The sequence below is a fragment of the Amphibalanus amphitrite genome, unplaced genomic scaffold, assembly GCF_019059575.1.
Source record: "Amphibalanus amphitrite isolate SeventyFive unplaced genomic scaffold, NRLGWU_Aamphi_draft 000030F_arrow, whole genome shotgun sequence".
Lineage (NCBI taxonomy): Eukaryota > Metazoa > Arthropoda > Thecostraca > Balanomorpha > Balanidae > Amphibalanus > Amphibalanus amphitrite.
The window spans coordinates 1-144,179 of NW_024881526.1; the positions used below are offsets into that span (position 1 = coordinate 1).

At 52.0% G+C, this 144,179-nt stretch overlaps 3 protein-coding genes and 1 long non-coding RNA gene across 8 annotated transcripts; 2 read left to right on the forward strand and 2 right to left on the reverse strand.

Annotated features, from left to right (window-relative positions):
* Positions 1-4,338: 4,338 nt before the first annotated feature.
* On the reverse strand, positions 4,339-106,138 carry LOC122366563 (protein YIPF5-like; the record flags this gene model as incomplete). Its single annotated transcript, XM_043338952.1, has 5 exons — positions 106,064-106,138; positions 104,931-105,044; positions 104,416-104,615; positions 98,520-98,554; positions 4,339-4,480 (listed from the first exon to the last, which is right to left on the reverse strand). Coding segments are annotated over exons 2-5 (475 nt in total), but the record flags the coding sequence as incomplete, so codon positions are not given.
* Positions 5,269-11,758, forward strand: LOC122367163 (putative nuclease HARBI1). 3 transcript variants are annotated; one of them, XR_006254023.1, is made up of 7 exons: positions 5,269-5,702; positions 6,022-6,147; positions 6,857-7,963; positions 8,339-8,534; positions 9,208-9,327; positions 9,700-10,710; positions 11,015-11,758. XR_006254023.1 is itself a non-coding variant. In XM_043340034.1 (7 exons), exons 3-7 carry the CDS (start codon positions 7,672-7,674, stop codon positions 11,220-11,222), a joined length of 948 nt encoding a protein of 315 aa, XP_043195969.1. In that variant the 5' UTR covers positions 5,280-5,702; positions 6,022-6,147; positions 6,857-7,671; the 3' UTR covers positions 11,223-11,758. The 3 variants fall into 3 exon arrangements, 2 of the variants coding, with proteins under 2 accessions (XP_043195969.1, XP_043195976.1); XM_043340034.1 differs by having other exon boundaries at positions 5,280-5,702; positions 10,579-10,710; XM_043340041.1 differs by lacking the exons at positions 5,269-5,702; positions 6,022-6,147; positions 6,857-7,963 and having other exon boundaries at positions 7,986-8,534; positions 10,579-10,710; positions 11,015-11,331.
* Positions 13,510-17,124, reverse strand: LOC122367173. Of its 2 annotated transcripts, none has more exons than XR_006254024.1 (4): positions 16,773-17,124; positions 14,365-15,577; positions 13,987-14,076; positions 13,510-13,745 (listed from the first exon to the last, which is right to left on the reverse strand). It is a non-coding gene; the product is annotated as an uncharacterized LOC122367173 (long non-coding RNA). The 2 variants fall into 2 exon arrangements; XR_006254025.1 differs by lacking the exon at positions 16,773-17,124 and adding an exon at positions 16,205-16,657.
* Positions 106,139-106,609: 471 nt separating the features above from the next.
* On the forward strand, positions 106,610-110,787 carry LOC122367200 (ubiquitin carboxyl-terminal hydrolase isozyme L3-like). 2 transcript variants are annotated; one of them, XM_043340095.1, is made up of 5 exons: positions 106,610-106,740; positions 108,946-109,169; positions 109,291-109,436; positions 109,752-109,969; positions 110,295-110,787. In XM_043340095.1, the coding sequence occupies exons 2-5, from the start codon at positions 108,954-108,956 to the stop codon at positions 110,438-110,440; spliced, it is 726 nt and encodes a 241-aa protein (XP_043196030.1). In that variant the 5' UTR covers positions 106,610-106,740; positions 108,946-108,953; the 3' UTR covers positions 110,441-110,787. The 2 variants fall into 2 exon arrangements, with proteins under 2 accessions (XP_043196030.1, XP_043196039.1); XM_043340104.1 differs by having other exon boundaries at positions 106,648-106,753.
* Positions 110,788-144,179: the final 33,392 nt, after the last annotated feature.

Below are 144,179 nucleotides of genomic sequence, written 5' to 3' on the forward strand. Positions count from 1 at the left end.
GCGCTTAGCCAGCACTATCTGCGCGCGGCGCGGCTCCGAGACCGGCAGTTACTCGAGGGCCTCAGCACTTCGGCGCCGCCTGGGAGCCACAAAGTTGGGCGAAAACAAAACCCAGTCGACCAGAAGCCGGCGACGCAAGGTCAGCACTGCTCACAAACGGTGAGAATGGAAAGGAGCGCGGTTTGAATACGTCAAGAACGGTTGAAATGGAGCGAGGTAAGGCTCGGATATACCATAAAGTTCAAGGGGAGGTTAAGGTGATCGTAGCTTACCAGAAAAGGCGGCACGGAAAAGGTAAGGTCCTCAATCCTATAGAAAAAGTGTAAAGTTGACAGGTAGTATCGCACAACCACCATCACAAGCGCCGTCGGAACAGCGAAGCCAAAGACTGTCTAATATAGTGTTTCTTTCAGGTGCACTAAACAATATTACAAGTTCCAGACACACAAAATGGGGCATTACCAATCGCTTAGCTCATGTTTGAGCCATGAAACGTGGCAGGTATCAAACATCGATTGGAAAGTCTGCATAAATTACGGTTCAGTCATCGAACGGCTGTTTGACACCGATATTTCCTACATCATTGTACCGCACCGTTAATAAATGAAGCGGGCACCTCCCTCAGCCCGGTAGCTGCGGTTTCTTGGGACATGGTAAAATCCAAGAATCCCGCTCCCCATCCCGTCCGTAGCGGCAGTTTCTTGGGGCTGTGGTAAATCCAAGAGTCCGCTCCCCACCCCATCGTCAGTGGCGTCGGCGCGCCCTCCCCCGGCCGTCGTATCCCGGACCCTTTATGGCAGGTGGTAAAATCGCCGTCGGCACCCGCGAGACGCCGTCGGCCAGAAAACGTCGACCGGCAGCGGCAAACAAAATTAGCGCGCCGCCCGGCCCCGGCGACGGTTTACGGCCGCCGGTCCTTCGAGCGGCGCCAGCGGCGCATACATGAGCGGCGCGTCACCTATACCGACACGGAGCGCCCTAATTAACAGAGCGAGCAGTGCGCCGCGACGCACAAACACACTGCCAATGGGGCCGCCCCGTGGGGACAACTAAGGCCCGCGTAATTGTTTCCCGTCACAATTTAATAGACTAGCTCCACAGTTGAGTGAAATATACAATGGAGTTTAAGTGATTTGCAGACCATTTTCAAGAAATAAATATCCAATACCGATCATGACGAATGAATGGCACAGCGTGAGTCAATATCGGCTCATGCCGCTATATTTCTAAACTGGTGGATGCAATTTGACATTCTGAGCAGGGCCCGAGATGGTCGGCGTCGCGCACCCGAACCGGTCGCAATTTATCGTAATCGGCTAGTTTGCAGCTCAATGGGAATACCAATTCCGTGCATTTCATCAGGGCCATTGATGCAGCTCGTCAAACTCTTTGAAGCGGCGGCGCCTGATCGCCATACCGACTCACCTGTGTTGGGGGCGGGCGGCGGGAGCGGAACACAGGACAGGACGGGAGGGGACGGCGGAGCGGGTGGCGGAGAGGACGGCGGAAAGGACGGCGGGAGAGGACAGCGGGATAGGACGGAGGGAGAGGACAGCGGGATAGGACAGCGGGAGAGGACAGCGGGATAGGACAGCGGGATAGGACGGAGGGAGCGGACGGCGCTTCGGTCAGCAGGATTCACATACGAATGAGCTAGCCACAAAAGAGCTAGTGTTGTTTGAGCTAGCTCATTTGGGCTAGTGCCACAAAATAGCTAGTGCGATTGTAACTAGTCCCACAAAACGGCTAGGAGCAAAATGACAAGTGTTGTAAAGGGCTAGTAGATCGGCTCACGCCGTACCTCTTCGGGATTTCAAGGTTCAGTTCAGATCAGATCGGTCACTATAAAAAGGTCGTAATATTAAAAAAGACAGAAACATACGACTCAGATTTTATTCTCAAACGTTCATCGAAATGTTGTATCTAACTCCGTGAAGAAGCTCCTGCCTGTTTATGATGTCTTCTGTGAGACGGCGAATGAGGACCTTAATTCGTTTATTTATATCGGCATAATTTTTCTCTTGTTTTTGAACTTCGTTTCCTGCTTTGAATTTGTAAGGTTCGGCAGCTTGCAGCGCTTCTTCTTTTTGAATCACGGCCAGAAAACACCAAAGTGACGGGTGTGGCGAGTCCACCATTCCTTGCATTGTCCTGTGCCACCCTTCAATTTTCTTGTTGTTCCTCGGCATTCCCTCTTCGTTGCGAATTCATTCCACATGTCTTTTCCGAAATTTGGTGTTCTCCTCTGCCCCCTCCGTCCCTGCCTCCCAATGTAGGTATCGTCAAAGTAATTGTAATAGGTATCTTCAAAGCTCTTTGCACCACTAGCTCTCCTTGGGACTAGCCCTTATAAGTTACCAGCTATTTTAACATTAGCTTTTAAATCACTACTGTTAACGCCAGACGCCTTGAGACCCTAATTTTTCGCGATTATTTTAAAATGCGTGGATTAATTTCAACCATATTTAGGAAATAGCTGATTCAAGACCTGCCGAAATTTTTCTTCAAATACAGTTTGTTGTCACTTAAATATTTGTGGCACTTGTCATTGACTCGTAATGTTAACTGTTTTTCCATCCTGGATAGAGGCTTTCATACGTCATATGACATTAGGCTCCGCCCACGACTACGGCATTGACCCGTGCCCAGCAGCGACCTCTGTACAAACGACACCCCTGCTATCTGTAAAGGATTATGAATTTCGCTGACGTTTCACGTGCTATGAATCAATTGCAGCAGACCGTCAAGTAAATGTTAGGCTCCTGTTGATTCTTGTAGGTATATGGGACCAAGAGGACCATCACTCCTCAATCTACTACTCACACATGCTTCGAAAAAACGTTAACGATTCCTAACACATACGATTTTCGATGTAGGATATCTGTTTGGTGAAATACGAGCGAGCCTTATGATGTGAAGCGAAGGCAATTACCTAATTATTGCGCTGGTCGATGGGTGCATAGCGATGTACAAATCAGGAGCTACTTGATGACATTCGACATCCCATTATCGCATTATCTGCAACGCCATAGGCTTTAAATACAGGTGAATATTTCCTAACCTTATGTCAGTTATATGACATCTGCCCGTCATTTGCAGCTTATCAAAAATAAAATAAATATCAGCGAACATATCAGCTTTGTACAAGCAATGCGCATTGAGCATTTATGGCTCCTCGTCATCATGTCGCTCTTTGGGCACTGTCAGACAAGACGTTACGCACAACTCCGCCGGCTTTCGGCACCGCTCGACCGTACCCGCTCCCCGCCACAGCGCGAGTGACCGCGCGCCGGCCCGAAACCGCCGCAGGCCAAGACCACAGAGGCGGGGCTTAGCTGTGACGTCATAACGTATCACAGACTGACTGGTGATAGCCTCTACACGCCGAGTGAAAATCTTGCTCGTAATTTAACATTACGAGTCAATGAGAAGTGCTTGAAATATTGAAATGGCGACAAAATATCTAAATTATAAAAGTTTCGGAAGGTCTTGAAACGGCCATGTCCTGAGGTTGGTTGAAATTCTTCCACGCATTTAAAAATAATCGCGAAAAATTAGGGTCTCAAGAGGTCTGGCGTTAACAGTAGCTCTTTTGAGGCACTAGCTCAAACGTACTAGCTCAAATGACACTAGCTGTTTTGTCGCTAGCTATTCGGACACGAGGCCGGTCAGCAGAGGGACAGGAGAGACGGCAGGGATGAGGAGATGATGGGGACGTGAGAGACAAGGAAGGGATGGACATGGGATGACCTGTTAGCTGACCTTTCGTCAGCGTCAAGGCGGCACGCACAAGAGCAGAAGCCTCTTACACCAAAGTGCCTACATGCATATATGTACTATATTGCATAGGCAGATTGCGATGCACTTGAATACTTATGCATCGGATAGCAGCCAAAAACTCTACGGCAACAATTCTCCTTTAAATTATACCTTTAGTTCATCATTTTGAATGAAATTTTACCATCGAAGGTTAGATACTACAACAATAGTTTTCCGATTCTACCCAGTAATGTATTTTGGTGTACATAAGACGTCTCTGCTCGCTCGTTTCGTTCAATCGTGCTATGTCTTCACGGACCACTGACTTCAAAATCCACTAAAAACGAGTACCAGCCGGCAAAGTTCCATCGAACTTGGTCCTCTAACAGTTCCCGCTTGATATATAGATCTATCCGAAATCACATCAACCGCACTATTAGTGGAACGGCTTTGAGCGTTGACATCATGGCGTCATCCAACAGAAATGTAGTGAAAAATTGAGCCGTGCGAGGCACTCTCGATAAAAGCAGTGTGCGTCACACGGTCACTGCTGCGCGGAGACGGTTCAAACCCCCTGACAGGTCAGAATCGAGAGACACAAAACACTCACCAGCAGCAGAAATCCTCCGAACGCCAGGCAGAATGCCAGCGGTCCGGCCAGGTCCGTGTCCTGCAGGATCTCGGCATTTGTCTGACGGAAGGGATTCAGCGCAGACAGCGTCTGAAACAGCGCAGATTGAAACAAAGGTCAGCAGAGGGAGGTGGCAGATTGGAACAATGAGGTCACTTCACGGCGGTCGGGAGAGAGAGAGAGACAGGGAGGGAGGGAACAGGGAGAGAAAGACGAAGAGAGATGAAGAAGTAGACACTGGGAGAGGGAGAAAGAGAAGGGTGGAGGGAAAGAGATAGATAGATAGATAGATAGATAGATAGATAGATAGATAGATAGATAGAGAGAGAGAGAGAGAGAGGGAGAGGGAGAGGGTGAGGGTGAGGGTGAGGGTGAGGGTGAGGGTGAGGGCGAGGGTCACAGGGGTCCAAAAACCCTCCACCCTTCCAACACCGGTTGGAGACAGAATTGGTGTCGAGGACTGATGAGAAAGAGACACTTCCAGGCTTTCGACTTTGCATGAACATTTCCCGGGTTTCTCAAATCTGCTAGTTTTTTTTTAGTATTCATTGCATTTCTTTATCATTTCATCATTGGCAATGAGAAATCGAGAGAAATTATAGAGAAAAATCTCTTAAAAAACACTGGCTCTCAGCTGTCCCCGGAGACAGCCAGAGGTGGAAGCGACCGACCCAGAGGTGGAAGGGCTAATCAATCAATAAGGGCTGATTCCCTAACGATCGAATAGGAGTATGACCCTTCCTGGCACTGTCCGTCGATGCATATTTTTTGACGCTCCTGGGCCCAATCTTATAAAGGTTGTGCTACCAAATGGCGTACTATCATTCCACCCCACTCTATTCACGGCACCCTATTCACGCAATCTTATAAAGAGAATAGTGTGGCAATTCTATTCACGCCATTTTGCCCACGGTACTATCCGGCGCTAGCGAAAATCGCGCGATTTGATTGGTCGGATCCGGACGAGATTTCTGTTGATGATACCTTTCGTACATCATGCTATTGCGACGATAAGTGGCGTGATGCGCTGCTGCTGGGTACGTTGTCATGGTAACCACGCCGGCGCTCCTCTGTTATTTCAGTTTCGGCTTGATTGGGCTTGATGGGCTTGGTATTTTGAGATTTTGAGCTTATTGTTCATTGATGTGAAGTGTAGATCTTTTTAATTTTTACTGACCTGTTTTATATTAATATTTGTATATACCTATTTCTATTTCTCTATCTAACTCGGCCAGATGCCCAATATAAGGGCTGGTCGGGTTTTCCGGCCTAGGATTAACACCGAGGAGGATCTAACTCCGGAGAAGTTCAGGTAAGTGTACTTCAACTTTGAGTTTCTTGTAATTATCTAGAACTCATTTTGGCAGGCATATCGATTGGGTAGAAGGTTTCGTAGAGGATGATTTTGTTAAGAATTGAAAAATGTGGTTTGAAATGCTGCAACGGTTCAATCTCCTACTAAAACTTATTTGATTTCCAAAAACTACTTAACCTTCGGTACAAGTATATTGATGAGTTAACCTGGAAAGTTGTAATCATTGTTATGTTGTATAGAGTTGTCCATTTTCTTTCAATGTTGGGACACCCACAAATTGTGCTTGTTTTAATGCCTACATGCCTTTTCCTCTTAGAGAGAGATTCCGACTAACCTCGGACGTAGTGGGCCAGATAGTCCGAGTAATTGAAGACGACATCAGTCACCCTACCAGGCGAAACATGGCCCTGACACCGAGGCAGCAAGTGCTGGTCACCCTGAGGTAGGTGGCATTTACTTTCCAACTGTTGCAAGCTTAAGCTGTGCCAGCAATTGTTTACCATATTGCATGGCTGTCAATTTTAAGCTATATTATGTGGGCAAATGTCAAAATACTCAACATGCAATGGTAGACAATTATTTTCTGTTCAAATTTAGTCACTATGCTAGTTGTCTGCTTGTTGTTTCATTGGTCTATGCCATACTGAACAAGATCTGGCCCAGTGCAAATGAATTTTCATGACCAAGGTTCTTAGGCTCAAAGATCAGTCGCTGACCGAGTTGCCACTGGCAATGTTTGGTGTGTATTTTACTGTATGCCAGCAATAAATTAATGTTTAAGACAAAAACCCATTGGCTATGTTTGAGCAAGGCTATCTCACATTGTTAGCTGAGGCAAACTGGTGAATTTTTCTGACTGGTCTATTTCTTCACACCAGTTTACACCATTCCTCACCGGCCGTTGAATAAACCAGATGTATGATACAGTCATGTCTTTCACCGTTGCCTTAAAAATATCTAAAAGAATACACACTGGGCATTATTGTCTTTCAGTTCTGTTTTTAGTTTTTTTTTTAATATCTGCTACTGCTTTTTTTAGATTTACTGAATGATTTGCTTGCTTCATGAGTAAATTTGTATCATCTGAACATGTTAGCATTTACTCATTAGGGCTTGGCAGGCGAACTTCATTGGTGATATTTGTTTCACAGGGCAGCTTCTCCGCTGCGTCATCAAGACACAATCATCAGCAAGCTCATCTCAGGGCTGTGGATGAAGACGACGGCCTGCAAAGCTACATCCTTGCATGACCTTAGTCTTAAGGCTCCTTCCTCCAGCTCCTCTGCTGACTTCATGCTCCTCTCTTCACTTCAATTCTTCAGCATGACAAAACAAATCTTTCACAGCAAACTGCAGCATCTTGGTTTTGGAGCTTCTTGGCATTCTCTTTCGATACATTACACGGTTTACATTTCATCACATTGCATTACTTGGTCATAGTCGCAATGATTTGTTGCCACTGCTGCCAAATGATGACAATCTCTTCCATCCCTTTATGCACCTTGTCCCTTTATCCACCTTGTGCCCTTCTGTTATGCTTCTGAATCTTTACTTATTTCTCTTCAATGTCTGCTAAGATATCCTAAGTCCTAACAAATATTTCAATATATGTTTCAGCTTATGAGGAATCCTAGAACCCATGTGTATCTTCTTGTCAGTGACACATGTAGCTAGCTGAGTTTGACTCTTTCTCAAATGCTCGAGTCCAGCTTTCTGAACCTGAAGTGTTGCTATTTCTTTGATTTGTCATACATTTTGACATGCAGCTGCGGGCACTGATGTGTGCCTCTGTGATTGAAGAAATAGGCATAATGTTTTGCATGTCCTAGTTTGCTTCCAGCCTCATACAGTAAATTGTGCCTGGGCTCTGAAGGACCATAGCATGCCACCTAGGTACAATTACATAGCAAAGGACATTCATCATGCTGTACCTTACCCCTTGTAGGTACCTTTCATCAGTTGATCAATGCTTTTCTGTGGAATACGACTATCCCAACCATTCCAGCTTCATAATGCAAAATATGACAAAACAAATGATCCGAAACATGTCCCCAGGTTCCTGGCCACCGGCAGTTTTTACACGGTGGTCGGTGACGCCCACGGTCCTAGCCGCGCCACCATCCACCGCACCATACATCGTGTGATGGCTGCCTTGGTACACAGGCTGTTGGGGTTGATAAGTTTCCCTCAGACCAGGGAGGCCTGCCGCGCCGTGCAGCTGCGCTTCTTCGAGATGGGCGGCCTGCCAGATGTCATCGGTAAGATGCTCATGCCTCAGAAATGGTCTTTTTTGTTGTGTACCACTTTACCAGTACCCCGATCAGCATCCGTCTCAGATTTTCGTCAGGTAGGTTACCATTATCAGTCGATCCGTTTTATCGAACAAACACATCTATAAGGCGTATGCATCGCTCTAGCATGCATCTATCAGAAGTCATTAGTGAAAACTGATAAACCTATTCGTGACCTGAGATGCCCTCAGGGACATAATGAGGGATCACGGGTGCCATTGTCCGATTGTGTGTTATCTTACTTGTTATTTGGTGTTTCAAATGTTAAGAATGACCCGACCCCTGCCATAAACTTAACTTATAGATATGTGCATCATTGCGTGTTTCCTGGACATGCCACAGGGTGCATAGACGGCTGCCACGTGCAGATCCGAGCCCCAGCGAGGGAGGAGAACGCGTTCATTAACAGACACCAGCAAACTTCCCTTAACGTCATGGCGGTTGCCGGGCCCGACGGAAAGTTTTTTGCCGTCAGCGCCCATGCTGGGGGTCGGCAGCACGACTCCCGGGTTCTGGCGACATCCGGCCTCCCAGAGAGGTAAAAAGTGTTAACCGCGGCGGACCCTACCATCCGATGGGGGGGGGGTGTTTCGGTCCCCCCCCCCTAAGGTCTCGGAAAGTTACCGGCCGATTTTCAAAATTCAAACGGCGTTAGATAGCCCCAACAGGGAACTACCGTGTGACCTAATTTCATTGACCTCGGCCTAACCAATGACGTCTCAGGTCAGGTAAAAGGTCGAATTTTCACAGAGCTCAGGTCACTGAGGGTCACAATATGAAGTGTGGTGTGATAAATGTTTTATGGTTCATTTTACATGACAAATGCGATCTTGTGGGTCGGGCGACCTTTGGGGCCAGTTAAGGTTACGTTCTGGTAAAGGTCAGGTCAAGGTTAATCGATGCCCGGAGGGGTTCTGAAAGTTTGGTGACGATATCTGCAGCCGTTTCGGAAATATCTACGGAAAAAGAGAGGGGCCCCTGTCTTTTTCGGTCCCCCTTCCCCACGGGGCGCAGGTTAATGGGAGACCATTGTGCTGTTTCGACTTAATGCGTTTTTCCTCCATGTAAATGTGATCGTAATCAACTGATGGGTGGCTTCTGAACCGGTGTTCATCAAGCACGCCATCATTGGCGATGGCCTCTTGAAAGTCATTGATTATCTTTCAGGCTGTCATCGTCAAGTCATTGATTATTGATTATCAATCTTTCAGGCTGGAGAGGAACGCCCTGGTACCTGTCGAGGAGCCCGTCATCTTGGGAGACAGTGCCTATCCAAGCCGCACGTGGCTGCTTACTCCCATAGACCGACCAACCACTGAGGCCGAAGAACGGTGAGATGAAAACGACTGTATCCGCCATTGTATTGCAGTTGTATCCGCCAGATCACTGCGTAACATAAGTTGTGTTGGTTATGATCAGACGTGCATGGATCCGAGAAAATGGATCTGGGGTCTGATCCTAAGGATCCTGATCTCGGATCCGACGGAATCATAGATGGGTGACTATTATAGATCTGATGCTCTTTAATTTATCGAGAGATCCATTAGGGATCATAGATCCAAGTCTAATGGTTTGCTTGAGATCCACCGAGATCATGGATCCATCACTCGGATCCGTGCACATGTCTGGTTGCGATCTTGTTCCAGCTGTTGCTATCTGGTATGATGTTGTTAATATTCTTGATGAACTCATGCATTCCGCAGGGCCCAACACATGCTGCTGGCAGCAGTATGGATGCTGCTTCAACTCGACATAGACTTGGGGAGCAAGACTGGACGCCGACCAGCATAACATACAATATGCTATCCACATTTATTTTTCAGCATGCCATCGCTATTAAAACGATTGATGTGATTTGATCTTATGCAAGCCTCTTTCACGACTTGACCTCTTCTTTGGTTTCAGTCTTCTTTGCTGGCTGTGCACTTTCTCTGGAATGTCTTGTTACCTTCTTCGTCCACATATGCCATCCTCATTTCTTTTTCAGCATGCCATCGCTATTAAAACAATTGATGTGATTTGATCTTATGCAAGCCTCTTTCACGACTTGACCTCTTCTTCGATTTCAGTCTTCTTTGCTGGCTGTTCACTTTTGCTGGAATGTCTTGTTACCTTCTTCGTACTTGCACATACAATTTATATCAATGGCAGTGTGCATGGATCTTCTTTCTCAGTAATGTATGCTGTCTTACCCCAGAAATACCAGTGTTTGAACAGTGAGAAGAGTGTGGTGCACAATGTCAAGCTCATAGCATGAATACCTTTCGGGGTTTGCCTTATGCTTTATTGTCACCATCCGGATTGAGAATGTCATGCACACTTCTGCAGCTTTTCTGTTGATGGACAGCACTTCCCAGTTCAGCTTCAAATCACTATTGAGGGCCAGCAATATGTGCTGTGTTTCTTCTGCACGTTCCTGTCGCATCCTTCACGCACTTACATCCCAGGATTTTGCCCGTTCATTGTCTGTTGGTTATTTGTACGTTCATTCTTTATCATATGGAAAGTAATGTATTTATGGATGTTTTTCTTTCATTCAACTAATGTTCACCTGCATTTCAATTTTATGTCGGCATTGGCAGGTACAACCGCGCGCACTGCCGCACACGCGTCTCGGTGGAGCAGGCCTTCGGGCAACTGAAGATGAGGTGGGCGTGCCTCCAAGGCAGCGGGCTGCGGCTCCGACGTGTCGCCGACTCGGTTTTGGCGGTGATGTAAGTCATAGCTTCTTTCAGGGCTGCGGAGTCGATGGATTTTAAGGGGACTCCGACTCCGACTCTAGCTTCAAAAATCGACTCCGTCTCTGACTCCAACTCAAACTCCGAACTCCGACTCCGCAGCCCTGGTTTCTTTCTTGGTCGCGTAGTTTCTTGGTCGTGGTTTCTTTCTAACTCGCGGGTTAACTTAACTCAAAGTTGGAAATATTATACTTGTTTTCGTTTAACGTTACTTTATGTATTAAAGAATGCAACTTGTCTCAAGTAATGCTAATTTCGTTAGGACTCATTCATCGCACAGGTCGTGCTGCGTACTGCACAACATCGCCAAATTGGCCGGCGACGGAGGCGAATGGTTGGACCACGAGCGCGACGCCAGAGCGCCGCAGCCTGTCGAGCCGGTGGCCCGGCAGCGTGAGCCAGAGGCAGCGGAGGCGGAGCCAGAAGCAGCTGTGAGGCGCAGAGCTTTCGCTCGGCGCGCGCAGTTTGTCAGGAGGTTCCTGCGGTAGACAGCCGCACGATGCCAGCCGCCAATGTGAAGCGTCAGTGTCACGTCTCTCGTGTTTCACGGCCGCCGCTTGCACGCCGTCCGCACACGCGGCAAATTTGGTTTCCACGGAGACATCAACAAACTCCAACGCTCCAAAACTATCACATCCTGTGACATCAGCTACCGAAATGCGCTAGCAGCGTGGTAGCAGCTTCCGTTGTAACACCGCCCAGTTGGTGGTCCACCGGCCGACTGGCCGGTGAGCGGCTGACTGCCTGGATCCGCCCTCCAGTCACGGTACCAGGCGTGGCCCGGGCGGCGTTACAACGGAAGCTGCTACCACGTTGCTAGCGCATTTCGGTAGCTGATGTCACAGGATGTGATAGTTTTGGAGCGTTGGAGTTTGTTGATGTCTCCGTGGAAACCAAATTTGCCGCGTGTGCGGATGGCGTGCAAGCGGCGGCTGTGGAACGCCGCCCAGCCGGACGGGTGGCACCGCGTGTCAGCCGGTAGGTTGACCTGGGTAAGCGCAGCCTGTCATTTGGACCTTTGCTAGTAACTCGTTCAATAGTGCTTATCCCCTAGTTTATGTTCGTCTTTTTTATTCTCCGATATATGCGTAGGCTTGCCTCCTTTTACGGAAAATAAGACTCGAATCTACCACCAGATGCCGCTACCATCGACGCATGTTACCTAGGCGGCGCCTGCGGCGCGTCACCAAAGCGGATTGTGATGTGGGCGGAACCGCTGGTGCTTTGAGCGTGGAATTACTGTCTTGTATATAACAAAATTTGTTCCGTTATAAGGGTAACAATTGTGACAACAGACTATCTGTGTAGGTTCGCCTCCTTTGACGGCAAACAAGACCCAATTCTACCACCAGATGCCGCTACCCTCGAAGCGTGTCGCCTAGGCGGCGCCTGCGTCGCGTCACCAAAGCGGATTGTCTTATTCGTTATCCCTTGTGCCTCGAACGCTGAATTACTGTCTTGTAAATAACATAATTTATTATGTCAACTGGCTTTCAGATCACAATTGTGTACACGGTTACAGCACAACATAAAACTCCTTGCCCTGCGTAGTGGGTACGCTCAGTCGCTGCTTGCTAAACACTTCGCCGCATTAAGAACATTACGGCGCTTGCGAAACAAAAACAAAACAATAAAGCCAAATAACACCGGCAAGTCGGTACACGAATGCCCTCTTCCACACGTTGCCTATTGGCCAAACCGTTTCAGGAGAGAGGCGGCATAATAGCCGGCGACCTCCACCCTCTCCTCAGCCGTTAGGTACAGCAGCGGCAGCGACAGCAGCATCACATTCCTCTCGGCAATGCTTCGCCGCCGCTGCATCTCTCGCAGAACCTCTTCATGCGAGGGCACGGCTGGGCCCCAGGGTGTGTACGCCCTGGCACCAGAAGGGGAAGCGCCGGCAGCAGGCTGGGAAGGCCAGGCAGCAGGCCGGGGGGCGCCGGCAGCATGCGGGGAAGCGCCGGCAGCAGGCCGGGAGGCGCCGGCGGCAGGCCGGGAGGCGCCGGCGGCAGGCCGGGAGGCGCCGGCGGCAGGCCGGGAGGCGCCGGCGGCAGGCGGGGAGGCGCCGGCAGCAGGCCGGGAGGCGCCGGCGGCAGGCGGGGAAGGCCAGGCGGCAGGCGGGGAAGCGCCGGCGGCAGGCGGGGAAGCGCCGGCGGCAGGCGGGGAAGGCCAGGCGGCAGGCGGGGAAGGCCAGGCGGCAGGCGGGGAAGGCCAGGCGGCAGACGGGGAAGCGCCGGCGGCAGGCGGGGAAGGCCAGGCGGCAGGCGGGGAAGGCCAGGCGGCAGGCGGGGAAGCGCCGGCGGCAGGCGGGGAGGCGCCGGCGGCAGGCGGGGAAGGCCGGGCGGCAGGCGGGGAGGCACCGGCGGCAGGCGGGGAGGCACCGGCGGCAGGCGGGGAAGCACCGGCGGCAGGCCGGGAGGCGCCGGCGGCAGGCCGGGAAGCGCCGGCGGCAGGCAGGGAAGCGCCGGCGGCAGGCCGGGAAGCGCCGGCGGCAGGCCGGGAGGCGCCGGCGGCAGGCGGGGAAGCGCCGGCGGCAGGCAGGGAAGCGCCGGCGGCAGGCCGGGAAGCGCCGGCGGCAGGCCGGGAGGCGCCGGCGGCAGGCAGGGAGGCGCCGGCGGCAGGCAGGGAGGCGCCGGCGGCAGGCCGGGAAGCGCCGGCGGCAGGCCGGGAGGCGCCGGCGGCAGGCCGGGAGGCGCCGGCGGCAGGCCGGGAGGCGCCGGCGGCAGGCCGGGAGGCGCCGGCGGCAGGCAGGGAAGGCCAGGCGGCAGGCGGGGAAGCGCCGGCGGCAGGCCGGGAGGCGCCGGCGGTAGGCGCGGAAGCGCCGGTAGCAGGCCGGGAGGCGCCGGCGGTAGGCGGGGCAGAGGTCGCGACAGGCGTGGAAGCGATGGCGGCAGCCGGGGTAGAGCTGGTGGCGACAGACGGGACCACAGCCGCGGCCGCCCACAACTCCTCCGCCGAACTCTGGCTGGCGTCTAGGGAGTTTTGGGCTCCCGGGACGATATAATCGTATGCTGAAATGAACAAGAAAAAATTCAGTCAGTGCAGTTGACCAAAACGAGAGTTGCAATCAGCGACAGATGTAAACAATAATACAGGTACTAGGAGTTCCCAGTTTCGGCTGGCGAGCGTTTACCGCCCCAACCAACTGCCGGGTTGAGACACTTATGTGCACAAGGAACACAATAATGGCGGAAACATACGGTAGCGAGCAGTGAGCACTGTCTGTTATAATGCGCATACTTAAAAACTTACAGCCATCGTCCATGCTAAGGACGAGCTCGTCCAACTCGTCGAGCGGTTCTTGAACGCCATTGCCAGTTTTTCTCTGGCGGTCACGGCGACCTGAAAAAAAAAAGAGAATAATCGCAGCCACTTCTATAAAAAGATGAATGAATTAAATACATAAATGAATTTAAAAAAAAAACGACGAATTACTTTGTACTGAGAGTCTGAATTAATGTGACATTCAGAAAGGAACTGCACTATTGCAGGGGTGAAATCACGCAAAAACTTAGGAGAAAAAGCAAAAGTTAAAATACGCACATATGACCTTTGCTACTGAAGAATAACATTTTTTACAAGGTGAGTATGAGACATCACATGTTTGAAAACTTAACACACTCAACACACCTCGACTAGAAGCCAGCTGATTTTTTATTAAGGTCTTGCGCAGGTGCCGCTGATCGCATGCAAGCGGTACCAGGCCCAGCGACGCTGCCAGCTGCAACGCCTCGGCCCACTTCTGCGCACGGATCCCTCCCGCTGCAGCGCCTCTCAGCTTTCCGAATAACGCCTGTCAGAACATCAGGAAAGACAAACCCAAATATCAAATCCAACAGAAAAATTTGCAGACAATTGCGTTTATAATTTCTGACAAGTCCAGCAAATTTGAAAATTCATTGCATAACGCATTCTCTGACGAACCGGCAAGAGTACGTTATACGTAAAGCTCATGAGATGGATGGACTTTAGCTTTGAGCAATCAAACCTGAAGTAGGTAGATGGCAATATTTACTGTACAACTGGATAAGCAGACGGCAATCACAAAAAACAGAATGCACAAATGACAAGCAACACCCAGAAAACTGGAAATATGAGTATGAAGAGTACGTCAGGACCCAGGAGCATAGGAACGTGCAGAAGAAACATAGCACATATTGCTGGCCCTCAATAGTGATTTGAAGCTGAACTGGGAAGTGCTGTCCATCAACAGAAAAGCTGCAGAAGTGTGCATGACATTCTCAATCCGGATGGTGACAATAAAGCATAAGGCAAACCCCGAAAGGTATTCATGCTATGAGCTTGACATTGTGCACCACACTCTTCTCACTGTTCAAACACTGGTATTTCTGGGGTAAGACAGCATACATTACTGAGAAAGAAGATCCATGCACACTGCCATTGATATAAATTGTATGTGCAAGTACGAAGAAGGTAACAAGACATTCCAGCAAAAGTGAACAGCCAGCAAAGAAGACTGAAATCGAAGAAGAGGTCAAGTCGTGAAAGAGGCTTGCATAAGATCAAATCACATCAATTGTTTTAATAGCGATGGCATGCTGAAAAAGAAATGAGGATGGCATATGTGGACGAAGAAGGTAACAAGACATTCCAGAGAAAGTGCACAGCCAGCAAAGAAGACTGAAACCAAAGAAGAGGTCAAGTCGTGAAAGAGGCTTGCATAAGATCAAATCACATCAATCGTTTTAATAGCGATGGCATGCTGAAAAATAAATGTGGATAGCATATTGTATGTTATGCTGGTCGGCGTCCAGTCTTGCTCCCCAAGTCTATGTCGAGTTGAAGCAGCATCCATACTGCTGCCAGCAGCATGTGTTGGGCCCTGCGGATGAAATGAAACCTACAAATCAATCCTGAATCAAAATGCGGCACCTATGATATATATGTAGCACAAGTATAATAGCGTATTGTGGCATTGATTGCATATGTGACTTGCTAAGCACTTCAGTGAACTAAGGTCATTTTTATAATATGGTGTTCAACTGAACTACCAAACATGGAAACATAGCATCATCAATAATTCATCATAAACAACAAAAATCATTGATCTTTAAATGGGTGTTAAAAACATTACATACATTTGGTTAACTGCTCGTTAATCACGAAGGTGGTGCCCTTGGTGTTTAAACTGATGCTCTTTGTATTCTGCTTGTTCCCTGTTTGTTCATACCTACAGCAGAGGTTAAATTAAGTTCAATAAACCGTTGCATTTCTACTGATGCCTAAGTATTAAGCTTAAGGAAAGTTTCAGGAAATGCTTCATTTGCACTTGAATGATAGACTATTTGACTTTGCGTGAAACTCACAGTCACAACCTGCATCGCAGCTTATCATTGCTTCTCTCATGTTTTGTTTACTGAGCCGTACTCTTGTGTAATCTACCTTGAGTTAAATGTTTGTAATTACGAATGTCATCATGAAAGACGCTCAACCTTCTCAGCATTCTTACTTCACAACTTCACCAGCCAAGAACTTCGGCTGGTGCATCTAGGATTCAGATTTCAGGGTTCCTGTTCCTCCCACTCACTTCCTCTCTGCCTTCCTTAAATGACAATGGGAACCCAACCTGAGTAAACCTATTACGTACAACCTAAAAACCTACCACCAACAACATAAAAACATACAAACCTACCCCACAATCTAAAAACCTACAGCACCTCTCATCGGTTGGAAGCGAATCAAGTTTCGACATTAGTTGAGCAGATGTCACACAAAGGATTTCCAACCAAGATTAGACACTGTAGGTTTGTAGGTTGTAGGTTGTAGGTAGGGTTAGGTCAGGTTTGGTTAGGTTTGTTTTTCCTTGGTTGGAAAACCTTCGTGCGACGTCAAGCCCTACTAACACCCAAGTTTCAACAATAATTGTAATCAATAGCCCAATATGATAACTCATAAAGGAAATTGTGTAAAGCAAACAACTCAAACAAAACACTAATTAATTCTTAAAAAAATTAAAACCGTGAACAATGAAACATCGGAGTAGGTATCATGGTATAGGGATATGTTGGAAAACTTACGTATTTATTTTGCACACAAAACCTAAAAAACTCCAATCTCTTGCAACGTTCTGCTTCTCGAATCTTCCTCGGCATGTCTTAATTAATTCAATTCGATTTAATTTCAACTTCACAGTTCGGAATTCACACAATTTTCAAACAACAACATTCAACACTGCGGGCAGGCTGTTATAGTACGCCACAAATTCTGGCGTGGAATAGGTGCCGACGATGCCGCAATCAGCTGATTATTGTTTGTGTTTTGAGATGTGCACGCTGCTCACGGTTAAAATCATTCTACGGCACATCCAAAACTGGGGGTTACCAAAACCGTAAAGAGCGTGCCGTGTTTTCGATTTCACAGAGCTTTATAAGATTGCGTACTATATATCCAGCCTTAGAGTGCTGCCATATCCATTTCACGGCCTTTATAAGATTGGGCCCAGGGCCCAATCTTATAAAGGTTGTGCTACCAAATGGCGTACTATCATTCCACCCCACTCTATTTACGGCACCCTATTCACGCAATCTTATAAAGAGAATAGTATGGTAATTCTATTCACGCCATTTTGCCCACAGTACAAATCAACGCCAGCAGGAAACACGCAACGTGATTGGTCAATGTCTTGTCGCCGTCGCTATTGGAAATTATGCATACTGTTTGCGAACAGCAAAAGTTATGTGTTTTAATTTTTATAGGGCATTTATTTCTTTTAGAGACACACATATGTGTAATAAATAAATTATTTATGGAAAACGTGATAGCAAAGTATGGAAAACACCAACATGCTTGAAGAATTCTCCTGAAAAGTGGATTGCCGACCAAAAAAATTTCAGCGAGGGCATTCTCGCGCTCAGAAAATCGGTGAATAAAGTGTTTCTTCAACTTATCATTTGCATTGATTTGCTGTTAAGGCATTGCAATAAATTTGATAAAGGATTATTTAAATAATCATTTAATTATAGCTCGGCTACTCTTTCAGTAATTGAAGTAATGCCGTTGACAATGAAGCTCCTACAATTTGAGCATCAGATACGTACATTAACTGGATCAATTCAAGATATAGCATATTTTCCTTCTTGTCATAAGCTCTTAAATTTTCCTTCTTGAAGATAAAGCTACTAAAATTCGAAGATTACGTACATGAACTGAATTAGGTCAAGTTACAGCTTATTTTCCTTCTTATTCAAGCATAGGTACCTATTGCCTAGCCTAAAGCTAAAACGCAATTCCTCAAAAGATTGAAGTACCCAGTCTACATATCAAAGCTATATCAAGATACTTGGTTCAGAAGTCAGATCGAGATGCAGGAAGAGAAACAACAGATTGATCACTGATCAGTAACAGTGCCAAACAGAAAGTGAGGAAATACGAATAGTGAGTAGGCATTTATAATTTTTTGACAAACTAAGGTATATAATCATTAATTTAAATATCTAATCAGAAGCCATGAAGTGTCCGTTATTTGTGTCATACGTGAGACGTGAGAATAGGCTAAAGACCCATACCGATTCTATAATGCAGTGGCTGCCGAAAATCTAAGACGGTTACTGGTGCTAAAATCCTCTTAAAAATCCCCTTTTAATTTGAAAAATAAAGCCATATAACGATGAACACTCGTTTTTATGTGTTTTATGTGTGCATTAGTTCCTGGAAATACATATTTTGAAATTGATCGTTGTCTGTATAATAAGCATCATTATAATAAATCATGAGTTAATATGTGGAGGATTTGTTAATCTTAAAAATATCATAATGTACAATATTGCATAGTTGTATCATAAAAACATGGAATTTATCTAAAATAAATTAAACTGTCTGAGAAGCTCGTCAAAGTACGCCACAAATTCTGGCGTGAAATGGACGCCGCTGAAACCGCAAACAGCTGATGATTGTCGCTGTTTTGAGATGTGCACGCTGCTCACGGTTAAAATCATTCTACAGCATCCTCAAAACCAGCGGCTACCAATACCGTAAAGAGCGTGCCGTGTTTTCGATTTCACAGAGTTTTATAAGATTGCGTACTATATATGCTACGTCCCACCGGGGGCCGTGGCCCCTGTGGCCTAAGCTCCGTGCTGACACATGACGGTTTTGTCATTTCTGATGATTGTTTGTTATCAGCTGTCGGGAATTTGCCAATGTTTGGTGCAAAATAAATATGAATGAATGAATGAATGAATATCCAGCCTTAGAGTGCTGCCATATCCATTTCACGACGTTTATAAGATTGGGCCCCGGAGACACAGATATAATTTACGTCATCTATTGAATGAAGGATCTTTGCATTTCATTCAGTATGCTGATGAAATTACATAGATGTTATTCAAATATCTTTTTTTGAATAAGAAATTGATGAAAAACAAGAGTTAAAAAGAAAATTAAAAGAAAACTGAGCATATGACTCTATAATGACGTCATATTTTGCACCAAGTCAGAACCAAGGTCAGAACCAACTGAACGCCGCAAACTCAAACTGGCGGAGTTCTGGCGTACGTTGCTTTACGTGCGGCACTACGTGCGGTGTGGTTAAATATTTTGATTTGGTCTTTTCTTTATTCCTACAAGCAGGCCTACAAGTAGTTCCCATGTTCTGAGATGCCCTATCTATCCAGAAGTAAGGTGAAGTGCCGTGCGGCGTCGAAGTTGTGTATAAGAACCCAAGGCTGGCTTCCTTAAATATGTTTTCACTTCATTACCGCAGGATAAGAGGGGATTTGATTGAACTTTTTAAAATATACAAAAGGATTGATAAGTTAGATTTTGGGAAGATGTTTACACTCAATACAAATTCCACGAGAGGAAATGGGTGCAAACTAGTAAAGAAATTTTCCAGAACCAAGTTAAGACAGTCCTTTTTTACCAGTAGGGTCATAGAAGCTTGGAACGGTTTACCTCCTAGAGTTATCAATAGTTCCTCCTTAAGTAATTTAAAAAATGAGTTAGACTTGTATCATAAACAGCGTGGGCTAGTGTTCGATGAAATGGTGTAATTGTACCGTGTTTTACATACAGTGTTTGTTCATCTACCTGTAACCTCGTTGGGCCCAAGTGGCCTGCTGTTACATGGAATACATGTTATGTTATGTTATGTTATGTTAAGGCTCTATAGAACCTAAAGCGCCACATGGAAAGCAAGGTATCTGTGCTGATGACGGATTCTGGCTTTGGACCTAGAGGAAAATGGCAGTCTTGGACTGGGTAAAAAGGTACCTAAGCATGTGTATTACATGTGCCTGTGAACAAATTAAAATTTCGATTCATACTTTATAGGCATCTTTTGTTCTGTGAATCAAATTGTGGTATAAAACTATAAAGCGCAAACAATTTTTCATCAATCCGTTCAATGCATATGACGAAACTCGTAGCAGCTAACTGCAAGTTTACCTCTGATTGCCACATGTGTGGTTTTAGGAGAGCACTGTGATGTTACCTACCTGTTTGCAGTATTGTTTTATTTTGTTCCGTAAGGCTGAGAGGATTGGTAGTTTGTTTTTAAATGTCTCCTAATTGTAATGCTAGGTATACTGTGGGACCAAATTATATGCATTGGTCAGCCTGTTAACTTCAAGTTTTATTTCAAATAAAACTTTTGTAGCCTGTAGGTGGGTACCAATAGGTGACTCAGTTCCGAGTCTCAAGTAAGCATTTCATGCCAATTGGTGCCAATAAACAGTATGATGATGATGATGATGATGATCATGTAATCTATGATATAAATAACACCTTACCTATCCCAAATTTTAACTGTGTCATTTCTTATGCAAAATGCAACTTCTTCTCCTCAAAAGCCAGCAGATTGATTTTCAGAAGCTGTTTTTGAGTGCTTACTGCTTACAAGTCATTGACACATGGGTGATAGATATCCAAATTATCCAACAGTTACAACTAAGCTGATTTTTCACTTCACTTTTCATTGGATCAGCCAAAACAGGGCACCTGACCCTTTTCTGATTCACAGACAGGCCCCCATGGACCCTTCGTCTTGAACCTGTAGCCTCTTGAAAGGCTGTACACATTTTGCCACCTCATTGGAATGTTCTGAATATGCCACTTGCATCTAAATTGAGCAATCAAAAGGGTTCATTGTGCAAGCATCTCTGTTCCCATATGTAGGCATAGTTTTTGTAAGAAATCAAACATTTGAAATGTGGCTGCTCCTCAGAAGTGAATGGCATGGACTATGTTGGTAAAATTTGCACTGAAACATCACTGATATGTGGCAAAAACAATATTATTCTGCATTAAGATTTAAGAATACAATGAAGCATTTCCTAGTCATCAAGAATAATAGATCATAAAGCATGTTGTCATTTTTTTTTAAGAATCCAACTGGAAAGCTACTACATGATGAATGCTGTCCCATGGCCTGACCAGAATGTCTATTTGTCTATGCCTTTGCCCATTACTCTGCTTCTTAGTGCCTAGTCTGATCCACAGCATTTACAGGTTTTAGAAGTTTAGATTATTCTGAAATCTATTCTATTAGACCAGAGCTGTTTGTTTATTAAACTCGCACCCCACTAGGGGGAGGCTATTTATAGCCCATCCTCTCGCTTTTCTTGCAAGCAATCGCAATCGCTTTGCCTATCCTATGTGTCAATATATGTCACAGGTATATTGATACATTTTTGTACGGAGACACTTGACCTGTACGTTTCTAGGAGGGAGACAGTCGGCAAACTTTTTGGACCCCTGGCGAGGGAGAGGGAGAGGGAGAGAGAGAGAGAGAGAGAGGGAGGGAGAGAGGAAAATGAAGAAGGGAGGATGATGAAGATGGGTAAAATGAACGTACAAAGGAAGGTTGATACGAACACACAATACGACGAAATAGACCATAAGCTGAGAAAACGATGCTGAGCTCGACATTTTCTTCCTTAAAGGTAGTGTGCCAGCTTTCTTGGACCGTATGGAGTTAATGGCCCAGATAAGGAGAACCGGATTTTTAGAACTTATCCATACCTTCAAAACTCATGGAAACGTCTTAAATTCTTCAAATTTTGAGTACCCCAGTGCGAAATTCGCCCCGACGGGTTGTCGGTCGTACCCCAACCACATATCACACCACTATGAACAATAAATGCACACACTGAAATCGCTATTACCGATATGCTCATCCAATCAAGTTTCGATAAACCCGTTCATCATCAGCTCCTGCGGTTTCGAACACGCCTGTTAGGTGGTGCGGTAGACCACGCCCAAAGCCAGGGCCCCGGTAACGTGAGGTAGCCGAGTCAGGGCAGCGTGCGCTGACCCAAGCCGGAGCCGCGCGTCCTCCCGGTGTCATGTGATAGCCCGGGGCTGCCCGCGGGGATGCGGTAGACCGCGCCCAAAGCTGCGGCCCCGGCTTGGGTCAGCGCACGCTGCCCCGACTCGGCTACCTCACCTTACCGGGGCCCTGGCTTTGGGCGCGGCTTCTGCTCATACTTTGTGGTGCGGTGGTGGTGCGTCGGGCTGCGCGCTCTGACTTCGGCCAAGAAAAATGCGTCAGCTGATCATTGTCATTTCTGCCACTTGCGTGTGGTGAAATGGGGTCATAACTTATAAGACGGCTTTTTCATATCAATTATTTTACATAAAATCATATTTCAAACCATAAATAATGTTCGACAGCCAAATAAAAGAAACAATACCAATACGGGCTTACAGTTTAAGGCTCGACATTGTGTTGTCTACGATTAGACAGCTGATAACTCATTCCCGTACGTCGTATGGTCGTAACACTATAATGACCTTTGCTTATTGTCACAAGTGCGCCTCATTCGCGATTGTTGCCCGACGCCTGTTTGCAGGTGAGCCCACTACAGTTGTTATACATATCTAAAAACCGATAAACTTTTAGGCGAAAAAGGCACTATTCCAGGCCCATTTTTGATTTTTTTTCTTTGCGATATTAGGTAAAAACAGAAGCTTCTTATCCTAGGAAAATAAAATGGGAAATCTTTCAAAGGTGGCACACTACCTTTAAGCGCTGAGTGTTTTCTTTTTCAAGTTAACTCCATACTTTCAGCCGCATTAGCTTGACTCGACGAACCATCTAACCACAAGATAAAAAAACAGCAGCACAACGGCCCAAGGAGCCGGCACGCATCACATTTAGAAAAAAAAAACTAACGACAATTGACAATAGGCATACAATCGTGGATCCGTTGTGACGATAGGTGCACTTCCAGTCCAATTACATGCACGAGAAAAAAGTTTGAGACATATCATCAGAACTCAGTGGCCAGGGATCATATCGACAGGGGAATACCATTGATCGCCATCCCACGCGCGCCGGAGGCCTGTTCTATGACGGGCGCTCCGTTACAGTGGACTGGTGGTCACCGGGATACCGTGGGCAGCTATGTCACCCACGTGCCGTCACAGCTGCTGACAGCGGGCGGACGGTGTGGGCGGGGAGAACAGGTGGGAGGGGGGATGGAGAGCTCCACTGACCGGTCATCAATAGTCCGGTGAAATGGACCCCACTGACCCCGTCTGACCCGGCCGGCGACAAACGGTCTCCGGTGCCACCGACAGGTCCAGCGCGGGTGGGCTCACTCAGACGAGAAGAAAAGCGATGATTCCCAAAATAACTCGACGGCCTTATTGGTACGCAGGCGTTCGAGCATGGGTCTAAAGTCCGCCATCCACGTACTAGAATGCAAATTCATTGAAAATCGATGAAATAAACAAACTGACATAAGTGGCGAAGAAATGCTGACTTCAGTCTTCACCGTTACATAGCACAAATAAAATAACCATTCTGAGGAAAAGAATTGCAATCATCAAGATGCAGCCATAGATATTGATTTTACACAGAGACATTGCTTTCAAAGTCCTTACTTTGAAAGCAATGTACACGGTTGCAACTGACAGCGACGAAATACGAGTCATGCTTCAGTGCACCTGCAATAGCGACATTGGTGAAGAAATGACTGGATTGCATGATTGAAACCGAGAAGCCTAAGGCCACCTTTCTTCTCTGTAGTTCTTGGATGGCTGAAATCTGAGCAGCTTACACCTCACGCTGCGGAGAAACGGTTGCGAGTGCCATCCTCCGCCACATCCAACGGGCTGAGAGGTTATGAGATGACCTCGCCTCTCGCGTAAAGTGAATCCGAGGGCCCCAAAGCTCCACGGGTTTATTCCCCAACACCCTATGACCTGACCTGCTTGCGTTATGATTTCGTCAGTCTACTGAGCTGGGAGCTTCTGTAAGGTCCCATGGCGAGTATATTCCTACAGCAGGCTATTAGCTACCAAACCCATTACACTTATATTTACAACGGAGTAAAATACAACTTTGCTTTATGCACAAGAAATTAAGCGTAAATTTGACATCATCAACAAGTATCCAATAATCTAAAAAAGGGACACAAATCACAATGTACGCTGACCGTTATCAGAAAGCTCTTACAACGAGGCTTCCAGGCGGCACTCTAAGAACACATGCACAAGGATTAAAATCCGGTTTGTACAGAACTAGGGGCGTAAGGGCGATTGGTAGCCACGAGCACCGCCGCCATGACCGGGCCAGGGCTGTGAGGCGGCGCCGCGGTTTATACCAGTACCCCCTCCGGATCACCGGATCGGCCGCTCATGAAGCGGACATGTCAATTGGCGCCTCTGCCCGGCCGAGCGATAAAGTCCGGCTGAGCTGCCAAAGGTCAGTTCCCGGCGGGTCGCCCGTTCGGGGAAGACCGCCTCCGGGGTGCCCGTCCAAAGAGTGGCAGCGTGATCGGCCCGCCTTCGGGAGACGGACAAATAAAGTAGTCCGCAGACCGGCTGAGGGAGCGACCAGCCTGTCGCGGAAGCGGTGGGACCTCCTCCGACTACGGGGGCAATGGCATATTGGAGAGGCCGACGTTACCCTAAATGCCCACGGACAAACGTCAAGGGCAAGGTTCTTCTATGAAGTCTGCTTTCAGCATTCTGGTGAACCGGAACGTTCGTGGGAGTTGCCCTCGATGTCGGCATCACTGTCTAATAGTGCGGTTCGATGTAGCTCGCAAGCACGACAGTGATTGAATGGCACCCAAATCTGCAGCATTATTCCGAGAATATTCGAGTACACAATCTTAAATTTCAGAGCAGGCTGAATCGTTCTGATTGCTGTTTGATCGATCCACTGGCTCGATGCACGATGGATAAGTTTCGGCAGGTCATCATCGTGATGCCGACGAGCGGTTACGAGAGTGTCAGTCGTTAGAGTTTGCATCTTCATTGTAAATTATTTCTCAAGCTGATTAGACAAAGCTGCTGAGCTCAAGCATCGTCACTGTCTGTATCTGTCATAGGTATCTGTAGGTATCTGGTATATTTGTGAGCGAGCTTAAAGTAACGGTGAGAATTAGCTAGCAATTGTAAGTAAAAGGATAAGACACTTTTGCACCGAATCACTGGCATTCTTTCTAAAAAAAAATTGCGACCAGAGCCGCAACATTGAGCTGCCCGGTAGGCTGGCGGCGCGACGACCATTCGTCAGGCGCTAAGGACCCGAACCTCTGGTTATCAGGTCAAGACACTCTCTATTTCTGTAACGGCCCACATACATCAGTTAACACGAAAGAGGCACCATGAACCCTGTGCGCTAAAGTTAAGAGCGACTACACGGGAAAATGAGGCGAACTCGACGCTCGGATTTCATTTCAGGCTAGTCGGATGACTTATTGAGCGAAGGCGGTAATAAACGGTCCGGATTCATACCAGCTGAGCGGACTGAATGGTGGCCGGGAGCTTCATGAAGACCCGAGTTGGAAAAAGTCCTCCCATTCAGCTCTGGGTACGCGCAACTTTGAGAGGCTCAGCTGTTTGTGTCCAAAGAGCTGATGATAAGTAGGACAGAACAACGGTGAATAAAACAGACGGAAAGTCACGGTCTTATTGAGTTATTTCACCTCAATTACTTTACGAAATAGAATGCTCCACAACAATTCTCAATTTCATCAAAGCACAATATTCTCAATATGTAAGTGTCAGGATAATGAAGGCCATAGGCGTAGGAACGTTTTCGAAAGTGGGGGGGGGGGGGGGGGGCAAGGTCCCAGAGGTCCAAAACCTAACCTACCCCCAAAATCCGATTTCTCCTCGGATTTCGGCCACTTCGTTTTCGCAAACATGATCAGAGATAAAATAAAATCGAGACAAAAACAAAAACAAAATTGGTTAAAATTTCAGGAAGACTCCCGTCCATAAACTCAAACTGATGGACGCGTTCCCCTATCCTCCGCAGCCGTTAGCACCCATGCAAATTCCAGAGGCATCCAGCAACTTTTTCATTACGAGCAAGCGTGAAACGTGCAAAGCGAGTCTTTTCAATATACCTATGAAAATCAGCATGAACGGCCCAGCTAGGCTCAGCCAGACCTATAACGTTTTTAATAGGTTTTATATCAGCGACCACTGCAACGGGGCTGATTGACTATCAGAGGCCGGTGTGGGACTTTTAGAGGTCGGTCTGGGCCATCAGAGGCCAGTTTAACCCTCGCCGGACTGGACCTATAGGTTTTCTACATACGCGCCGGCCGAGGGGGCGGGGGGCGGGTACGACCCCCCTCGCCGTTGCGCCCCAGGTTGAGCTAGCGCGTCGCGGAAAAACGAGCGTGTGCGCCGTTACAAGACGCAGAGATCGATACCCGATTTTAAGGTTCTAGGTCAACCGGTGACCTCTGAGGTCAGGTCAAGTGCCTCAAGGCACGGTTCCGTTTTTGGTGAATAACTTCGCAAAAAACGGCCGCAGAGCCGCGATTTTGCCAGCATCGTGTTCGCCTCTCTCAGGCGCGTCGAATGATGTACTTTTTGTTTGGGTGAGGTAAACTGAGGGTGTTGACCACGGGTCACGGTCAGGTCAGCGCCCCCAGGTCACGAAATTGGTCGAAGGAGGCCATGTCGCATATCATTCGATTCGGCAGGTCTTCATGAGTTCATTGATGGCTTCTCCGACTCGCTAGCTCAATTTAATCGGTAGTTATTGACGACAAATTTATATGACCCTTATAACTTCATAAATGACGTCGCGCAAGGTCAACATTGCAAAAGTGACGCATCGAACCTTGCAAGGAGTGCATGAAAGATTCAGTGTGCTTGAGATAGTTGAAGATCGTTTACGGCGCCAGAAAAAGTTTTCAGTTTATCCCCATTGACTTATACCTAATGGTGAGGTCACGAAGATGACCTTAGGAAAAATCCGAGATGTACAAGTTGTGAGACTCCTAATGGATAGGTACTAGGTCCTCCAAGGTTCATTTCCCTGTGAAATCTCCTCTGGCAGTGAGGGCGTTGCGAAGTTGCAACATCTGAAGACCGTGCAGAGGTTCACTTATGACCTCATGGGTCAGTGACCTGATCTGACCCGAAAATGCGGTTGGTGTCAAAAGATCCGGCTTGATTCAAAGGTCAGGTATGCAAAGCTTCAGCTCTCTATCATCGGCGTGTTCGGAGCTATCGCGAAAAAAAAAAACTATGGAGGGGCGGCACCCGCCTCCCCCCCCCCCCATCGACCAGTGAGGGTTGAGGCCCTCAGAGACCAGTACAGGGCCTGCAAAGGGAGGATGAGACATTTAGATGCCGACTTAAGCCATCAGAGGCTAATGTGGGCCCTTACAGGCCAGCATGGGCCCTCAGAGGTCAGTGTGGGACCCTAAAATGCCGGCATGGGCCGGTGTTGGACCCCAGGGGCCAGCAGAAGGCCCTCAAAAACCAAGATGGGCCTCAGAGGCCAGCATCGGGTCTTCAGAATCCAGTGCAAGGCCCTCAGAGGCTAATGCGGGTCCTTACAGGCCAGCATGGGCCCTTAGAGGTCAGTGTGGGGCCGTAACAGACCGGCATGGGCGGGACCTGGAACCTAGAGACCAGCGGAAGGCCCTCATAGGCCAAGGTGGGCCCTCAGAGGCCGATGCGGACCCTTAGAGACCGGCATAGGATCTTCAGAATCCAGTGCGGGGCCCTTAGAGGTCAATGTGGGACCCTAAAATACCAGCATGGGCCGGTGTTAGACCCCAGAGACCAGCAGAAGACCCTCAAAAACAAAGATGGGCCTCAGAGGCCGGCATCAGGTCTTCAGAATCCCGTAGGTACAATGCCCTCATAGGCTAATGACGGGTCCTTACAGGCCAGCATGGGCCCTTAGAGGTCAGTGTGGGGCCCTAAAAGACCGGCATGGGCCGGCGTTGGACCTCTAAGGCCAAGATGGACCCTCAGAGGCCGATGCGGACCTTAGAGGCCGGCATCGGGTCTTCAGAAATCAGAATTCAGTGCAGGACCCTCAGAGGCACCTAAAGGTTAGTCTTGGGACCCCAGAGACAGAAATGAGGCCACCAGAGGCCGGTGTGAGGCCCTCAGACGCCGACTGGGCCCTTGAGGCCGGTTTAGGGGCCCTCAAATGAGGTCAATGTGGGTTCTCAGCGGTCAATGTCGGCGCTTGACCGCCACTGAAGTGCCCTCCAAGATCAGTGTAGGACCCTCAAAGACTGGCTTGGGAGCTGTTAATAGCTAGCGTGGGATTCTTGAGCCTCGTGACAATCGAATAAGGGCCAGAGCTCCATACGCCCATGGGGGCCCATTGGTTGTTTGGGGGGGGGGCAAATGATATGATGGCCCCCTGATTAGCCTTTGGAGGGGGGGAAGGGCATGGCCCTGATCCCCCCCTCTGCGACCGCCACTGCACTGAAAGTGGAAGGGAAGGGGCAGATACAGACATTGCTGGCCCCCAGCCTGTTTGAGCCGAGGCGGGGGCATGGTCACACTGGCCCCCAGCTAGTACGCCTTTGACGAACTATGCCGACCCCAAGCAGATCCGGTCAAGCGTTGGTCGTTTGTATACGCATTCTCCTGCACCGTGCTAGTATTGTCTTATACCTTTTCAGTGCTCGCTGTCCCGTGCCTCGTATTCAACAAAATGCTGTCACCAGGACCCACAGTCTTGTCTCTGATATGGTTTCCTTCATTGAGTGAAGGAAATTGCGGTCAATAACGCTGTAGAAACAAAAGGGAATCTTCATTAAAGGGCAAGCTGAATTGTTGTCAAGTTACCGGGTGGTAGCACTGGTACCTAGGTACAGACAGACACTTAAGTCAGCAAAAAGTGGGGGGGGGGGGGCAGTTAACATTGCTGCCCCCCCCCCCCCACCTCCGAAAGTGGCGGGGCCATGGCCCCCCCGGGCCCCCTGTTCCTACGCCTATGATGAAGGCACACTCTAGACTTCACAAATTTGGTACAAAGTCCTCAGTACGCTTTGCTAGAGCAAAACACATGGGAACAAAGTCGAGGTTCTCGCTAACATTAGAGGCTGGCACATACAGTCAGTGATTGGGAATTTCTTTTCTAAAGCTTTTTTTTTGCATGTTTGCCACTTTGATTCCCAAAATCGCTTTCGAGTCGACACAACCAAGGGTGGAGTGGACCAGACCTTGAGACCACCTAATGGAACAGTTGTAACAGAATGTCCATTTGTCCAAACGGTCGTGTTGGTGACGGCTAACGCAGCCTAAGTTCATAGTGGATTCATGGATGAGATAGTATTATTTCATCCGTAGTGGATTTGAGTGCAGCTAAGATATTGTGTTTGGCCGGCCAGCTTAGTTGCAATGGTAATAGGCACGTAAAACAAAAGGCTCGAACTTTATTTGGTCTTCCTGTTTCTTTAGTCTATCACTCGGCTAGCCCACAGGTCGGCTATTCATCGGATCACATGACCTAGGTGTCATGACCCTTTGGTCGATTTGACCATCCTCGTTATCAGTTCAGGCGGGTCGTAAGAAAAGTGATGCTACCAAGGTGCAACTCTTGCAATTGTTGGGACATGCAACAATTGCAACAGTATGCGTGCCGCCAATCTTCCGCAGCGTATCGTCTGGATACACCACTTTCCACCGTCCCTGGTGTATCCTTGCCCTGCCTGTACCTGTTGTACCGTGCGGCGTGGTCGGTACGCCGTACGTGTACATACGTGGTCGGTACGTGGTCGGCACCCCCCCCCCCCGTCCCGTCAGGCGCGGCCCGTCGGCCGTCACACAGCGTTCCCGCCCGACCGCCCAGGTGACGAGTGAAGGGCCGTGGCGGCCGCCCGGACGGCGCACATCACATATTTAAAGACGCACCGGCGCCGCCGGCCGCCCTTAGAAGCGCTGCATAATGGATGACCCGGCGGCAAATGAAATGTGCCGGTGGCGCGTGGCCACAGCCGTCACACCAGGTAACACCGCACGGAGGAGTCACGGGATGTCACGGAGGCGTCACGGAGGCGTCACGGAGGAGTCACGAAGGAGTCACGAAGGCGTCATGGATGCCACGAGAGTCCCAGAGGACCCCACGGTCAGAAAGTTCAGAGACAGCTGCTCCATATAGGAAGCGACTATAAGACGTGTCTCTAATCTATGGCAAACAGAGCACTTTCCTTGGTCAGGCCATCGCTACAGGTCTAGCACTGGAAATACTATGCCAACGGCGTTCATTATTCCAGATTATCAGTTACATAAAGGAAATGACCCTCATTAGCTGGAACGCAAACACCGGCTAATTCCGGGACAACGCGCAGCCAACATTAGCCGTTCCAGTAGCCTGTCGACGCACAGCCGTGAACGCAGTCGAAAACGTGGTATTTCACGGTCGGTGAACGGCCTCACGATAAGAAAAACAAGAACCCACTAAGCAGCGTAATACTGTTCCGCTACAACATTGATGATCAAAACACATCATCAATCTAATTCGAAGGGTAAGCAGTAAGAGGTGTTAGGTCGAAAGGCAGCGTCTCCATTTGTGATGTATTAGGTCGGGTATCACAACGGCAGCAGCAGCAGCAGCACGCGTGGCGAGCCCCAGGTCCAGAATGACCGCCGCCCCCGGCTGCGGCCGTGACCCCGCGCCGCCGGTGGCAGCGGCGCTCCCAGCGGGAGGCGGCCCGCAGAGGCGCACCCAGCAGCGCGCCGAGAGGGACGCCTCACCCCAGCCACGCAACGCATAACACAGCCAATGCATAACAATACATAACCCAACACATCTCCCCCCTAAATAAATAGCGCCTTAGGCTGTAATTGTACACATGGAGGTGTCACTTCAGCGACAGCATGTTGGTGATGATGTCCACCACGCTGGCGAACCCCGCGCCGTCGGCGTATGCGACGCCGTGTGCGCAGGCGGCGGCGTCGAGAATCGAGCGCCGTCTGCGGTGTCGGAAAACGAGCGCCTTCAACGTGCGAGCATCGCCTCGAACTTCTCGGTGGCCTCCAAGCGACGTATGCCTGTCGGTAACGATCAGTTCAGGGCAAACCATACGGGTGACGATAATAACTAACTCACATACATTTATCAACTTTATGCCTGTTAAGGGAGATCTCACAATCTGAAGACTATTCGAACGACATGAGGACTTTCATGTGTTTTTTTTTTACGGGTCAGGGTATCTAGCCGGTGGCCTGGAAATCCGTCCATATCGTGTCACGTATGGACGGTTAGCGGGCATGTACGGTTGTTCCGTGACAGTTTCATCAGAACTCCAAACGAAATCAGGGAGCGGGGAACTGCTCTCAGATATAATGTTTGGGTCCTGACTCTGAGTGGTGTGCCCGTCGTCTGTCCGCCGCTCTCGCCGTTGGGGCGTAGCCGCGCGGTCCTCATCGTCATCCCGGCCTCGCAGCTTCACAGGTTTCAGGTGGTCATGGTGTATCCTGATAACCTTCCCACCAGGCATACTGACCTTATACGTGACTCCTTCCTCAGTTGGACCTTGTTTCTCTATCACAGTCCCTGGTCCCTTGTAGTGCAATGCCAGCTTGCGTTTGCCTCCAGGACAAGTGGTGTGGTCCCTCACCCAGACCTTCTGACCCGGCGTGTACGGTGTCTCTCGTGCTGACTGGTCGCGGGAATCCTTCATGTTGGCCGCTGCCTGCTCGATTTTTTCACGGACTTCTTCATGTGCATGGCGTAGCAGACGAAGCCTGTGTTCTAGGTAGGTGTCGACCATCGAAACCTCCTGACGTGTTCTGAATAGCTCATCGACGGGAAGGCGAGCTTCACGTCCGTGCACCAGAAAGAAAGGCGTGAAACCGGTCACCGAGTGCCTGGACGTGTTGTAGGCGAATGTAAGGGACGCCAAACGATCGTCCCAGTCGGACCCACATGGCTTGATGTATTTTGATGACATGTCTTTGAGCGTCCGATTGAATCGCTCTACCATTCCGTCGCTTTCTGGCCGATAAGGTGATGTGCGAGTCTTTTCTATGCCCATTCGCTTACAGAGTGATTGGAAGACGGCCGATTCGAACTGTCGGCCTTGGTCGCTGTGGAGGCGCTCCGGTACCCCGTGGTGCAGTACCAAATCGAACATGCACTCGGAAACTGATTCAGCCGTTTGATTTGGCATGGCATATGTGGTCACATACTTGGTAAAATAATCCATAATGACTAGGGCGTATTTGTTTCCACGTGCGGATACTGGCATCTCGGTTATATCGACGGCCACTCTTTCGAATGGTCTCGAGTATGTCTCTGTTTGGACTGGTGCTTGCATTTTTGGCGTTGTGGAGAATACTCCGGCAATGCCGGGGCAAGAACCAAACACCAAGCGCGCTTCTGTCATCAAAATCGAAGTCGAAGGGCGCAGCGTATGGGCCCTGGTTGATTCTGGAGCCGACGCATCAATGATCGGACAAGAATTCGCCCAGACGGTCGTACCGAAACACTCGTCCCGCAGAGGGCATTTTGGAGCAATAACTCAGGCGGGTGGGCAGAGAATACAGGTCACTACACAGGCAGAAGTGTCATTCTCCATACAGGCTTTGCAATTCATCCAGCCTATGCTGGTAATTCCAGGTCTGATTTACCAAGTCGTTCTCGGCCGAGACTTCTGCTGCCAGCACAAAACAGTGCTAGACGACAAGGCAGGGGTCTTCAGGGTCGGTAGGACATCAGATTCTCCATCATCAGATAACATTGGCGCGGTCAAGGTAAGCTCATTTACGCTCCCTACTTTTGAGTTATGCTTGTTTAAACAATAACCGTTTTAGCAGCTCTTATGCTATCGATTTACGATAGATGAGCTCTTAGCCTACGACCTGAAATTTGGAAAAGGTGCAGTCGTTCTCGACCCAGATTTTGCTGATTTCAGGTCGATTATGTTAGGCAAATATTAAATCACGCTGAGGCACTGGCAGCGCCTACAGCTCATAAAGCACAGATAGCGTGGTCGTTTAAGACACGATTTTCAAATTATCTGGTTTTGTCATTGCAAAACGTATCGTTGGGCGATACGATCATAGGGCTATATAGCGTTGTCGTTGCACGACACGATTTTCAAATTACCCGTTGGTCATTGCATACCGTATCGTTGGACGATACGATCATATTTATTAGTCGTCGATCATACACCGCCCAAAATGGCGAGTGAACTGTACTTAAAAATTCACAGCACAACAAAATTTAGCGGTCGCAAGGAGGAAAATTGGGAAACGTGGATTTCCCGTTTTGAGACGCGTTTTGGCGACTTGGAGGGGGCAAAACTAGCAGCTGCCCTGCTCGACTTGCTGGATGGTGCTGCTTTGGACATTTGCGGGAACTTGGACAAAAGAGCCAGGAGCGACTACAGGGAACTTAAGGGGGTCCTACAAGAGAAATTCGGATCTAGTTGCGACACGCGACGGGCTCGGGCTCAGTTGCGTCTTATCCGTCAACTGCCTGAAGAGAATATAGAGTTATTCGCGGATCGCGTCCGAGAACTTACAAATCTGGCACACCCGGGGTTATCCAGAGAACAGGTGGATCATATAGCGCTAGATCACTTCCTGTGTGGTCTGAGCGATCTTAAGCTTCAAGAGAAGCTGCACAATGACCACACTGTGCTGTCGCTTCAAAAAGCGGAGGAAGTTGTCCAGAGACTTTGGGAAAAGGACCTCACTCTCGCCGTTATGCGGGCGTCCGCCGGTCATGACACGGCTGTGGCAATTTCGTCTGAAGAAGCGCAATCCATCGAGGGTGGACAGGCACCAGGTATTTTGACCATTCTTGGAGAACTCCGGAGTGAGTTGAATGAAATGAAAGTCCAGCTGACCGAGCACCGCAAACCGACCGGCAGTAGACGAGGCGTTTGTTACCTGTGTGGCGATACCGCCCACTTCAAACGTGATTGTCCGCAGTTTTCAAACCGACTTAAACGGACAGCACGAGCCGCTACCCCGAGGGCAAAACTGAGCGCGATTCCGCCCGGTATTCCCTGCCAGGGTTGTGGACGGTACGGGCACGCGTTACCCGAATGCTGGAGAACGCCAGTCGCAGCAGGGGGCATCGCTCCCTCGAGCCCCTGATGGCGCCTCCATCATCGCCAAATACATAACCCAACAGAGGGAAAATGATAGGGATATTCTGATTTCAGACCATTATTGATTCAGCTCGAAAACAGTTATCATGTAGCCGTATGTCAGGGTTCGATCACACAATTCTTATTGCCAACACACATTGTTTTTTATCACGGCATCGCTTAATTTTCTCGTTCCAAGTGAAAGGCTGTCTCGCTTTTGTGAAGTCAGTGCACCGACCTTCAACAACTTCCTACATGTCCTTCAGCATTGTTGACGAATGCTCGGGGAATTAATTAGGCTCAAAATGACGGTGCATTTACGTAAGAGAGCAGCAGACCACAATAAAAGCGAGTTGATGACCTGTTTTCTTCCTGTGGTGGCGGGCACTCGTCCTCGCGAGGGCAGTTCGACTCCACGGTGGCGCCGTCTGCTTTCCACAGCTTCTTGGGTTTCGGATGTGCCGGAGCGCTAGGTGGCGTCACCAGCCGGAGGCCACATCGACCGGCCTCGGACACCCGAGGCACTGTGACTGGGGACCCGGGACCCCACTCTGAACAACCGGACTCCAACCCGCGGGTTACAGCGATTGGGTGGAGTCCACTCACACCACGTCAGACCCACGGGTCGATGCGACTGGGGGAGCATGTTCCCACCGGCCGGCCACTGATCCACGAGGCACTGCGACTGGGGGAGCCCGCCCCCCTCAACGCTTCGAAGTTCGAACCCACTTGTCACTGCGACAGGGGAGTCCACCGTCCACCCACAAACCGAAGATGGCAGTTGCTGACAAAATGTACTGATGAGAAAGGCGATTATCTTCAGGCGCGCACACATGATTTTTTCATGGGGGTGGCACGACCTGCAAACTGGGCCCCCCATGCCGAAGAGCCACAGGCTCCACGCCAACTGAGGACCCTTCGAGGCCTTTTGAGGTCATTGTAATTTCACCTCTATCACCTCACCTCCCCTGACTGCGCTACTGGGCATTCAGGGTATGGACTAATATCGGCCTGCTGGGGCCTGAGATGGGCCCTCCCGGTGTTTTCGATCACCACTTCAGCTCATTTTAGACGGCCTTAAACTGTTTACAGATAAGGGGCCCATTTGAGACAGCAATGCCCCCCCCCCTTGTTCAAATGGGAGGGGCACGGGCCAGTGTGTGCTCCTCCCCCCCCCTTGTGTGCGCACTTGATTGTCTTCCCCGGGCTGACAATAGCCGAGTGCTTCTCCTGAGGAACTCCAACTGACGCTTGCCAGACACCTGCTATAGCTGGCAGCACTGTCCACCAAAAACGGACCGTGCGGTAGCGCCACCCATCAATCCGCGGACGTCTAGCGAAGCTGAGTTTCCCGTCCCGCCGCAGATGTCGCCACTGACGCAAGGGCCAGACTTCAAAGGAAAACAAACTGCTGTCGAGTGAGAGCAAACGCCCGGCTAGCACCTAACACCATCAACAAACACACCCGCACCTCCTAAAGTTGGATCTCCAGATGCGTAAATAATCCAAGCGTCGCAAATTGGGGCATGATTCAACAACTTCAAACAACGGAAGGCCATTACCTACCGTAAGAACAGCGACCCACCCGAATTCTGAATGAGAGGAAATGAAGGTGAGAGGGAACGAACGATATCTTAGTGACAGAATGATGCGACTGCTGCGAATGCCGTTCAGGTAGTTTTGAGACTGGCATGCCGCCATTCGCTGCTCACCATGCATACGTCAGCGTACTCAATCCCATCCGCGCTAGACGAACGCCAAAACATAACTATCATCTTTCACTTCACCTGGTGGCAAACAGACAGATTGAAACTGAATTGGCTCCTCCGAATGCGAAATAGATTTCCAACTAAATTTATCCGCCGACTTCAATTCTTTAGTTCGGAGGGAGAGGAGAAAACAGATGCCTCCTTTTTGTCCGTGTCTTTTGGTTCAGACAAAGGAGCTGGACCCACAGCGGGGTCGGTGCAGGGGTGGCCGAGGGCACACGACGCTGTGACTGAATTCCTGATGAGATTGCGGCGGTGGGTGAGATTCAGACCGGCGCACGGTCGGGTTTAGATTGGAGAGCAAGGGCGGAGAACAGGCGCGGCTTTAGCGGCACCCCGGCTCGGCGCTGCACGTCCGGGGCTGACGGGGAGGAGTGATCGGGTGCGCGGCGGACTGGTAATGTGATCGGCCGAGGGGTGCCGCTCCGGAAGGCCGACAGCCGCTCATCTGCTCCCTCCCCACCCTCCGAGGGGGGGGGGGGCGGCCGATGAGGTAGGGTTTGGTGGGGTAGTGACGTGCCCAGACTGCTGTGCTGAGTGAGAGCTCAGAGAGCTGAGGCTGACTCGTGTTACCGCTGACAGTGCTGAGCAGTGAGCAGTGTGAGCACCGGTGAGCAGACTGCACTGTGCACGCTGCACACAGTCAGCAGCTGTCACCGACACGCTGTAACTTAGATCAGGGTTTTTTGTCTACACCTTATCTTGCTCTGCATCTCTGTCGGGGTGCAACAGATACTGCAACCGGAATGTGATGCCGTAGCGGCAGTTCGGTGTTACGGATATTTCTGTGGTTATCTGAATGGCTGAACTGAGTCCTAGCTGCACTACATCCGGTGTTGAAATGAGTTGGTCTGACTCATCAAGGAATGAGGCAAGGTATCGATAAAGTCATAGGACTGATGCTGACTCACAGCAGTGTTAATGGGGCGAGTCGCACAGGAACAATATAACTCATGAGTCAGAGTCAGAAAGAAGAAAAGACTGCAGACACCCATAACTGGATAAAGTGGATAAGCCAGAGGATAGACTTAGCACAAAGACAGCGACCATCACGAGCACTGATCATTTGATTCTGCCCACTTCACTATCAAGCCCGAGTCTCTGCTGCGTCGCTTTCCGTCCTTCCCCCAGTGGACCGTACACCTTCCTTCCTCGTTGTCCCGTTCTTATGTCTTTCCCTTGTGCTCCGCCGCCCCAGCATGCTCCAAGGCTCCGCTCGACAGTCCTTCTGCATTCCTCCACCTTCCGTCAATGTCTCGTGGTCCAGTCCTTCCCCAACCCACCGCGACCCTGTCTTTCCCCAGCCCTTCGGTACCCTCTCTTTCCCCAGCCCTCATGACCCTGTCTTTCCCAATCCTCCCTAGCCCCCTCTTCCCCCGTGCCCCGTCTCCCCGCCCGTCTAAGACGTCAGCAGGTGTCACCTCTGGCCGGTCCCACATCCACCAGGCACCGCCCGCCTCCAAGCCTAGCGGCGCCGCCTGTTTACGAAGCCCATCAGCCGGCCGGCGGCTGAACGGCCGGTTCCAGGTATACCGGCCATTCGAGAGAGACGCTGCATCACCGGGTACGTCACCCGCGGGACCGGCCCAGGATTGCATCCGCATCCAGACGGCAACGGATTCGACGCCACCGCCCGCCAGGCCATTCACTCATTTGAGAAAAGTGGACGGAGGCGGCGGAGGCGGCTGAGATTGCCCTCAGCGAAATGGAAATATTACGACAGTATTTTAGCATCTGGTGGGTCTTAGGTAAATCGAGTGTTTACGCTGGCGTGTTTTGAATTTTCTGGCAGCAGCTGCCTGCCGGCTCGTAGCTCTCGGAAGTCAAACGGAAGCTGCTCGCATGTTAGAGGTAGCGTGTTTGTTTATGATCTCATGTTTATGCTCACTAGCAGGGCGAGCAGCCACGCGAGAAAAGGGGATATACCGGAGGCTGGGCCTTTCTTAGCTGTCGCGTGCTGATAAACTGATGCGGGGGTCATTCTGCAGGGTGTGTAGGAGCACCGGATATCGCTAAAATGTTTATAAACAGAGGCGCGAGCAGACGTGACTAGTTAACTTACAGTAAGTGTCTTGCCTCTGATGTCGAATACAAGTTGATCCGACTGAGACATTGTTGAATATGCGCAGTGAGACAATTTTATGTTCCAAGTTATCGTGAATTGCAAGCTGTCTTGCAAAGTGTTTCGCTGAAACACTTTACCATCGTCTAGTTTGTACTGAGAATAGGGGACCAAAGACGAAACTATAGAAAAGCGCGGGCGCCTGCCGTCAGCTATCAGCACACCAATACTTATCTTGATTTAGACACCATATTCTAGGATTTCAGGGACAACAATACGTGGGTGAAAGCGTTCGCGCATCAGACAGCACAACTTATTCATATATCGTTCCGCGAAGTTACCTTATTTTTGCCCAGGATAAGTGCTGAAAATTGAAACAACAATTCAGCGTTCGGTTCCGAGCCAGTAAGCGCCAATGTGACAAAGACGGGTTCTCCTTTAGACATAGCTCGAGAAGAAGAAATGAGGGCAGTGTCACATGAGAAGAAAGCGTTCATTTTTAGGGAAGGGGAAAGCAAAGGGAAAGGGAAAGTGCAGCATTTTAAACATGCATGGGATTGGGGAACAGTGCAAATTTACAGTAGCATCAGCTGAATCAGCATGTGCATAATGTGTATTGTGCGTGTTGCGTTCGATCAGAAGACCGACTACGAAAGTTCGCTGCTCCAGTCAATGACATGTCCACCGCAAACATTTTCTTACCTGATGCACAATGCACATTCAACCAGACTTGTAAACGACTCTGAGTTGATTCGTGAATCGACTCAGAATCAAACCGTTTTTCGATGAGTCATGAGTTGATTCGAATCACTTCATCGAGGAACTTGATGAGTCATGAGTTGATTCGAATCAATTAAATTTAACATCATGAGTCATTTGATGAATCGATTCAAATTTTCAGACTCAAACAAAGAATCGACTCAAAAAAAATTTGAGTCGTTTACAAGTCACCATCAACACCCTAATAATCAATGCTAGATCACCCCCTCAGCTTTAGCCATCACTTAACTCCATATTTCAGACTTACAAGAGCCTCAGAGGCTCAGGCACAGGCGCCTAATGAGCCAAAAGCATTTGGCAGTTGGTATAGGTACTTAGTCTTACCAAACCAAGTGCCTGCTACACTACCTAGGTACCTACATTTTACATGTCAGAAGTCAGAATTGACACCTGCGGCTGCCTCCCCTTCTCCCAGTCCCAATTTGGTCCCAATAATCAATCAACAGCATAAGAGTTTGGGCGTCTATAGAGTCAAATACGCCCAAACTACCTATAGCCTTTAAACTACCTATAGGCTATGCTATAATACAAATAAACTCACCTATAAACCGCAAAATTGCGATGCTCAACTGCCAATAAACCACAAAATGCACATTTTCCCATGAAATAGAAGTTTAAAAAGAAACTTGTTTTATGACATCATAGAATCTTCAGAATAATGTAAAGGAGCGGTTTTGAAATATTTCCTCAGCGATCTACATTCGCCTAAAATATGTAGGTACTATGAGTGACGTCATGAATTCGAGAATAGAATGTGAAAGTCATAGTATGTTTTAAGAAAACTACATTAATGGCGCAGTTGATAACTTTCACGTCTGAATCTCGTGACAAATTGGCCGGATGACGTTGCCCGAATTGCACCAATGACAATTTATTTTTACCAAAAGAGCCACTTGGTCAGTGCTCCGGTGCTCCTGATATCGATTAATATTCAAAGACGTCATTTTTAATCTAAAATTGTAGACTAACAATATTATTTTTATATTCCTTGTCCGCAGCCAGTTGGCACTGCTAAACTAGGTGCCGTTTGGAGAATGTATATTGTATACCTACATTAACTACTTTCAATGAGTCTCAACTCAAGATCATATCTGATTCTGAGGCCTGAGCCACTCATGCCCTCGTGGCCCATGGAGTCCCTGCTGATGGTGATGCTGAATGTTTCACAGGTGGGATTAATCCTATTTTTGAGGTTGTACTGTTTGAATAATTTTATTTGGTAAGTAAGAAGTAGTAACATTTCTCTCATCATCATGTAGAAAAAGTTTGATTAAAAAAAAACATGAATGCCTCTCGGAACTTGTGCTTTTGAATTTTCAAATAAGACTTTCTAGGTAATAATAAGAGATAGGTTACTATGCTACTCCTTAGTCCTTACTTATATTATAATTGTCTCTCAGAGTTACTTACAAATTTATCTGACATTGCACTGTTGACTGTTGAGTGTTGAAGATAGGTAGGTGTAAGGTAGGTACCTATGTACCTAGTCCTACTAGGTAGCTGCTTGAATCTTTGGTCAAGGCTACCTACTATGCTGCTTAATACAATTGTGGTATGCGGCATATTCATTTTATCATAGCTTTGAGTCAAATAATCAACAAATGCCTATAGTGAGTCATGGGTTGAATGAAATAAGTTCAATAAAAATGTCGTGTGAGTCATGAGTTGATTTGAATCGATCCATCAAAATGTGTGAGTCATGAGTTGATTCGAATCATTCCGTTGGCTAGTTGCTCGAGTCATGAGTTGATTCGAATCATTTTATCGAGGAACTTGATGAGTCATGAGTTGATTCGAGTCAATTAAATTTAACATCATGAGTCGTTTGATGAATCGATTCAAATTTCCAGACTCAAACAAAGAATCGACTCAAAAAAAATTTGAGTCGTTTACAAGTCTGCATTCAACACATTTATCGTTATCCAAAACAAAGCGCACTGTGCGAAGTGTGTTGGTTGGAGAGTGGGTAAACTCAAGTGGAATTGACAGCTACGTAGCACGTACTCTGTTGGAACACTCGAAAACATCGATGGGTACTCGCCAGCAATAGGCTGATAAACTGGCCCTCGAAATACTGGCAATAGTTTCGAGAGACCGGAACAAGGCAGTCACGAAAGGCCGTAATGGAATCATCAACATATGTACCGCTGACCTTATTCAGAATTTATTATCGCACTTCCCACATCCACTGTCGATGGACAGCTCGGAAAACCGATGGTCCTCTGGCCAGACGGGAAGGGCTCCGGAAGCGTTCACATCCGTTTTGTTGGTCGGACGCTGAGCGGGAGATAATTGAGGACGGCGGTCGGCGCTGAGAGGGGAGCGGCCGAGAGCGTGCGGCGCCGTCTCCCGCCCGTCAGACGGCCGGAGAGCCACTCGAGACGGCCCCGGAGCAGGGCGGGGATGTCGGACGGCCGTCCGTCGCCGCTGAGTGACACGGCAGGGCGGCGCGGCGCGGCTGAGAGAGGAGAGGGCGCGCCGCACCCCGCCGGCGCACTCTGGTAATGTGATCTACCGAGGGGCGCCGCTCCGGAAGGCGTCCGACCCGCTCCTCTGCTCCCACGACCTGCATGCAGCCCTCGACAGCTGCCGCTCTTGGCCTCTCCCCTGCGCGGCTCCTCGACCAGTAATCCGCCAACTCCGTCCACCTGATCCGTCCTCTGCTCAGACTGCTCCACCTGAGCGCGAACATTGTCTCAGATGTCACTCAACCGCAAGCCTTTCCATCCGCCCTTCTCTCGACTGTCTGCCATCTCCCCAGCGGTCAATCTCAACAGTGGGATCCCATATCCAGTGCTATTTTCTCAACTGTCTCTCCCAAGCTGTCATTTTACCAGCAGTCCCTGCTTGATTGTCTGCTCCTCAACTATATCTCTTCTCCGTCTCCTATTCAGCTTCTGTTTTCAAACTCTGATCAGCTCCTCGAGGTCATAGAGAGGTTTAATTCCACAGGGCGACTGTGCTCTGTAAGACCACTGGTCTTCTTGTCCCGTGATATCCTTAGCATGCCATGCCACTCAGAAATGGATACATTAACAAAAAAATGAGCGCCATTCTCGAACAAATAGAGATTGGATAGATATTAGAGATGCCCTTTTTGAACCCGCAAACCCGCTTTCTGCGGGTTTTCAAAACCCGCAGGATTTTTGGCGGGTTCGAGAAGCAAAACTTGTCGTGTGGCGGGTATTTGGCGGTCAGACTTAAGAACCTATAAATTTTTTATTTTTATTTTTTAGATGCAAAACACAATGCCAAGTGCATTTGCTCAGGTTAACAATACAATATTCATCAAAACAACTTTTAAAACAGAACCAAATATAAAAATATATCAAGGAAGCACATTATTTTCAAATGCAAAACTGAAAACAACCAGCAATAGCATCCACATTCCACAGTCTAGCAATGACCAAACCAGGGTACAAACAACAAACTACAAAGCATAAATAAATGCTGATGAAAGCATTCCATAAAACATAAAAGAACCTGAAAGCAAACGTATGGAAGCTGAACTGAAGTCTATGTGCAGTGTGCACTAGATATACATTATGGAACAACCCAGACTAAAATTAGATGTTATTGTTGATGTTGAAAATCAGAGCAAACTAGATGCCACATGTTACTTTATTTGCGTCTGGTCGGCATAAAAAAGAGCTAAACAAAATTTGATGCAAATTCATTGATAACCTATCCTACTCTATGTTCTGTCCCACCCTATATTACGAAAATAACACCAATTACCTGCAATTACCCTTACAAAAAATCAAAATATTGACTGGCATGCGGCCCAAACATAACGCAATACAATACTGGCGCACTTTCGACATTCTGACAAGGATTGGCATTTGACTGCGTCAATTTTGGTCTCTGAAGCGAAGGAAAGCTGTCATTGATGACGCAATAATAATTTTACAATCAATTTTTCTGTCTTGGTTTTTGAAAACCTCAAAATAGCAGTTATACATGTTACAAAACCACGTAGCTGGTCGCATTTATTTCTTTTGTCTTTTTACGTCCTTATCATTTGTATGCCGATTGCCGAGAGAGGATCAGCCGGAGAGCATTACCAAGACCAACTATAAAATTATTACATTTTATTTAGTATTTTCTGTCTCTTTATTTCCTTACCGGTGATTAACCTGTGAATTGTAAAACTTTAGCTGTTGTGTAAAATAATATTATCAGAATGGCACATTAATATGCATTATACAACGGTGTTTTCGCAACAAGTTCGCACTAACTACGGCTGCAATAATTTAGTCGCTGTAACATTCCTTGCAATCAGCTGTTGGTGACGCTTCTGACGCATGTTTCCAAAAATGCGTGGTTCATTGGTTAGTTGGTTTTTGCTGGGCTTTTGCATGGTTTGTTTTATGTGTAGATCGACTGGATACGCATTATTCACCGTGTCACTATTTATTTTTAACTGGAAATCGCATATCTTTTTATATCAACATTCATTTTGATAACAGTATCATTCCAGAAGCCTAACATTGAGAGGAACCAGAGTGAAATTTTGATCCTCAGCCAATGCTGAAGGGTAAGGTGAGAGAAAGATTTTACTGAATTCTTTTCAGAAAGGAATTTCAAATGTATTGATGCGTTATTCGTTTTCCATTATCCAGTGTGCACTTCCTGAGGACTTAGCATAGCAATTTCAAGTCCTTACTATTTGTTTGGCTGTCTTTTTCTGCACAACAATGAAGCAAGTAAGGTTTATATATAGCTCTAGCATTGACCCAGCTGTATTTTTTCCATGCAAAGGCAGGTTTTTAAAATTGCGGGTTTTTTGCGGGTTCGGCTCAGCCAAAATCAGCTTGCGGGTAGTTGTGGTTGGGCAAGGGGTAGCTGCGGGGCGGGGCGGGTAATGAAATTGCAAATTTGGTGCATCTCTAATAGATATCACAACAAAGCCATGGGCACTTCCGCATCATGTTTAACTATGCATGACGAAATGCATTGTGCCCAGAATAGCACTGCTTTACCGAGAGAGAATATCGCGGATGCCATCAGGCAATCACCATAAGGGGCCGATTCCTCCAGTCATAGCCCGAAACTGTCGGACATCCACCGCCGACCGATAAGACCAGATATCCTCTCGTATTTTCAGAGCAGCCCCGTCAGCACTAGCCTCGTCAGCAGTAGCAGTAGCGGGGTGAGGGCGGGGCGAGGGCGGGGCGATGACGGGAAAGGGAGCGCCGTCCGTCCGTCCGTCTGCAAATATGTCCGTCCGTCCGTCCGTCCGATCGTCTGCCTGAGAAGGCACCGAGGGCGCCGAAGGGCAGAGCAGATCATCATGTCGTGTCGATCCGTGTCATGAGTACAATCATACAATGTGATTGTACTTTATATATGGCAACTGAAAAGCCTCACTTAGTGTGAATGAAGCCGAAGTATAAGAATCTGAATCTGAACCTGTTATGTGTGCTGCCTGCATGAGCGTTGGTGTATCCCGAATGCGTTGTGTGTCTGCGTGTGTTTTAGCGGCGATACGGCGCGCCGGCCGATCGCCTGCTCATCGGCCGGCCGCTCACGTGTGCCGCCAGTGACAGCCAAGCGAAATATCGCCGCCGGGGGCCGATCTCCTCGCGGCGCCCGTCACAGCCCGGCGGCGGTGGCGGCGGCGGTGCGGAGCCGGTTTCACACAAACTCAGCGGAACAACAGGGGCGGCGGCCAGAGAAACACAACCGCAACCAACACGGAGAAACGCCGGGAGTCAGTCGTGCCCACCAAGATATGAAACTCATGGATTTCAAATGGAATGGCCCACCAGAGACTGCCTCCATAACGGTCCAAAATTGAGCGTCTGAGTAAGCGATAGCTATCGGAACTGATAACGCACATATAACGCACAGCCATTTGTATCATCAGCTTTGAAATTGAGTAACAGCTCTAAAACGTTGGATGAATAGAATGATGGATATAGTTGAGCGCGCTCGAGACAATTTTGATGATGGTGTATCATATTTGAGCCGATTGAGGTGGCACTGATTAATCGTGGTGCGACCGCACTCGGGTACCTACCACTGAAGTCGTGGTGAAGGCAGCCCACTGCCGGAGTCTCTTGGCAAATACATCTCCGTGGTGCATATTGCTAATTGCACAAGCTGACCTGCATAGAGCGTGGGCCGGACATCAGCATGTAAAAACCCCACAGGGCAAGCTCCGCAGTCTGCAACAATGTGACAACAATTTGGCTATCTCAACTTAAAATTAGTGCCTTTACGGAAGCCCCTTTCACCACCCGGCAGTGCCGGGATGTCGTATCCCGCAGAACCCCATGTCCCCTGCGCCAACTTATCTCATATCAAACAAGTGTAGGACGGTTGCGGTCGGCCGGTGGACCATTAATTACAAAGTTGTAGTGGCATGAGCGCAGTCTGGCTGCAGACAGTGTGATACACGGGGCCCGAGCGCAGTCAGATTGCACCTCGGGCTGTACTGGAGCAGAGGAGGCCATTTCTCGCGCCGCCCGCATCCGGGTAGAGCCGACAGCGGCTATCCAGGACGGCTGAGAGCGCGGTAAGCCGGCCTGATCCCGGCCAGCGAGGGCCCTTGATCAGCAAAAGGGCATCGGCACCGGCTGTGACACGGAAGTGCGATCTTCCGGGTCACGGCGGGGCGGGGTGGCGACGTGTGACGTCCCGAGCGCCAGGAGTGAGCGCGGTGCCTGCTTCGGTCTCTGCTCAGGCCGCCCAGTCTTGAAATGGACCGAAGCGGCACGGGGAGTCTCGGCCGGCCTCATCAGTCAATACTCACCTCCGGCTGATGCCAGCTCGCCGTCGATCGCTCGCGACTCGGCGCTCCGGACCAGCCGCCGCCGCGCACAGGGCCGGCGGCTGAGCGGTCCGAGCGGCCATTCGAGCCCAGACCGGCACCTAACTGAGGCGCCGCATGCAAAGGCCACCGGTAACCGGTGTGCACTTCCCGGCGGCGTGTTTACACTGAGGAGTCGGCGCCGGCACCATCACTCGCCGGACGGACGCGGAGGGCGGTCAGTCGAGCGGAAGGGCGTGAACCCCACTCTGACCGCGATCGCTCCCCAGGGTGCCACTTCTGGTGGCGGCGGTCTGTTGAGCCACCCTGTGACGCCTTCCCTCCTCTCCCCCATCCGCGGGAGTCAGTCAGACGGCGGCGGGCCCCTCCTGTCCCGCAGTGACGTCGATCCCCGGCGGCACAATGCCGTCCCCGCGCCGTAATCCCGCCAGTTCGTTAGTGCCGCCGGGGCTACTGAATGGCTTACGGCCGCCAAAGGCCGGCAAGGCGCCTGCCAGGCCGAGACAATAGGTGCTGGCACCGCCGGCGCCCCCTCCCCGCCCGACAGCGGCTCAGACTGACGGCCACCGACCCAACAGCGCCGCACCAATGTGGGACATTGGCGGCGACGGGACAAAAATACCGCCACAGCGCGCCACACAATCCAGTCCTCAATAGATCCATCTATCGGCACTGTGTGTGACATATCGTCCGACCACTATTTTTATAGGTTCGCAGTAACATTTCATTTACTCCCTTGCCTCACGTGATGCGCCGAGCGAACGATGCTATATTCCGAGCCGCAACCCAATTTAGCGGCAGCGGCTGGAGTTGTCAGCCGGTTTGGGCAGGCCGCGCGGCCGGCGCCCGAGGCCAGGTCGGGTTACCGCCGCCGGGGCGCCGCACACCATCAATCGCAGCGCCGCCATTTGGCTGGGTAACGGGGCCCGGCCGACGGCCCCGGGGATAGAGGGGGACAGAGCACACGCGACCGGGTGCAGAGGAGACCACCAGAGAAATCAGGGCCCACGAGGCAGAGGGATAGAGCGGGCTACGTGGATCAGAGGACAGAGGGAACAGGCGGGACAGAAGGGGCCACACAGACGAGACGGAACTATGAGGACCAGACGAGACAGAGGGACATAGGGGACAGATGGGATAAAAGGGATCAGGCAGACCAGATGGGACGAAATGGAGGGACTACCACAAAAAGACTCCTTACATAATATGTAAAGAATGTGATGATGAGAAAGACGGGACAATAAAGGATGAACGCATCGGACGAGAATGGAATGTGATTCAATGAAAGAAACAGAAAGATGGAATGGGACGTATTTGTTAGTGGGGTCGGGACTGAATGGACAGGCATGGCATGATGTAACGGGCGAAATGGACAGACCCAAACGTAAAAAATTACCACATCCCCACTGCGCTGCCACTTCTTTTGTAGTTCCATGGTCTTGCCATGACACTGGATAATCGGAAGTTCGCTGACTACCGGGAGCTCGATAATTGTCGATTAAAGTGATTAAGCTTGCTCATAATCAGCGGCAACCGGTACTGGTGAAGCACCAGCGGCGGTTCTGCCTATTTTTTTTTTTAATAAAGATACATCAAAAGCACTACAAAGGGCCCCTCAGTTTCATCAAGGTGAGTAAACTGTCATAAACACCTAATGCTGAAATCTGAGAAGGGTGAGAATAGCGAACACTCCGTTGAAAAAAACATGGTCTGGGAGGCACCAGGCAGCACTGCGGCCGTAACAGCGCGCTGAATGTATGGAGAAGCACGCCTCTTAGTTTTTATTTACGTGCCGTGCCCAAGGGTCAGTGAATCATGCTCAACGTACAAATGAAGAGAAATGCAGTGCCCACGCGGCGTTGTTTCGGCGGCGTTGTTTCGCCGCAAAAGCGGACAGCGCGCGTTGAGAGCAGAGACAAATGCGGCGCATGGACGGAGGTAATGAGTTTGCCGTGTACATAGCGCTCCGCCCATCGCCGCACCTACGCGTCGCCGGTACCGGGTTCCCATAGAGTGGCAGGGCACACACGCACACCGCGGCCCACATATACGTCTACTGAACAAATAGGCACACACATATGCACACAAATATAGCCACGGCCAGGGACAGTACGGCAGGAAACGCGGCAGTCGGCCAGCAACAAACGTCGGATCGTCGTCATGAGTGAATCTATAATTGGAATTGCGCATTTGCGGGAAGCAATTCGGATAGAACAATAAGAATGTTGATATGAAAATAGAAGTCATTTGCTCGTTTGATGAAAAGAATGTGGGAGTCGGGGTCAAGGCAAACATAATTTGCTCTGTGGAAACGCCAAAAACAAAGCCACATATTATACGATTCTCATTGCTTTGGCCAAATATCTTTCCTTCAAACAGAAAATGTAAGCGACAAACAAAGAACCTGAGTAGATGACTTCAAGGCGCTGCCGGATTCGTCAACCAGCCACCCTCAGTTCTACCCCATCCTGCTCAGCGCCTCCCATCCCGCTCAGCTCCAGCTCCAGCTGCCGCCCCGCTCAGCTCCCCCATCTCTCCCAGCTGCAGCTGCCGCCCCGCTCAGCTCCCCCACCTCTCCCAGCTGCAGCTGCCGCCCGCCCAGCTCGTCCCATCAGCGGCGCTCCGATGAAGGCACCAGTACGGCGCGGCTCGCGTGCCGCATGGCGCTTACCACAACCATCCCAGCACCATTTATCATCCATTCAGCCGGCCAGGCCGCCTTTTCAGAGGCGGCCCTTTCCATGCAACAAATGGCCCGGTCAGGTCGCCGGCTGTCAGCTCCCGTGCTATCGGAGCCAGGAAGGGAGTCCCGAGCGCGCCGGGCGGCCGGCCGGCGCACCGCGGCCGTCACCCGGGGTAGGGCTGAGACGTTTGTGCTCCTTTCCTGCGTTCGCCGTCGGTCCCTGTCCCATGCTGACAGAGCGGTCTGAGCGACAGCGACGGAACTAGAGCGACACTGAGCTGCTGACGAAAGGCGAGCTGTGAAAGTCGAACCCCCGCGCGGAGGCAGTTTCTCCAGCGCCCGCTCAGCGACCCCAGCGCGCCTGACGCGGCCAACCACCGTCCCATCGCTCACGGAAAACTTTCTTCCATCATCGCCGTCTCCGGTCTCGCAGACTGGTGAGCTCCCATGACTGCGGAATATATCATCTCGTACGCTCCATCTCCTGTCAGCGTCAGTCTGGGCCGGCACTAACTGTCACCGGTCCCTGTCGGTCTGCCCGCTCTAGTCGGCGGTTTCTGTCAGCGGCAGTCGACTCCTGGTGACCGGATTTTGCCATCGTGTCGCCGCCGTGTCCGCGCCGCTCCAACACGGCCGTGACTCAGCCGTCCGTCGCTGCCGACGCGGCGTCCGTCGTCTCCGACGCGGCGCCCGTCGTCTCCGACGCCGCGTCCGTCGTCTCCGACGCGGCGTCCGTCGTCGCCGACGCGGCGTCCGTCGTCGCCGACGCGGCGCACGCCGGCAGCGACGGACGGCCTCTTTTTACCGCCGGGATAAAGAGCCTGTCCGTTTTTATCGCCGGCCAGATTAGAAATGTTCAACAATGGCGCCGAGAGGGCGGAACCGAGAATTTATGGCGCGGGTGGCGCGGGCAGTTGAAGGCGCTGGCTGCCCCTCTCTCTCTCTCTCTCTCCCTCCCATCACTGCCCCGGGGACCTCGAGGGCAGCGTGAGGCACTGACTCGCCGCTCTCCCTCTCATCTCTGCCCTGGGGCGCCGCGCGACCGCGGAGACTGGCCTCTGCCGCCGCGGCTGCAGCGCGGCGGCCGGGCGAGCTCTCCATCAGCTCGGCCGCTGCAGCCGGGACCGGCCGAGCCTCCGCGGCGGCTGCAGGGCGCGGGCCGGCCCTCCACCATCGGTAATTGGCAGAGGTTGGCGCCACTCGTTCTCGGTTAGCAGGCCGCCTGATTGGGCCATAAACCCGCACCGGACCTGCACTCACTGCCACCCGGACCTAGTGTCCGGAACGATCGAAACTCGTCGCAAAGTTACACCAATCGACGAAAAGAAAACCATTAGAAATCTATTGACATTCCCATCTTCAGCGAGCACAGCACCATGCTAACTATCAAGCGAGCTCACGAAAATCACAGTCCAAGTGCGTTACTGTGGTATTAAAGATACGAATGACACCGCACTCATACCAAGCATTTTCGTTAACAGCATAGTGACACGCGGCCATTAAGCAGCGGTGTCGTGCAGAGGTCATATTGCCGCGGTGCCGATTGCGGAGTACCTTGACCAGCAGCGGTGTGTCGGCCGCTGGGACGTGTGCGTGGCTGGCGAGCCGTCGGGCGCGTCGTTTACCATCCATCACAGCCGAGGAGCGGCTGTCGAGATCCATCATAATTCGGCCGGCGGCCGGTCGACATGCGCGGTCAGCACGCGCCGAGCGCGACGGCCGGATTGCGGACAGCCCCCGGGGCCGCATACCGTCAGATTGCGGACAGCCCGAGGGACCGCATACCGCCGGATTGCGGACAGCCCAGTGGCCGCATACCGCCAGATTGCCGTCAGTCCCAGGGGCCACATACTACCGGATTGCAGACAGCCCCTGGGGCCGCATACCCCCGGATTTTAGACAGTCCAGGGACCGCACGCCTCCAGATTGCGGACAGTCTGAGGGGACGCATACCGCCGCATTGCGGACAGCGCAACGGAGCGCATATTACCGGAGGACGGAGAGTCCCAGGGGCCGCATACTGCTGGATTTTGGACAGTCCGAGGGAGCGCATACCGCCGGATTGCGGACAGCCCGAGGAAAAGCACACCAACGGCAGGTGTAACGGAGCCTACACCGGCTAATAGGTGACCGGAGATGACACCAGTGCGGAGCTGAGACACTACAGCAAATTAGGTGGAATGACACTAGCTAAAAAAAACAGACATCACAGACACAGGGACACATTCCCTGTAAATTCAGCGTCGCAACTTCTGACATTAGCCTGCCGAATATTACGGTGACTGTCACCAGCACTCCGAACCCTGCAATAAACCAGAACTCTGGAAACTGCAGGCACGGGAGACTAACATGAGGTGAGGTCATCTGACCCTCGCCGAGATCACGGTCACCACTTCAGTTGACGGCCGCCGACATCAGCAACTCCTGGCTGGTGATCTGGTCCGAACGAAGCGACCAGCCGCTACCGCCCGTCCCAACCCTTCAGCTCGACAGGCGAGCGCCAGGACCCATCTGATTCGGCTGGCGAGCCATCAGCGTTATACCTAATTACCATCCAGACGCTTTGAGGGCTTTGATTTGCGGGCAAAGACAAATTTATGCAGAGAAATATGGCTTAATGAGGATACTGCTATCCATTATGCATGCCGCAGCTAATGCACAGGCAAACATGGGCTCCAACTATTAGGTAGAACCCATAGATAAGTGATAGCAAACACTCAAAATACTTGCGAAATCATTCTGGGTTACATATGACATTCCCTCAGCAAATCTACAATCAAGATCACTCAATACTCACACAAGAATAAAGAAAAGCGCACGGGATGAGACGTCAGGTAGCTGAGGTGTGAGCAGAATTGATTGAATATTCCATTTTAAATCAGTCGGGTCGACTGCTTCAGGAAATTACCCAGCCTCCTCACGTGCCCAGCGCGGCCGTAGCAAATCACTCAGCCGCTAACTTCCCCGGCAATCTCGTAAAATCAGTGTCGGAATTAAATTCATCAGAACTTAAGTTTGATATTTTACGCCGTGCCCTTCAGGCTAAGACCAGCTGGGCGGCTGTCTGTTCGGTAATCCCGTCCATATTTCACGGGCCGCGGAGAGGCGGGCCCGCCGACCCCTCAGCCTCAGCCGCCGGCGTGTGACCGTCATGGGCTACCCCGGGGGCGGGATAGTTTCATCTATAAAGCTGACACAGCTCATCGTATGATCAGGAACTTTAGCTTTAGGATTATTGGTAGCTTGGTAGGATTATTGTAGCCAGGATTATTGGCTGGAGCTGCACAGTGCACACTGCATAGTGCACAGACCCATCCCCAGTCGCCCAGAGCTCGTCCATGGACACCTCGATGACCCCGTCCCACCAAGTGACCGTTTGTCTTAGAGCATGTCCGAAGCTCCGACTTTCCAGAGTCCTGGACGGTGGACTAGGTCGCTCTAATGAGTCCGCAGTAGACACGGTCCACTACTGTGTCAGTGCTGACATGACCCAAGCCCAGTGTGAGCTAGAGGCAGACCCGAAAGGCTACAAGGCCCACAGTGCACGTCCGGTCGTCGCACGGTCACAGCCAAGGGCGTAGCGCAAAGCAGTTACGGTGCCGCGGTCTCCCTCCCGCTGTCTCGAGGGGACGTCTCGGGGTGCGTCGCATGGTCGGCCGAGCGAAGCGGCACGGCGCAGCCACTTCCGGCCTTCGCTGCTCACAGCGGTGACGGGCCGTGGAGCGTCACCAGTGATGACGCTGGTGCCTCGGTGACCACATACCACGGCCCACCTCCAGACGGCACGTGGAGCCGGACGCCTCGGCCATTGTTGTACAAAGGTCGTTTGCAACATGCATTGCACGCGTCATGCAAAGCGTCGGCTCCGTTCTGGAAACGGGTCGCGTCTGTGGGAACGAGCGGGCCGTTCAAAGGAACGGCTCGTCCCACCCCCTCCGCCCCCCAGCTGGACGGCAGGCACCGCCCAGGACACCGCCCCATGATAACTGACGATGACGTGCCGTGACTCTCACGATGACTGACGTGACCGACATCCTACCAGCCAGACTCCTTTGACGCCGTCATACACGAATCGCGGATGTTTTACAATCAAAATAGGACTGAGATGAAATATCTGTGTTGACGGGGCATCCGTCGTGGTTCAGAGCGGCAGCGTTTCATTTGCAGGCAGTGACTCAGGCTTCGGCAGCTTTACCGGGTGGTGCTGCCGCCGCGGCCTGGCTTAACTGTCGGCACCGCGTCATTTCAACTGCACTCGACCTTGAAATTATTGATCCCGGGACGTGGAAATGGCACATAAAATGGTTCCTCATTGCAGCTATAACTCACAAATTATTGTGCTCCCTAACAAATGAGCCGAACTGTAAGTTACTGTGACGCATTTGCAACGAAAAAGAAAATAACACAAACATTGTATCATACTACATGATACTGATGCATGAAATGGAACATCGGAAGAAAGTCGGGCCATGCAGCGAATGCATAAACAAGATATGCGCCATAAGCTCTGGTTGAGCGGACTGGTGACGGTAAACGGCTTACAATAGACGCTCAAATTCCGTGACAATGGCCGGGTCAGGCCGGGCCGCCCGTCTCTCGTGCCGGACGGCCTCTGAATTCCTCCCCGCGTCTCAGCCGCCGACCTGACAGCGCGCGCGGTGCCAATTCGCCCAATTCGGCGGCACCCGCCGAGCCGCCCGCAGCATTCCAAGCGGCACCGGTGGCGGCGGTGCGGCCGGCCGGATATAGCCGCCCCATAGAGCGGAGCATTGTGACCCGCTGCGGTGCCGCCACAATGCCCCCGGCGTGTGTCCACGGAGCCGATGAAAGGTCGGCGCCGTGTCGCGCACACAGACTGCTGGGCGGACAGAGGGGGGGGGGGACCAAGGGGAGGAGTGCAGCCTGCGTCACGGCGCCCCCGCTCCGGTGACGGCCGTGACGGCGGGGGCGTGACGACGGGGGCGTGACGCCGCCGGAGCAGCACGGCCGTGACCCGGACCCCCCCGTTCACCGGTATTGTACGTTACCTTGCAGTGACACTCCGTCGGCCCCAGTCTCCACTCACCTGTGGACACAAAACACACATGGTTAGCTCGGCTCGGTCAGGTCTGCGGCAGGTGACGGGTCACGCCGTCACGTAACGTGTCAGCACAGAGGACAGGTGCACGTGAGAACTGTCACGGTCGGAGTCGGGACAGGACAGGCAGGGGCACGGCCGGCCACAGGGGCGGTCGGGCGGAGTGATGTGATTGCAGACCCATACACAGAATCAAAAGTTCATATTGAAATTATCAATAACGAAGGTCACAAATTTATGAAAAACAGGTAAGCGAGCACATTTCTAACAATAGTGGAAAAAATACGAGTAGCGGTAATCTGTTTCTGTTAAATTCAGCAACAGTGAAATCATCACAAACACACGTCACACACTCAATTATGCATGCTGGCTATAAGAAGAATAACGAATGTGGATAATTCAGCAGCATAAATATCTACGCCAATACTACTTACAAAATACAAACTCCGTAAATGTGACATCAAATACCATTCTTTGTATTATGTGTCAAATAAATAATAACTCATTCCTACCGACTTATAGCAAAAAACAACATATGATTGTTTATAAGGGCTTGAAGGGGCGCCGACTGCTGAGGTTATTTTGCGTCCAAAGAGCAACACATGAATTCGAATAGGCAGTATATGCAGTTTCTCCAGCTGTCCACCTCAGGGCCGACCCGCGTGTGGTTTCTGCCGGTCGTCATTCAGCCCGTGCCCTCGTCTCCAGGTACGGCCGCCACAGGTACTGAGACCCTCAGACGGCGCTCATCAGCGCTAAAAGGCTGCCGGCGCCGCTCCTGCCGCATTAAACCACTAGTTCAAACACACCGTGCCGGCCGACCGCACCTCCAGCCCAGCCCATGTATCGACGAGCGGCCTGCATTGAACAGCGCCGGCGCGCAGCGTTCAAACTCGCACACAGTTCGCGAATTGCCGTGCTGCCATCGCTCTTGCAAGACAATGTTTCATCCGAAACACGGACAAATGACCACTATCGGACCACTCCATTAGGTGGAACGAACGAGCCACGAAAACCGAACGCTCTCTCGTCGCTGATCGTGGAAACGCGGGCGTGTTGTTCAGGCCAAACGAATGGAGCTGTTAGTGGTGAGGCGTTTCGTGAAAGCGCGCGTTAGTCCCCTTGAGACAATCGCTGCGATCCTCCGCAGATGAAAGTAGAAAACGGGCAAATTGCAATAGAATTATACGCAGCGTTCACTGACAATTGGCACACACAAACACACCACCATCGACACGTGGTTTCACGTCCGGTGTTTTGTTTGCGGCCGAGCCACAGCGCAGCTCGTGACTCCAACCAACAATAGCTCGTGACTTTGGCCAAACAATGCCACAATCACCTGCCATCGTCGGTTCTCCGCTCCGCTGACAATGTGCCGGTGACAGCACAGAGCGGGCCCGGTGGATGCAGGGGTGACGCTTTTGGCTAACAGCGCGTAACGCGTGGGTCTGTTATCGCAACAGACGGCCAACTACAAGGCCACAGACGACGCGGCAAGGGAGGGAGAAACCTGGGCCCTGGGGTACACCCCCAACCAAAGCAGGTGTCCACTCTCCAGTGGGCTAGGGTGGGGAAGCTCCTCGCTACATTTGTGTTCTAGGAGGCGGCTCCGAGGCTCTCAAACGAGGATTTACTGGCAAGTCGAACACCCAGAAGCTTTGGATAAGACATAGGTTACATCGCCCCCACCACAGAGGCGGGATCGCTGCGAGATGATGGCTTTTGGCTATATCTGCGCCATACATAGGCCTGTGTGGAGCAGGTTCGCCCATTAAATAGAGATTATGTGGGGCAGCGCCAAACATAGCGGGCCCTGATCAGAGGTCCGGCGGATGCTGGAGCTAATCAGAAGTGTGTCTTCATCGATCACGGACAATAAAACAACGTAAATATGGAGAGGATGAGAGAGAGAGAGAGAGAGAGAGAGAGAGAGAGAGAGAGAGAGAGAGAGAGAGAGAGAGAGAGAGAGAGAGAGAGAGAGAGAGAGAGGATGAGGAGAAAGAGGAGGGATATATCAGCTGAGAGAGGCAAATGGAGGGTGAGAAAAGTGCACTGCAAAGCCCGCGGATTTATCCTTCCTGTCCTAATGTAAGGACGTCCTACGTTATTCCAGAAAAAAAAACAAGGCTGAGCTGGTTTCACAGCTGAGCACCTCCCAAGATAAAAGAGCCCCGGCTCCGGGAAGTGTGCTCCGGCGACCGGTCCGGCTCCGGCAGAGGGCGAGGAAGAGGTGCTCGACAAGCCACACAAACAATGGCTGCCGACTCGGCGCGTCAGCAAAAACGGCGACATCCGCCCCAACTTCAACACCGCAGGGCGTTCAATCAAGATCAGTGCTAGAAGGGGAGCGTTTCTGAAATATAATGGCTGAAGGGAGCGCAGAAGCCAACCTAGAGCTGAACTGTCTGAGCATTTACGCTAATTACCCTATACCATTCCACTTTTCATATGACGCTTTACTTTTATTCAACCCTAATCTAGTTCCACAAAGACTCCCCTGGAAACTGTTTTCATTCAAATTCATGTATTTAAGCGAATCAAAGCTTGCTTGTTGGAAGGAAACTAAATAGATGACGGCCGACAGATGTGTTGTGCAACACATTTCATAAAGTCAACATAAATTCCACGAATACCAAATATTTTGCACACACGACTGCTATTTATGACATCCAAATCGTTTCACTCACATAATCGCTTATATTTGCTTCAAGACTCTCATCCCCTGTGTTAGGTTTGCGTGGTAGTTGGGTCCATCAATCTAAAAAGCTGTCCCGCATTGAGTATCCGATGAATCTCAATTTTACCGCAGGCCCCCTGCTTTTCATTTGGATTACGATAACAGATGACTGAGATATTTCATTTAAAACGGCACAACAGCACCGGCCATAAATAGCGCTAGAAAGACAACAAGTATAACTAACTGCCGACTGCTGCCGGGCCCGTGCCGGCGCGGCGCCCGGCGCTCGGCAGGACCAGCTGGGCCGCGCCTGTTTACTAGCGAGCGGACCGGGGCGGACACGGCGTGCGGACACGGCGCGCGGACACGCCAGCTCCGGCGTCCGGCCCAGCTCCGTCATCACACCGTACTGCTGACGGGGACAAACACGACTGCGCCGGGGCCGGCCGGCCCGAGACGGCAGGGGGCCGCAGCTCACCGCCCCCGCCCCCGCCCCGGGCGACAGGCGCGCGTCAATTAGCGCGCGCGCAGCCGCCGCCGCCGTGTGGGGCGGACTCGTGTGGGCCGACTCTGCCGACGGGGCGTCCCGAGGGGAGACGGGTCCGGAAACGGCGCCGACGACGGCACAGATCTGGGGAGACGGGCGAGGGGCTCAGGGATAACAGGAGACAGCCGAGGGATCCAGAGACAACAGGAGACAGCTGAGGGACCCACAGACAACAGGAGACAGCTGAGGGACCCAGAGACAACAGGAGACAGCTGAGGGACCCAGAGACAACAGGAGACAGCTGAGGGACCCACAGACAACAGGAGACAGCTGAGGGGTCCAGAGACAACAGGAGACAGCTGAAGGGGCCAGAGATGACAGCTAGCTGAGGGCTCAGAAGCGACAGAAGACGGCTGAAGGTCTCAGAGACGACAGAAGACGGCTGAGGGGCTCAGAGACGCAGATAGGTCTGAGGGGCTTTGACACGAGGGATACAGGAGAGGGTCTTAGAGACGTCGTGGTGTTGATATGACATTGAAGGACAGGTGAGAGACTCAGATATGACAGCCGTAACGCTCGGTGACGCAAAGAAAGCAGCTGAGTAGCCGAGGGTCTGTGCGGCGCAAAGGAAACAGCTGGGTAGCCGAGGGTCTGTGCGGCGCTCAGAGAGCAGCTGAAAGACCCGCTGCCGGGGAGGGGACGGTTCACTGTCTCCCGGCGCAGAGGGAGCGGCTGATGGAGCTCGGCGGCGCCCGGGGGACGGCCGAGGGTTCCGCGGAGCCGGGGGAGCTTAGCGCGCCCGGCCGCTCATCAGAGTGCTGGCAGGCTTCAAACTGAAGTGACGCTGATAAGGACGGACATTATGGCGCTGAATACCAATGCGCCGACGGTTTCGGTCGTCTCAACGGCTGTCGCTCTGGGGAGCGGGGAGACGCGGGAATCGAGGGGTGCTTTTATGGTCAATCTGTTGACAATATGAATGGTTTGCGGGTTCTGAAGCCTTGCCGTATTTCGATTGATGCCGCTCCCAGGAGAAAAAAAAACTCTAGATTTCAACCAACAAATGCTGCCGGATAAGCATCAGTTGATGTTAAAGCATCAACAAGTCAGAAGTATGTTTCTTGAAATTATTAAATAACAGCAATGACGCATGCAGAAATTGATCTTCCGTACTTTTCCTTATACTTTTATATAACACACTTTTACAGTGAATGAGCTCAGCCAAAGGAAAACACATGTTTGATCATTATGAAATGAAGTTACTTGGACTGCCTGGAGCGAGTGCATTATGGTGATGGCGTACGCCGAATTACTCAGGTGATTGCCAATAGCGAAACATCAGGCTAGGAAAAATATAGATCAAGGCGCGGTCAAATCACTAATAAGAATAAAAACAAAGTATGATACAATGAAAGGATATAAAATCGGGGATATATAAAAAGGAAGAGATGGACTGCGCAAGCACTGCTTTTAAAAATAATTAATGATTCTTTTTAAATCTGAAACCGCCATTGCATTGTCAGCTCTTCTCTTTTAAATCCAGCATCGCCACAACTGTCAGATTCCCTGTTTTAATTCGAGCATCGCCACAAAGGAAAAAACGTCAATATGTTCTCAAGTTATCAGCGACTTCTGATGTATTGACGAAGTTTCTGTGCGGGATTTCTCGAGGTTAACTTGCGGCACAAGTTATTGGGCTTCAGCTCACATCACAGCGCCGCTGCTCAAAGAACGTCGCTCTTCCACAAACGGCCGGCGCGTTCAATAGCCTCTGAGTACCTCCCACACAGTCGCGCCTCGGGGCGTTCACAAACGACTATTCCACGTCCGCTGCCGGCTTCGGATGAGTAGTCGACGCCCATCGTTCACGGGTACAACCAAACAGAGCGGGCGGCGCGGCCGAGCGGTTAGCGACAGCAGGCCCTAGGCCGGGCACCCAGCTCAATAAGTCATCGGCCCGTAATGAGACGCACCGCGACCGGCCGACATCTGCATCGCAGCCAATTACGGTCTGTCGCCCGCGGCGGCGGCCTGCTGCCGGAACTTGTTCCACCACAAAGGTCGCCGCGGCCAGCCGGCCGGCCGCCCCACATCGACCCCGGCCACCTCCATCACGGCGCCGCCGCCGCCGCCGCTGCTCTAATGCAATGCAGAGCCGTCAGCGGGCGCCGGTTCAAACGCCAAGTCAGAGCCGGAGTCGATGCGTTTGTACGGGTCAGAGGCAGCGGCGGCCGGCGGCGAACGGCGCTCGGTCACGCGAGCGGCGGCCCACGCACGGCTCGGGGGCGGTCACCAGATGGGCGGCCAAACACCGGCGGCGACACATTGAGCTCCTGGATCAGTCGCCAGGACACTGGACAGAGCCGCCGGCGCCCTCGACAGGACTGCTGGACTAGGGGCACACTGGACAGAGCTGCTGGATTAGCGGCAAGGAACCACTAAAACACTGATTCGTTACATCCCGAACCAGTCGGCGATCTGGATCGAACAACTGGATTAGCGGCACCCTGAATCAGCCGGTGCCCTCAATAATTTGACTGACTGCCTCACAAAGCTATAGTCTCAAATCCACTAAAAAGGTCCACAAGCGCATGATACAAACACAAACATTTGTCCCCAAACCACTGTCGCCATCTCAAAGACAAATCCAGAAAGCTAGATTGTCCTTAAAATCCCAGCTCCAGTCCGCTCTTTCGACAATCTTTATCGACTGAAATCCCGCCTCCCTCACCGAGGCCGGCCCACGAGCCGTGCAGGTTAGCGGCTACCAGCAGTCACAGACACCGGCTGACACACACGGCCACTACTCAGCTGACACGGGCACAAGTTGAGCAGTTTGGTCATAGAGCCGTCGCCCAAGTCTTTGAGCTCCTGATTAATGCGCCAAGTTTGCCAGTCTCGATTACAAGTGAGCGATTACTCGCTGATCAAACGCTCGGTGAAGGTTGGAGCCAGACCAACGCAGCGTCAGCGCAGGGATTTCTACACGTCCTCCAATCTGACGCATCCGCCCCTACTACCCATACCGAGCGTTTTAAACCAAAACGGAAAGTTCAGCTGCCAACTCGTGACATAAACCAAGACCACACCGGACTACTCAGTCGAACTGGCCTTTACCAGCGCGCGGTCTCTCCGCGCGAATCAAGCTCGGTAGTTGGGACTGGCCCATTCCACCCGGGCGCATCCAATATTGACGGAGCGGGCGATGGATCTGACTCGGGGAGAGACGGTGGCAGCGGCTGACGACAGACGAGGGTTTGATCAGCCGCAGCCGGTCGGCGGGAGTCCGCGGTAGGGTCAGGGACAGCGCGCTGGGTCAGGGGCGATATGTCCGTGTCAGACTCGTGTAGGTTTCACGGATCACCGGAGAAAGCGATACAGTTTGGCTCCACTGAAGGAGACACGGGCATCTTGCTCCGGACAAGGGCGTCCTGCTCCTGACCCGGCGCCCTGCCCCGCCGATCTGACACAAACACCTCAGCAGGGTGCTCGTGTCGAAGGAAGTGTAAGCACTAGCGCGGCGGTCGGCGCGGCGGGGCAGGGCGCCGGACCAGGGACAGGACGCCCCTGTCTCCTTCAGTGGGGCCAGGCAATGCCACTCTCTCTCCGGTCATCCGTGAAGCATACACTGGGTCAACATCCGTGTTTCACCCGTGTCTTCTCAAGCTGGGTCAGACTTGGTCCGGTCACCAACCCCACCTTCCATCGTGAGCAGCCAGTCACCTGAGGTTGACCCCACCAGGTCAGTCTCAGGCGGGACGGGGAATACCCGTTACCCCCTGCAGACCGGCGGACCCTGGGGTCGAGCGCTGCCCCCATAGGTCACAGGTCGCTCCGGGATACTCTCTGATATTGACATCGACGACGCGGTAGACGTTACCTCACTCCCGAGACAGCTATATCTACTGGCCAGACGGAGAAATACGTAACCGGAGGCGAAATGTGAAACCGCCAGCCGACAGCAAAACATACAAAGAAGCATATAAAGTACGCCAACAAAACATACAAAGTAGGCTAAAAATAACAAGCAATATGTCAAAGAGCTATAAGATAAAGCAGCATTACCGTCCAGCCAGAGCCTTCGCCTCATCTTGCGTCAATGATATGACGTCCTTCACTTTTATTAATAACAAACCTTTTATGTCTGGCGTCATTGTACCGAGTTAGTAGATGAGCACGCTCAGGACCTGCGCTCACCCAGGTATACATAGACCCAGTTCTGCAAAGCGCAGGTCACGCAGGTCACTCCTGGAAGAGGACATTATTTCAAAGCGAAAGTTGAGCGTGCTCTCCCTGTTGAGCGCACTCTGTGCCCTCAACTAACTTGGGCTGACCCCATTGCTTTACCTGGCCAAAGGCCATCTTCACTGGGACCCAACAACCGCCATCCGAGCGACGTTAACAAAGAGATGGTAGCGAAGTTGCAGGCTACGCAGTATGTGAGGAATAGCTCGATACAATTTCACTCACTGTACCATACGTAACTTGGGAGGAACAATCACGCCATACAAGGACGCATTTGTATGGCACAATCAACAGCCGCATTTGCTTCAACTGAACGGATTAAAGGCTAACGTCAATCAAACAAATGAAGGTAGTTTGCCACCAACCACTAACCAGTGTAGTTTATATCATTAATTTTTCATCACGATCATTCCACCTGTTACCGGGCGAAAAGCACGAAAATATGCAGGGTAGACACTACAGACGTCCTTGAGACAGACTAAGGAGCCGAGCTGAACAATCAACCGCCATCGAGCAAAGCCCACTTTGAATCTCAGACCGAAACAGACGTCTTGCTGGCTGCGGCCGCGATTGGTGTGCAATATTTTCTGCCGGCGGTGACAGCGGAATCACGTCCTCTCGCTCGGCGGGCCGACGGCGGCCGAGCCGGACGTGATCGCTGCCTCTGACGTGGGTCCCCTGGGTGTGCCGGCGGCAGCCGAGCCAGACGGCCGCGGGGACCAGCGTGCTGGGCCCGGCAGGCGGCCGGCCGGCCGAGCGTCCCTGGACGGCAGTCAGCGGGAGCAGGTGGCCGCGCTGACCGGTCAGATGGAGGTCATCAGTCGTCCGGCACGTCCCGGCTAGATCGCGTATTGGCGCGTGATTCCTCCTCAAACAGCTCCGTCGGCCCGGTGATGATCACTGGGACCGGGAGTCGACAACTAATCACCCCAGCGGGTCGTCCGGCGACCCACGCACCTGCAGCGCAGCCTGCGCGGACCGGTCGCCGGCGTCCCCTCACTCACCGGGGAGGGTCAGAGACCATCTGCAGCTGGGGCTGGCCCGAGGGGAGCGGCCGAAGGAGGGGACAAACACACGTGGACGCCATACGGGGACGCATACGGGGGACGCCAGCAGTCATCTGGCCACCACACGGCTCTCAGCCAACACCTACGCCTCTAATGGATTGAGCGGCGCCCTCCGCGTCAGCTCACTGCCGTGAGGAAGACAGATCCCACCGGAGGTTCCCCTGAGCGCAAATCCCGCTCGGTACGGCACCGGCAGAAGCGGCAGGGTGCCGCACACCCCTCGTCCTGTCTGATGAGGGATGACCCCTGCGGCGATGTCACCCGGCGGAGTGGGCGGATACCCTGCCTTGTGTCTCTGCAGGGCGGAGCGGCTCCCCGGTGTCTCCGTGGGCGGCTTCCGCTCACTCGCGTCGTCGCAAGACGGCTCCCGCTCCATTTTGTTGTCGCAGGGCGGGGCGGGTCTCTCGTGTCTCCGTCGGGTGGACCGTCTCCTTCACGTCTCCATGGGGCGGGGCGGCTCCGTCGTGTCGCCGCTCTGATTGCGAGGGTTCGGCCGTGTCCGTCTCGGGCGGCGGACAGCTCATCTGCTGCCGGTCTGCCGGCGGGCGGGGCCGGCCGGCAGCCGGTCGGCCATCCGTCACCGCGCTCAGGCGTATGTCAGCTGCCGACCGTCTGTCACCGCCGCCGGAAACCGACGCCGCTCCCTCGCCCGGCCGTCCCCAGACACACAGCACAGCAGGCACCCTCAGCCGGCGCCTCGCAATCCCCCCCCCCCGAAATGACGAACTGAGCCGCCGCTGCCGCCGCCGAGTGCACACAAAGCCCCCGGGGGCCGGTGCGTGCTTACGTCTCAGGCGTGGCGTGTGTTCCACGTACGACTTCAATGCCTTAGTTGACCTTTCCCTGAGCTGTTTAATTAACCATTCTTTCTCATCAAATTTACGGTGCCATATGGATTCCCAGTCAGCAAAGCGGGGATCATTGGCTGGCAGGTGCGCGGTCTAATGTTCTTAGCTGGTGCCCGGGACCGTGGCGGCCTGACCAGCCGACCGTGTCCGATCGCCGCAGCAGCTCTGATTTCCTCCACGGGCCGGCCTCGCGCGCCGGGGTGGTCGCACGGCGCCGGAAGCGTCCTACCTGGCGTTTCACCGGAAAGGCGCGATCGGCGGCCGCGCTCCGCCGAGCACCGCTGAGCGTAATGGCTCCGGCGAGCGGCCGCGGCGGCAGTCATTCTCAGCACTGAACCGCTGCCGACCGAGAAACTGCCGCGCCGGCCCGGAACGGGCGCACTGCGGAAACCCCGCCGGGCCTTGAATAAATTCGGCCCGAGCACGAGCTCCCGAGAATAGAATCGTCGGCCGAGTGTGGTGCCGCGACTTCTATGGACTCACTTTCTGCACGCGCACTCTGGCTGATCGTCACCTGGCCGAAGCCGAAAATGAAACGATATGCAGAGCTCATTCGGACGCCGACGGAAGTAAAAGTCTCTCAGAACCAACTTCGCTTCGTTTCGTTTTGCTGAATTGTCCATCCCAACAAATCTACGCCAAACTTCTTACGAGAAATTTGCATTTAAATACAAACTTCTGCATACTGAGCTTTATTCTGATTCTAGCAACTACTGTCGCGTATAAGGATGGAGGCAGTCGCTGGCTGACGTCCGCCACTCTCGGCGTGAACAGGGCTTTACGGCTCCACTATCGCGGCTCGGAGGTCAGTCAATAGTCCACTCCAGCGTATCCCGCTGGGAGCTGGCCCGGCGCGGCGGTCGGTCGGCCGGCCGGCCGGGTCGTTCGGTCCGTGGCCGCGCGGGCTCCTCCGCCGTCCCGGCCGCCTGATGACGGCATACATAGGCAGATATCTGTTCACAGCGACGTTCATCAGTCGTGAATAATGCAGCGACCGTCCCTCCTTGGCACGGCGATCGGGGGCGCAGCTGGGCCGGCGCCGGCCCGTCCTCCCTCCGGCTGCCCGCGCGGTGCCAATTCTCGGTACAACTCCGCGTGGACAAACGAGAGCACGGGCGACAGGACCGACCAAAGTTCTCATCGACTGCTGAAAGCAGCAGTCTCAACAGAGCATCGACTAACTTCGACTAACCCGGCTAACTGGCCGGCCGACTCCTTTGTAGCTGACAAACGATAACTGTTTCCCGCAGGCTTTTCCCAGCAGCGGCGAGTTTAAACAGAGCCGTTTCCTGCCAGTCGGCCGGAAGAGTCAGCAGTCGGACGGTGAGCCGTACCCCGTTCTGGGGCGACCCGTCTCAGTCAGCAGAGGCAGGAACCCCACTCTCCGAGCCGAGCCGAGCCGAGCCAGGCAAACAGCTCCCTTCACTCTCGGACGTGAAGCGCTCGAGCGGCAAAACACAATGAAAGGCCTCCGAAAATCTGATACGGCAGCGAATCGGACCGACCGGGCGCGCCCGGGGACCTATGAGAATAACAGAATAGGGAGCCAGGTGGCCGAGAGAGCGCCTTGAGTGACCGAACGATAGCCAAGACTCGGCGCCACCATAACAGGGTGGGGAGAGGATCGCAGAGAACGAGGAACAGAGACTTCAAAGCCAATCTGGAGCCGGAATTCTCCGCTCTACTGGACGCCGGTTCTGTCTGCCTCGCTCGCCGCCTCCGGGCACATGTTTGACAGGTGACGTTGGTCGTTTACACGGATCTATATTCAGCGCCACGGGCTGTGGGCAGCGGAGCAGGGCGGGAGCACGTCACCGCGCCGGCCACGCCGCCGTCGGCACGACATTCTCGGCGGTGCCAGCACGCCGGCACGTAAGCCGAATTCAGGCCGGGGCGGTTCAGACAGGGCGGGCACCGGGCCTCACGAGCGGACCCCACTGCACCGGTTGCATCGCAGACACCGCTGGGGACTCGGCGGACCGGACCGGTGACCCCACCGACTCCATCGACTGGCCGTCTGACGTCCACGCGCCGGGAGCGTCGGCCTGGTTCGGCGCGGGGTCGGCACGCGGTCCATGTTGACAGGTGTGGCCGCCGGCCCGGGCCGTCATCCGTCCGGCACGCGGGCGGCGGTCCGCGCGCCGGCCGCCGATCTGCGGTCGCACCTGGCGCCGCCGGACGTCGCGAGTTGCGGTCAGTGGCCGCGCGCGCCGCGCCAGCCTCGCTGGGGCTCGGGCCGGCCGCCGCGCTGTCTCCACGGCAGGGCATTTAAATCGGCCCCGAGCGGGCGGACCGGCCCGCCGCCCGCCCGCCGCCGCCGCCGCCGCCATCGCGCAGGCGCACTCGTATGTGAACTGGGAGTGGCGGCGGCGGGCGGCGGGCGGCGGGCGGCGCGGCGGCGGCGGCGGAGGTAAGGCACGCCACCGACGCCACCGCGGTACCAGTCGCGCCGCGGAGTCGGAGAGGGTCGGACCGTTCCGCGTCGAGTGTGTCGAGCGCGCTCCCGCAGCGTCTCTGGATTATCACTACGCCTTGCAGTGGTGTCAGACATTGTGAATAACTGTGAGTGAGCTGAGAGAACGCGATTTGAGCCTGTGCTCGCGGACGGCCCGCGCCGTGGAGCTCTTTGTGACGCGACAGCGGGCGTCGGGGAGCGGCCAGCGTCGCGAGGCCACGGCGGACAGAGAATCACCGGTGAAAGCGGGCCTGGACTGCCCCCACAAAGGCGCTCCGCTCGCGCTCCGGCGTGTGAGACCGTTCTCAGCGCGAGAATTTCTGCTCGGCTGGCCGAGCGAACAACAGTGAGAGCACTCAGTGCCGGCGGGGAGCGCCGGCTGGGCGGCGCGGCGTCACCGGCCGCCGCTCTCCAGGTACCGTTGGCCGTCCGAGCGGCGGTCGTGAGTAGGAAGGAAGGCGGCGCCGGCGGGTCGGGCGGAACCGGCGCCTTGCCTGAGGCGTCCCAGAGACCGGCAGACGCGGCAGGCGGCGCGATGCGGTGGCGGCGAGCGATGGCCGCCGTGCCGGTGTTGTTGTTGCTGCTGCTCATGCCGGCCGTTCAAGGCGAAGGCAAATGTCCAGAGGGCTGCCAATGCATCTGGAAGTACGGCCGACAGGCGGTGGAGTGTCAGAATGCGCAGCTGCAGGCAGTGCCGGACGGACTGGACGTGGGCACTCAGGTGCTGGACCTGTCCGGGAACGAGCTGCGGGAGCTGCCGGCCGAGGTGTTCCGACGCGCCGGCCTGGTGAACCTGCAGCGCGTCTACCTGGCCAACTGCCGGCTGGGACGCGTCGCCGACACCGCACTGGCCGGCCTCACCAACCTGATCGACCTTGACCTCTCCGGTAACAAGCTGACCTCCGTGCCGCAGGCGGCGCTGCGCAGCGTGCCCGCCCTGCGCGAGCTCAAGCTGGCTAACAACCCCATCCAGCGGGTGACTGCTGACGCATTCGCCGCCGTGCCGGGTCTTGTGAAGCTGGACCTGAGCGACTGCCAAATCCTGGAGGTGGAGACGCCCGCGTTCGACGCCCTCAACATCCTCGAGATCCTCAAGATAAGCGGTAACCGTCTTCGCGAGCTCGCCGAGCCCACTGTGATGGCTCTGCACAGCCTGCACAACGTCGAGCTGCACGCCAATCCCTGGGAGTGCGACTGCCGGCTGCGACCGATGCGCGACTGGCTTCACCGTCAGAACGTGCCGTACCCGATTGCACCGACTTGCCACGGGCCGCCGCGGCTGGCCGGCCGCACGTTCGAGCAGCTGCGTCCCGAGGAGTTCGCGTGCCGTCCGCAGCTGCTGCCCATGGTGCGCCAGCTGGCCGTCACAGCGCGTCAGAACGTCACCCTGACGTGCCGCATCAGCGCCGAGCCGGCGGCCAGCGTCAGCTGGTTCTGGCGCGGCCAGCAGCTGGACAACAGCACCATACTGCCGGGCGGACGGCGGCCGCGGGTCGTCCAGCAAGGCGGCGCCGAGCGAGTCAGCCGCCTCATCATCCCGGCGGTCAGCGCCGGAGACGCTGACGGCGAGTTTGTCTGCGTGGGCGCCAACCGGGCCGGCGACGCCGAGACGAGCTTCACGCTGTCGGTGGGCGAGCCGGAGCCGGTGGTGCAGCCGTCCGACGCCGGCATGGTGGCCGGCCTGGTGGTGGGCCTGCTGCTGCTTCTGCTGGTGATTGCCGTCTGCGCCATCCTGCTGGTGCGCCGCTTGCGCCGCCGTCAGGACCAGGAGGCCAAGAGCAAGCCGCCGCCGCCGTCCGGGCTCGGCAGTGTTGTCACCGTGGAGACGGCGCCTGACGACGATGTGAACCCGGTGCAGAAGCCGCCGCGGCTCACCGAGCTCGGCCACGGCTCGCCGGCGGTGTACGTCCGCTCGGCGCCCGACCTCATCAACGAGATCGACGGACGTCGGCCCGCCGAGTACGGCAGCCTGGCCGGCTACGGAGCCACGCCCGCCTACGGCACCGCGCCCGTGTACGGCGGTACACCCGTGTACGGCACGACTTCGGCCTACGGCGGCACGCCCCTGTACGGCAGCAGCACGCCGTACGGGCCGGCGCCCGGCGGCGAGGGCAGTACGGTCGGCTACGGCGCCACGCCCGTGTACACCGGCGGCGGCCACGTCAACCACCTGGCCGACGAGAGCTACGAGCTGCAGCAGCTCGGCTCGCCAGCGGGCTCCGAGCTCGGCCGCTCAGCCGACCCGGCCGTCTACGGCTACCCGGCCGACTTCGGCCTGCCGATGCCGGAGCTGGGCAGCCCGCAGCCGGCGGTGGCCGACGGCCTGCGTCCCCTCTCCACCTCCTCCGCAGAGTTCGACCTGAGCACCTCGCGGGACAGCGTCGGCTCGGCGGGCCGGCGCCGCTGGCAGGGCGGCGGTCCGGCAGACAGGGTCGGCCAGCCGGCGGGCACCGATGTCTGAGGCGGGCCCGGCGGAGAGCCAGCGCGGCCGGTGTGCGGCGCGCGGGTCTCAACAAAACGGTCCGCGCGCCGCCTCCAGTGTCGCAATAAGCCAAAGTGACGTGACGTGACAGAGCAGCAGCGGCGGCCGCAGATCGGACTGGCCAGTAGCGCGGCCGGCCAGAGACGCGCCTGTTCGCGGCAGCAGCTGCTGTGTTCGCCGGTGTGAGTGACGTGCGCGCGAGTGTGGTAACTGGCAGTGAACTGACCGAGCGATCAGCGTGTCCGTCGCGTCAAGGACAACTGCGGCGCGCCCCGCCCCGTCAGTCGGTGTCACTCAGTGTCAGAGTCTGTTACGAACCGTTACGGACGTTTGACGTGGTAGTGTATCAACAAGCCAGGAGAGACCGCGGGTCTCTCGTCGAGAGTTGTCGCGCGCTGCTGAGTGATGTCGGCGCGTCCTGTGCGGCCGACGACCGGCGGTCGCGGGTCGCAGGGTCGGCCGGTCGGGGCCACCGATCGTGATTCGCAGCACGTCGGCCCGCTCTGGCCGACCGACCCGGTGAGCCGAGCGCCGCTGGCGCGCTGATTCAATGTGGTGTCGTCGTGTCCTCGGCTAGCGGAGAGCGAGCCGGCAGCGCGCCCGCCGCCCCTCCTAGTATTGGTATATCTAGTCAGACGGACACCGTCGGAGCGCATCTCTCTAACTATATTGTGTTACGCGGTTGACTGTCGCAATCACAGCATATTTTAAATAAAGAGCCTCTTTGTATATATAAACGCCTCACGTTCGGCCCGAGTTTTTAGTCCGACAGGGACGCAGATGGGTGTCTGCCGATAATGTCGTCATCTGCTGTAACACGTTCAATATTTAATGACCAACGATAAGCATTTAATGTCTGGTGATAAAACTCTGATACGATGCTGCCGCCGCGGCAGCGAACAGCCCGAGGAGAAAGATAGATCCACTCCGGGCGAGAGACGGGTGTATTTCAGGAGAGGAATAGATCCACTCACGATGGAGAAAGATCCATCCAAGGTGGGCAATACATCCAATCGCGCTGGCAGGAGATGCATTCCCTTCTGACGCGGCGGTCAGGGAAGCTCGGCCGACACCAACAGGTTCCACCAGCCCACCACAACCCAAACCGATATCGACAAACGGAAAGCAGCTTATTCCGGCCGTCTGCCGTCAACAGAAGCCGTTGACGGCTGTTTGCCGCCAGCCACTGTCAATGATTCAGCTGTCTGAGTGCATCCATGCGCGGTCTGGAGCCAATCAGAGCCTATTCTCGGACTAACGAGCAGCGCTATCAGTTCGGCCGGTGATTCCGGGAGGCGGCCGGCCGGCGGCGCCCAGTCTCCGGAGGTTCGTGTCGAGCACCGGGCCGGGCCGACACAAATACTCACCGAGTCGACAGGGCGCGCCGAAAACAGGCCGGCCCACACCCACTCGGGGCAGAGAGCCGCGTGTTCGACAAACAGCCGGCCGCCCCGGGGACGGCTCACCGGGCGGCGGAGCTGATTTCAGAGAGCCGCGCGCTCACCGAGCGGCGCTGCTGATTTCGGAGAGCTCGGAGGTCGGGAAGCAGCGGTCAGAGCCCAGCGGTCAGAGCCCAGCGGTCAGTGGTCAGAGCCCAGCGGTCAGTGGTCAGCGGTGACCGGTTACAGGTCGAACGGTCAGCAGTAGGCAGTCCGCGGTCACTGGTTAAAGCTCTGCACCCAACACCAAACGGTCAGCTACTAACCCCTGCAGAGGTCAGCGGTCAGCACTGGCCCCGTCGGCGGCTCGACGCGGCCTACCGTGCACGGTGGACGCCACACTGACGGCTGATGGCCGGCAATTTACTAATTAACTCGGAAATATTATATGAGTGCCGGCGCCGGCCGCTGCCCCCAGGCGTAAAGACACGCCGCCGGTCGAGGCGGCAATCAGGGGAACAAAGCGGCCGGGCGTCGATAAGTTACTGTTGTCACACGGCCGGCACGGGGAGTCACGAGCACGCCACCGTGCCGGCACAACCCGCACAACAGACGCCTCGAGAATGGGGAAACTTTCATCGGCTAAACAAAATGCTAAGCTCTGCAGTGGCCAGCTTTCATTCAAATGTGAGTAGCTTCCGTGAAAGAGACTGGATTCGTTCAAATCCAGTGGCACCACCAACAGTCAGCGCTCCTTTTCGGGCGGCCGGTCCGCTCGTCAGGCAGACTCGAGTTGTCAGAGCAGGCAGGCAGCATGACACGACCGGCCATTGCCTATGCAGAGACCGTGGCGGCGGTCGCGCCGGGAAAACTCTGAACGCGTCGGGCCGACCGCGTATCACAACCATCGGTCGGGCGGCAGCGGCGGCGAGCGGCCGACTTTCCTCGCTCGATCGAGGTCACGAAGGAAGTGTGCCGCTCGACCGGCCGGCAGCGCGGCGGCCCGGCCGGTCCAGCCAGGTGAGCTGATCGGCGAGCCCCAGCTCAGAGAGTCAGCTGCCGCCGAGCTGAGAGAGCTGGGAGAGTCGCGGCACGGAGAGCCGGGGCCGGGAAAGTCCCAGAGTCGTGAGGCAGAGCGGCGGGTGCCGACCGCCCAGTCACCCGCCGCTGGGACGGCGCCGCGCCGCGGGCCGTCAGGACGTGCCTCGGACGCCGGCCGGCAGGGGAGAGCGGCTGCAGGCGGCGCCGGGAGCACCGGTCGGTCGGCACGGCAGGCGGCGGCCGCCGGCGGGTCAGTCTGCAGGATCGCTGGGGAGGCGGGCCGGTCCACCCGGCTGGCTCAGCGCGTCCGAGTTCCGACTGAGCCAGGAACCGAACCAGTCTGACGGGTCCCGACCCTAATCGCCCGACAAACCGCACGGCAAAAATGCCAAAACGGATCAGAAATGGCATACCAGCTGGCGAGGAGAAAGGAAATATTGTATTTGGATGCTAAAACTAACATTTGACATCGAATAAGACGTCAGGACCAGACACTCATGGTCGTTTCTCGTTCCTGAGCAAACGGCCTTAAACCATGGCACGGGCGCCGGAGTCGAGAATCCCCAGGAGCATGCTCCGGCGGCCCACGCTACCATCGCGTACAATTTATACCGGCCATTGCTGAGTATATGGTCGGAGAAGTGGTGCCGGCTTTAATCCGGGCGGTTGCGCTGGCGGCGGCAGGGCGGCAGTGCAGCGGAGCTGAGACGCAGTACCCGACCCGAGGCGCCGCGCGCTCACCGCGGCTGCCCGCGGATCACGCGGCCCGCCGCCAGCGCCACCTGCATGCATCGGCGGCTCGCGGCCCGGCCTGCTCAGCCGAAACGTATGGCCGGCCGAGTCAGGGGCGGGCCGGCCGCCTGGATGTGTCGACAGTCCGGGCATTCCACTGGTATATAGGCCCGGCGGCGACACAAACTGCACACGCCGCCCACGGAAATGGACCGGGCGGCCGGCCGGCGCGGTAACAACAAATGGCCCGCTTCCATGCGGCCCAGTCATTCCGGACGGCGGCCGCCTCGGCGCGGCGCTTACCTGCGAAACGAGCCGCACTAAATCAATCGGCCGAAACCGCCGCCGTCGTCCACTAACAAGGTTCGCAATCGGCGGATCAGCGGCCGGCTCAGGGGCGGCCGGCCCTCACCTGGGGCCACAGAGAGACCCGGGGTCGGGTCACCGGAGAGGGGTGGAGAACGACCGGCCAGGTGAACCCCGGACACAGCGGGGCAAGCTGACCAGTGACCACAGTGCGGCCCGTGCCCCACGGGATCAGCAGCGGATAACCACTGTCGGGCAGAAAATCAGGGGCTAATTCAGGATAATCAATACATGACCGTTCCTGTTGTCCCGACTGCCGGCCACTGAACTCCAAATGCTGTCCAATCGCCGACAAGCGCTAATGCTAATCAGCCAGCAGTACCACAGAGCAATCGGGAAGCAGGGGCAGACAGCTCTGACACGCCGTCGGCATCAAGTGACCGAGCCAATCCGCCGGGGACGGTGGCGTGTCGACCGGCGCTGCTCGCGTGTTGGCCCACCTCCCGTCGACTCCCCAGTTACCATCGACCCCCTAAATATACCGGCGCCCAACGAACGGCCGGCACAATGGCACCGACCACTCAGTGCTCACTCGTGTGCGACAATGTCACACCGGCAGGATCGTTTGGGGCACTTGAACGCCTCCTGCGATTCTTAACCAACCGAGACATTTATCAACGGCCGGCTGAGCCAGAAATGCCAGCGCTTGGTATCCCACGCGCCTGAGAAATGCCAGCACGGCGACCGTTCAACAACAGAAATAGTCGCACACGTCTTTACCGCGGAATGAACCGATCAGCGACGTTCTGGTGATCAATCAGTGATCCGCCCACCAACTGCTGTCGTAAGAGACGGTTCAACGCTCACGACAGCCTGAAACATCTTTCCTGCACAATGCACATTCAACGGGGCTGAGTATGTCGTGGGTTCCTTTAGCTGTTGAAGGCAGAAAATCCTCAGAAGTCTCCTCTCCCGAGTAGAAGCCCGCACCGCTCGGGGGCGTCTCCCTCCCCTCCCTTTCCCTCAGCCGTGTCAGGTGGTCGGACCGCGGTAATTACGCTAATACAGCGCCGCGCTGCCTCCCAGGGGATCTGACGGAAATGTGGTGGGCATTTTAATCGACTGATCATCGTCGCCAGTCAGCCTGGGAAGTGGCCGGGCATTGTTCAGACCCGGTGCAGGCTCAGAGAACGACCGCGCCCGCAGGACAATGGCTGGCCGCAGCCGGCCAAAGCTCGCCTCACTCGCCTCCACCGCCGTCCTGCTCCGCAGGCGACCGGCTCCGGACCGGCTCCGGACCGGCTCCGGACCGGCTCCGGGGCGGCTCCGGACCGGCTCCGGGCCGGGGGAGCAGCCGCCGGCGAGAGACGCCGCACGCCGCCGCTGCAGAGCAATCATGCAGGGCTTCGCTGCATTGAGGGTCGATGATAAACCGCCTGGCCGGCCGGTTACGGCGAGGGGCCGGCCGCGCCGCTCGCCGCAGCGGCCGTGCGAGCGCTGCACGTAATGACCTGCGGCCGGACGGCGCCGCTTCCGGCCGGCGACAGCAATTAGTGGACCCTTTCGGCGGCGGCGCGGGAAAATCGCACAGATCACCGGCGGCCGGCGCAGCGCTCCCTGAGGCGCCATTGTCCGCGGCGCCGGCGGCCGAGCCGGGCTGACGGGGCCGCCCACACGGAGCGCCGCGCGGCTGCCGTCGGGTCGCCGCTCGACGTGCCGGCGCGTCCCCCGCCGTCAGGAAGCGGCGCTCGGCAGCTCGCTAATGAGAGTGGACGGGAGCACGGGCGGCGGCTCCGGCGGTGCGCCGCCGCCCGAGCCACCGGCGGCCTCCATCAGCAACTTATAGTCGGGACGTGAGTGGACTGGGGCTGCCGGGGCCGCCGCCGCCGCCGCCGGCGTCAGGTGCGACAAACGGCCCCCGGCGCCCGTCACAGGAGCGGCGCGCGGCACACAGCCGGGGCCGGCGACAACAGCAACAACTGACGGCCCGGACAGCAAATAAAGACAGCGCCAGACAGCCCGGAACAGCAGTCACGACAGTGGCCAACAACGGGAACAGATTAAAAACATTAGGCCCACGGCCGACAGCCCCAGACGCCAGTACACGCGGCAGACACGCTACGTTTGCGGTTAGCCACGCAGAACAGTTTCTGGCGGCTGTAGCTCTCTCTCTCTCGTCTCAGCAGTCAGCGGCAGAGCGTGGGCAGCTGCGGCCGCCGTGTCCCGTCATTATTCGACCGTCGACGGCGCAGTTAACTCAGTCTCAGGCTCAGCTCCGCCACTTTGGGCCGGTCCGCGGCCGTCGGTCATCCCACGCCGTCCGGCGCAGCGGGACGGACGACTATGGTCCTCAGACGGCCGGCAGACGACCGCCGCAGCCGTCCGTCCCCCGTCAGCCCCAGGACAGCAGACAGTTGCCGTCGCGCTCCTCTCCAGTCTCCGGCTGAGCCGGATCGAGACGCTCCAGACGCGGACGAGAGTGAGCGCCATCGGAGCCGGCTAAAGTCAACAGGCTTCCGCCGCCGAGAAACAAACGGCGCTGCTGAGCGCGGACGGCTGTATTCTTCGCGTCACAATCCGGCGCCGGAAGGCGTAAATGGCCGTCTGTTTGGGGGATTTCTGAAAGGCGACAAAGGGCGCCAGATAGCAAATGGAAAAGTGTTCGCTGCCAGTGGCTTTTGGCTGAGTGATATCTCGAAGTCGAACAGCGGAAACGAAAGAATTTCGGCTTTGACTGGCAGCGAATAATTTTGTGGTTATTATAGCGTTTGGCGGCTGGTGTGGCTTAATTTAACAGAATTTATACGATCCGGAAGAACTAGAGGAGTGGAGCGGCACGGGTGGAATGTTTGCACACTCTCTAATAAATATCAACTTGCCACCGTCGTTGGCTTTTGGCGCTGATCTACTTCGAGCAAGGCGACAATGGTTCACATCTGCAGCGATTTATGGGCGTTCTGGAGTAATTTCGGCCATCGATCCGACGAAGAATGGCTGATGTAAGGCAGCAGAAACCTCGCCCCAGAGGCCGCCGCTGCTACACCATAGTCAGAAACCAGAATACTGAGCTACAAGGTCAGAGCTGAAAATGGAGATCACTGCTGCAACATGGCCAAAAACAAGATGCCCAGTATTTGGAATGGAAGGACGTTGTAGTGTCTGGTAATATACATAGTAGTAACGGGGATGGGACCTGCAATCTGTTTAGAAGAGTCAATTACAAACGCCTTATCTCTGCCGATAGTATCAAGATGGTATTTATCACATTATTTATCTGTCTGAGTAAATATAGAGACCGACATGTGTTTATCAACTATCGATAATCATATCGATTGACAGAGGCCTGTTCCGACATTCACCACTCAGTAGAATATACGACTTTGGTATAGCAGCACCCTTGAAGCTACTTTGCCCGGCGGTACGCCAGTAACCCAGGTGCAGCCAACACGGGCCCGGCGCGAAAGAGGGAGCAGTCGCTAGCCGGAGACGTGAGCTGTCGTGGTCTCCCTGCACTTCACTATTGGAGTTCACTTGCAGGGGCCACTACTGCGCTCGCTCGTGCATCACCCAAAGGTATTTTGCTGGTTATTGTATTGGTTAAATGTTCCTATTGTCTAAAATAAGTTACATACATCGAAGGTGGGAGAGCTCGACCAAAAGAATTAATTACAGAGAGCTTAAAAAGCCAAAGAAATTGCATGCATTAGCCCTGGCGGCTTAATGGTACAGGACCGTGTCTACAAAAGTCAAGCAAGTTACTTTGGCCATAATCATCAGCTTGACATAACCGGTGCTTAAGCTTTGACAGCAAGGGAGCTGTTTACTTTATCTAACAGGAGCATGTACGCAAACACGCTCGTTAGTTCAGCGAGTTAATCGCTACGGCCGGCGTGAGGCGCGACCTTCGGCAGTGACCTAGAGTCCCACGGCCTCCTCCACCAAAACAGGGACACAGGGAGTCCCTGACATGGCGCGGGGCAGGCCGGGGGCGGACGACGAGCGCTGTCCGCACTGGCGGCGAGCAACGACACGGTGTGGTCGTCGACAACGGCGCCGGAACGACCGCGCCTCCGTCGTTGGACAAACAACGACCGCCGCTGCACGCCGGTGAAAACGGCCGCCAATGCGGGCAGCATCGCGGCCGCCGGATTTTACCGCCGCTGCCGCCGCTCTAATTGTCGATACCGTGTTGCTCTGTATCACGGTAGAACGTGAGCGGAATAGGGAATGGGGTGGAGCGGAGCCTCTCATACAAACGATCAGCAGAATATTCACAGTGATTCAAGACAAAAAGATAAAGAGATAACAGTAGTTAAAACAGACTTGTTCGATATATTTATCGTAGATTTAAGCAAAATAAGTGTAGTTGCAATAAGGCAAAAGGGGCACTAGCTTGCCATTTTTTTTCAGAAAAAAGGAAAAAAATGGATCACCGTCAGCGGCAAAAGTAGCGGCACACGTCGAGTGAAGGCAATTGGAGCAATAAGCCGTGTCCGGTGATATGGAGAAATTTAATCTCGACTCTAGCTGCACATCCGGAACTTCTGATAGTTAGGACAGCAGAGATCAGGTGCGGCTTACTTACTCACTCATTTATTTGGCTGCTTACGCAATGCTCAGCGTGGGTTATGAATCGAAAACTCAGACAATAACTTTTCTAACCAAATTAAAAATCACGAAGTCTGTACCATGCTAAACGTGCATCACTCATTCGCGTGAATTCAAACGAAATCAATGATTCAACATAACTTCAAATGATTTTAGGGGCTTCTGAGTTCAGAATACTGTCACCATCTGCATATATTGTATCGTTATATAAGTATGCAGTCCGTCAGTTAATAATGGCATCAGAGGTCTGCACTACTTTCCAGTCGTAGTCGCAGTTCCTTGTGTGCTGCGTGTGTGCTAATGACCGACGATTCATTGTGAATGTAAATCATGAATGTCATGCATATTGCATAATCCATATTTGTGTGGGACGAGCGCCATTCACAATGCACTACTTACCCCTTTTCGCCGAGTGTGCAGCGTGGCACAGTCGTCCTGACTGATGACACTTCGCGCAAAGACCACTTCGGAGTGAATTAGTGTGTGAAGTGACACCCAGTGGGAAAAAAATACTCAGCACTAACTATCCAAAAACCGGATAGCTGTTCGCAAGAAACCTTTGGGCCATCCATCTGTCCAAAATTGTGCGAGAAAAGAGAGAGAGAGAGAGAGAGAGAGAGAGAGAGAGAGAGAGAGAGAGAGAGAGAGAGAGAGAGAGAGAGAGAGAGAGAGAGAGAGAGAGAGAAAAAAAAAACGTGGCGCCCTAATGAGCTCGGTTCTAGATTAATGACGTCCGCCAAGAAGTAAGGCGAGCCCAGCAGCTCAATCTATTTCCAATTAGTATTCCTGGACACTTCTTCGGCTTTGGTGGTTGATCGATAGTGATATGCCATCTTAAAACATTGCCTAACTATTCATTCACAATTATTGACAGCTTTCTATCGAACGCATACCGAATTGCTAGCCTGTCGCTCGAATGGCGACAGACTAGCCACAGGCGGTAAGGGGCGCAACTGACCCAGATGACAGTAGGACGCATTTCCAGCAAGTTTAAACGGTGTTACTAGTGAACAGTAGTACCGACTGATCGACTAAATTCTCCATCCAAAACGGCAAACACAGACTAGCAAGACACTCAGCAACTTCAACTCAGCCAGCAGAATCGGATTAGCGGACTCGGGTGCAGATGTCGCACAGTCGCCCTAAGTGATTTTAACACAATGCAACGGCTGCGCTAAACGAACCGTCGGCGAGCGGCGGCGCCAAATAAGCAGAGCACACAATCGTGGCCGTCCGATTCTGCGAGAGGAAAAGGCCAGCGTTTCATTTGTTCCGGTAGCGCCTTTAGTAGCGCACTGCCCAGACGTGTTCAGGGTCCCGTTCAGTTTCCGAAGCGTTAGGCACTGTAGAGCAGAGGACGACGTTCTGGTCTCTGTGGTCGTTTTCCCCAGATTCGCCATCATAGGAGCCATTGTCGGCCAATGAGCTGCTGTTGGCAGCGCCGACAGCTGCCGCGCGAGCTCTCTCCAGCGGTAATCGGCCGTGGTGGCCAGCCGACCGACCGCTGACCGCCAGTACACTGCACCGCAGCTGCGTCCGGTTCCGGCACTGCAGCTTCGGTCGGCGTCCGGCAGCACCCAGTTCGAACTTCCGACAGGCCACTCTGAACTCGTTGTTACTGGTTGTTCGTGCCTGGTGCAAGCTGCTTAGGAAATGGGGGCACGCTGGTGGGCGGTGGTACCCGCCTACATCGCTTCCAAATTCCCACCATCACAGATCTTTGCACTGCCCGATGGAGGGAATCTAAGAGCTATGTGGGCCACCGCAGCAGAGCGCAGATAGTCTGAATCATTAACCCGCCCAGTCCCGCTACCCAGCCCTTGAAGCCTTCCTATCCTAATGACCCGCACAGCCCCAGTAAACCTCCAAGAGGATCACAGTGACTATCACCCACCTATAGTCGCCTCCCACGGCCAACACCGCCGGGGCTGGTATGTATGTAACGCACGACATAAATCATAGCGGAAAACTCGGCCCCAACTGACGCAACTTTGGCAATTACCGGCCTCTCGGCTACACCCGGCGGCCGGCTGGCGGAAGACCGCCAACAACCCGGTACGTGGAGGATACAGGACGAGAGCGGCGCGCTGGGTTTTTATCAGCGGGGATGTGTCCAGGGTGAGTGTTCCAGCTGGCGACGGCAGAGTTCTCAGCGGGACAGCAATACCCGCCGGGGGTCGGAGTGGGGTCATTCAGTACAGACTCGTCAGGCTCTGAATGCCCTCCTTTGAACGGCGTAATGAGATTGGCCTGATGGAGGCGAGATTCCATCAACGTTCGAGATATTGACAGCCGCAAAGCATGCACCGGATCGGAAGCGAAAGGAGATTATGTAACACCTTACCAGCATTTACACGCTGAGAACACTAGGACTTCTCTCTGGTTAGTATATTCCAGGTATTTTCGCGAAACAGTCAGAAAATCGTATGTCATCCTGGCAATTACATGAAAGGTACGCTTTAACACAGCGTTTTTGTACGCTTGTCCAGCTTTGAAACGAGATGTGGTGTTAATAAATTTACAGCCGAGGGACGGTCTGAAAGTTAACGTTTAATCATAAACTTCCCCCATTTTCATTCAGACGTACTTCTCCATTCACCACCAGTGTGAATGTTCTACCATCTAGTTACATGCTAGTTGCGAATGCAACAACACTTAAAAACCCGCATATTAACACGATAACTCAACATATGGTTATTCGAGATTGAAAACTGAATTAGGAAAACAGTCTTTATTTGGCACACAAGCCCTAGTCTAACGCGTGATAAAACAGATTTTTTAAGGCAGCATATTCCTTCTATCACTCACAACTCATCACGATTAGCGCGAGGATCCCATTCCCGACACGACGAAAACGATGCATAAAGCGGTGATGGGACCGGGCGTCATATGACTAATTTGTTGCGGTGACCTGAAATCCAGCCATCATCATCATCATCATCATCATCCAGGGCGGCATCATTAGTCTGCAGGTGGTGGCGTCGCGTGACGCGCTGACAGCCCGCCGTGCTCATCGGACCTCGATGCCGCCCGTGGTCCGCACCCCGCGACGGTCCGCACTCCATGATGGTCCCACGATGGTCCCCCACTCCACTCCGACAGCCCGACAATGCAATCAGCATTTTCCAGAACAGGCAAATCCGTGAACTGGTTCGAAACTGCAACCACACTCCATGCCTTTCGATTCGCAACCACAGTCAAATTCTATGGTAGCCGAATTCCAAAGAACTGAGGCTGAAATACAACCAGGCTCCATAAATTCAAGCCCGAGACCCATACAAGCTGCCCCTGTCCACCACCTCGTAGCTTTGGTCAAACTCAACCAGAACACTCCAGTTTACGCTCCACATTCCTATGCACAACGTATTTACATATTCCAAATCAGTTGGCATTTCGCGCCCCCACAAGTTGGAAATCCACATGCCGAAGTTAATCAAGTCTCAGCAAGCACTGAACGTCGACACTCGGAATCCATGCTATTTGCTGTTTGGTGGCACAAGTACTATAATTGAACCGGTCTTCAACTTAATTAACCAATTCCTGGAAACTCGACATCAGATAAACGCAAATGTGTGTACATTATGTCACATTTGCCTCGGCAAATCTCGGTTGGCTGGCAAAGCATTTTCATTCACAGAACTCATAGGTGATACTCAGAAGGGAGAATGATAAACACCGAACGCAGTCTGCGGGCTAAAGGTGGTGAGGTCGGCAGTAAAGACAACCACCCCTGTCAGCGCAGTGGAAGAGGAGGGAGCCGACCAGCCCAGCCGGTCACTGGGGCGTTGGGTTCGCGGCGCCGCCGTCAGTCGAGCCCTCCGTCCTCTTGATTCGCGGCGCCGCCGTCAGTCGAGCCCTCGGTCCTCTGATTCGCGGCGCCGCCGTCAGTCGAGCCCTCGGTCCTCTGATTCGCGGCGCCGCCGTCAGTCGAGCCCTCGGTCCTCTCCCAGAGAGCTCATCTCGCCAGAGAGCTGTTTTCGTCGGAGGTCGTCTAGGAGGCCCCATGCATATATGAGCATCAGGCCCAGTCGAGACGCGCCTGTGTAAATCCTGGGGAGAGCGGCATGGATCTCCCGAGGGAAATCCAACTGAGCAGGGAGGTCCTGAAGACGGCAGACGCCACACAGCGCGGCCACAACACACCGGTCAACAAACGGCCCGGCAGGACACGGACCCGATAGTCGGACTCAGGATATTACCACCGCAGCCCCCACAACTACCACCATCAGCGTCAGCATCAGCGTCAGCACAGTCAGCATCAGCCGGCTGACGGGCCGCCGGGCGGTCATCCAGTCCGTCAGTCCCACGTCAGAACAATGCGCGTTCGGTCCGGTGCGTCCGACGCCGGCTCGTCGGTCCGTCGGACGGGCGGCGGGCGGCGGGCCAGCGGCAGAGTCAGCACCCTCAGCGCGCTATCGGCCATCTCCAGCCGCCGCGCTCGTCTCGCAGTCCGGCCGCCGAGCACCGCTGGCGGCGCGAAAGATACCGGCCATCGGCGGCCGTGTTTTTAATAGACTCCCGGCCGAATCTGGAGCACAAACTTGAGCCGGCCGAGGATCGATTGGCGGCGTCTGCTCTGCGTCTCCGGCGGCCGGCGCTGCCTGCCGGTCTGGCCGCCGCGGGAGTGACGGTCCGTGGAACAGCTCCGTCCATCCACAGTCGCTCTGTCCTTACCGCTCCGACCGCGGCCGGCGGACCCGCACCAGCCGTCAACACACCCGCTGCACGAGACCAAAGGTCGGCCAAATGTCACCGATAGCTAAATACAAACTGACCACAAACAACGCTAAATAAGTGCCCCTGTATAAGGTTACAACAAACGAGATACAGGCCGCTGACATCGGCCATTACGACGATACGAGCGGTGTTGTGCTGAATGTTTCAGTGGCGGCGTCAGAAGCGGGTGACTGGTGACGCCTGCCGGTGACATTTGGTGTCTGAAGGCGACAGTAAATGTCCCTCCGCCGCCCATATCAACATGTTGCACGAAGGGTGAGAAGCAGGGTCGCAGTACAGTCACTGGGGACGTAGGTCGTTCAAGGAACCAGCCGGAAACAAAGCTACAGCGCCCCCAGACGTAACCGGCAGATCAAAGTAGCTACAAAAACACCAATGACGTCAACATCTGTAGCAATCAATACAGCAAATGTTAATACAGATCATCTAGCGGGATAAACCTCGGTAGTAAGCCAGCACGATTGGTCATGATCTGCAAACAAATGACCGCACAAGCATCCTACGTTAGGATCGTGCGGCTCCCACGCACACGCCGGATGCTACCGACTACCTCCGATCGAGCCGGCCGACGCATCGGCTTTCCGAGCTTACTTCCAAAACGGGCTCACGGACAACACTGCAACTTGGCAGTGTCCGGGGGCCTCGCAGCGATCCAAGTTGCTAAATCGATGACGCGAGACACCCACGCCCTGTGGCGAACGAATCCAACCGACACAAACGGATGCAAACACCCAGAATGAATACGACCCCATTACGGAAGCCTCAGTCATAAAGTCATAAAACTCCTGGCCACTTTATCGTGGCGCTGGAATTGATAGTCAATCGGGCACCGTGGCCGGAATGGACCATCAAGGAAACGAGATATTGGACGTTCAAAAATACGCCGTCCTCTTATTCTTAACACTTTTAACGATTCATATCCTTATGCTGGGAACTTTCATTGGCATCCGTTTGATTCAAATAGTTAAGCTTAGATCTTTGAGCGCCTCATGGTATTACTCGCACGGAAGCTTTGACAAACCGTGCAAACCTATAGTGCCATTCACTCGCTCAGCCATTCAGCCATTGAGCTCAGGCATGTTGCACAAGTGTGGGTGGGCAATAATCGTCCTCTTTAACCCACCCGGCGTCGCCCAGTCCAGTCTAGCGCATATATCGCAGCGGCTGATGCTAAAAGCGTGTCCCGTTTGAACAGGGCCCATTCGCGAAAGCACAGCCACCAATTAAGGGGGTCGGCCGACGGGCCGTGCCGCCGCGCCGATGCGGTCCGGTCGGCGCTGCTGGCCGTCCGAGGTCACGGCTGCGACAAAGGGACGCCATGGCTGGAGTGGAGGTCGTGTCGACCAGCGGGACTGCTGAGAGGGCACTACTGTGACCTGGCCACCGCTCAGTGACCTTACACCGCCCAGTGACCGTCTGACGGCCCCCACAGCGGGTAATGGTCAGGCAGCGCGACAGATAACACACATCACTCGCGGCTCTCCGCTTCCGACAACGCGGCAATGGACATGTCTTGGGGCCTTTACATATACTTTTAGGCTTCTTGAGCACCGAATAAATGTGTTATGCAATTAATAAATACGTCTGTTTTGAACATCCACTCGCCTTCAACAAGCGTTGCACTTTATTTCACATTTATTAGAGGGGTGCTAAAGCTGCACGCGCTTTGGCGAGGCAGTTAGCTGGTTAGCTAAGCACGTCCAGTTTGCCAAGTTGGCCGGAAATGGTTTTACCTTGGTCGAAAATGGCCTACTCGTATGTTACCTGTGCGCTTTTGCATGCCGCCCACAATTAATTCGCGTTTATGGTCACCTCTGACATGAGCTCATTTGTCTCCTGTTTCCAACTTTACAGGCAGAGTGCGATAATTTGGTAGACACGACTTTGAGCGCAGAAAGCTTTCAGGATGTTGAGCTACGCGGAACGTGCAAAAAGAACAGCGTCATTCAGAGAAACACCTTAATAAGCCGCAGGTTAATGCGTGGAAATATCAATTAAAAAGATTGCAGCTCCGCACATCGAAGCTGCTAGCATTAGCTATGGGTTCTTGGAATTGATTAGCAGCGATGGAACAAAATCACCATTGGACAGCCCGCTACGACGCAATGTATACCCTTCCCTCCATACCCTTCACTCTACATATTTCGCATCTGCCCTCGCTTTTCCTCTGATGTCGCCGAGCCGATTCATCAAGTTTTACCCAGATCATTTACTGGCTGACTTAAAATCGATCACCGCCTTTGTCGCGTCAGAAAATGGCACACCAGGATGCATCAGTAGAACTGCTCAGGCCACCAGCGGTGTTTTGGCTAAGTCAACCCGTTATCACAACCAACGGGGTCTAAAACTGGAGCAGATTTCCCATAGAGCTAGTGAACACGCCTTCTGTTTGCAGAAAACACATCAGTTCCCTTTCTAGGTCTTGACGAACAATGGGTTGACATTCGATACGCGTTTGCCGTTTACTTTACTGAATAATTTGCCAAATGGAATTGACTGAATAGATCACTGCACCGTCACAGCCCTGTACTTTTTTAGGATACGGGCATTTAGGTATTGTTACATTCACAGTGATCCGATTAATGTAGGTAGAAGTCCGTGACAAAGCTGGCATAAATCAGGACACCAGCAAGGGCGATCAGCTTCTTCAAAGAAAACATTTCTCCCACAAAGCTGACAAAGAGTTCATGTTTGTGTTATCAAAGTAGCCGTTCAATATCAACAAAAGATCCGTGCCGGATCGGTTTAACATCCACATAAAACGCACCAAGAACAGCAGCGTAAACTTGCAGAATTGTTTGTCGAGTCCCCGGAGCGGAACACATTTGCTTTCCAAAGTTTCCGTCCGGGTGCGGCAGGCGTCTCTCCTCCGAGCTCGTCACGGTGTGTCGGCCCGTTCCCGTCAGTCCTCCCCAACTCTGTCTACTCCCGTCGGTGGGATCCCGTCGCCTCCCGTCGGTGGGTTCCCGTCGCCTCCCCGTCGGTTCCAACCGCACACACCGATCAGGCCGACCTCCCACGCGAGACAGCGGCGGCCAGCGCGGCAGGAAGCCGCCATCGGCGCCATGAGCCATCAGCTGCACTCGGCCCGCACAATGGCCACAAAAGGAGTTTTTCTCGGCGGCCGGCCGCCACTTCCGCTGACGGTCGCTGACCATGGCCGGACGGGAAACGACGTCCACGGCGGAAACGATGTCCCACAAGGAGACGATGTCCCTGCGGGGATCTGCGGGAAATCGTCCCCCTGTGGGTGACGGTGCCCTCGTGGAGGACAGTGCCCTAAGAACGCAGTGTCTAGCAGAAGCTCCCTCGTAAGAAACCGCCGATAAAAAGGTTCCATGAAAACGGTATCAAGGCGGGGAGAAGATTTTCTCTGGAAAGGCATGGTCATGTGATAAAGCATATTGGTGGGATAACACATTCCTAGTATAACACATTACCTTGGGAACACATTGTGATTAATGACATAATCTTTCGTAACAATGATCCGAAAAGAGATCAATGCTAAAAAAGTAATAGTAACATGGAATGAAAAACAATAATAATATAATTTGTTCGTGATAAAACAAACTTACTAGAAACTGTCGTCAAAAGAGGCAGAACAACGATATTAGGGCTATGGTGAAGACATGAGCTAATAAAAGCAACGGCGGGCTAGGAAGTTTTGGCGTTGGACATTGAAACAAATATTGTAAAAAGTAGGCCCGGCATTTCGTTCCACGTCAATATGACGAATGTAGGGCATGCGCAACAAAATTGGTGCCAAAGATAGACCCACAGCCAGACCATCAAAGAGAGAAGCCGGCGGCCGGCGGTCGGCCATCGGAGGCGCTCCATGCCCTCATCAGAGCGCCGCCATCATGGTGGGGCGTCACCGCCGGCGGCGGCACGTCATCAGCGGCACGTCATCGGACGCTCCGTCAGCCGTCCGTCACGCCACCGGCGCTGACGGCTGCTGACTGGCGCTGACAGCCGCTGACCGCTGACGGGTGCTGACGGCTGCAAACGACCGCCGTCCGCTGACCGGACAGCAGACAGATGGCGGCGGCAGAACACGGCCAGTCTGATCCACCGACACTGGTAGCGGAGCCCGAAACACGGCCCGCAGCGGCCAAACATAACACGGCGGCGAGCCGCGGCATGGACGGGACGGCGACGGCCGCCCACAACGGCCACGCGAGCACCCACTCAGATCAGATACTGAGTGGTGATGGAAGAGACCCATCTGCAGTTGATTAGATGAGCACCGCAGGCCCGTAGGTATACTATTCTATTAACCAGGGAGGCGAGGCTGGTCGATACTCCACATCACCGTGAGAGCTGCTTTTTTACGCGGTGTGCATGAATGCATGTACGTGTGAATGGATGTGTGTGGCTGTCTGTGTAGATTGTAGGTGCGTTTCTGCGGTGTGACCTATGAGTGTGTGACTGCAGGCTGTGCGTTGTGTACTGTGACAGTGTGTGTCCGAGTGTGTGTGTACGGGCGTCTCCAGGAGCCGCCGGCGGAGGTGTCGCCGCTGTCGCCGCCGCTGTCACCCGGTCGTTAGCGGTCACAATAATGACGCGGTGACGGGGAGGGCCGCCGGACCGGGCGGGAGCCGGTGGTTTTTGTGTCCGATTCGGCGCCGCCAGGAGTGGCCGGCGTCCTCCTAATGGCCTGGCAGACCGCCAGCCCAGCCCGGTCGGCACTGGGCTCAGACGTATGTTCTATTCGGTCAGTGTGATACCGACTGATGCCGCCCGCCGCGTAGGTACTCCGGCCGAACGGGCCAGGACCATATTCACGGTCTCAGCAGTGAGCCGGGCCGAACGACCTGAGACTCAGTCGAAGTTACCGATATCGATCCACTGATCACAGTCTTTAGCAGAGCTGGGTTACAATAATCATACAGCTACAACTGATATTCAGTCTGCATGACGGCTCGTGTGGCGGCCCGCTCTAGCGGACAGTCGATGGGTGGTAGTTCCAAGGGTCATGGTTACTGAGCCTAAGCCTGTCGGAGACATCGTCCGTATGTCCGGGCGTTATCACCTCGGGCTAGTCTAAGACATCTTACTCCGGTAAAAATAATTCCATTTCCAACTTCGAACAACTTGAGAGATAAGAGTAGTCTCTTCAATGGCCAGTTAAGACAAACGTCAAAAATACATGATAATAGTCCATACGAATTGCAAATGTATTTTGATCAGAGCATAGGTTGCTGATATTTTGTATTGCGCATTTACTTTCATTTTGTAGCTGCGGTAGTCATTCCGACACTATCAGTTCGATCCAATCTGACCCACACTATCACCACTACCTCAGAGCGCAGTCGGTCCGAGCCGCCAGGGTCCGCTGCCGACCACACGCAGCCGGCCCGATCCGGCACAGAGGTAACCCTCACAGGACAGGTGAGTGGCACATGAAATTACCTTCCGCGCTCGTATGGACACGGCGGAGCGGCTCATAGCTCAAGATCAACAGGCGAAAACCTTCTGTCGCAGCCATAAACTAAGTCCGATGATAGCGTCACAACGATTTGGGATCCTCCAACCGCTATCATCATCATTAACAGGTCAAGAGCGCAGCATTTTCAGACCCATGTTACGTGAGTGACGTAGAATCAATTCGTGAGTCAGCTGCATCGACCGGCCGTGGGCCGAGAACATACCTGACGCCGGACCGGCGACCACACGTCCCGGCGGGTCATTCTCCCCGTCATATTTCAATGGGCGGGGCTCGCGCGGCTAACTTTACACCTGTTCCCGCGGCTCCAAACGGCCATTGTCCAAAGCTGCCAGCTCGGGCGCGCTGCTGTGTAGGTCAGTTAGCCCCCATTACAGTCTGCCAATGTCTGTAATGACCGGCCTGTGTCGGTGGCGCTAAGCCGGCCGGACCGGTGCGAGTCGGGCCCGGCCGGGTGGGTCGACCGGGCGGCCCCTGTAGGTGTCCATGGGCCGGCCGCAATCGATACGGCGCGGCCGGTCACCGGCGGCGGTCACAGCCGCTGTCGTGACCGGTCATCCATCAGACACGGGCCGCGACGCGACACGCCCGACCGGCCGGCCGGCACCGCGGCGACCACGCCCTCCGGGGCGGGACGGCTCGGCCGGGCGGGTCGTCTAGACCAGCGCACTATGTAGTACCCGCGTACGGGCGGCCGCCGGGCCCGGTATTGTCCCGATACACGGGTAGTGCCTACAGGGGTGCTCGCGAGTCTCCAGGGTAAGAGGGTCTCTGCAGGGCCCTGTTCGGGGCTGTTTCTATATCAGCGTGCTGTCGGTTTTCCCCCTATAAGGAAGTTATTGCTGGCGCTTCTTGGCCTCTCATTGGTCTAACAAATAGACCACTTTAATTCGACCAATGAGGAGCCAAGAAGCAGCAGCATGCTCGCAGCCTGCTGATAAATAAGCGGGGGGCGAACAGAACTCAGAAGTCGCCTAGGTGCCGCTGGGTGCCGCGGAGCCCCGCAGGTGGAGTCGTCTAGGAGCCAGGACCGGTGGTTATAATCCAACAACATGCGCGTCACTTCACTGATACTTGCAGGGAGAGTACATGTCCAATTGTACAATTGATCTACAATACATTTGAGTTAATAGGCTACAAACGAGGGCAACTAACAGCATGAAGGATATCATGACATCGTTCATTGCCATCTCAATCGATCCACTTTCTTTTTATAAGTCAGAAACGTGCAGTGTCCCCGCGTATAGTTATGCGGGGAGTCTAAAAAAACGCATGACACTTGACTAGCGTGTACATGCAATTTTAAAACGTTACGCCAATGTCAAAGGCGACAAGTTGACCGTTGTTGATCGAGTAAGATAGCCTTTAGGGTATCGGGCTACGAATGTTTAAAACAAATGTTTTAATATAGCACGACATTCGAAAATACGACTGAACCAGTCTACATATTTCAGATGCTCAGCTGAGAACATTTACAATGTCAACAACTCAGCAGTCGAGCAGCGACTATGTCGCACGCAATGCATGATTTTTTTAACCTGGCATTGACGGAGAGAACATGTCAGTGACGTCACCGGTAACCGATAGCGTGTCGGGATCCCATATGATCGTCATATCTCACCCCATATTCACTCAGTGAAATGGGAGTCCCCGTTTCACGGCGGCACATGATCGACCATCACTGCAGAGCAGCAGCCATCGCCAGCCCGCCACTACGGGCAGATCCCATATCACGTGTCGGAATGTCCAACTGTCTGGCGGTAGTGGCCCGTCGGGCGCGGCGCACCGCTTGACTGCACAGCCCCCAGTCTGGTGCGCGATAAAAGGTATATTTATGCGCCATAACGCCGCCGATGCCTCCCCGGAGGATGTCATCATGCTAATGATTCCGGGCATCGTGCGGCTGGCAGCAGCCGGGGACACAATCGATCTTCTCTGTTCAAGTGTCAGCCTTCCAGAAAGCGCGGCGGGGCTGGAATTTGTCGCCGGCGGCGTCCGTCATTTGTCATTGATCGGCCCACCGTCCGACTGATCACCATCGCACAAACAGATCACGGCACGCCACCGTCGCCGCCGTGACGCCCGCCAATCACACGACGCAAACTTTGGCCGTTAATTTTTACTGATGAGCTAAAAAGACCGCGGCTGGGACCGGGTCAGGACACGCAGTCCGAGAAGTCGTGGGTGGAAAGTCTGGAGCTGGTCCGGGAGTCGATCCGAGATGGTTCTATTCAAAACTACAGCGAATGAAAAGGTTCGTCAAACTTGATCAATGAATGGGTTCATAAATTAAAAGTTACAAGAGGACTGAAGTCATCGAGCAGACTTTGATTTGGGAACCAATATAAATCCCCAGACAACCAGGTCTGTCAGCTGTTACTATTTTTAAACTTCACAAAGTGTCATTTGTATCATATCATTCACCATCATCCTTACATCCCTTAGATAAAAAAATGTTCGATCTCACACCTCCTAGCTAAAACAGGTTCGGTCACCGTCCCTTAATTCCTCTCCACTTTAGCAGCTCACCATCGCTGCACCATAACTAGCTCCATCAGAGAGCGAGCGGCGTACGGGGGTGTACATTCGTCACCGACCACAGCTCTATTCAGGGCGGTCCGGCTGCTGTCGAGGGACAGCGCGGGCAGACGCGGCTGACTCCCCTGTTTGTCCAGAGGGTCGGCCGGACAGGGCCCAGCTGCCGGCCTCTCCCCAGTGACAGCCGAGAGGGGAGACCTTCCGAAGGGTTTCGGGGCTCGCAGGAGCTCACCGCTCCCTGGTCAAAGGTCCGGGAAGGGCGATCGAGCCCCAGCCGTCGGTCAAAAATACGACACTTCACTGGAAACAATTCCAATAGCCATAATGTCGCATTTCGCTAATTTGGGCCAAAGCTTTTCCACCAGAAACTTCGCGCATTTGAGACTCATTTCCACCCATTTCGATTTCGGCCGTCATGGCTATCCCAGGATAACTTGTCATATGATACACCATTACTCCATAACCACCAATCTTGTCCAATCATTTTCCAATAAGTTTCCTCATTCCCGCCCTATTCACATATCCAGATGGGATATTGCCATTCGCCCCGCTCGACGGAGTTCGGCGAGGGAGTCTCGGCTGGGCTCCCTACTCCTGGAGGCGTCGAGGAGGGAGGGAAGGAAGGAGGAGGTGGGAGGAAAAACTCGCCCGGGCTCCTTCCTGGAGGAAGAGCGGGAGGGTGGGAATCTCGGCTAGTCTCTCTGCATCAGGTGTACGCACGCAGACAGACAGCGAGGCAGAAAAACAAGCAGACAGATGGCAAAGTAATAGGACAGCTGTAGCAGCCAGCCCTCGGCCTCAGACGTGCGGAGGAGACGCCAGACAGCTCTGTCCAGCTCCGTCCGTCCCGCCCCGCCCCAGCCGCGGAGCCGTCCCCAGAGTGACTCGGAGGGGACAGTGGACAGCGCGCCGCGGTCTGCCGAGGAGCAACTGTCCCCAGTGCGGGACGGAGCTCGCAGGAGGATACGGACCGACAGCGGCGCCGTATCGATTCCATAACTGGATTAGCAGCCGGCCGGGCGACGCGCTGCTGTGTGTGTGTCTGTGTGTGTACGCGGCGCTCCACAGGCGCCGGTGGATAATGGTCCGACTGGACTACACCCGGAGTCCGGGGCGGCCCACTGTCCACCGCCCAGCCCCCGCCGGCGGGGAAGCACGCACACCACACGCACACCGCGGGAGAACAGCCCGCTCGTAAACGGGACTACCAAGCACACTTAAAGGACCACTGAATGAGACGGTCGCAAAATAGATGAGCTGTGAAATACACTGAGTGGTTCAAAATACAATGGACCCAGAATATCCCGATCTCCGGAGCCCTAAGTACTAAAGACAGCATTAGGCTTCATTAGGACACTATGCTCGATCCATTGGGAAATCGTAAAAGGGTTGAAAGCGCCTGCGAGCGTTTCAGAACTGAAAACTTCGGCAGAGAAAGCATACAAAGGGATATTATATCACCAAATGCATTACTGCATATCCAATATGCATGTATGAGACAATGCGATGGATGAGATAAAGCGTAAGAAATGGAAATTGGATAAGATAATCCATAATATGCTAAATGCATCAATAATATCTATACCATAGGTGATATTAATATGACAAAAGCTAACTACCACAAATTACGCCAGCATGGAAATATCACGCAGCTTATGACCGCCTCAAACCTACACGCTCAACACACGGCTGAATAATTGCATTATTTCCTCTAGATGGCAGAAGCAGCCAGCGCCTGAGCCCTGAAAGCACGCTGTGCCGCCTGGCTTGCTACGGTTATATCCCTGCCGTTAGATGTCAGCAGTTGTCAGCGCCTGGAAGCATGCTGTGCCGCCCAGCCCGTCTGGTTATATTCCAGCCGCTAGATGTCAGCAGGGACCAGCGCCTGAAACCATGCTGTGCCGCCTGGCCTCCTACGGTTATATCGCTGCCGCTAGATGTCGCTAGGGACCAGCGCCTGATGGTAGGCTGAGCCGCAGCACACCAGACCTAAAACCGCAGCAATATGGTGTCTGCGCTGGCGGCGGGAGCGGAAGGATAGTCGATCCGGTCGTAAAATCAAGTTAGCAGCCAACGGCCGTCACAGACCGCCGTTCGACGAGTGATCAGTTCCAGACAGGGCCGGCCGCCGTAGGCACACGCTGAGATTGCTTCAAGGCGTAACCAGACTCAGCGGGCTGAACTTGGAACGGGAAGAAAGTCGTTTCTAAACTCGCCGATTCCATCACCCAGCAAAGGTCAGCATGGGTCCATCTTCAAACAGCCGTCAGCATTATTGGCTATTGTCACGCTTCGTCCCATTTGACACGGGGTTCTGAAGCTCGGCGGATTTCCGTTGACCTGTCATCTCGATCCTGTCGGCGTCAGTTAATTAGCGATCGGACGGACAGGGCCGGCAGCCGGCGTCTCGCGGGGACCGGACAGTGGGCGGAGCACACACGTGCCGCGGGGGTGTCGACGCTGACAGAGCGGGGTCGGGGGCCGCAGCGTCCCGGCCCATCCCTTCCCCGTGTCATGTTTTGCCGGCTGCGGCGCTGTCGCCAGCAGCCAGCTCCGTTTTCATTTGTCGGTGTGGGACGTCAGGCCGGGCCCGCCGGCGTCCCCAGTGGCCCCAGTGGCTCTGGCCGCCGGCATATTGCCGTAACGGGCCATTGTCTGCGATGTTACAGCGCGCCTTATTGCTGGCCAGTTGGCAGCGGGTCACTCGCGCTCAATGAGAGGGAGGACGAGCCAGCTGCCCAGCGGCTGAACGAGCCAGCTGCCGAGCGGCTGACCGCGCGAGCTGCAGCGGGGAAGTCCACCTCCTCCGCCTCTGGTCATACCAGACACACCCCTGCCGCATTCCTGACTTACTCTAATACGAAAAACGACCAAATAACCACATATTACTCCCCGGGAAATGTGCTATCGCTAGATAGACTGAACACAACCAATACGCTTCATTTCAAATATGGAACGAATGACAAATTTTTCCACATTTCAGATGGTTATTAGTTCGAGAGGCATTAGATATGGTCGTATCTCAGGCCCATATGACACGTAGCGAGGCAGCTCTGCGAGTTATTAGGAGTTATTGGTTACGGTGATACCAGCGCTGCCAATATGCCGAGAGCGCCGCGGAAGACGCTGGTGGCGGCGCATCAGGAACCCGGCGCACGGCCGGCCCACCGGCCGCGGCCGGCCCAGGTGAGCTCACAATATCAGCAAATCATTCCCATTCGTCACCGGCAATGACGAGGGATGAGACAGAAGGTTCTGCATCAAGATAAACGAGCAATCAGGTGCAATAACTCCATTGAGGAGAACGTCCATAGGTTTTCACAAACAGAATTGCCTAGCAGGCGCATTCTGCCAGGCTTTCTTCTTGCCAGGTGGCTGCTCGATGACGAACAGACCGGCGATAATTGCACAGACAGCCATTGGTACCCAGCTGGGCCGAGCTCCGCCGTGGACGAGGGCAGCGTGGCTCTGCGTGGCTGTGCGTGGTTGTGCGTGGTCCTGCGTGGCTCCGCCGGCCGGCCGGTGACTCTATTTCCGGCCGGTGCCGACGGAGGGGACTCTGGACCGCTCGTCAGCCCCCGCCGCCATCCTCCCTGATGGATGGTGTCGATGACGCCGCCGGTGGTTCGTTAGGCGGCCGCCGCTCCTCTCCCAAACGGCGCCGGCCGACGGCACACTCCGTCACCGAGTTAACGGCTACCAGCCCCGGCCGGGATGGAAACAGTATGCTCCACAGGACAGGCATGACACAGTGGCCTCATACCTCACCACCGCAATTAAACGAAATAAAACATTATCCATCCTTGACTGGCGCGACAGACGGGGTCACCTCAATGGCTTTCATATAAAGCTGCTTTCCAGAACACAATGAAGGTATCCCTTCACTGCCGAGCGAATAAAATTGATGCATGAGGTCTCCTGGTGGGGGGAGCGTCGCGCCATCCAGCCAATAACCTTAAACCTCCAACCGAGAGCCGCCGCTCCGGTGAGGCGCATTCTTCCGGTCGATCCCGGGAGCCAATTTCACGCCGTCGGTACCGGCGGCGGCGGCCCTGAATCACAGTCCCACCGCTGACGAATGTGACGGTTTGTGACGGTCTCCAGCCGGATGGTCTTAATCAGCCAGACGTATGTGACGGCTTTTGACAGGGTTCAGGTGGAGGTGTTGAATCAGGGGTGGATATGTGATGTTTGTAATGGTTCATGACGGTCATGAATCAATGCTGTATCAGACACGTCTTGATGACTTGAGCGAGGATCCAGAAACACCGCCAATTAGCGGTGTGGATGACATATCTGTTATATGCAGTGACGTGCCAGATGAGTCTGTTTGTGACAGACCTGTGACGGGCCTGACGTATGTGTCTATTTCTGACAGACTGCTGACAAGTCTGACCCATACGTCCGTGTCTGACCGACCAGTGGCGGGGTGTGTCAGAGGGTCCGTCTCGTATGTGACCGCAGCTCCGACAGCCCCGCAGCCCGTCGGACCCAGTGGCGCGTCGCCGACCACAGCAGCTGCCGCCGCTCTCACAGCACTGAACGGAGCGGCAGTCGACCGACACACAGCGTCTGAATGCCGAATACAATATCTATACAGCCAACCAGTCCTATCAGTTAAATGGAATGGCTCCGGCGAATCCGGCGCCATTCCGATAAGCATGGAGATAAAATGGAGTGGAGATTGGCGCTCTATAAACCAGACTTCCATTGATGAATCCACAATAATCACCACGCTAGGATTGGAGTATTCAACAAGCCGGCGTTGGCTTGTCATCGGCAGATTGAGCGACAGATCAATGCTTTACAATCGTGGAGAGCATGCACAGCTATTGAGGATATATGAACAAATTTAACACCTTGCGCTATTTCAATCAATAACAAAATATGAACACCAAACTAGAGAAGCACACAGCTGAAAGGCTGCTTGCCCCAGTTACTGACAAAAAGAGCCAAGCCTTTTTACTCACCCATTTTTAGAATGGGCGAAAGCGCAGAGAGCGATAAACAAAACCTGGAAACAGCCCCACATTAAGATCACAGGCTTCAGAGTTCAAGTTCAAACCGAAAAGGCGTCACTTTTTCTTGAACTTTGATAAGAATAAGCACGCCGGGGGAGCACTATGAATATTAAATACAAATAGCCACATCGATCTGGTCCTGCTTTTTGTTCCGGCGGCCACTTCTAGCGCCGGCCTTCCTGATATATTTGAACTTTCGCAGCTAAGGCGATGAAAGTCGATCTCTGAAAGGCGCAGGGAGCGGCTAATGCAAGCAGCCCGAATGATGGCTGCCGGCTCGAGTATTTTTCTAGTCCAGGTTCGAGACGCTGAATAAGACGGCGTCGCTTCGCTCGGTCGCTGGCGCCCTGAGGAATGCACGCCGCTCAACTTTTGTGTAACTTACTTTGCGACGCCAACGTGTCAATCTGCCCCCGGTAACGTAGTTTATGTATTTCCAGGTGCGGCGCGTGCGGTGTCGTCTTATTGGACTGCCGGCCGGCTGTCGGCCGCGGAACTACGGACGTCCGTCCCCTGCGGCATCCCCTAACGGCCACACGGGGAGCCGCGCCACGACCGTCCCCGTCGACCGCCGTCTGTCGCGCCAAGATAGCCGCGCCACACTTTAATTTGTCGGCCCCAAATTGGATCCGGTGCGTGAGTGATAAGAAAATTCAACGGTGCACTTTTTGTTTTGTTTGTATTCCTTTTACATTTATAAGCGTGGTGGTCCCTGCGGAGCCCAGCGAAACGGGACTAGCAGCCACACAGAATATAAAACAAACATCATCTTGCAGCCGACATCAGGCATAACTACGCAATCATCGTCACGTTGGCCGCACAATTGCACACAATCAGTGACGGTGCCGACGAGCGGCGACTAGCGGGGGGGCGATCGGCGGCGGCGCTGGGAGCGCTCTCATGGGATAACGAACACACCCTGCGCAAATCCGGACCGGGCTCCCCGGCTCCCCGGCAGGCAATCAACAACTTTTGTTCGGCCAAACCCAATTTCACCCCCGGCTAACTTTTTCAAAGTAATCAAGCCGTGTCTTGTGATTTACGGAGTGTGCGAATCTGCATTGGTCTGCCCTCCGCGGCCGTTTGGCTGGGGTGAGGTAAGGTGAGAGATCAGTCAGTGAGTGGGGAGGGGACCGGGGAGGGGTGTCGGAGCCAGCGCCGGTGGCCGCGGCTCGTTAGGGGAGAACAGTGCCCCTATTGTCGGAACTGCTGGAATATATTAGCGCCTCAGAGGGTAGCGAGGGCCGCCACGGGCCACCAATCACGGTAGACCGCTAATGCAGCGGTCAAATGGAGCCGGAAGCTATCAACCACTCACACTCTGTGCAGAACTGCACACACCTACACAGGTGTAATGTGGGTTGTTAATATAGCGGTATGTCTTGGTACATCGGGTATAATAATTACACTTACAGGAGCCATACGGAGGCAAATAGCATCCCTTCCACTCATACCCAGCTCAAGACTACACTGCGGCTACTGGTTAAATTGAATTAAAAATACGGCCTTTCCCATCATGCGGCACGAGACTATGCAAGGCTCCATAAGAACGTCAATCTACATCTCTCCCAAAGCAGTTCAGAACTATGCCGCAATTAGATGGAGTCGACATGCATCCCCCTCCGTCCACGCCACCAGCGCGGCCCAATTTGGCGTCGTTTGGCGCACCTGTGACCTGTCCCAATAACAGGGGCGCGATCGGTGGATATTGGGTTTTTACCGCCATGAAAAGACCTGCAGCGAGGCCGAACCAGCGCGCCGGCAACGCCAATCAGCCATCACAATTCCGCTAATGTGAAAACGCTGATGAGCTTAATAACTGTTAATGCAAGATGTAATGATAAGACCCTATCACGAGCGGGCAAACTTGGCACAAACGGTAGCACTCGGTGCATTTATGTATGCTAATTAACCCAGCTGTCACCAAAGTTCAAGTAATTGCAACTTGCGCTGGCTGTTGTCTTTGGTCTCTACGTGGCAACAGGGGCGTAGATTACCGCATTTTATGCCCGCTTCGTGGGCTCCACTTCACCATGATTTACGAGCTGTAAACGTTGATGTAAAGTAGGTCCCGTGTGGGCGCCGGGCGTTCGACACCGGCTCGTTCTGTGCCAGGTCACCGGGACGGAAGCTCGCGCCGAAAACAGGGCAGAGCTGGCGGTAAGTTACGGCCGGCACGGCCGCCGCGCGGCGCACCCGTGGGCCGCACACCGACCATTACACGCCGGACTCGGCAACTGTCAACAATCTGCGGAGGCGCGCCCTGGAACCGATGGAAACCAGTGGCGGTGCTGCCGGGACCCAGCAGTAACCAATATCGACCGCCGCGCCGCCGTAAACCAGCTGTAACGCCCCGGGACCTATTGGTAAACAATGGCGACCGCTACCAAAAACCGGCAGTATCGACTCCAGAAAATATACGGGCCCGGCGGCGGTCGTTGCAAGAAATCGAAGACAATTCTACAGGAAACCACAGCATACCAGCTGCAACCAGGACACAACGACAACCTACCGCACAACAAATGCACACCAACCCACTGTGATCTATCAATAACCCGAGACAAATATATCAACACGCAACAGCGGCATCATACGGTGACAGCGACCTTGACCGTCCTCACACCGCCCTGGGTGTCAGGTAGTGACACGACGACCCGACCCCGAGGCAACTGACTGGGAATCCCGCCTGTGACACGCAACAGCGGCGGTCGACAGGGCGACACGGCCACGGGATCCAAGGTACACCGATACTGTGGCACGATATACGGCTGTCGCTGGTAGTGACACGGCCCGGTGAATGGGCCGCAGACGCCCCTGCACTGCACGGGCTGCCGTCGCCATTGACGGGACGGAGAGCGGCCGACGAGGCGCCCTGATGTAAAGGTCACGCCCCGAGCGGAGGAGCCCATTCAGCTCCGTCATCAGTGGAAGAGTTTCGGTCTGTAGCTACCCGGTTCGGGTCTTTATATTAAGTATTTCAGATTCCTTATGACGTTTTTAAATTAAATTTTCCACATTTCCGAGATTCGTGTAAAACTGCTTAAAAAGGCATTGCTTAATCTTTTCAGAAGACCATGCGAAAAGAAACCAATAATTCTTAATATCAATTAGCATCATTGCAAAAGCGAGACAAAGAAAGTGGAATATTTGTATTTTAGGGAACCAAAAGCTACTTGGAGCGTATTCCCGCAGAGGACGGAATGGAACCAGCCGGTCCACAGTGGAAAAACGTTGACGTATGGGCGCGCTGCCCAGAGACCATATCTGTCCGGCTCGCCATGTCGGCTGTTTGTGGCCGTTCGGAGACGGCGACAAAAACGGTGAAATCCCAACAAAACCCTGGGACAAGGATCCGCCAGGCTACACCAAAATGATTAAATAATGGCTCACCGCGCCGGCCGGCCTGTTTCCGGCGTGCAACACTTCCTGGAGTAGGCCGTCGTTACTAACCCACGCCGACATTACACGCGAGGCGGAGGCACGTCCATTCCACGCGGGCGCGCCACATTTTCCTGCCACAATGCGGCGCCGAAATGTGCGTGCGGCGCGCGGCGGCGTGACATTGAACTGATGGTGACAATCTGGCGCGATCTATCTGCGCGGCGCGTGCCGCATTGTTGGCCGACTGTTTGTCGCCGGCTGACGGAGCACCGCGCCGTCAGCGCTAATGCCGCGCCGCCGCCGGCGCGCCTGTTTGCGTGTCGTTACATTTTCACCGGGAGCACAGTGAGAAATGGGCGCCGCCACGGCGGCCGTGTTTTCGGCACTGCGCCCGCCGACTGTTTGTCTCTACGAGTAGCTGCCGTCTCGGCGGCCTCCCAGAGGCGCGCCGGCTCGTCCGCCGCGGCGCTCATTCGTGGCGTTATATACTCGTCAATCTTTGTCGTTTTAATTAAAGGGCCGCGCGACATTAAGTACAGCGCTGGTCGGCGGCCGGCAGTCGCCCCGCCGCCCGGCCGCTAAACTGGCCGGACGCCCGGGGCGATTTGCAGGTCGGCCGGTGCTGTCCGACTGCAGGCGCAAATACAGGCCATCGACAGCGCCGCGTCCGCTCAACAGCGCCGGGCATTGATGATGAATCGAGCCGACGCTGCCCCGTGTGATAGCCGAGACTGCCGCCTTTCTCGCTGTAAACAGTTACCAGAAAATATATTGCTCGGAACGCTTACTTCAACTTGTTGGAAAATAACAGCTGCACCAAATCATCTTTTTACGCTGTTGTGATTAACTACGGCATTTCATGATAATAAAGTTGTTTGCCACTTTTCTGATAAACATTTTGCTTGCAGCAGACATCTGAGAACGTCTTTAGGGCATAAGCTCTTATAATTGCTCGGATCACAGACATCGTAAAAGAGCCTTTATAGAGGCCTTTAATGAAAGCCCAACATTTGGTAAAAAGGTCGCCGTCCTTACAAAGACCAGCTGGAACGAATAGGGCACCCGCTGTCCGATATGTGCGGCAGAGGAAACGGAATGGAGGAATAAAATGGCATCAAAATCGGAAAACCGTTTTAACGGGATAAACGGCGCAATAAGGGAACGGAGCTTGAGAGGAAAATAAAAATATAAAAAGGCATTTTCCTGCTAACTTAAAGGCAAGTTACGCAATCGTATGAACAGATAAGCTCATTGACAACCGCAACAGTCACCACAAAGCTCAAACAAGCGCCGAAAACTAAAGATGTTTATCCGGCGGAGGTGAGTGCTGTGAGTCCGCCTTACACAGTACACAGCCACCACCTCTGCTGACCCTCTCGGCAGGCTCCACAAGTCCACACTCCACAGCCCACCGCGCCAGCCATCCAGCTAGTTAGACCGTCTACCTCCACAGTCCACACTTCACGCGCCCCGGGCAGCCACCGCCGGGACCTCGTCCGCGCTCGATTTCGCTCCCAATGCGCCCGACCGAAGCGTAGTTGCCGAAAACCCGCACGCAATCACAGCCAATTTCGAATGCGTGTTGCGAATAACAACGAAACAGAGTGCATTCAAATCCGCTGAAAGCGCCTCGTACAGCTCTTCCCGAGCCTCTCCATAGATGAGCACGGTCTGGGATTTGTTTTCGCTCCGGGCATTACAAGTAAATTCAATTCAGATGAGTTTCACCTTAGTTTATCCAGCATCAGTTTCACTGTATCATTAGAGCAATTGTTATTGCTTTTCTGCGACAAATTGGGAGAGGGTGGGACCCAAGACGAATGACGTCGGGGCGTGGAGGCGGAAGAGCGGAAACGGCGGCTGGGGCTGGGGTAGGGGGAGAGTTTCATCTGACTCACCTTTTGTAGAATGTGGTCCGGGTTGATTCCGAGCTCTGCAACAGAGAAACAGTCCCGTCACACGGCGTTAAGTACAGAGGCGACTGGCATCGCCGGCTGCCAGCTCCAGCTCCCATTCTAATCACATCCGCCACGGTAGACGAGCTCCACAGATATCCGAACCAACGAAAATCCCGCCACCAATATGATAATCACCGGTCGTTAGACGGCGTCTCACAATAGTTCGACGTCGGCTCTGAAAAGCACCAATCCCGAGAGCCGTCTCTAAACGTAAACACCGAGCACTCGCACCCGACGGCCGGGTCTCGGCGAATCGAGCACGGCGCACCGCTCCTCGCCTGTTGAGCGTCAACTTTGGCACCTGAGCAGCGAGCCGCGGCAATCTGTAAGCGGCTCTCGGGTAAGTTGGGTTCACGGGCAGTCTGCTCTCGCCGCTCCGCTCCCGGGGAGGGCGGGGCGGCCGTCCGCCGGCGGTCGGCGAAAAACGCCTCAGCAGTGTCCAATCAGTCGGCGCCGATCGACCGCCGGCCGCGACCCCCGACCGTGGCTCATTTCTCCCTCCTGCCCGGGCCGGACCGGACCATCCGGACCGTCCGGACCGGACCGTCCGGACCGGCGGACCAAACAGTCCGGCCGGCGGCGATCGGGCGCCGAGCGAGGGGACTACTGTGCGGCTTTGTTCAAGCACAAACCCAATGACCGTGCGATGACAGTCGGTGCTCGTTCGAGCTTCGCGGAGCTTTGAGGAGCTCCGGCGGCTAGCGGTCAGACCTACAGCGACCAGGGAGCGCCAGTAGTGACTCGACCTGAGCCCGACCCTACCAGACCCGGTCCAGACCCCTCACCAGTGGTGGTTGCAGCGGAGCCGCATTGACAAATCAATGAGCAGCGACACTTACTCCAGATTGACATGCAGCCGAGTGGGAGCAATCGGAATGAAATTCCGCGCGCTGCCTCACAATGACACGAAGAACAATGTAATAATACCAAAGAGTTGTATTGTCAGAGAGCACCGGCAAATCAGGGGTTACAGAGCACGGCTACAAGATGACCAATCACTTCCAGAATACCCGACAACATTCGATGCTCGTCGATCGATGTTTCAACTTTCGAGAGCTTATGCATTCATGCTAACAAAAACAGCACACTCCAGTTATCATCGAAAGCCCTTCGCTCAGCGACTTTTGAAAGATCCCCACACATCAACGACTGCATTAATGCTGAGAAAAACAACATACTTGAGCTTTAAATCAATCGTACGATGTCAAGGTCTGGGAACCTTGAAAGCTTTCGATGAATCAATGACAAGTGTTGGTTATTTTTGGGTTCAGGGGCTTTGAAGATCTGCACTTTCGGGAGCAATACGATGTCATCATTCCAGTGGTACATCTGGGCCGGAAGGAAGTCAAAGTTACCTCAGCTGCCTGTAATGGGGTTTTCGCCATCAATCGACATTGCTCAGTCAGTAGAGATTGATGTCAGTCATTGGACATTTGACAGTCAGCTGACAAAGACTTTTGACAGTCAGCTGACAAAGACTTTTTCAAAGACTTTTGCCATAAGTGCACAGTGCCGTGGTGAGATATTATTTGGTAGTCGGATCTATTATCACTCGCAAAAAACGGCGACATTCGAGATTGAGTGAAGACGAATATCCTCCGTCAGCGATATCGATGAAGTGACAAGTTAGTTGGCAGAAAGTCAATAAGGTGATTCTAGGAAAAACTTGTGATGAGTCTAAGTTTTAGGGAGCAACGGTCATCAGCGCCCAGTCTGGGGATATCCATTTGATAGTCTGGATATTGCAGACATATCCTCTCATAGACTGGCTAGTAGTTGTAGGGATATCTTTTAATAGCCTTCTTTAGAATGCAGATACATCTTTGATAGCCTGTTATATATTTCAGGGTAATCTTTTGATAGCATGGTTACAGTGGTTTTTAATCCCCGCCCTGGTGGGGGGGGGGCTATTTTTTGCCCCCTTCCAGACTTTTCGCTATATCTCCAGAATCGCTGCGCCGATCGTCACCAAACTTTCAGTACCCTCCCGGACATCAATTTTACACATTGTGACCAAAAATTTTCCAAAGGCTATGATAGGTTGGCCGGAAATGACGTCAGAGTGATGTCATGTTCTGCCGTTTTCGACCCAAAAAAGGGTTTCACGGGAAGAGCTGGCAGGCCTATAGCTTTGCAAATACAGAAAAATGATGACGACATAAAAGCTGTAGAATTGACAGGGCTACAAAACTGCTATCTCGGATTTTTTAAATTTTTGGATTTTGACCCCAAAAAATTAAAAAAAAATTGAATATAATAGCCGAAAAATCCAATAAGTTTTTATGAATTTAAAAAAACGGAATGTATGTGATACTCCTTACTGCCTTCTATCCACATACCAAATCTGAGATCGATAACTCTTTTTTTTTGCCAAATTACAGCGAAAAAACTGTTCAAAATTGATAACGTCTAATTTTCAAACTCAATTTTTGGCACTTCTAGACCCCGTAGCGCAAAACAAAGACCACCATTAGACTCCCCGTGACGAGCTGCATCGAATCAATACCCATTGTATGCAAAACTATCAACTTTAAAAATTGACCTTTTTTACCTGACCTTGACCTGACCTCCACCAGATAGTGACCTAAGATGGTCTTATAACCAACACCATTGAGTTGGAAATGAAAAAATTGGTCATAAAACATGCATCGCAGAACCTTAGTAAAGTTGGGTTCATGTGCTGACCCTTGGTGACCTGACCTGTGACCTGACCTGGTATTGCCAGTGACCTCTAATAGCAACATATGTTCTAGGCAACTGACGCCCTATCGCTGATTCTCGACAAAATGCGTTTTCCTCGGTGTTATAGCGAATTCCCTTTAAGATCCGTGAACGGTGAAACATTTCATCTTTGACCTGACCTGTGACGTCATCGGTGACCCCGAGGTCAATGAATTTTGGTTCCCCTCAACAAATTTGACAGGCCTTTCGAACGCCGTTTGAATTTTGCGGATCCGTCCAGTAGTTTCGGAGATATGAGGGGGGGGGGCAAAAAATATCCCCCCCACCAGGTCGCGTTATAAACAGACCCCACCAGGGCGCGGGTTAGAGGGGTGCCCTTCGATGACCTGGCTTTGAATGCAGTGCAATTATTTTATGGCATGTCCATCTAAAGAGAAAAATTATCAATAGCCAGATGACAAATAATCAAATCAGAACCGTTGGTGGCCAGACGGCATATTTGCAGGTCGGCAGCGCCATTGGACAGTTCTGAACGTCTGCCAATCCTGAACTCGATAAAAGGCTGGCTATACCCGTCCTAAACCATGCCACGGTAGTCAGCTGCTTTTGCCAGTTCTGAACCATGTCACGGTAGAAAACTGATTCTGCCACTCCTGAACCATGCCACGGTAGTCAGCTACTTTTGCCAGTCCCGAACCATGCCACGGGTAACCTAGTCAGCTGCTTTTGCCAGTTCTGAACCATGTCACGGTAGACAGCTGATTCTGCCAGTCCCGAACCATGCCACGGTACTCAGCTGATTCTGCCAGTCCTGAACCATGCCACGGTAGTCAGCTGACTGTCCGGAGAGCGAAGACGGCCGGTAGGCCGTCTCAGACGCCCGCCCACCGGCCCGCCCAGTCTCATCAGCTATGAGCCCGGCAGAATGAGCCTCTCTCATCCTCCCTGGCGACTAATCTGATTAGCGAAATCACGTTAATGACTCGCTCCCGGGCATAGGTAATCAGTTGGGGAACTTCAAATGGGCTCGCCGCTTTAAACTAAAGTAAAAATAATCCATGGAAGAAAAGCCTGCACACAAGTTTCTCATCACACCGAAAATAGTGTGGAAAATACTATATGGATTCCGGGAAAGTCGAACTTTCCTTATTCAACATAAACTGCTTTGAATATTGCAGATTGACGCGAGCAGGCTTGATACATTGAAATTATGCAAAATCAACTTCGCACAAACTTTTCTTTGATCAACTTTAATTCAATCAACCTTTAACCAGCCATGAACCCTGGCGTAACCGGCCTGTCGGCGACCAGTCAGCTCCGGCGGCAGTCGCGAGCCGGCTGACTGATCCAGCACCGCAGCATCCCAGAATTCAAATGCAGAGTCATCCGATTTCAGGCGGCCATTTCAGGAAACAGCTGACTCGTTCCGGCATGTAAAAGGCCTCGTCCCACAGCTGTCTTACGGAGCACTACACGAGTACGCCCGGCGAGGATTTGTGGTGAGCTCGCAACGTCCGGATTTTCTTCTTCTTTTCGCTGCTTCAAGGACATCTTTCTAGCCAGCGCGATGTCATTATGAGGCATCGTCTCCTTTATATGAACAGCCTGTCCTCATTCGAAACGGAGACTTCCATTATGCGGCCGAGGAACACAAGCTTTGATCATTTCCTACTCATACATCCGCAGAGATAAAGCCTGCACAGCCGTTAGACACAGAGTGCGACCCATTATACTCATCAACATAACGACGAGAGCCTTCCTGCGCAAAACGAAGCAAACATCGTTTGCAGATTAAACCTTTGCGTGGTCGAATCATAAAATATATAATTATCAAAAGTCCGAAATCAGTATCATTCCAATAAGCCAGTCAAAAAGAGCAATGTTGCTAACCAATCGCTTCAAAGAACTTATATGAATATGCATTTCTTAATATGCCATATTCACGTAAGATAAAAATATCAACGGTTTTAATTTACAGCGATTCTATTCGCAAAATCTAAGCAATCATGGGAAGATTTTTCTCACGAAAAATGGACATTGAAACGATTACTAGAAGCCCATTTAAAATGCGATGTGACGATGTCACCATATCCTCGCTCAAGCATAAAGAAGTGTGGCTGAAGTGTGAAAATGATCAACACCGGGACTTACTTGCAATCAAAAGCTTAATTCTTTCAGATATTAAATGATGCGAACCTCTTTCAGATACTATCGATAAAACATATAAATCGATTGAATCTGCTATGGATGTGAGGTAAAGTTTTTATCAAATGCCGAATGCCCATGCGCTCAAGCAAATGCTCGCTTAATGGCACATCTACCTTATGAGTCACAGGAAATTTTCTGTGATAACGTTTTCATGACTGCTCTCCGCCTAAAAAGCAGTAGCAGACGTCCCTATATTAGTTTTGACGGGAATGTGCCCCTCGCTCTACGACCCAGTTACCAGCGGATCGGTTCGTACCGATATCGTACCGGTATTCCTGCACCCCCAGCGCTGTTCGGTCACCACTGTCAACCCAGTTTCCACGAGAGCACGCTAGGTGGCTAGAGACCTGTGTAGACCAGTATAGAGGTTTATAGTGGCCAATCGACAATGAGGCGCATGGGCCATACTCAGTTCACCAATGGCAACTAGTAGCACATTCAAGTAGGCAGCTCCCATTTAGGGACCAGGGGTGGAGAATTGTCATAATCCCAGGGGGTGCTTTTCTAGCACCTGGCGAATGAAAGCGTCCAATTCCTGCGTAAAAAAGCACATATAGGTACGTTTTCCCAGCAGCATCACTCTCCTCGCGACTTACGCAAAGAAGTTTGTCTCCGACATGATTCAAGCACCCCTGGAGCACTATTATATGGGGCCACTTTTGAATGTTAACTACAGAGGCGACTGGCATCGCCGGCTGCCAGCTCCAGGTCTCATTCTAATCACATCCGCCGCAGCAGACGAGCCCGACAGATCTCCAAACCCCTAATTCGGCAGACGAGCCCCACAGATCTCAAAACCCCTAATTCTCCACCCCTGTTAGGGACAAAGCATAAGCATGCTGATACAAACGGCCACCAAACAGCACCCCGACCGGCGGCGTGTCCCTCGCGATGGGCGGGGAGTACCGCCCTGGAGCGGCGAGTCCCCTGCCCGAGCGGCGCCCACCTTCGAGCAGCGGCGGCTCCTGGTCGAACTGTCCGCCGGAGCCGTCCTCCGGGTATCCGGACACCGGGTCCGGGGTCAGCAGGCTGCCCGAGTAGGCCGGCACCGGCTCCGGCTGCAGGTACGGGCTGGCCGGAGCGCCGGCGCCGCCGCCGCCCAGGTCGGCAGAGCCGCCGCCGCCGTAGTCGAACGACTGGAAACCCCTGGCGGATAGAACGGGAAGTGGTAGTTGTGAAGTTGCCCGGTTGGCGGACGAGTTCGGTTCTAACGGAAACGATATTTTCGAATACAGCACCTTGACTTGGTGTAAAATTTACAGATAAATGTAAAAAAGATATTGGGCTTTTCATGAGATGCTTTATTGTCGAAAAAATCAAAAGGTGATGCCAAAGCTCAAAAAGATTAGAGCTAGGAGCTGGGTGTAAAGGTTGGCTTGGTGTAAAGCTTGACTTGGTTTCATGACTGGAAAACAATTCTATGTTTATATTTTACTTTAGGCACATTTGGAAGTAGCTTACATGTTGTCTTGTTGGAATCCATTGGTGTCATCTCCCATGTTGTACTCTCCCCATCCATAATTCTGCTGTCCTTGGGTGTCATCATAAAACCCAGACATTTTTGCAGCAGGTTATCTGGAAGAATAGCATGCAGTCAGAAAACAACCAGGAAATACAGAACCAAATGGCATAGCTATAGGATTAATTATCTTTGATAAGGTATAACTAACTTTAATTGAACACAACTTACAATAAGCAAAGAAAAAGGTTGAGTTGTTGATTATTCCCCCTTATACCAGTATGATCATTTTCAAAAGTTTTCTGTACTCAGTACTGTTTCACATGATTAGGTCATTCCTTTACATGAGCATTACATGAGCAGTCATTGCACAGATGGTACATCTATGTCAAATAGGTTATTTCTGAATGATGCATGTGGCACAAAATATCTGTCCAATGACCTTTTTATAATAATGGCCATGCATAACACTAAGACTGGTATAGGTGGTTAATATATTGACTAAACACTGCCAAACAAAACAAAACTTTGTTTGAGGCATGAGCAAGCATTTATTCTAGAAATATTATTTAGGCAATGATACTGCTCATTGCTCTCAAAGCCCTGAGTCACAAAAAAATTGGTTAAATGTGAAGATGAAGTCTGGGTTGATAAAAACATAATAACATAATCCAGGACATAATAGACCATGACCTAGGCCCTAGCCTTAGCGGAATTTATCATTATAGTAGAAGCGACACGAAGGTTTTCCAACTGAGGAGAGGCGCTGTAGGTCTGTAGGCTGTAGGGTAGGTTTGTAGGTTGTTAGGTTGTAGGTTAGGTTAGGTCAGGTTAGGTTTGTTTAGGTTTTGTTACATAGAAGCACCTCCGGGTATGCGCCTCTCATCAGTTCAAATTGAAGTTGGAAAACCCTTGTGTGGCGTCCACTCTACTATTAAACCGCCTTACGTACTAGCCTAATAACCCTCAACATACCAACCTACAACCTACATGGCCATTACAGATGACCAGATGAAGTACCTACCAAATATTTAATAATCAAAATTTTTAATTAGGCTTATTTTCGTTGCACATTGACATCAACATAAGTGCATAACTGCATAAGCGACACAATCCTGTAAGGAAGATAATTTACCTGGCGTGAACTCTTTGAAGATAAAAATAAATTTAATCAAAACTTCCCTAGCGTTTTTGAATTCTGATTCTCTCCAAAAGCTCCTAGACCACATCAACGAGCTACATAAATCAACCCCGCGTTCGATGTCTCTCGGACGACGAAGATTCTATGCCGTCCGGCCAATCCCGTCCAAGGTCAGCGGGGGCTCGGCTGCGGTTATGGAACGTGATTGGCCGGACGGCGTAGAATCTTCGTCGTCCGAGAGACATCGAACGCGGGGCAAATGTTCAAGTCGGTGTGCATATCGTAGCAATAGCGCCACTTTTGTAAAAGCTCACGTCAACAGTCAAAAGCGAATTATTCTGTTTAAATGACATCAGAGGTAATATTTGTAAACTGATCAACTAAGCGTAGTTTCTAGCATTTTATTTCAAGAAAACAATTTTTACTGCCTATATTTATTTTTTCAATGACAAAAACTGTGATTATATTGATATTTCACTGTGCAAAGTATTATTTTATTTTAGAATGACGTCATTGATTCCCCAAATTCCCGTAATCATCATTCTACATTTTTTGGTACCTTGCGTTGATCTGTTGTTTACCGGCGCACAGCGCATTCCTGTGACAGTTATCCCTGGGTGTGTCAGCGGATAATTAGATTTTGGAATTCAAATTTGAATTACGAATACGAGGTAATTAAAAACGGTGAGGTTTGTGATTTCTTACGATTCACATATTCATTTGGGGTGGGTCTTTACTTGGCAAGGGTGGATCGAGAAAGATGGTCTGACACTTAGGGCATAAAAAGGTTATCCTAATTGAAATCCCCAAAACTCATTGGATTTTGATTCCTTATCATTATCCACTGTTGTGCAGTTTAAAACTTTTCTAAATAAAGATTGTTTAATTTTTTTGTTTTTTGGCCAAAATAATGTCAGACTTCAGAGTGGTGTCATGTTGGTATTGGTATGGTACTCTCTTACCAGACGTCACCCGAGCTGCCATATCTTTGTCTCACGTGCTCAACAATTTTTTGCGGTTGAATATATAAGTAAACAATCTAACCTGACCTAACCTTACCTACAACCTACCAACCTACAACCGAACCTACCAACCTACAACCTACAACCTACCATTTTGATGCAAAACATTGTACTACTACTGTGCTGCAATCCCAGTCAAAAGCTTGTTTTTTTATTTATTTATTTTTGCTAGATCCAATTTCTTTGCATCAGAGGACTCAAGATAAACAGAGCTACCACACTGATATCTTAGATTTCCAAAGTTTTGAAAATTCTGAATTTTCATGAGCATGAAAATCAATTATATTTTTGAAGTTTCTCCTATAATTTTTTATGGTAAATGTTCAGAAGGAGTCCGATTTACAAGGAGAGGTTTCGGGATGAGGTGTCTGTCCCGGTCGTTGCGAGCTTGAACTTGCGAGCTGCCTTGAGTTTGCTCAGCGCAAGCGGCCGCCCAGGTGAGGCCTCATCGTGGAGATAGGTGTGGAAGACATTGTCATACATTGCCGAGCATTGTAAAGTAATACTTCAGTGGGTTCCTGCCCAATGCAGTATAGAGTGGAATGAGAGCGTGGACGACCTGGCGAAACTAGCGGCCACCCTACCCTCAAACGCCCGCTCGCTGACCAAGGCGGTTCATTGTACAGCCTCGCATCAATGGCGCGACAACTGGTCCGAGTCAGTATTCAAGCCACTCCTCGGGAGCACGCCGCCGCTCCCTATCCCCGGAGAGGACCGAGAGGACGCCGTTTCGGTGCACCAGATGAGGGCGGGCCACTGGGGCCGCTCGCTACAGTACTGCACCGAATCAGCTGTCTCCACTCTGCGGCATGCCAGCAGTGCCCCGAAAAGCGGTGCCCCGCGGCGCTCTGCGTCGTGTGCCGAGAAGAGGCTGATGTGCCGAATCGCATGCTTCTCCGGCCTCCGCTGCCCGGCCCTCGCTGGATCCCGCCAGCCTCGAACACACGCTCCGTCGATATTTGTGGCCCCGGAACTTCCGACTCCGGCCTTGTTTCACAGCACGACGCTACAGTGCGCTATACGTATTGATGTATGGGGTCTCCGTGGAAATAAAAACTTATTCCGACGCTCAAACATTGGAGAGCGTCCAAGGCTTCCGAACGCTCCGTCTGGTTGATATAGGCTTGGCATGATTGTCACCTATTATACTCGGATCTAAGCCGTAATCGCCACGCCATATGTGGAAGGCTTTTGATGTCAATACATACATACATATACAATGGTGGCTTATTTTTAGCACAAATAGGTACTCGATTTGTGGCGTCTATCATGCAGAAATTTCACCGCAAAATCGCTTGTGCCGAATTTCGGCGCAAAAGGGTCTCACTGGCGTCCGGCGTAGTGTGTGGATGTTCTCCAGTCTGGCCTACATCCTACAAACCTACAACCTACCAACCTAGAGGGCCTATAAACCTACCAGCCTACAACCTAAAACATACAAACTTACAACCTAACACAACCTAGAAGTTAGAACAATGCATACATACATACATACATCATTTGAAATTCTAACTACATACAACCTAGAACCTAAAAACCTACAACCTTCAACCTACAATATCTCCTGTTACATATTTGTATCAACGGCGCCACAATTGTAGATCGGACCTTCTCTGAGTACATTTCTTTTTTTTTCTTCTTAAAACAATATATGTGATAGATCGCATGCCAATTATCCAATTTAGGAAGTTTTACCCCGATATCTTCGGAGGTAGCTAAGTTATGCACCAGTGCTCTGTTCAGCAATGAGAGCCAAGAGGACTAGAGGCATACTGGTAATTCATTCCTTTATAATGCCAATGTGAATAATGACATATGACAAAACTGGTATGTGTCTGTGTCTGTGCCCGTCAGCCATAACAATGTCTGATGAATCTGGAGACACCGGTGCCGGAAAGGCCGAGACTCGCTGGCTGCCGCTCGAGTCCAACCCAGAAGTGATGAACAGCTTCCTCTACAACCTGGGACTGTCGGCCAAGTGGGCGGTGACCGACGTGTTCGGCATGGAGCCCGAGCTGCTGGCCATGGTGCCGCAGCCAGTGGCGGCTGTCCTGCTGCTCTACCCACTCACTGAGGTGGTAAGTACTGCTGCTGCTCACTGAAACCAATGCGGGTTAGTCGTGTCACTGTCACTCTGAATTGGTTTCGTCTATGTGTGTTATATGCACCGAGGTGTTCACTTCCTCCTCCTATCTGCAGGCCCAGACGGCGGCAGCCAACGAGGACAACAAGATCAAGGCCGAGGGCCAGGTGATGTCGCCCAAGCTGTACTTCATGAGGCAGACCATCAGCAACGCCTGCGGCACCGTCGCGCTGATGCACGCGCTCGCCAACAACCAGGAGGCGTGAGTAGCGGATGGGGTGGGGTGGTCATATCGGTATTCCACTTATCGCTTGTCAGCTGGGAAATGGCAGTCTGCAGGAAGATCGCAAAATATCAAGGGATCGTAAAACCAGCCTGTCAAAAATGATTTATAAATTTGACATGATTGTCGTGCATCGTTGACGCTTCCGTCTAACCACCGATCACATTGTGATCATATATGCATCATATTCGATGATTATATCTGAGCGCATTCGTATAATGAAGGACTGCAAGCTGAGCCGCTGGCAGCCATGTCCGTCTCTTCACGCCCTCCCCCCTCCGTCTGTGTCCACAGTCTGGAGCTAAGCAGCGGTCCGCTGGCCGAGTTTTTCAGCCAGACGGCCGGCCAGACGCCGGAGGAGCGCGCAGTCTCACTGGAGAAGTTCCAGCAGCTCGAGGCGGCCCACGAGGCCGCCAGTCACGAGGGACAGACGGAGACGCCGTCGCGCGATGACAAGCTCGACAAGCACTTCATTTCGTTTGTCCAGGTGGACGGTCATCTGTACGAGCTCGGTAAGTGGATCTCATCGATCGGTCGACGGTCGATCAGTCCAACGGTCGATCGATCGACGGCTGGATGGTCGATCATCACACAGCAGCCACTGCTGTGTGGCCTGCCATAGAAACCATATGTTTTGTTAAATCTAGTTCTCGGAAGCATAAGGCGATGCTGTTGTTCTTCGAAGAAGTTCCTTTTCGACGACTAAGGTTTTGCATCTAAGAAAATGTCATGAAGTTTATAAATCGTGAACGTCATTTTCCAGTTGTATGCCTTGGCCATGTTTTTACCAATCCTGACGGCGGATGATGAAGCTGAGTTTCTGCCTCTATCCGACAGATGGCAGGCGCCCGGCTCCGGTGAACCACGGCCCGAGCTCGCCCGAGACCTTCCTGTCGGACGCAGCCAACGTGGTCAAGGCATTCATGCAGCGGGACCCGACGGAGGTGAATTTTTCAATGCTCGCCCTCGCTAGTTCGCAATGATCTGTTTGAGAAGCTCTCTGCCGGTGGTGCCTAGTGCCCCGCGATCTGCCCCTTTCTCTCAGAGCAATACCTACCGATGAGCCAGCCGCATCTGTCTTTCGCTGTTTCGCTGTATCGGATTTGGCTCTGTTTCGTTTGACTAAAACCGTTACTTTGACGCGTAGTTTTGGATTATTTTGAGTGAAGATTGCCAGCGAACGCTTACCAGGGTGTTTGGCACATGTGCGACAACAGGAAGGTAAAAGGCAAGACATATGATTTCTGTGATATAGGCAGTCCAGTCAACTGTGAGGAGTTTCCTTCGTGTATTTTTTTTTTTTTGTGAAATAAACTTGGCTAAATTTGTCTCCCTGGCTGCTTATGAGAAGGCGTGGCGTGTGGCTCTTTATCTGTTCTGATGGTAATCACAAAAACAAGAAGCTGATCCTAGAGCCGTTAGCATTACCTCAGAGGTCACTGGTTTACCCGAAGGCCGAAATTTTAAAACCTTGCATTAGTCACTGCGTCTCCGAAGCCTAGCGCGCTTTTTTATTCTGAAGAGTTCTACCTCGAATAAACGGCAACGGGCAGATCGTCTCGTTCTACCTCGAACAAATCGTTGGCGTATTCCTCGCCCCATCGGCCTGTATGTACTATGCAGTAAGCTAACGTATTCAGCAATGGCTAAACTACATCTGCTACGCTTTATAATACCGAGTGCTGCCATTATCATGCAATTTATATTACCGACCATAGTCAATGTATGCCCATTTGCGCCGTCGGGCGCGCTGTCTCGTGGGGCTGACCTGAATCGACGGTCACGAGCTGACGCACGTGATCTGGGAGCAGAGGTGGTGTGATCGGGGACAACACAGCGTGATCCCGCAGAGCAAACGGAGCGATCGCGGCTGGCGGTAGGTGGCGATCGATTTCCCATTGCACATTCAAAGTCCGCTGCACAGTTCAGGTTCCCCAAAGCCCAGGTGCAGGCTGGCGATAACCGTCGAGTTCGTCCTCACTGTTGTTGTCTCTCTCTCTCTCTCTCTCTCTCTCTCTCTCTCTCTCTCTCTCTCTCTCTCTCTCTCTCTCTCTCTCTCTCTCTCTCTCTCTCTCTCTCTCTCTCTCTCTCTCTCTCTCTCTCTCTCTCTCTCTCTCTCTCTCTCTCTCTCTCTCTCTCCTCTCTCTCTCTCCCTCTTTCTCTCTTTCCTTCTCTCCCTCTCCCTCTCCCTTTCCCTCCCTCTCTCTTTCTCTCTCCCTCCCTCTCTCTTTCTCTCTCCCTCCCTCTCCCTTTCCACGCTTGTATTTGTCCAGGGAAGAACCGGCTCCGTCCCTACTGCGGGTATTCTGACGTACTGCGGTTTCTGCACTGTGTTCTCCGCGTGATGTGTTGTAACAAATGTAAAAAGTAAATAAACAATTTCTTCTTCTGTGATAGTCTGTTTGGGGACCTCTTGTTCGAGCCGTATAACCAACACGGTTTTTCTTTTCTTGAAGTATGTATTGCAAATTTGACGACAGAATCCAAAAGTAATAAACAGTCGGCCGAGACTTTGAATAACGATACGTCAGGCCGCTACGGCGGTTGGCTTTCGAATCATCCTTCACAGCTCCTGCTCGGCGTTCGGCGTCGGCCGCTATATTGAAACGTCATACACACACGTCATACATATAGATGTACGTCATACCATAGCACCAATCAGAAGCGGGCTAGGACAGGCGTCGCAGGTGAGGAGTGAGGACCATATAAGGATATTGTAAGTGGGCGAGGGGGCTGGGCAGTAAGTAGGTACAGAGGGAGGTGGAGGACGGGGTAGGAACGAATTTCGTTACATGTGTGCGTTCTATGTTGTGTGGGTGATAGTATGTTTTATAGCGACATGTCCTCTCTTCGGTTGGCTGAGAGCCGTGTGATCTGTCCCTCCATTGCATACGTCAGTAGTTGTTATCTGTGCGGTGTGCCGCGGGTATGCAGTGATTGGCAGGTAACGCGTCCCCCAGGGGACCTCTCGGAGCCGCACTGTCTCCCTGACCGCACCACTCGCTAACCTGACACGTCCGGTGCCGGCGGCGCTCCGTCCTCCGACCTGACCGATCATCCCTCGCTGACTCAGCCGGCCAGAATCCGCGCCATTTCCTGGTAAAAACCCGCCGCGGCGCCGGAACTGCCGGCGCAGCGCCGCGTTTGCGACTCACGGTGGTGGTTTACCTGAGGACAGCGTTGGCACTGGAGCTCCGGTCAGAAACGTCCCCGACTAGACCGGTGCGTTTGTCAAAGAGGCGCTCATTGTTGACACGCCTTTTACGCTACCAGCGACTGCATTGGGCTGTGGTTAATTTGCGACTGCCATGCGTGTGATAACAGTTACGATTACCAAGGTATTCAGGCTTCAGCAGCTGCTGCTGTGGGCTGGGGCTTTTCCCAGAAAGTAATTTGTACCGGTAAAGTCCCCTGAAATGCGGTAAAAGGGAAATTATGGGCAATGTGAAACACGAATTATAGGCGATATAAACATGATGCGGTCAAACTTTTTCAAAGCTACCATGCATAAGCAGCTATTGTCAGTCACTAGGGATTTTTATTTAATGCGTCAAAAGTGGCTAAATACCTGCGCAGTGGCGGTTTTGCCACCGTCACTGCGGTGCGGGTGCCACCTGTGTCCACTGCAGACGGTCCGAGCGACTGGTGACCTCGACTACAGGGTGAGGGGCTAGCACTAGCCTACCGAAACTGCAGTGCTGCATAGGAAGCTATCCCAGAGCAGGAAGCTATGTGATTTGTGTCTCGCTATGATGCCAGATGAATTGTATGATCGTAGCCGCAATTTTTATCGTTGCACAGGTTCAAGTTTCAACATCTTTCGCGCTCCGCTTGCAATCAGCGTGTGGGTCGCCGATGCTGGGCTTTATCATGGCCACCCCCGTACAGGGTGGCAATGACCGCTATCTCGAGAATCTTGGGACCGAGTTATGGCGTCTGGCGCTGAATTCGGCATCAACTGGGCTCCTGTATGTGGCCGCGACACGCGATACCCCCTTTCACCACTGCTGCGTTCAGCCAGAGTTTATTGGTGGTAACGGTCGAATGTCGGTCAGAGCAGTCTCTTTAATCCTTCCGACTGACAGGAGCGATCCGACAGGTCTGTCCCATGACCTGTTCGAACAGGTCCCTCCGAGTGTCGGTGTCGGTAGTTATCTCGGCGGCAGCGCAGGTGGGCGGGCCGGGACATCGAACAGCGCCCTGATAGCCGATCGGTTGGTCTGGCGGTGTCGATTTACTACGGCACCTGTCTGTCGAAGCGGCGGGCAGCGGTGCTCGGCAGCGGCACCCGCGGCGCCGCCCCCGTCCGTCACAGGGCGGTCACATAACAGCCGCATACATGCGTACTCACTCAGCCGTTACACATACCCAGCCGCACCCTGCGACTGCCCGCGGGGACGCTCGCTCTCCCCCGTCCAACCCGCCTGAGGCCGGCGCTCTGGGGCGGGTCACGGGTGAGCTCTCCGTGTTCAGAGGTCGGTGAACAATATCCGGGTCCCACCGAATTTCTGGACTCCTCGTGCGCGGGAATCGGTGAAGATATCCGGGTTGAGACGGCACCGTATTGGCGTGGGCTAGGTAATGGACTTAAACGCCGCCCGGCAAAGTAGCACAAGCTCTAAAATGGACTTGAACGCACGGACGTCATCACTTGGCGCGTTTATCGAAGGAGGCAACGCTCCGAAAACCGGTTCCAATAGACACACTTCCTTAAACTGAGAGAAACCTCGTCACGGGCGGCGAGTCGTGTTACGGCGATGCGTAATCACCTCTGTGGATATAACCTTCAATGGCTGTCCGGGCGCACAGACAGACTCCGCATTAGGATGAGGCTCGTGTGCTCGGTAAAGGGCGTACATATATTTCTTTGTTTCTGGCTCCACGATCGGGGTTGTGTGCAACACGGATAATGTTCATGCAAACTAAGCACTTTCAGCCGCGCGATGAGCTAATTTTCACGGATGAAAGATGTGGCCAGGGCTTCAATTATTCTCCATCCAGGCAGTTAATCAAGTTATGCGCATAAATCATGAGGAATGCGAAATGCGCTTGAGGACGTCAATTATATTCGTCATGTCTGGTTTAGCTGCGCGCGGTGGGTACCTGCCTCGTTTTACTGCGCGGTTAGTGCCTGTACCGTTTAACCGTGTCGCGCCGAACCGCGTTCCATTTAGCTGCGTGGCAAGGGACTCTCGTTTAGATGCGTGGCGAGTGTATGTCCCACTTAATTGCACGACTTTGTCCCCGTTTAACGGTACGGCGAGTGGTTATACCGTTTGGCCGTGCAGCTTTCCCATTAACGATGTGAGATGTGACGTGGCGGTTCAACTGTCCCATGGGTGTCCGTGCTATTCAAACACGCTCCTGTTCTCCGCTTCAAGCCCACCTCTTCTCCAGCCTGGTGAGCCGGGTGACCTCTGTGTGCTCCCAGCCGCCGGCCGGCCGGTGCTATCGCCCGCTCGCCGCCCGCGGCCAGCACAGTCGAGGCTCTGTTTTCCGATGACTCGTCGTCGGCGAGGACCCACGCTGTGTCGCCCACGAGCCCGCGCACTATTCGCCGGCTGCGCAACGCAGCGCGTCGCGCGCCGCGCGATTAGCATAACTCAAGGCCCCATGTGTCGGTGGCCTGGCCTTGATTCGGCTGCGCGCATCGGTGACCTTTTGACCGCGCTCACCTACCAGCTATCTGTCTCCGACGCCGCCGAAATGGCGGAAGTTTTCAGTCCCGGCGTTTCATCAGCCGAGTTATGGCCGGGCCACGTCAGAGTTACAGCCCGGGCCGTGGTAGGACTGCAATATACAGTCGCAGTTGAATCGGCTGACGTGCATCGATTGCTAAACAGGTGTCTGGCTGAGTGTTCACGATGAATATCTAGAACCCATACCCATACTCAGCCTGAGCTGTTACCTGCATTGCACTCATACGTGAATTGCGAGAAACTGGAATCTGAAGCTTACGTGTGGAATTAGACTAGTTGCACACATGCTGCGGTAGGCCATCATTGAGTGAAAGAGACATTACGAATAACATCTCAAATAATTGCAATTTTTAAACGGTGCTAGAAAGGGTCGTTTTAGCTTTTAACACTTTAATCACCGCCGAAGATTATCAGGAAATAATTTACCCGGTTGAATATAAGTATTCTCACTGTTGAAGTAGGTATGCAACTTTTACAACTATTTTATCGTGCGCATACTCAATTCATGGACGCTTAGATAACGGTAGAGATCTTTCTTCTCTAAGCGCATTGCACATTGCCGCCTCAAGCAGCTCTATCAGGCCGAGATTAGCCTTCATCTCAGCCGGCTGCAAGTCATTGGCGAGGCCAGGTGTGCACTTTGTGGTTGCGCTCATATGTAGGCCAAGAACATGAAATGGTATGCGGCAGGAACGCGTCTCTGGAGAGAGTGTGAGATGCCGGTCCTTGATGGTTTACTTATATTTATGTCATAAACACCTCAGCAGAAAAGTACAAGCACTCGAATCGGGTCATACTTTTTTCGTTCCTTCAAATTTCGAAGCTCACGTAAATAGGTATCTCATATTTTCTATCACTGCCTGAATAAAAAAAAACGCTATAACCCCCCCCCCCCTCTCTCACTTTAGCCCCCTCTCTCTCTCTCTATCACTCGCTCTCCTCCCCTCACTTCCCCATCTCATTCACTCTTTCTCTCCCTCCTTCCCCTCCTCTCTCTCTCTCTCTCTCTCTCTCTCTCTTCTCCTCTCTTCCCATCTATCTTACTCAGTACTCTCCCTCTCTCTCTCTCTCTCTTTCTCTCTCTCTCTCTCTCTCTCTCTCTCTCTCTCTCTCTCTCTCTCTCTCTCTCTCTCTCTCTCTCTCTCCCGTCAACTTCTTACCGCCTGCCCCGGTGCCTGTGTCCGGTTCCCTTCCATCCACCCCGGTCACGGCGAGTGCCATGTCACCTGCAGTGCAGCTCCGCACAGCTCCGCGCAGCTCCATTAGCCCACATTCCGACCGACCCGGAGCGTGCACGGCGGACCCAGGTCTCCCCTCCCCCACCCACTCCCCCGCCCCACTCACGAGCGCCCCCGGCCGGCCGGCGGTCAGTCCGACCAGATGGTCCGACAACATAGAGCGCCGCATTGCAATCACTCCCGACTGACCGGGTCGTGTCAAGGTGGCGGCGCGGGTGGAGAGACGCAACTCAGCTGGGGCGGGTTAACTCACAGTCCTCTGGCACGCTGATGCAACTCAGCGTCACACTATTCACTAACTCAGAGAGACGCAACTCGGCGTCACAGGCCAACTCGGAGAGAGGCTAAGTTGGGGCGATGAACTCAGCAAGAGTCCAACTCAAAACGGCGGAGCTTGGGGGCGGGCTAACTTGAACTCGAAGTAACCTAACTCAGCGAGCGGACCACTAACTCAGAGGGGTCTAACTCAGCGGATCGCTAACTCGGAACGATCTAGCCCAGCTACACATTGAGTTAAAGCAGAACTTGCGGCTTCAGGCTAATTTATATTGGTGTAAGGCATAGGCGCTGTAATCCAGAGTGCCAGACATTTACAATTGCTGTACAATTATAAGAAACATTTAGTTTGGCAGTTATGCTGAGACAAAAACCACCAACATTTCCACAGATTTCCAGTCATTAGCTCAACGTGACCCGCGCTGAATGATGATGCTAACTCAGAATGACGTTTACCTAATTAAAGCATGACTCTAATTCAGATAGACTTCTCAGCATGACTTATCCCTCTGGCGCGACCGTTTATTTAACCCTCTAGTGCCCCCGGTATCATATCTGTAAGTCAATTTGCAGAAAATTCGCGTGCTAATCCTGAAGGCGAAAATTGTTGAAAACCCTGCTGTATCAGAAGTGGTACGTCTTGGCAACCACCTGGTGGCAAAATTTTTAAGTAATGATTTCTCAGTTTCCCACCAGGTGATTTTGAAGAGGGTCAGTTTGTCCTGTGCTGAAAAGCTATTTGAGATGCAAGTGTAAATTTTAGCATTTGAAAAACAAAAAAATAGTTATTTGGAAAGAAACTTGGTATACTGTGAGACAAATGTTCAGCATTTATCACAGTATGTTGCAATAAATCGCAGCTATTTCAGGGTCAAAGATATGGACCCCTAATTTGGGGGATGCTAGATATGATACAGTGGGCATAGCACTCCAATATTTTCTATGAAATTTTCGCCGCTGCAACATACGGTGTGCCAATACCATAGTTTTCTCAGGTGATAAGCATTGCAATGGCCTGTGAGTCATTGAAAATGACGATGATACAAGATGCATAAATTTGTTAAGTTCGCACCTCTGGCGTCAGATAACTCTATTTCGCTCCAGACTCGATATTTCATAACGATATTCGTACGCTTATGCCGCCTCTCATCCTTGTCAATCACCTAACATCTAGCTGGCCATGAGTGGCCTTACATGCCTCAAACATCTCGACTTTTCTAACGATCATAGGAATCTGGTTTTCCAACTGTTTGACGATGAACAGTGAAAAAACAGTGAACTTTTTGATCTGCAGAACACTAGCAGACCATATCTTCTAAAACCACGTTAGGAATGACATGCCATCGATGACAAGCTTGTTGATTTCAAGGGACGATCATCCGTGCAAGCATTTATAGGGGAAGGAGGGTGAATTGCGCCACCTTAACGAAAAACGCTAATTGTAAGAAAACCGCTGGAGATATAATCATGCACTGGTAACCATTTCAAAGAGGAACTCATTGGCTGCGATTTAAGAGCCTCCCGATCAATTGAGAATGTTTCATTTGCTTCTGACAGCTGCTTTTTCAGAAACATGCAAAAGGGCGCATTTGCCAACAACTGCTGTAAATTGCGCCAGGGGGATGGCGCAATTAGAACCCAATTGCGCCCTATACTTTAACATGGCTAAGTGAATGAGACGGAGTGCAGACACCCCGGCAGTCTAATGTCATTGCGGCTTCCTTAAACATTTATAATGTTATTCAGGCTGGATACATAATAAATGTAGATATAAATCGCGATGTTTTTTGCCCAGGTAGATAACTTTACATGTGTCCGTACGCTTGTAAAAGTGCAACGAAAACGTTTACTGTAACCGACTAGATATATGTGAACGTATGCGCCTATACAGTTAAATTTTCAATCGTTTCTCGCAAAATTAATAATTTTTATCGTTTTGAAAACTTAATGACATCAGTTTTTAGTTTTTTATCATAGCGTTAACTTCTCACGCCTGAGTCCATGTTAAAAATGTCGTATTTTGTCCATTACACCACAAGCCGTAGCCTAAATGGCACCTGCATTATAAGTTTGACGAGAGAAATAATTTGCGGACTGACGACAGCGGGCTGCTCCCTTGCCTGACATTAAACTCCTGCTTTATTGCAATCAGTTAATGATGCATTCATACTGTCGTGATACAATGACTACACCATTATTCTATTTGCGCCCCCCTGGCGCAATTGCCATGGGCGCAATTGAAATTGAGGTACTTTTTAATAAAAGCGTAGAAGTTATCATCAAGATGTTGAAGGATGTTTACTGTTTCAGTGAAATACAATGAAAAAAGGGGTTTTCTTTCTAAATATCACTCTGAAAATCGCACAAATATCGTAAATTTTTATAGCCAACGGTTCAAAATGCTGCAAAAAAGTTAAGAAAACGCCATAACATCTTTGATGGCGTAATGAGCCTTGCTAATTGGCTTCATCAGAGAGTTTGGGCCATAAAATGATCTATCCAGTGGTGAAAATAATGTTTTCGAACACAAAAATCTAAACATGCCATTGAATCCGTGGGAATGTTGTAGGGCGCAATTGGTTAGGAGGGCGCAATACACCCACTTTCCCTACTTGTGAAACCAAAAATTGAGACTTGACTAGGTATGCATGTTTGGGAAAGGAGGATTCAGCGGTCTCTTGCACAATTTCGATATTCCAACAGGGTTTGTGGACGGGCTTATGTCTTGTGGGTCTATGTCTTAGCTGGGCATGGCCGAAGACTTGCATTAGCAGCTAGCCAGCTCTTTTCATTCATACTGGAGAACGACTCACAATTTGTTTGCGATTCAAATCCCCTCCGTTCATCCCAGTATTAAGAGATTGAATGTGGAGTGGAAAACTACACCGTCATCGTCAGAGGAAGCTAGCTAAACGGACTCGCCATGAAGACAGACGTCAAGACCGAAGGACGTGGTTCCTTTGATTTACGTATCCAAGAAGTAGGCAACCATGCACTGCTGCCAGGATCCAGCAGGTGCCTGACACCTGGCAAACGTTTTTACTGCCAGGTATGTCATTTGTTGTCATATATTGACATATGCCGCCAAGTATGGTAGCTGATTGCCACTGAACAAATAGGATTTATACTAAAACATGGACACTGACCATAAGAATACAAGTTAAAGTGCGGCATTGCGTACGCTCACCTCCATATGAGGTCAATGAACATTGTGCAAGTTCCTGCCGATCGGTACACAGTTACCTGTACCTTTGTTGTCTGACACGTACAACGGTTACTGCACTGGTCACTGGTCAGTGCGCGGCTGTTGTACTGACGCCGATGAATGAGGACCGCACGACCAGTCAAACTGCTGACTGACGATTCACAGGCTGAGAGTTTCAGTCACGGGGATTGTCCGGCTATCGTGAAGATAAACCAACATTCGTCTTTGGCATTGATTCCGGTCCGTCGGCAGGCTGTCCAGCATTTTGCATCAGAACTGCTTCACTTCGACCATCTACCGACCAACCGTAATGTCTTCATTTTTGTATCAAGTATGTATAATGCACGTTTGAGAAGCATGGCCCACATGTCTGAATTATGAAAAATGCACAAGTGCAACGCGCTGTATCGTGGAAATTAAAGGAATAGAAGGCACTCGTAAAAAGATGCCTATGATTAGCGTTGTTCCCTTAGTACCGACTGAAAGGGCATTTTGATACAAGTAGGATGCCAATGAAATATTAAGAAAATGTTCTGATAAGTGGCGCACAGTAAAGGATTTCTTGTTTGCATTTTACACATTTTAACTGCCGCTTTTATCTCTGAAATTTTTCAAAACATATATCTTCTCATCTATGTCTTCACTTCCTTCTGTGTGGTCTGTACCACTAAAAATAACCAAGTGGAATGCCCAATGTATCATATTTGATACACAAATTATTTCCGAAATTTGAACTGCGAAAATTTTTTTGACTTCAGATTTCGAACAAGGGACCCAAAACGAATCATAGGTCACGAGGTGCTAATTTTAGGAACCGTGGAACTATGTGTGGGCATTAGAGGGTTAAAGTGATGATAGTGGGCTGCGTTTGGGAGCGTCGTGGCATGACAGGATAATAGACAGCGAATGAATTTTGTCCTCGTGACGTGAGACCTCTGCCCACTACGTTGTTCAATGGCCTTTACTAAAGCCTGTTATGTCATTTGTAGACGGTTAAAAACATTATTTGAATTTGCCCCCCTTTCGATCAAATGATCGAACATTTTAGTGACAATTTGGTTGTCGGCAATTAGTTACACCTTATTTAACCCCATCAAAGTGTTTCAAAATAATTTATAATAATAAAATAATTTTTTGAGGTTTTAGGATTGCAAAAAAAAACAATAGTGATTTGAAAAATATGTTTTGAGAAAAGCTTTCCCTGCTTGGTTGTGAATACATGCTAGGGAAAAGCTCCGATCGAGTTGGTCCGAAAGCCGAGCCGATCGTAATCCCCAATGTGTATTTGATTTCTTGGCTTAGAGAGGGCAGTCGGCTAGGTATGTGCATCACAGGCATCACCAATATCCAGCAAACTTTCTCTTTGTTGGTAAGGCTCTATAGCGCATCTTTCAAGCTGTATCCCTTCAAAGCCATTTCTCATTCGGATGGGACCACCGGCGTTGAACACGGTTCAGCAGCTCGGGAGGCGATCACGTGTCCGTCGCGCCATCGATTCTCTATTGGACTCCTCCGCTGAAACGAAACTGGTATTCAGGTGGCTTCTCATTCCGCCGGGTTATTGTAAAATTTATTAGCTGCTGATGCATTTACATATCCCGCATACCCTGATGACTTGCATTTTGAATGGGGCATTGCCAATATTGATATGCTTGAATCACTAAATGAGACATTTGTCATTGGGTATTGAAAAGTTTTCTCTCATAAATACCATATATGCACTCGACTCGTGATATTTCAAAAACGTCTTTTTATCTGAACACCACGCAGCATTATTCCGGTGTAGGCACAAGTTGATATTTTGGTCGTATCATTTTACTCCGACCCCAATACGGGCTCGCCAATCACTGGCTCGGTTGATTAGCATAGTAATTCGTGTTAAGTATCTTTATGTGCGGCGCCCGGCGGCGGCGCGCGAGCGGTCGCGTGTTTCCGGCGCCGCTGGGGAGCATGTTTTATTCATTGGCCCATCATCCGTCTCCTGTTTCTCTCCGTCTCCCGTCTTTCGTTTTCCATCTCTCTCCTCGGAGACACGACTGTTTTGGCATCATACAGAGTTTAGCTGGCAGTAAGTGCATACATGCGTCAGCTTTCAGCTGTGAAAATAACTCCAGGATAGACGTTCATGTGTTTAGCAACACATACTTTATCAAATGGACGTGCTCAGTGATCGCCATTATTCATTTGAGATCATTGTAGAGATCTTTTAGGTACAAGGCCAGCACATAACTCATGTTTAAGTTGACCAGAATCTTAATGGTAGAATAGTGCGGTCAGCGATGTAACCCTATTGAGACGCATACACGTCGACATCTTTGCCATCGTGGTATTAGAAACCTGGCGATACTAGTGTGGCATGGATAATCATTTTATGTCAATTTATTTCGGCTGTTCCACTACAGATATCTACTCCTTGTTCGATTTCCAAGCATCGTTTTACCTGCAATATGCTGCTTTTATTGCCTTGTTAAATGCTGATGGGTCTCACTTTTCACCGATATAACCAGAATGACTAGTTTTTGAACGTCTTGGTCTCAACCTTGCGTTGGCCGCTGTCTCCTACACCGAGCCTATCAGAAATAGTGGCAGAAAAAACCTTTTGCCCTGTCCTGTGCGCTAGAGGTTGTAAAAGCTGCCTGTGCTGCCGACCAACTGAATGGTGGCCTAAAAGCATTCCGGCGTTAAAACTAATGGCGAGGCTGACTGAAATTGTCTCTAGGGTGCCATTCAGGACACCGTCTCTTAACCCTTGACTGCCGGGCCCGTCTATCAAGGGCTTGCTTGGGACGGTTGGGCCAACTTTATCACTGAAGAATTATATTTGTTATTCAACGATGTATGTATTAGGTATATGCACAATGCACATATTACAGGACCTCTGTTACGGCTATGAGTTATGTCTCTGATATTTGCTAAGAAAAGTTGGTTTCCGCATGACACAGTGTTAAAAGCAAAGAAATGAGACTGAGAGCAATGAAAATGGACAATTACGCATAATTAGTGTCATGCATTTGTTCCTTTTCGTTTGTGATTAAGGAATAATATAATATAAGGAATCTTATATTCAGTACATACTACATACCTACTGGGCATATTCCCTCACAGGATAACTTAACCATTCAGTGAAAAGTGGATATCGATAATACAAAATAGATGATATATTTTTGGTGAAATATTCATGTGTCACATATACGGACGGTCGAAATTCCTCTCGTTCATAGACGGGTCTATGTCCACGGACAAAGTGTCATGGGATTTCAATTGCAATGACAGGCAAACTAAGCTTCTGACATTGTTTTTGTGATTTATGTGGTAACTTTGGGGACATTACCGAGGTCATGTCTGCCGATGGTCGTGATTCACAGAGCTGATGGGACCCTGAGCTTGGAGGGATCAGAGAAGCCCGGCGAGCATCGCCATTACTGAGCTACTAGCCAGCGCACCTACATGTATGGAGGCCGACAATACATCTGTGATTATCAGCCGGCCCCTCAGAAGATGATGAGTGGCCGCTCCGATCGCGACCGTTTCTCCTCTCTGGCCGAATAGATCACCCGCGGATGACTTGATTGGACGGGCATAGAGTTAACAATGGTCACAGTGATGTGGGTGGTATGATTGGCTGATTAGCCGGTCTGTCGACGGCACCCCAGCAGGCTGCCTACCCGCACTAAATGGTCTTCTCTGTCCCATGCGTCCGAACTGTGTGAGCATGGGAATGACGGGCCCCGCTCGGTATCCTTACCTTAGCTCAGCGTCCATACCTGCGGTGGCGAGTCGATCGGGGCGATAGACGGCCTCACCACATCGCTCGCCTGTTTTCATGAAACGATCGCACGGCGCTATTATCGATGCAACTCCGTGCAGTACAGAGCGCTTTCATGCCGGCTGCACGCGGCTCCAACACTGATATGCGGGCCGGAAGTCCGAGTCTTGTCAGGTAGCCACTTGTCGAGTCGGCAGTGAGGTCATGTGCCGCCCATATCGGTCCTTCCGACACGGCGCGTTTTTCTGTGTCGGACCACATACACGACTGGTATCTGATCCCGTCGGTAATGGGTGCCCGCCTGCCCGGGCGGCCGCGAGTGACGCCAACTTTGTGGCCGGACGCGCTCGGCAGACCGTCCAGGACCGCCGCCACCTGTGATGCTGCCATCACCAGCCGCGTGTGGGCGGCCACCGCACGGAGACAGAGAAACATTGTTTGCTGATTTCAGAGTGCCTCTGCGGTATGATGCTTGACAGATATGAGAGTGTAGAGGTTAGGAGAAAGCGTGAAATTGAGAATAGTTTTAGATGAGTACTTAGCGTCGTCGTGAAAATATTCTGGTCGATCTCCCACTATGCATACATGAGGCTACAAATGCGTTAGCTAGGTAGATTTAGAATTACTTGAAAAGGCCAGGTCAATATTGAGGCAGTCTTTCCATGTTTGAAACTAGGTGTTCCATCAGGACATGCCTCGCCTCTTCAGAGAAGACTATATCTGAAGACGATGGCATGTCAATGTGCCATATCAAGGGATAATCAATTTGAAATGTTAAATTTTAATTGGATAATTTATCATATAGATAGGTAATAGGTATAATGCCAGCGTATCCTGCATTGATTTGTAGCATGCCATGCGCGAGCCAAACGCAGCCATGAATAGATATGGATAAGACAATAAATTAAAAAATTGTCTTTTCATTTCCTTATTTATAACCAGAGAAATCCATTCGTGATTGAAATCCATCAGTTATCAAAACTTGGTACAACAATGGCGACGAACACGGGATAATAGTCTAATTAGTAATATGTAACGCTGTAACGTATGTGCACCTAAAAGCTGTGCTTCTTGCCTACTTTGAATCACCCTTAATTGTATCGGTGAGCCTTTTCCATCGAGTGGAAAGTCTCTTTCCACCAAGTTGAAGCTCTTTCTGAAACTTCACTGTTCCCAATTCCTTACGACTGGGATTATTGTGAAATGCAACCAACGCGCTGCAGTGCGCCTCCAACCCAGTCCATTGTCTTCAATGATTAGAAAGCTGTCCCTGCAGTAAGCACAATGCTGTACATTTTTGCCCCTATTTCGGAAGTGGTTCGATGCTATTGCACAACCGTCAATCACATGCGATTTGATAGTAGTTATAAGTGGAACTCGTCCGCGGTGGACGATCCGTGGCCGCTCGCCGCCGTCCACCGTAGACGACCGCCGGGGCGGACGGCGCCGTCCGTGCCGGCCTGCCGGCGCGCGGAGAGCTGCGGCGGGCCAGCGCGGCGTGCAGCTCTCCGCCAGCCGCGTCGGGCGAGAGAGCTGGCAGCCGGCGGCGGCGCCGGGATCCGGGAGCGCGCCGCCTCATGAATATGGATGCGCGCCGGCGGCGTCTGGGCTCCGCGCGGCCGCCTTCCGGTTGTAGTCTGCACACACATCCACTCGCGCACCGATACGGCGCCGTTTGTCTCCGAGACAGCCGCGCTCGGCGCCCGATTGGCGGCGAGATTCGCGGCACGGCCAGTGATGTGCCTGACGTCACTGCCGGTGATGTGGCTGACTTCACCGTCGGCGGAAGCAGCTCCGCTTTGTCTGCGTGCCAAAATGACGACGGCACCGAACCGCTCTTCACGTCAGAGAACTCAAGGGCAGAGCGAGATCAACGGACATTTCAAGAATTTGCATGCACGGTGATTAAATTGATGGTAAAAGATAGAGCTGGAAGAAGGTGGGCTGCAGCAGACTGTCTGATGAATGACGTCACTTGAACATGATATCTTGAAACTAAGATAAATGAATTTCGTTTGCAGTTATAGACTAGGATGTCTCAGAAGCAGATAGGCATGCACGGCTGCCGTGGCATAAAACAGTAAACAGTAAACCTGGGTCTGGTTTTGGGGCTAATTACCTAGTACTTATGTAAGCGGCGTGCGTTTCGCTTCAATTCAGTTAGTAGCTGCTGAGTTGTAGCTTGAAAGACCAAAATTACAATGGGAAAATTATTTGCTATAAACTTATAAATGCATGTGTACATAGTACCTATAGATATTCGTGGGATGTACTAAGAGTACTAAGACGCTTCGTTTATTACCATGATTTCAACATGAGTTGAATAGGCCAAGTTATAATGAACATCGCATAAATGGGTAGGTGTGTGCAGTGTTTGAATTACAATGTTCCTAGCTGTAATGTAAGAAATGATTGCAAAAAGGATACCTACATATGTTATAAATCTTCTACATAATAATGCAATATAACCCTTTTTACTTTCTTCTCTGTGTGTGTGTATGTGTTTTTTAATCAGAGATGAAATCATTGTTTTCGTTTCGTCTGTATTGTTTAGTCTGTATTGTTATATCAGGCTGCAGAGTCGGAGTCGGAGTCGTAGTCGGAGTCGGTCACAGTCGACACTTCTGAACGGAGCTGGAGTCGGAATCACCGAAAATCCATTGACTCCACCCACAGCCCTGATACGTCTGCGGAGTCGGAGTTGGAGTCGGTTGGAGTCGACAGTTTTGCCCGTAGTCGGAGTCGGAATTGGAGTCGGAGTCGCCAAAAAGGTGTCGACTCCGCGGTCCTGGTTCTAGCTAATGTTGATTAATTGTTCTGGCAGACATTAATTCCGAGCGTTATATAATGTACCGTCATTCCTACGTAGTTGTGTTCTACTTACGTAACTGGAACTGCATATCAGCCTGATATCGGCAAAAAATAGCTTTACAACTTCCCACGAAGCTATTCGTATGTGGCTAAACATGTGAGTTCGTTTAGTGATGTCTTTTTTTTTCGTTTAGTGATGTCGACGATCTGTGCAAGTACTAATGTGCTATTGACATAAACATACATGTAGTTGAGTAGCAATAAGCAATAGACAAATGTATATATTGAGACGGGCTTCACAACACATTCGGGTGAGCGCGTTTCGTCGTAAAGACTTTATCAACACCCTTTCGGAAAGCGTATTCCCGTCTCAACATAAACATAGTATTTTGAAAAAGTCCTGCTCCAAAGTTTATATAATGCTGTAAATTTGTAATAGCTTTTTCGATTTATAACTAGTAGAGCCACGAAGCGATCGAGTTCACAGTACTTCGGAAGCAGTGACTGTCCTTGCTGAACAAAAAGCGAACCTGTCTTAATCGAAAAATCACACATCGATGACATCTGCGCCGGTAACTACGATCGTCCAACCGCTGGTGCGTATTAACCCGCGCCCAGATGGGGTCTGCCGAGCAACGCGGTCTGATGGGGGGGCCATTTTGGCCCCCCCTCAGATCTCGAGAACCACGCAACATAGCGACAAGCGGTAAACGGTGTTGGATAGCCCCAACAGGGAACTACCTTGTGACCCAATTTCATTGACCTCGGTCAAACCGATGACGTCACAGGTCAGGTCAAAGGTCGAATTTTCACCGTTTACAGGCATTTCAAGAAATGCGTTGTAAAATCGTGTAAAATGCATTTCATTGAAAATCATCGATGGGGAAATGTTCTTCAAACACATATTTTGCTATTTGAGGTCACTGATACCAGGTCAGGTCACAGAGGTCAGGTCACTGGGGGGTCACAATATGAAAGTGTCGTGTGATACATGTTTTATGGTCCATTTTACATGACAAATGCGATTATGTGGGTCAGACAGACTTTAGGGCCAGCTTAGGTCACGTTTTGGTCAAGGTCAGGTCAAGGTCAGGTCAAGGTCAGGTCAAATTAGGTCAAATTTCAAAGTTGATAATTTTGCATAAAATGGGTATCGATTCGATGCAGCTCGTCACGGGGAGTTCAATGGTGGTCTCCGTTTTGCGCTACGAGGTCTAGAATTGCTAAAAATTGAGTTCAAAAATTTGACGTCATCAATTTTTAACAGTTTTTTCGCTATAACTTGGCCAAAAAAAGAGGTATCGATCTAAAATTTGGTATGTATATCGAAGAGCGCAGGGACTATCACATATACCGGGCTTCTCAAAAAAGTTAGACGATTTTATAACTAACGTATTGAAGGGTGTATCAGTGCAACAAAACATAATTGGGTATCACCTAAAAGCCACATCAAAGACATTTCGTTTGAGGGGATTTTGATCCTCGGCAGTCGCCTTTCTGAGCCGCGCCGAGGTCATGTTCGAGATGATTCTCTTTTTGCTCGATGCACAGTTTAGCCCGCTGCAGCGCGACCTTTGCTGCAGCACGACCCACGGAAAGCTGCAGACGGCACACCGCTGACTTCACTGCATCCTTATGATCTTCGGAACTTTTTGGGTGGTTTCGGTACACCTGGGACTTGAGGTGGTGCTATAGGAGAAAGTCCGGTGGGGTTACGTTCGGAAAATTCGCCGACCACGGGCGTGTCTCGAACCTTGAGATCACGCGCTGCCCGAAGCGCTCCCACAGCACAGACCCTCCCGGTTTTCTTTAGCGGTATTGGCGTCGCACCGTCTTGCTGGAACCATTGGATCTTAAGCGTATCCGGATCTCTGCTCATCCTGATATTGCAGAACCCTCCAAAACGTCGCCAGAGTCACCCGATATCGCTGACCATTGACATTATTTGACAGTCTGAGTAGCGCATCTCTCACACGAGTGGTGTTCGCCGTGAGCCTTTGATTGGGTTTATGGCTGCCGCTGTGTTCCTTGAATTGCGTGAACCTATTGTTAACACTTCCTCGAGCCAGAAGCTTGTCAATAATGTGGAAAGTTTTGTTTCAAGATGTTGCTCTCTTTGGCCTAAAGTGTTTGCGGATCTTACAGGGTGTCGAACCGACCGACTTAGTCTGGAAAAGCATAATTTCACGAGTTTTGCTTTTACTTCCTACAGATCACGGCTTCATTTTTTAAGCTCAAACCATGGTGTCATATAAATCTACGAAAAATTCTCCATTTTTCACGTGCATTGATTTTCCTTAAATGTTGTTAGGGGTCCTCTATTCGCAAAAGAAATCCGTCTAACTTTTTTGAGAAGCCCGGTATTCCGGTTTTTTCGAAATTCGAAAAATTTTGGAAATGTTTTGAGTTTTTCTAAAAAAATCAATTTTTTTTTATTTTTGGGGGTCAAAATCCAAAAATTTCAAAAATCCGAGATAGCAGTTTTGTAGCGCCGTCTTTTCTCTACACAACCACATAAAGAACTTTAAAATTGCTTGTGAACTGTAGAATTGGTGAGCGTTTCAAGATGTCATGTTTTTTGCTCATTTTTACTCGAACATGACCTCAGTTTGACCTCAATAACTCCTGACCTGAGATGACCTGTGACTTGAAATTTTGTTTGAAGGTGTCAAATTGATGTCCGGTAAGGTACCCAAAATTTGGCGGCGCTGCGCGCCGCCGTTTTCTCGCTATTTAAGAAAAACCACAGGGGGGGCCAAAATGGCCCCCCCCCCATCAGGGCGCGGGTTAAGGGTGTCGTCATGCACCCGTTCCTGGTAAAACAGATAATCGCCAGAAGGAAAATGGCACAGAGGAAGTAGCCAATGTCTGAGGAGGAAAATGCATGTTAATCCATGAGTCAGTTGTGGACACGGAGTGGTTCTGTGTGTCTACTGTCCTGGCATGACCGATTGTCAAGGTCCACTGTCCTGCTGTGGGCTGTAGAGGTCCGTTCAAGCCACGTAAGAATGCTGAAGTCCATTCAGGTCGCTGACCTGTCGTGGTGGTCCGTTCAGGTCACATGCATTCTGTGGCAGCTCGTTCATTCAAGCGTTCCACCTGTCGCTGTGGTCTTGTGCCAAGTTCAAGTCACTGGCTACATGGCCACCGTTCTGTCGTAGTGGTTCGTCGAGAACGACCACGGGTCCACCATCTGTTCTGTTCCAATGTTGTTCCAGCATCATCATGTGGGGTGTCATGTCACGTCACTGTCCTGTCCGTGGTGTTCCGCTCAGGTCACTGTTCCATGTCCAGTGTCCTGTCTTTGTGAGCGGCTCAGGTCCTTGTTTTCTGTCCTGGCATTGGTGACTCACGTTCACTTCACTAACCACACCACGATGTCCTGCATGACGATTTGCTCAAGTCACTCACTGTTCTCTCGTTGTTGAACCACTCAGGTCACTGTCTTGCCATGATGATCCGCTCAGGTCAGTGTCCGCCCGGGACCGCCCTCCCGCTGCGATCTCCGCCCCATCTCCGGTTCGCCGATGAGTCAGCCCCTCCCACGCGACTGGCTGCAGGGCGGAGTCGATGTCGGCGTGTGCAGGAGCCCTCTGAGGTGGACGGTGTGCCGCTAATCCGCCCAGAGCTGACACCGGAAACAGGCAAAGCCACCGAGCCTGACCGATTTATACAGATCAGCCTGAGCGTGTCCGGAGCCCCGTCAGATTGAAGTGAACGCAGTGTGGTGGTGATCAATAATGTTAGACCGAATCATTTATGTTTTACCCACTTCGTGTTTCCTACAGTCATAGTAATTGGTTATTTATGACATGCATGAATTCGATAAAATCTTACACGCTTTATTCACATGACCAAATAAGGTCACGCATCGACTAATGAATATACAAAGGTAGGTGGCTGTATGGATTGGCGTAATCCCAGGGTGCTGATTGTCACAGTTGATAGTTCGCCTCCTCATTGGAATAAAAATGATGAACACACACGCCGATCTTCTACAGTTTTTTGCCCATGAACCGGAACAAAAATCAACCAGCGTGAATTTTTAGAATCCCTGAGATTCCAAAATGCACCACTTCACCGTTCACCTATGATCGTTTTTTTTTTTTTTAATTCGAGGGCTATTGATTTCAGGTAATTAAACTAAATTCCCAAGATATCTGCTTTTCATAGTATCCCGACTAGAGACACTTTCCGCTGAATCTTGCTCTGCAATGTCTTGTCAATGACTGGTAATTCGAGCCATAACATCGAGCCTGTACGGCACAGAGCAGTCTGCAGCGATGCGTGCAACTTCGACCGATTCCAGCAAAACGGCTGTTTTCCGTGATGCGTTAGCCGCACCTGTTTTTGTCACGACATGGGAATAGCCAAAACAACAGACTTAGCGTGATGTTCCCAGAAAGTTGGCGTCGTCGGACGTCGGATACGATCGCCGGTCCTGTTTTCGGCCACTCCCTGGTCTGCAGTCCGGTCCTGAGAGCGCTCCGCGGCCGGTCTACCGCGGCGGACACCGCTCGCTCCGACCGGCCGGTCACCGCCGGAAACACACCAGCCATGTGCATACATCAGTGACGTGTGCATGACGTCACTGAGGCCCGACATCAGATGGGGCCGTCACGCGGCCGGAGCGGCGCGCCACCTGGGCTCGACTGAGTCGCCGCCGCTCGCTGCAGCTCACCGCAAACGGACCGCCGAGTCGGCGATCCGGTATCACCGAGCTGTCAGGGCAGCCGCCGGCCCATCTGTCCCTGAAGAGATCCAGGGAAATGGTCGGTCGGCAGCGGCGCCGTTCCCAGAAGATGAGCCCTGCCGGCGGCGCGGTGTTCGCAGAAGGGTAGCAGGCCCCAGACGGCACGGCGCCGCCCGATCCGCGGCCTGTCAGCACGCGTGAGGCACATGCCCTGACAGCAGATCACGTAGCGGTCATATCCGCTACTGATTCGTAGTCTGTTCTGTCCTCTTCAGAGCAGGTCTAGAATGGCAACCAGAGACCGCCGCTCTAGTGATGAAATATCATATGGCTACAAGGGATAGGCTATGGTTACAACAGGCGGGTTGTGGTTACGTCCCACTGTCTGCGGTGTGACCCGCTGCCAGCCGTAGTTTCCAGGCCGGTCACTCGTCTGTGACTCACCCCGCACTGTCACACCTGGCGGCCTCCGCCGCTCAGCTCCAGTTACCGTGACACGGTACAACGTGTTACTGGGTCTGTTCAATTCAAGGCCGGAATGCACGGGCTCAGCGTGAACCAGCATAGTCATGGAGAAGAGTCGCTCGAGTATCAACGGCCGGGTGCTACTTTCTGCTGTTTTCTTTCTGCCTTTAGGGAAAATATTGTCGGGTGTAAATGTTGTAGTATCACAAATAAATGTACTCAATAATAGAGAGACTACTCGTAGATGCATTTATTCAAAACGCATTTTTCCTATTGAAATTCAGCACTACTTTCTTCGGAAAATGAGCATTAGCGACTGTAATGACATTCTTACTCGATCTACTCTTTTAGTTTTCTTTTTTTGTCTCCTCTGAGTAATTACTATTCGTCCGACAAAAAATTGGACATCTTTTGAGGCCCATCACTATAACACGTGTTAATCATATCAAATTTCAAAGCATTAACTTGCATTATATCTAACTAAGCCAAGGAAGGATAAAGTATGGCACCATGTCGATTTCATCGCCAAGCCAAGCGCAAAATTGGGCAGAGAGTGCAAGCTCAACTGAGCTAATAATTCTGCTTGTTGTGTGGTTCTTAAAAACATATGGCTGAATTAAAAGAACATGTAACTTTTGTTCAAAACATTGTATAATTAGATGTGTAACACTCAACGGCTCAATTCGCGATGATGGCGTTTTCGGCACGAGGACGGTGGCGATTTTTTAATTGACTATCCTCTAACGCTGAATTGCCCATATAAACTTACTGCATGTGTCAGTTTTGCTAGCGTTCATTGTTTTCAAACAACCATGAGGTCGTACCTAAACCGTTTTAGTAACAGTTAACTTTGTCGATGCTTTCAGTTAACAAAGGTTTCGTGTTCAGCTCAGAGAAAAAATACAATCATAGGCCGGCTACCATGTTCACTACTCAAGGTTTCCATATAGGCGAGTCTCTGACTCAGTGTTTTAGTTTTTTTAGTGCTAATTCAGTGCTTGCGAAACATTCGTGACGAAACATTGTTGAAATTTACCTACAGAATGTTGATAAGTGGACGGCATAAAGATAGCCCCCTGGAGGCACAATATGTATGTTAACATATAAACAGCACATAAACGGCACATCCAGCGCCGGGCTGAGTGCTGCTGCGTTGAGAGGGGAGAGCACTTCGAGCTCCTCCTGTAGACAAACGAAGCGTCACAATTGCTTTCGTGTGTGTGATGTCAAATATCCCAGAGTTGTCATACTAACGGTGTGCTGTTTATGTGTAGAAATATATTATTTGTGCCTCCCGATGATGCTGACTTAATTATCAATTAACCCTCGCCGGCCGATGGGAGGGGGGCGGGTGCCGCCCCCACAAGGTTTTTTTCGCGATAGCTCCGAGCACTCCGGCGAAAAAGAGCTGAAAATTGGCATACCTGACCTTTGATCCACCAAGCCACATCTTGTGAAACCGACCGAATTTTCAGGTCAGGTCAGGTCACTGACCTATTACGTCATAGATGAACCTCTGCACGGTCCTCAGATGTCGCTACTTTGCAACGCCCTTGTGTTGTGTATTGGCGCACCGCACTCCACCAGTCCACAGCACACACTGACCCTCCGTCCGCCCGGCCGGCGCCCCCAGGCGCCGCAGGCGATCCCGGTCAGCCCACCACAGTCGGTCACAGGTACGGGCCGGTACACCTCCCCCAAATTGTTGTGACACTGCACTGGTACAACAGTTTAAGTTTAAGAAAAAGAAAATGTTTCTGCGCCACATACACATGGACACAAACGTACCAACGTAACAAAACTACAGCGAGTGCCGCAACGTGGGCACAGTGCCTTAATCATAGGACTTCAACCGCGGATTAATAACCAAGCGACTTGGAGCACGGCGCGCACGTTCACTGCGACGCAATGGAGCAGGCTCACAGGTGACAGTGGGAGCACACGGCGCCACAGAGGGCGCATCAACACCATCGAGGCGGAATCGGACGAGCCGAGAGTCGTCACGTTCCGCGGGCGAACTATCACGTGCAGGCGGCGACGGAACGCTACATGGGCGAAACGAACAAGGTAACAGCGGACGATGGGGGCGCAAAAATCGCCGGTTACGCCACAATACACGACCACTGGGCAACTTTACGAGATAATCACGATGATCACCCACACCGACCACGATGCCCGTCCTGTCCCACTGGCCCGTACGCGAGTCCTGCACATCGACGGTTGTGCCGATGCGCACGGCGGGGAGAGGCTTGGCAGTACTATTGTAATGATCACGGACGTACTCAGCTGCGTGAGCGCGAGACCGGTCGTACTTCTCAGCGGCCGTCTGCCACTCGACAGCGAATGCCCTGCGGTGAGCCGGGACTGATGACTGTAGCGGGTGTCCAAACAGGATTTGGGCAGGCGACCGCCCGTGCTCGCCAGGGGTGTTCCGTAGCTCGAGAAGTCCCCTTGCGAACTCGTCACAGTCCAGTTCGCCGTGCTGGGTCGTCTTCATTATCAGTCGTTTGACTGACTTCACGCCAGCTTCAGCATGTCCATTGCTCTGAGGGTAATAGGGACTGGATAAGACAAGTGTCACGCCCCACCTTTTCAGGAAATCCCGGGTCCTTTTAGCCGCAAACTGGGGACCGCCGTCAGAACGAAGTATAGTGGGTACACCGGTTGCGGCAAACGTTTCTCTCAGGAGGCCAACAAGCTGGCGTGATGTCGCCTCCGTACGACATTCCTTGACAATGGGCCAGTTCGACAAACGATCAACGTAAACGAAATAGGTCTTGCCTGCATGGTGAAAATAATCAACAGAGACTCGCTCGAAGACCCTGGTGGGTGGTGACTCCGTCATCATGGGCTCCTTCTGCTGGCTGGGTAACAACGTCCTGCAAAGACGACATGAAGACACCACATTAGTCACATCATTGTCTATGTTCGGCCAGTAAACGGTCTGTCTGGCCCTCATCTTTGTACGGTTGATACCCTGGTGACTATCATGTAAACTCTGCAGTACTTCTGCTCTGAGGCCCCGAGGTATCACTAACCTCGCCCCGCAAACAATAAGATCGTCATCAACAGTGAGTCGGTCACGGACGCCCCAGTACGGTCTCATAGTACTGCTCAGTTCACCTTTGGTTCCAGGAAAGCCATTACGGATAAGCGAGCGTAGTTCTTGATATTCAGCATCTCTGCGAGACGCGGCACGTACCTTCTCGAGCGGATCCGCTCGCATCGGCATGAGACGAGTGCCGTCCTCTGTCACGGCGCCGACTGTCGTCATGACGATCTGGTGGACATGATGACTCACGTCAGCTTCATCTTCTTCATCTTCGGGAGTGGGGTCGCTGACTGGTGCCCGAGAGAGCGCATCAGGGATGGCCAGTGCTGTCCCAGCACGCCACTCCGCTGTGAACTGGTACATTGTTATTTTCTCTCGCAGACGTAGCAAACGAGGGTTCTCGATCTCACTCAGTGATCGTGAGTTTAGGATCGGGATCAATGGCCTGTGATCGGTGATCAGAGTATAGTTAGGACAGCCTGCGAGGTAGAGCCGACACTTCTTGGTAGCCCACACTATCGCCAGCATTTCGAGCTCGATCACAGCATATCTACTTTCAGTGTCGGTTAGGAATCGTGATCCACATTGTATCATTTTCCATTCCGTGCCGTGCTGCTGCATAAGGACGTAACCGAGGCCCTGCTGTCGAGAGGCATCCGTTTGCAGAACTGTTGGCAGTCCTGGAGAGAAGAACGCGAGAACTGGTGGGGAGACGAGCGCCTTTTTCACCTTCTCAAACGCCGCGTCGTGCTGAGACGTCCACAGCCACTCGTTGCTCGGCTTGAGGAGATCACGAAGTGGTTCAGCGGCGTCGGCTATCCACGGCGAAAACTCACTGAGCTGTCCCACCAGTCCAAGGAAACCCCGGAGATCTGTGATGTTCGTCGGCGTTGGGAACGACCCGATGGCGTCCACCTTGCGGTTGTCCGGGGTGAATCCTTCCTTGCTCAGCCGGTAGCCACAGAACTCCACTTGGGGCTCCGCGAATTCCATTTTTGCAGGGTTCAGAGTGATGCCATGTTCTTGGCAGCGTTCGAGGATAGTCCACACGTGAGCAAGATGCGTGTCGTAATCAGCGTCATGAGCTAGGATATCATCAACCACCTTGCTTGTGCGTGGTACACCGTCCAGTGCCTGATCTCCGCGCCGTCCATACTCATCCCCACTGGTGACCAGGCCTTGAGGAGCTCTCCGAAACTGGTACCTCTTCCAGGGCGTGATGAATGTGGTGAAGTGTTGATCTTCAGGAGCGATGGCTATCTGGAAATATCCATGCTTAGCATCGAACTTCGAGAAGTACTTCGCGTCTTTGCTGATGCCAGATACTGCTTCGTGAGGCGTGCAAATTGGGTGCGGTCCCCTCTTGACATGTGCGTTGAGCTTCGTGAGGTCAACACAGACTCGTACCTCTTCAGAGTCCTTCTTTGGGACTACCACAATTGGATGACACCACTCGGTGGGCTCCTGCACCGGAGTGATGATGGACTTTGCTTCCAGGTCGTCCAACTGTTCTTTAACTTTGGCCCTCCAGCCAAAAGGGATCTTCCGAGCTGCTGTGAGAGCGAAGGGCTTGGCATCTTCTCTGATGTGTATCTTCATTGGCCCTCCTGTCATCTCGCGTAGCGTAGAAGTGTCAAATACGCTGGGGAAAGCTGCCTTCATTTCTTCCATGTGTTTCGCTCGTTGTTGAGGTGTTGGTTCACCCATGTCGGAAGACCACGTCGGTCTGCTGTGTGCGCTGGTGGATATCGTAGATAATCGCGCTGTGTCTTGCGTTGCTGTTGGAGAGCGGGCTGGCTCAGAAACCGTCAGCTTCGCCGAGCTGACTGCAGAGGCTGATTTCTTCACGGGCGTAGTCATCCGCGCCGGCGCCGTGGTCGCTGTCGTGGATTTTGTCGCTGTTGCTGCTACTGGCGCCACCGAAGTCACTGCTGGTGCGCCTTCCGGCGTCGCCGCCGACGCGGCCACCGGCGCCGCCACCGACCCGGCCGCCGGAGCCGCCGCCGACACAGCCGCAAGCGTCACCGCTGACCTGGGCGCCGGCGCTGCCGCAGACGCGGCCGCCGGAGCCGCCGACGGAGCCGGCGCCGCTGACGACGGAGCCGCCCGCGCCGCCGCCGACCCGGCCGCCGCCGGCGCAGCCGCAAGCGTCGCCGCTGACCTGGGCGCCGGCGCCGCCGCTGATGTGGTCGTCGGAGCCGCCGCTGACGCAGCCGCCGCCGCTGCTGCCACAGTCGTAGGGCCCGGCCTGACGTCGTCTGCGCTCCCTTGCTGTACGGACTGCATTTGCCGGGGAAAGCATGGAGGCAAGATGCGCAAGTCAATGGAATGAAACCATGACAGAAGGGCAGACTTCACACCTTCGATGACATATATGTCAGTTGCAACGGCGCATTGACCGATATGGATGGTGGCCGTGAATATTCCAAGACAGTTCAAGGGCTTTCCATCTGCAGAAAACAGTCTCTCTTTTGAGGGAATCAAATTTCGGAGATCAACACCGATCGCACGCGCATGCTCAGGACCAACAACGGTGGACTCGGCTCCGGTGTCGGGGGTCCACGACAATTGACCATGTCCATTCAAGTGCTCAACACCTGCCTGTATCTGAGGCGTTTTACGGTGCATGGAGCCTGCTGATACATCTGATATCATGACACGATGCTGCACGCGATCATCAAATCGTCTCACCTCTCTTCCAGAGCGCCGTCTCGAGGGGTCTCGCTGCGCCTCTGCAGTGCCCTGAGATGCCGCTGATTGGCTCCGGCTGGGCACCGGCTGCCCTCTCATCTGGCGGCCGCGTGATGAAGCGCTGGTTCTGCAGGCCACCGCCAGGTGGCCACGCCGTCCGCAGGCCTGGCAGGTGCTGGAACGGGCTTGGCAGTCGGCCAGGTCAGCGTGCCATTCCTCACCACAGAAACCGCACTTCTTAACCGGGGCGTGTTTGCCCCTCTGGCCTGCAGATACACGGTTAGCGGACAAATAATGACTTTGGAGTTCATCGCGACCACACTGGGCGTTTTCACGAGCTCGACATATGTTGATTGCCTTTTGCAGCGTGAGTGATTCATCGGCCAGAAGCTCTTCTAGAACTATCGTATCACGAATGCCCGTAACTATCTTGTCACGAAGCTGATCGTCCTGACAATGGTCACAGAAATTGCAAAAGTCGTGAATTTCTTTGATCGCCATCAAAAAATCATTGAACGATTCTCCAGCCTCTTGAACCCGTTGAAAAAAATCTCGTCGGTCTAGAATGACATTTCTCTGTTTGCGTAAGTGGTCACCAATCTGCTGAATTATGACGTCAGTCGTCACATTCGCGTCATCCAAGTCAACGCCCAACGAATACTTCAACAGTCTGATCAAGTCATCATCAAGTAGTGCTATCAGTGCAGCCTTTTGCTCCTCGTGTGATAATTGACTCATTCGTGTCAATTTACAATGGCCCTTATATTTATCTTTCCAGACGGCAAATTCTCTCAAAGACGCGCCAGATACGAGGTGCGGGGCCGATGCCAGCGCAGCAGAGGGCAGTGAGCTAGTAGTCAAACGCGCACCCTGTGCCGTCTCACCTGCTTCAGCAGCACGTACCTGACGGTCTTGTAAGGCGGCTTGTGTAGAGGTAGCCAGAGACAGAAGGCGCTCTGTTAGCCGCTCTTCTCTCTCGCGTGCCTCCATCCTGTCTCGAGCCGCCGTCTCCATTTGCTGACTCAGCATCTCCGTCAGGCGCTCAACTGCCGCTTCTGCCGTCATTTTGCGTCCCCTGAGGATTCTTGCTGCACTAGGAGATCATGGATGGAATTGTAAGTTCAATAATCTACCGACCGCGCCATGTGTTGTGTATTGGCGCACCGCACTCCACCAGTCCACAGCACACACTGACCCTCCGTCCGCCCGGCCGGCGCCCCCAGGCGCCGCAGGCGATCCCGGTCAGCCCACCACAGTCGGTCACAGGTACGGGCCGGTACACGTGCCAGGGGAACTTTGAAAGGGAAGATTAAACTTTATGTAGTATCATCCTGAGGTCTCACAGCTTGTATATCTCTGATTTTTCTCTTAACCCGCGCCCAGATGGGGTCTGCCGAGCAACGCGGTCTGATGGGGGGGGCCATTTTGGCCCCCCCTCAGATCTCGAGAACCACGCAACATAGCGACAAGCGGTAAACGGTGTTGGATAGCCCCAAGGGGGAACTACCTTGTGACCCAATTTCATTGACCTCGGTCAAACCGATGACGTCACAGGTCAGGTCAAAGGTCAAATTTTCACCGTTTACAGGCATTTCAAGAAATGCGTTGTAAAATCGAGTAAAATGCATTTCATTGAAAATCATCGGTGGAGAAATGTTCTTCAAACACATATTTTGCTATTTGAGGTCACTGATACTAGGTCAGGTCACAGAGGTCAGGTCACTGGGGGGTCACAATATGAAAGTGTCGTGTGATACATGTTTTATGGTCCATTTTACATGACAAATGCGATTATGTGGGTCAGACAGACTTTAGGGCCAGCTTAGGTCACGTTTTGGTCAAGGTCAGGTCAAGGTCAGGTCAAATTAGGTCAAATTTCAAAGTTGATATTTTTGCATAAAATGGGTGTTGATTCGATGCAGCTCGTCACGGGGAGTTCAATGGTGGTCTCCGTTTTGCGCTACGAGGTCTAGAATTGCTAAAAATTGAGTTCAAAAATTTGACGTCATCAATTTTTAACAGTTTTTTTGCTATAACTTGGCCAAAAAAAGAGGTATCGATCTAAAATTTGGTATGTATATCGAAGAGCGTAACGACTATCACATATATTCCGGTTTTTTCGAAATTCGAAAAAAATTTGGAAAATTTTTGAGTTTTTCTAAAAAAAATCAATTTTTTTGATTTTTGGGGGTCAAAATCCCAAAATTTCGAAAATCCGAGATAGCAGTTTTGTAGCGCCGTCTTTTCTCTACACAACCACATAAAGAACTTTAAAATTGCTTGTTAACTGCAGAATTGGTGAGCGTTTCAAGATGTCATGTTTTTTGCTCATTTTTGCTCGAACATGACCTCAGTTTGACCTCAATAACTCCTGACCTGAGGTGACCTGTGACTTGAAATTTTGTGTGAAGGTGTGAAATTGATGCCCAGTAAGGTACCCAAAATTTGGCGGCGCTGCGCGCCGCCGTTTTCTCGCTATTTAAGAAAAACCACAGGGGGGGGGCCAAAATGGCCCCCCCCCATCAGGGCGCGGGTTAACGTCACATGAGGTCAGGTCGGTCACGTGAAAACACCATTATATGTCAATGGGAAAAATGGAAAGTGCTATTTTAGCGCCGAGAACGATCTCAAACCATTTCAAGCACGCGGAATCGTGATTCCATGTACTCCTTGCAATGTCCAATGCTTCACTTTTGCATTGTTGACCTTGCGTAACGTCATTTATAAAGTCACTTGGGTCATAATAGTTTTTTTTTGCCAATAACTCCTGATCAAATTGAAATAGCAGTCGGAAAAGCCGCCAATGGACTCAGGAAGAATTGCCGAGGCGAGTGATATGCGACATGACCTCCTTCGACCAGCTTCGTGACATTGGGGGCGCTGACCAGACCTTGACCCGAGGTCAACACCTAAAGTTGACCTCACCCGAACAAAACATAAACTTTTCGACGCGCCTGAGTGAGGAAAACACGACAATGCTAAAATCGCGGCTCTGCGACCGTTTTTTTGCGGATTTATTTATGAAAAGTGAACCCGTGCCTCAGCTCACTTGACCTGACCTCAGAGGTCACCGGTAAACCTGAGACATTAAAATCGGGTACCAGTCTCTGCGTCTTGTAACAGCGCACACGCTCGTTTTTTTCCGCGACGCTCTAGCTCCATCAGGGGCGAAACGGCGAGGGGGTCGTACTCGCCCTCCCCCCCCCCCCCAACCGGCCGGCGCGTATGTAGAAAAGCAATAGGTCCGAGGGTTAAATCACTCACTAATGAATATCCTGTACTTAACCGAAATCGGTGCAAATCACCATAAAAATAAGAAATAAACGCTGCACTTAATTATTGCTGGAGGCACCTAAAAAAAAACGATTGTCTGCCGATTGATGATATGTGGCAATGTTTCCCTGTCATCGAACCTATAAGCCATGTTATTTAGGCAGATTGCTTTCTCTCAGCTTTTTAAAAGATAATGACGATCAATAAAAACTAGAAGCACGCCTGCTGCCGATATTTACAGATGGGTGTTTGAAAACTTGTGACAGCTTATCGCTCTAAACTTTGGCTTGGTGTGCAGCATTTCCTTTCTGCGTAAATTTAGTTGCATTCTGTTAAAAGGTATAAAATCGCAATAAACATGCTGCGTAATAAAAGACCAAAAAAGAGCCCGTCAGGCCTTTACCAAGAGTGAAATACTTCCTAATAGAGCTGAATAAATTGCAAGTAACACTACCCTGCAGTAGAACTCTAGTGCCGTTCGGTTTGAGCTCAGTAGAGTTTGATTCTGTCATCAATATAGTTCAACACCGACGTGTGTAGAGCATTGTTCTGTAAAGCCTTCGTTTTGATAGACCGCCAGAACGGCCCTGTAGAGCTCAGTGCACTCCACTGTAAGCTCTCAGTAGAGCTGCATGTTGATGTCGGTCTGCAATGTCTTACCGCGGCGCGCTGCGGCGGCCGGAACCGGAGTATGACTCAGAGCGGCGAGCTGCAGTGGCCGCCGGCGGCGGGTGGCGGGTGGACCAACCGATGAGCGCCAGCACTGCCCGGCTGGTAACGCGCGCGCCGGCCGGCCAGCTCGTGCCGCCCACTCCCTCGACTTCCGGTGCGACTCGGAGGCCGCCTGGGCCGCCGGCGCCGGAACCGCAGCTCCCCGGTAGGAGCGACCGGGGCCTCTTCCTATGGCCGGTCACTGGCCGCGGCTGCAGCGCGCCAGTCACTGTACAACTGGTGCTAATCGATTGCCGGCAGTGGTGTTGGCCGTGGCATGCTGAGATGTGAGAGCAGCATGGCAATCAGGCAGCCAGGAGGTGATGCAATTGCTAAAGAAGAGGAAGCAATAGGGGACTCGAACTAGTCGCTAGGTGGCTGTCGGAAACGTCGTCTACACGATAACTGCTCCGTTTATTGTTTAGAGTCTATGTACCGCTTTTTAAAAGCTAGATTGACTCCATTTTCAAAAGAAAAAGTTGTAAACAGGCACTAGTACGGTGAACGAATATGCACATCGTACTTACACTGCGCAGCGCACAAAACTTAACACACCGTCATATTACTGAACAGAGCCTTTTCCTCTATGCTTTGAATTAAAACGCAAGGACTCTTTAAGTCTTTAGTGCCCTGAACGCAAGTGTTATTATTTGCTAGAACTGAGCGGCTACATCAAATGTTGAGTACGTGCAAAAGCTCTCAAGATATTCGATCAGCTGTTGTAGATACGATTTTAAACTTTGGTGCAAGGTCACAAGGCTTTTCTCGATGACATGAACATGACGATAGGAGTTGATACAAGCGTTCATGTTTTTGTGATATTAGAACGTTTAGGCATGTTAAATACTTAAATATGGCCAAATATGATAGTAATTGTCATTAATTGATACGGAGTGTCAATTGATAAGGGGCTGTCCTCATCTGCCGGCCTCCAGCTGCCGGTTACAGTCCGCTGCTGCCGGCTGCTGCCCGTGGCCGGCGCGCCCGTGCGGGCCGCGGCTGTGTGTGGCGACTGTCTATTGGCTGGCGGGCCACGCTGGTCCGCGCCTGCGGCGTTGTCACGTGACCTGACCTGACGAGGGACGAGCGGAGTCCCTCGCCGGGGATTCGGATGTGAGCTGCGGCCCCATCATGCGTGACGATTTGGCAGTGCAGTGTTGGCCGCGTGTCGTGTCCTGCGACTCAACAAAGCACTATGAATACTGACTCTCCCGCCGACGGCTAGCGAAACTGAGCAAGTCTACATTAGTAGCAAATACATCCGGATGTTCTTTTCTTCAACTCATGCTTACCTAGCCTGGAGAAAACGAGTAAAAAAAGTGCATTCATTCCAGACGTGCGTCATTCTAACCGGCATGAGATATCCTTTACAGCTAGTTCTACCACATCGCCGTCTAGTATATGGCCACAATTCTGTTCGTGATATCCCCGCACCCCTTATGCATGACCAATAATCCGCAATCGACATGTCCTTCCACAAAAACACTGTCGGCTGTCGATCTCCAATGCGCGCGCTCAAGTCCTCGAATAAGTCTGCATGACATCACGATCTTGATAGTCAGCCAATGACTTCACTATCCTGACTCCAGGCAGTGACGTCATTTGAATTTTGATGTGGACATCAGGTCGATGACATCATTGGCTTCGCACCAGACTAATATGATTTCACCGCCTTGCTTCACAAATTTCTGGAGCAATGGAATTTGATAGTGCCTTGCATTCTGCTCCGCAAGTAAATGACATAAAATATACATGCACCTGTTCTATGCACAGTGCACATACCTACTCCTGCTTAACTAAGCTGAGCCTTTCAGCACATTCAATACTCGCCAGATGTCATAGGCGCGGGAACCGAGGGGCAGTGGGGGCAGGCTTCCCCCACAACTCTGGGGCGAAACTTTGAGACAGAATACCGCACTTTTTTGCCAATGTTTTCTTTTTTAGCAAAGGGATAAAAAATAAGTGGCCTAAAACCGGTGAGAAAACTAGATTTGGGGGTACCCTAGGTTGATCTCTATTATGGTGTGCCCCCCCCCCCAGTCTGAAAGTAGTTCCCGCGCCCCTGCCAGATGATGAACACCGAACATCTCTCCGCCATCATGTGCTTTCCACAGTAAGCAATGCAAAGATAATTATTGTCTTCCTCCTTGATTACGATACGGTCATTGGCCAAATGGTCAAGGTCATGGCCTCAGTAAAAAAACGCATTTTTATTTTACCCCCCCCCCCCCCGTATTGGCCTTTTCTCAGCCGCTAGCGTATGGGGTTCCATTCGACTCCCCCCCCCCCTCCAAGCCGCCTGGCCACTGATCTAGAGCTCGAGCCAGGGCTTCGCGGAACAACGTGTGTGCTGCTTGTGACGAGAGAAACCCCATAATATCTTATTTTAAGGGCCTAGGTCAATGGATGACCTTCCAAAAAGGTCAATGACTAAGATGTGGGGAAATCTTGACCTAGGAACTAACTATGTAGACTTTCTCATTGTGGCTTTTCAGGGTCCTGATTTTGAATTGCATATTAGTTTTTAGCAAATAAGGTGTATTCATGTACCTGGGGAAGGTCGTGTCAGGTCAGGTCAGGTCAGGCCAGCTAGTAGGTGTTTCACCTGCTATCCATAGTATGTAGGTGTCAAGTTGATCACCACTGACAATTGACAGCTTCGTAGCATTATGTAGACGTTATAATTACTTCTCAAATGTTCAAATAGGTGCTAAATTTGAAGTCTTTAAAAAAGCTATTCTAAAGGCGCTATGCATCCGCCCATGAACGCCACTCATATTTTCTTGCAAATATGGTTCTGTAGACGTGCCTCTCGGTGGGTTCTCCGGCCAGCGTTACAAAT

Bases quoted from the DNA above. Each gene is read 5' to 3' on its own strand.
- LOC122367163 (XM_043340034.1), top strand. From the start codon at position 7,672: ATGCTTTTCTGTGGAATACGACTATCCCAACCATTCCAGCTTCATAAT. The intron at 7,964-8,338 runs GTAAGATGCTCA...GACATGCCACAG, and splicing joins CGGCCTGCCAGATGTCATCG to GGTGCATAGACGGCTGCCAC. The intron at 10,711-11,014 runs GTAAGTCATAGC...TTCATCGCACAG, and splicing joins GACTCGGTTTTGGCGGTGAT to GTCGTGCTGCGTACTGCACA.
- LOC122367200 (XM_043340095.1), top strand. From the start codon at position 108,954: ATGTCTGATGAATCTGGAGACACCGGTGCCGGAAAGGCCGAGACTCGC. The intron at 109,170-109,290 runs GTAAGTACTGCT...TCCTATCTGCAG, and splicing joins TCTACCCACTCACTGAGGTG to GCCCAGACGGCGGCAGCCAA. The intron at 109,970-110,294 runs GTAAGTGGATCT...TCTATCCGACAG, and splicing joins CGGTCATCTGTACGAGCTCG to ATGGCAGGCGCCCGGCTCCG.